Here is a 121,896-nt window from a genome sequence, read left to right as displayed (position 1 = left end):
AAATAAATAATAAAATAAATACATTTAATTTAAAATAAATGAATAAATTAAATTAAAAATAATAAAAATAAATGAATAAATTATAAAATAAATAAATGAACTAAATACATAATAAATTAAATAAATTAAAAATGATAACATAAATGAATGAATAAATTATAAAAATAAAATAAATAAATACATAATAAACTAAAATAAACTGAATACATTACAAAGCAAGTGTTGATTTTATAAACACCGGGAAGTTTTATTTTTAAAAAAAGAAACATCACAACCATTGACGGTGGCGGCGCTTGTTACAGGGAGCCTTCCTGCCCTCCAGGTCTTTCTGCACAGATCTTTAATAAACTCGGCATGCTCACAACACATGGGGTTTTTCTCGGCCCAAGGAACATTTTCAAAAAGGAACGACAGAAAGTAATAATAATAATAATAAAAAAGAACAACAACAACTCGGCAAACTACCATTTAACTTCCAACTTTAATGCCTCCTCTCCGTGAAAAACGGTGAAAAATACTAAAAGTCGTACAGACGAGGTGATCTTCATAATGTTGCGGGTCCAACATTATTAAATATGGAATTATAAATTTAAAGCGTTCTTTTAAATTCTGGTTTAAAAAATAAATCTGGTAATAAATGCAGTCTTGACGGCGACGGCGGTGTGGTTCGGCAGCATTCTGCGCTTAATAGGGCCGGTCTCTGCGATCTTGGCGGTGCTCTCCCCTGGAAAGGAATAAAGGAGAAGAGGATTACAACAGAGGAAGGGGTTTAACCCCATATGACAGATCAATCCCCGCGTCGTCAGCCATACTTGTCGATTTTCCCCAGTCCGCCACGCCTTCCGCCGCGTCCTCCCATCTGCTCCATCAAAGGTCCAGGCGGCCCCCCAGGTCCGCCGCGACGGCCGCCTCCGAAGCTGCCTCTGTCCATGCCGCGTCCTCCCCGGAAACCGCCTCTGTCTCCGCCGCGTCCACCGCGGAACATCCCCCCGGGTCCCCCGCGGTCCATGAGTCCTCCTCGCCCTCCACGCATGCCTCCGGGACCACCCCTGCCACGGTCGCCACCTGCAGCAGAAAGACAATGCGCCATTCGTTTGTGTAACGGGCCACAAACCTGCGCGAGGTGACGGCGGGCGGGCTGCGGGGACCTGCCCCACAAGCGCAGGCAGCGGGACGTGGAAACAGTGCAACGGTCTGAGAAACATGGCGCCGACTCCTTCCTCGTGCGATGGAAGCAGCAGCTGCGGACAAAGCTGCGAGCAAAACAACACACACACTAATGCGCGCACATACCAAGGACACCCTGCCTCCAATGGTTCCTCATGCTTTTTGGCAAGTCCCCCCTGCAGCCAACATTGTAACATGTCCCCATCCTCACTTTTAGGTCTAGCACCTCAACTGTTCCTTCTAAAAGTGTGCTCTATGCGCTCGCTCTCATGCTACATCTCATTTGGCGTAACGCACCCATTATTAAGAATGGGGTGTGCTCCCCAGCGCACAAACCCCAAAGGCGTTGAGGGTTCCCGGATCTCTTCCAACTCTATGGTTCTGTGGGACCTATGCAACCAGTTCAAGTTGTGACGCCAGACTGACCGAAACAACAATGTCCAAACTCTCCAGGCGTTTTGGGACTTCGGCTCCCAGAATCCTAAACTATTGGCAGAGGCTTCTGGGAGTTGAAGTCCAAAACACCTGTAGGGCCAGAGTTTGGACATCACTGTCCAGTTGTTTTGGACTTCAGCTCCCAGCATCCCAGATCATTGGCCAAGGTGGCTGAGGCTTCTGGGAGTTGGAATCCAAAACGCCTGGAGGGCCAGAGCTTGGACATCGCTGGACTAAACCTTAGTCCTCCAAGTGTTTTGGACTTCAACTCCCAGAGGCCCCAGCCAACATTGGTCAGCGCCAGGTCCTTCAGGGGGCCAAAGTCCAAAATAGTTAGAGGGCCACAGTTTGGGAATCACCGAACTAAGTGGTCAAGGGGGAGGTGGTCTACAAATTAGGTTTAAAAGCCCAAATGTAGTTTGGTGCGCAGCCACCTCCTGCCTGACCCATAAGGAAGCATGAAATGGCCTTCCAGACAGGTTTAAAGCCACCGAAGACACATGATTTTGCAGAAAGGTAACCTGTCCTGGGCTCTTTTATAGGGGGTTTGATTTGTTCCCATAGCCAACAACTGGCACAAAAGGGCTGGAGAGGGGAAATCGGCCAAGACCGGACTATTTGCTACCAGGCAATTATGGTCGGACGCCTCTTAATCCAGAGCAGCCCAGACCCTGGAATAATGCAACCCTGGGACTTAAACCTCATCCCATCTCTTCAACCAAAGCAAAACCATAGAGTAGCGCTGGAGGAGCTACAAAGGCCTAGTGGAGTGTCCTCTCTAGGAACCTCTAGGTCCTCCAAGGCAACTCTGTGGCCAACGTCCGACAGACACTGACCATAGAACTGTATTGGAGGAGCAGCAAAGGCCTAGTAGAGTGTCCTCTCTAGGAATCTCTAGGCCTTTCAGTGCAACCCACAGACCTCCCCAGGTACCTGTGGCAAAAGCTATTGTACATACTCTCAGCCCAATGGAAGCATATGGGACAGGGGCGTTATTATGGTCGGCCAGAGCCAAGGCTGGCACTAGAAGTGTTTCTAGTATGCCAAGTTTCCCAGGTTTTGAGTGCCACCTGGGGCAAACCTTCAATTGGTGTGGGCCATGATTAGTGTGGGTCCCCTCCCTTCCTTATAGGATGATACAAGGATACCCCTGGGCTTCTGGTCACCTGAGCAATGCCACGGGCAGCGCTTCAGGTTACTGGGCCCCCCACATACTCTCTCTCCTGTGGATGCGTCATATACACAAACGAAGGAAAAGACATACCACCTGTGCAAATTTCCCTTACCACCATTTGTCCCGTATATGAGCCCTCTAAGTGGCAGCGGCTTTCCGAGCAAGAATCCAGGACCTTGTGGACATCACATAAGCAGAGGTCAGTGTCAAGGCATTCGGGGGGAACCCCGGACCCCTAAGGCTCGCCGAAGACCGGGGACGTACCTGGAGGCTGGAAGGGCGGCGGGAGGAAGCCCTCGGGTTTGGGAGCCTTGCATTGGTTGCACTCTGTCCTCCAGGCAAAGTTCTGGTTGCCGCATCCCCTGGGGAGCATCAAACGTCAATGCATCAGGTGTGAAAGTGTGGCTGGATATGCAAAGATGGCAAAAGCCTCCCTTGCCCCGCTCCAAAATGGATGCCTCTATATTCCTCTGGAACACTACCAAGTACATGGGAATGATACTTGATGCGCGCACACCAAGCCACATTCTTAGAAGCGGCACTTGGCAAAGAGAAATTGGAAATGGCACATACCAAAAAACCCGCCACAGAGGATTATGTTTAAATGAATGACTGGTCTGTGACGCTGGGGTATTAGTGTGTCTGACTACTCATGCGCAAGGACAACGATGCACGAAAGCACAAAGTCTTACGGGTTGGGGCACTGCCAGTCTCCCGCTCTATGCTGGACGTTTCCTCCTCCGGAAGGGTTTCCCCTGGAGCCCCGTGGTCCTCTTGGGGTGAAGCCACCGCCACCGCCGCCACGGTCTCCACCACGCCCCCCCATGCGCCCCATGGGACCGCCAGGGCCGCCGGGTCCCCCTGGGCCTCCTGGACCTGGAAGGAGAAGGAGCAGCCTATTAGTACGTCTGACGGAGGCTACAACGGGGTAGGTCCACTATATAGAAGACCCTAAATCTCTAAGGTTACCTCCACGGAGAGGGGGCGGCATGCCACGTGGCTCCCGGGGTGGCAGTCCTCCGCGCATGCTGGTCAGTGGCATCTTCTTCCGAGGGAGAGAGACTTTGAGTTTGCTGCCTTGGAAGTCCTTCCCTGAAATGCATAGTCACAGAAGAGCTGGAAGAGACCCCAAGGGCCACCCAGTCCAAGCCCCTATACTTCCCCATAAAGAGTCATAGGAGAATACTTGCTCATAGAGTATTATAGGGGATTACTTGCCCATAAAGAATCATAGGGGAATATTTGCCCATAAAGAATCATAGGGGAATACTTGCCCATAGAGTATTATAAGGGAATACTTGCCCAAAGAGTATTATAGGGGAATATTTGCCCATACTACTACATGTCAACTATGTGAGTAGACGTCCTACGTAAAGGAGACGCCCCAAAATTAAAAGTATACTGGAAACAGGTAGCACACCAAAACTGAACTAACGCTGAAGATAAAACATGAGATGAAACTGGAAATATATTTGTTTACTAAATGTGCTGAATAAAATGTCATCCCAAAATACAGAGGAAATATGAAATACTACAATATTAATATATATAATAATAATATAATAATTTAATATAATTAAATAATTATTTAGTTATATAATAGTAATAATAATAATACCCCGCTCTTCAGCCAAAAGGCTACCAGAGCGGCTTATGGATAAAGAACGGTCCCTGGTTCTGTTATATTGTAAAAAAAAAACCAAACAAGGAACTTACAGGATTAAACCTATTAACAGAAAACTAATAATCAATAATATGGGAAAAGGTCAGGTTGGAGGTAATTACTCTCTAGGGATACTAATGGAAAGCAAACTGCGGAACTAAAGGGAGGTAAAAAGGAACACGGAAAGACTGAGGCAATGTATAAAAGAGACAAGAAGCCGTGTTAGTAGGGCTTGCGTAACCGCAATGGGTTTCAATATACCCCATTACAGCCGCAACAGGGGAATCCTATAGAAGGGAGCCCATGGACTACTTGAGTTTTCTAGCTATTTTCACTTTTGCAAATGGATGTTAAATTTCCTGGACTCTTTGAGTCTCTCCCAGTGACCACTGGGTCAGAAGGTGGTGGTTCCAGTGTATATTGTGCTATTTCGTCCCACTCACCATCCAGCCATTCGACGGCTGCTTTGGCCGTTGGTGGGTCATCGTAGCAAATGGTGGCGTCCCCCTTGGGCTTCCCGGTGTCCTTGTCGAGGTAAATGGTGATCATGGGCTGTCCGGTCCTCTTATTCATCTAGGTAGTAAGAAAAGAGTATGGAGTATGCAATCCCAAACTCTTAAGGAAACCCTGCCCTTGCTCCTGACAGAAGCCCCCAATGTTCAGTAAAGACGTTCCAGCAAAGCGTACATCAAACTCCAAAGAAATGCCACTTTGTTTTACTACTACTACTACTACTACTACCACACGTACCTTGACAACCCCACACTGCTTGAAGAAGTCGGTCAGCTCCTCCAGGGTTACATTGTCGGTCAAGCCCTGAACGTAGATGGAGCTGCTGTCGGCATCGTCATCTAGGTCTAGAGGTGGTCCTGCGGAGATAAGGAGGCGCATCAGAAGTGTTATTTCGTCACATCGCTCTGGCGAAGGGATGGAAAGGTTAGTTCAACCCCCCACCAAAGAGGCATACACTTGTCCTTCCATATTCGCCAGGGTTAGGGGCACAAGACCCCCGTGAATATGGAAACACTGGAAATAACAAAAACACGGAGAGGACACCTCTCTAGGAATCTCTAGGTCCTCCAGGGCAACTCTGTTATCAATGTCCAACAGACACTGACCATAGAGTTGCGCTGAAAGAGCTACAAAGGCCTAGTAGAGTGTCCTCTCTAGGAATCTCTAGGTCTTTTAGTGGGACTTTTACTTAAAGCTGACCATACAGTTGTGCTGGAGGGACTACAAAGGCCTAGTAGTGTCTTCTCTAGCAATCTCTAGGTCTTTCAGTGCCACTTTTAGTTAAGGTTGACCAGAGTTGCGCTGGAGGACCTAGATCTCTCAAGAGAGGAACGTATTAATCAAATCCCTGAGTAACCAAACCCGCAAATATGGAAGGATGAGTATAGTTTCCACTTTCTCCAGTTGAAAGGGACACCCTGCCATCACCAATCGCGACAACTTCCTCTATTGATATATGCACCAGAGGACTCAAAGCATGGACCGAACGTGCCACAAAAATAAGGGATGGCTGCTAAGGAAGGCCAGCGCAAGAAGTTTTGTGGCCTGAGCTTAAGTGGCAAGAGGAGATAGTAAGCCCCACTTACTACCAACACCAGCCTGGTGGCCTCAAAGACTGACCATTACATTTATCATCGTTATCCAGCGCAAGACTGAACTAACGACTCCCAGGAAGATAAAATGCAAACAGATAAATGCACAAAGGGCACATAGATAGATACAGGTTCTTGTGGTATGGATTATTTTAGTAGTAGTAGTGGTTTTTAAACATTACCTAGGTCAAGGTCTGGCCCTTCGTCCAGGTGTCCTGTCGTCCGAGGGGGGGGGGGAAAGAAACCACAGAAGGCATCGTTAGTGAGCACCTGGCATGTGACGCTGGGGCCAAGCACACACCGCTATCTATTTTACAACCGCCATTTTGTGGCATGTGTTTTTGTGGCTTTTTTTTAAACTGACCGCACTGCAAGAAAGCTTGCAACCCAACACACCCTTTTGTGTCATTGCTCAGCTGGCTATTTTAGCAGCCCTTTTACAAAAACCATCACCGGGGTTTTGCACTTGGCTTATAGGGGCATCCCTTCGGGCCAATCGGTGCTTTGCTTACCGACGTTTACATAAACCAAAGCTTGTTTACCTTCCCCCAAAATTAAAAGTATTGCAAAACACCCTTTATTATGTTTATTATTTTTTCCTCCACCTTTTCCGTTTCGTAACCATTAGGTTTTAAAAACCAAAAACCTCACAGACCCCTAAGGCGTTGCCGGCAGTATCGTTATGAAAAATCCCATGGCGTGCACATATGGCGTTGTTTTAAACAACGCTTGACAAACGTTACGGGGTTGTCGGTCTGTTTCTTTCTTTACCTTCCCCTAGCTGCATGTTACATATATGTTTATGTCATTATCTTTTGTGTTAAACCACTACCCCGTCGTAATGCTCAAAAACTTACCACCAGGCTTATTGAAGCCACCTCGTTCTCCAGCGCTGCTGGGGGGATAAACGAAGAAATGAAGGCCTTTTTTCCCTTTTATAAAGCCAGCGCCACCGCCGCCGAGCCTCTGGGGCTCGCGGGGAAGGAGGGCGCGCTGGCTAAAAACATATTCCAAACCACGCATTTTCCTCTCTCTGCCTCTGTCTCTCTCTGTCTCTTTTCCTCTCTCTCTCTTTTTCTCTCGGTCACTAGGCCTTTCTTTCTTCAGAGGGCGGCTTGTTCGTATCGCCTTTTTGCGCGCAACGGGAACCTCGGGTCACACGGGGTTTGGGACATGGACACACAACCCACCCGCCAACCCTGCTACTAAGGCATTAAAACTGCAATACTTGGCCAGAAGGAAGAAAAAGTTGGAACCTCCCATACACATATTATATACACATTTAAAAGACACCCCCCCTAAAAATACACTCGTCCCTCTGTATTTGCTAGCGTTAGGGGCACAAGACCTCCGTGTATATGGGGAAAGCACAAATAATAAGAAACAGCATGTTTGTACCTGAAAACATGCCTATCTAGGAATCCCTAGGCCTTTCAGTACAACTTTTAGTGAAAGCTGATCATAGAGTTGCCCTGCAGGAGCTACAAAGGCCTAGTAGTTTCCTCTCTAGGAATCCCTAGGCCTTTCAGTGTGACTTTTAGGTAAAGCTGACCATAGAGTTGCCCCGGAGGAGCTACAAAGGCCTAGTAGAGTGTCCTCTCTAGGAATTCCTAGGCCTTCAGTACAACTTTTAGTTTAAGTTGACCATAGAGTTGCCCTGGAGGAGCTACAAAGGCCTAGTAGAAAGTCCTCTCTAGGAATCCCTAGGCCTTTCAGTGTGACTTTTAGGTAAAGTTGACCATAGAGTTGCCCTGGAGGAGCTACAAAGGCCTAGTAGAGTGTCCTCTTTAGTAATCCCTAGGTCTTTCATTGCAAGTTTTGGTTAATATTGACCACAGAGTTGGGATAGAGCAGCTACAAAGATCTAGTAGAATGTCCTCTCTAGGAATCTTTAGCTCCTCCACGGCAACTCTGTGGCTAACGGCCAACAGACACTGACCATAGAACTTTGCCATTAATATTCCTGGGGGAGAATATCCATCCAAAAACAAAGACCGTTGCCTACAGCTACAAAGCAATGAGTTAGGATTGTCTGTACAGTGTGTCTAGTTAATTTTTTAAGAAATCACAGGGCATGTATAAAATATAAATATGATTTTGTATCAAAAGTTTTGTAGTTTATGGCAAAACCTGGTTCTGTGATAGGCTAAGTACAGTCCCTGTAAAGGAATGTTTGTGGCTCATGTAAATGTGTGAATGCATCGAAACAATTTGGAGTTTTTGATATATTTGTGATATTTTCCTGCCTTGAGCACTGCAATCTCACCCTATGGGAAATCAGTGGGAATGTTTGTTGTGAAACTTTGTCTTCAGTTGCATTTTAAAGTTATTTCCTGTAATTTATTTTCCGGTACATTATTAAAATCAATTGTGTATATATGAAATTAAACTCATGATTTTTATTAAAAAAAAAAAAGAACTTTGCCAAGGGAGCTACAAGAGCCTAGTAGTGTCCTCTCTAGGTCCTTCAGTGCTACTTTTAGTTACTTGACCATAGAGTTGCACAGAGGACCTACAAAGGCCTAGTAGAGTGCCCTCTCTAGGAATCCCTAGGTCATTCAGTGAAACTTTTAGTTAAAGCTGACCACAGAGTTGGGCTGGAGGAGCAACAAAGACCTAGTAGTGTCCTCTCTAGGAATCTCTAGGTCCTCCAGGACACCTCTGTGGCCAACGGCTGACAGACACTGACCATAAAACTTCTCCAAAGGAGCTACGAAGGCCTAGTAGAGTGTCCTCTGTAGGAATCTCTAGGTCTTTCAGTGCCACTTTTAGTTAAAGTTGACCATAGAGTTGTGCCGGAGGAGCTACAAAGGCCTAGTAGTGGGTCCTCTCTAGGAATCGCCAAGTCTTTCGGTGCAACTTTCAAAGTTGACCATAGAAATGCACAGGAGGAGCTACAAATACTTAGTAGAGCATTCTCTCTAGGTCTTTCAGTTCAACTTTTAGCTAAAGCTGACCTTAGAGTTGTGCCGGAGGACCTAGATATTAATCAAATCCAAGAATAATCAAATCCGCAAATCTGGAGGGACGAGTGTATTTTGGTCTACTCCCTCCTCGTTTTGCCTACGTAAAGCTGCACCCTCATCCTTTCTCTTGCAAGTAAGGGGAGAGAAACCAAGCTCCTGTGTGGAGAATCCTTTAACATTAACAGTTCAAAATCAACCAATCAATCGATAGGAAAGAAAAGGGGGAACACAGGAAACCCTAGGACACAGTTCAGATGACCATACATTCAGGTGGCTACTGGGATTATTTTCCCTTAACATTTCTCTGTGGAAGGAGAGCTTACAGGATACACTGGGTTTCAAAGGCCTGAGGATGCAGCTTTGCAAATATACATAAATGCGCAAAAACCCGCGTCTGGTTTTAACGCAACATATAATTTGTGGGCGGAAGTGCAGCCAATTAATAGCGTCACTTAAAAAATGACATTTTGGGGGAGGCTGTGAAAAGGATACCTGAACGAATTGGGGAAGGAGGGAGCAGACTTACTACCGGTTAGCAAGTATTGCACTTTTAATTCTAATAAAACTCAATATATACACAGTTCCAAGCTGTTTGCATGCAGCTTCGCTTCTTTCCTTTACCCCAAAAGTGTGTATATATACACACACCACACATATATATCCCTTTTTAAACAAGATGTTTACCCTTTTAAATGTTACACAATTGTAAAGTTATGACACCTCCCCGCTACCTTTATTACCAAACACCAAGTACTTATGCGCAGTTTACCCACAGTTACAGGTGGTTTCCGTTTTTTACACAATCGAACACATTTGGTTAAGAATATTCTATGTGTGTGTGTGTATATATATATATATATATATATATACACACACACACACACACATATATATAATTATTGTTATTATTATTATGTTCCTCTCCATATGGACACCGTGTCTAGTCCCATTTTTCATTATTGCTGCCGGCTGAGTACTGAGTACGGGTACTTTTTTTAAGTACTGAAGTGTGTATACAAGGCTCTCACTTTGTAACCTGTAGCATATAAATGCGACAAAGCATGTTAAAAAGTTTTTTCCACGTTTAACAACCAGTTGAAAATATATAGTTATTATTTATTTATATAGGTTAAAATATATATATATATATATAGAGAGAGAGAGATATTGAGGCAATGAAAAAGGGCACGTTAAGAACATGGGGCTCCTTACCTGCGGGAGAGGCGCCGAAATGCATCGCAACATCATGGCAAAGGGGTCCGAAATCCCCTATTCATGGCCCTTTATGGCAGCCGATGCGCGGCATCAAGGAGCCACCTTTTTGTCCCACAAACCGCCAAACCTTCCCCAGTACCATAAATTTTTCAGCCTTCAATTTGGGGCATGAAAATTGGAGAACGCCAAGACCCCGATATCCGAAAGATGGGGATGTTGGATTGCACATAAGGAAGAAAAATGATGTGGCGATAGCCATTTCGTGTGCCTCCGTCTACTTTAAAACACATCTAGGTGAAGAAATCTTTACACACAGAACTAGGGAGCCCTTTTCCATCCGGATCCAACCCCGAAAGGGGTTACTACTTCCCTGTGTTAAGGCTGCTTTGGATGTTAACTGAACACATTGCGACAAGTAATCAATACACAGTTTTGGACTGCAACCAAGATCTCAAACCATTCTGGATTCGTGTTTTAATGTCACTATGCAAGAGCGGCCCTTGGGCTTGTTGAGACTACTACTAGAAGCAACTACAGCTGGCAGAATTGCCAGCGGTTCCCTCTTCCCCTCTTACTCCAACCCTCTTAAATATACAAATTACCCAAGGACCACTCTGCATAGTGGGATTTACTACCCAGGTGGAACACACACACAAACACCACCCTTAGTTTCTGCACCTCTCTTTCTCAGTTGATCCTGTTGCCCGGGACTAGTATCTGATGAGTGGGGCTTCCCAAACCAGGTCCTGCCATCAGTTGAGATGGCCAAAATCGATTTGGGGTGCCCCGAAAGCTCCGGTGGGGAGCTGAGTTCAAGAGTTGCAAGGGTTTGCGCTTGGCACAGTTGATCTATTGCCAAACCTGAGCATAGTATGCAAGGCCCGGAGTTGAGAGCCGTGGGGGTACAAGGAGTAGTAGGGACACCCACTCTCGTTTGGCTGTGACACTGGCTCACGGAGCTAATGCACAGAGCAAACACAGAGTAAAGACCTTCCCAAGGTAGAAGCAGACACCAACGTACATACCTTCAGGGAGGAAAAGAGGGCAACCCCTTGGAAGAAGGGTAGTAGTAGTAGTAGTAGTGTGTGTGTGTGTGTTGTGTGTGTGTGTCCGACCTCAAGTTTTGTCTTGTACCTGCAGAGGATCTGTTTCCTCAGTCTGCTGCAGAAAAGGGCTGAAAGTTACACCGTGTTTTTTAACGCCCTGGGGATCCTCTTTCTCCACCCAGGCGCAGGCTAAATGCGTCCTGCATTCGTTTCCCCTGACCAGGCAGCCCCATGGACTTACTACAGGGAGGTTCAACATGCACTTGCGATTGCAAATAAGACCTAAGTCCATGGGAAAAGTGGGTTTGCGCCCACTACAACTTTCAGCCCTTCTTTTCCACCACATACTCTATTCATGGGGCAAAAAAATCACATTAGGTGAGAGGAGAAAAAGGGTTTGCTCTTACCCCATTCCACCGCGGCCACCTCCTCCACCTCCCCGGCCTCCTCTGCTCACGCCTCCGCGGTCGAATCCCCCTCGTCCTCTGCCCCGGCTATCGAGGCCGCTCAAGCTCCGGCTTTCCCCTGGTCCCGAAAAGCCCCCCGAGTCCTGGCCATAGATGCCCATGCTGCCGGGGTGGTCCTGGCGGAAGGAGCCTGAGGAACAGACCGCAGAGTAGCGTTAGGGAAGGAGTAAGCGGGGGCTTTGAAACCCTCTCTTATGCTGCAGTCCTACAGAGGCCCTACTAGCAGTAAATAAAGGTCCTACAGAGGTAACTTGCAGTAAATAAAGGTCAAAGATGGCAACGTATCTGAGGAAGTGGGCTTTAAGTTTACGAAACCTCAATACTGCCAATTCCTTTCAGTTAAGTCACAAAGGTGCTACAAGGACCTCTTTACACACATATCCTTCTTAATACCAGGAAGGGGATCTCATTTCTTTACAACCACACAAACAATTGGTCAGAAATCTAACTCTACGGTTAAAGAAGGTGCAAGTATTAAGCTCAGAGTCGCTGGAAGCGATTACTCACAATATACCAGTGAGTGACCATCTTGAGTGATCAGTGGGAACAGTCACTTGCAATATTATTCATCTGAAAGCTTCTCCAACAAAAGCAAAGCGTTGTGATACAAGATACGTAGCCACACATAAACCCCTTGTAAGGACTCACTTGGTTGCCCATAGCTGCTGCTCTGCTGGCTGTACTGGCTTGGGGTCTGGCTGTAGGATCCGGTCGGCGGTGGGTAGCTAGTGGGGGGCTGCTGGCCGTAGCTGCTTTGTTGCCCATAGCCACTCTGCTGGCCGTAGCTGCTCTGCTGCCCATAGCTACTCTGCTGAGAGTAACTACTCTGGTCGTAGCTGCTCGGCTGCGAGGAGGAGTAGCTGCAGGGAAGGGGAAGACATACCTGTATTAGTATATACATACATAATATACACATGAATCTAACGCACCAACATTTGCTTGCAAGTATTCCCCATTAAAATAGAAAGGGAAGTATTCAGTAAACGTACCTAGTAGGAGGATAAGACGGAGGTGCAGTAACTTGCTGCATGGGGTAACTTCCAGGGACCTGGTAGCTGTAGTTACTCTGCCCGTATCCTAGGCTGGGTTGGCTGTAGCCAGTTGTGCTGGACTGGGCCTGGTTGGTCTCCGCAGGCTTGGTACCATCCTGAGGTCTAAAAGTAAAAAGCCAAGAACCAAGATTAATCTCACACAAAGCCCCTGCTTCATTGGAGGCGCTGGGTTCAGGTGATGCGCAACTGTCGGGAGACGTTTGGTCTTGGAGAGTAGCTCCGTGTATTCAACTCTATGATTGTAGGGTTACCTTGCAGGTGCAGTTGCTGCCTGCTGCTGCCCGTAGGTCGGGTAGGCAGGCTGGGTGCCATAAGCGGTGGGGGCCGCGTATGACGTCTGGGTCGTGGTGGCGGTAGCAGTGGTTGTGTCATAGGCGGTGGTGCCGTAGCCTTGGGTGGGTTGGCTGTAAGCCTGGGGGGCAGCCGGAGCGGTGTAACCTACAACAAGGGAAAGCCTGTAGTGAGAAGCCGATCCACTTGCGCGGCCCATCGCTTAGAAAGCCGGGCCAAAGCTAACAGAATGAATGTCAACACGAAGAAATGTAAGGGAGGAAAAACGAAATGCAGAGATATAGGATGAGGGACACCTGGCTCAAGGAGACTTATGCGTGTGAAAGGGATCTAGGAGTCCAAGTAGGCCACAAGTTGGACATGAGTAAACAGTGCGATGCGGCAGCTAACAAGGCCAATGCGATTTTAGGCTGCATCAATAGAAGTATAGTGTCTAGATCAAGGGAAGTAATAGTGCAAAGAAGGGGGACTAAAATGGTGAAGGGTCTGGCAACCCTGAAGCCCTATGAAGAAACACTTGTAGAAAGTCTTCCATCCATTTGTGTTAGAGTAGGAGCTGGGGATGTTTAGCCTGGAGTAGAGAAGGTTAAGAGGGGATATGAGAGCCCTGTTTAAGTATTTGAAGGGAGGTCATACTGAGGAGGGAGTAAGCTTGTATTCTGCTGCTCCAGAGACTAGGACCCAATGGAGCAATGGATGCAAACTGCAGGGAAAGGGATTCCACTTCACAGTTAGGAGGAGCTACCTGACAGTAAGACCTTTTCGGGGGTCTTTGAACAGAGGCTGGATGGCCACTTGTCAAAATGGGGGATGCTTTGACATGGAGTTCCTGCATGGCAGGAGAATGGGGTCGGATGGGATCAGGGCCCTCCTTGGGGTCTCTTCCAACTCTAGGATCCTACTGAGATGGCACTGATCTTTTACATCTAGCTTTCAAAGCACATGGCACAGTGTGTTACTGAACAGATGCAGCCAAGGGTATACTAATTGCCACAAGCCCCATCGTCCCCATCGAGCCCAGCCAGAGCATCAAGCCATGCCCTCGCTATGTCTATCCTTGCTGCAAAGGACTGGCCCTGGTCCGCATCGCAGTACTACTGTGTCTGTTTTTAAGCGCATGCTCCTTAAAGTGTAAGGTTTCGAGCATGGCTTGAGGGTGGATGATGGGAGTTGTGGCCCACAACATCCGGAGGGCCATTAGTACTTTTGGCTGGATTTGCCTATGTGCTTTGTTCATCCATGTATGATTAGTACCCAACGTAAGCATCCGGTGTCTATCTCCGCAGCCAGGACAGACATAGCGAGGGCATGCTTTGATTCTTTCAAGGATGATGTACTGCCATGCGCTTTAATTCGGCACGTTCTTAAAAAGACTGAACTGCTGATATATATATGCGTTCCTTAAACAGTAAAACGTTAGAACTGTAAAGCAAAATAAGCAACGGCGCATTGACAACCACACTGATGTCCAGATGTGGGACCAATGACGACACGGAGCATGCGGGAACAGCGGCCGAAACATCTGGATGTGGTCTAATCATGCTGTTCACCCTTTAGGAAATGTAAACATAGGCCTTTGCGCATTGGTGGGCAACTATGGCAGGTCTAGTGGCAACCGATTTACTGCCCCTTGGGACCCTTCAGGGGCCACAAGGAATGCCCCCAAAGCCTCTCTGTCGGCAAAACCAGGCCACTTCTTGTTCTTAAAAATGTGGTGCGGTTGTCGTTGCTGTTGTTAAAACGGTGGAGGGAGGAGGACTGCCTCTTCAGACACTTAAAATATTGCCCCTCCTGGGTTCTTCCGGGGCATCGAATTCGCTGTTTTCCGCCCGGAAAAGGGGCAGTTGAGGGGGTCTAGAGAAGCCAAGGGCCACGCAGAGCCTCAGGGCCACACTTAAAAACACCTAAAGGGTCAACAGCATAACTTCGGACAGAAACGAAGGACGTTTTCCCATGCAATACATATATATGTGTGTGTTTCCAAACCTGTGCTGGTCCCTTCTACTGTGGAAAGCGCAAGGCAAAGAGGTACAGAAGGCACACCATCAGAGAAGAGGAAAAACATTTCCCAGGAGTAACTCTACATTACTAGACTGTAAGTAGAACAATTCTCTGTGCGATCCTAGATATCTATACATTGGGTCTCAATGCTCAAGGGAAGCCCTCTGTATGCCTTGTTGTTTCCGCTCACGTTGTTTTAAAGAATCCCAAGAGTGGCTGGGGATAAATACGCTCTGTGTATAGTAAGTTGTTGTTGTAAATGTGCACTCACCGGCTGGAGGCTGCCCATAAGAGCCTGCGTAGGCGGTCTGCCCATAAGTAGCAGTGGTCTGCGCCTGGGTGTAGTTGACGTCGGTGGGTTGCCCATAGGTCCCATAGCTTTGCTGCCCGTAGGCCTGCTGTGGGGAGTGAAAGGGTTTACTTCACCCATGTGGAGCTAAGAACTGGATGTATATAGATCATATCTGTGACCATATCTATCTTATCTACAATCAGGGAGTGACTGTGAAATCCCTACTCCAGGTAGAACAGAATGTATGAGGGAAAGCAACCTACAGCTTGCTATCAAGGCTTAGCATGTACTTAGTCTTTGCACAATTGCGACACACTGTTTCGATGATGTGTGCGCCGTGTACCGATTAGCGTCTCTCAGCGGTGCGAGGTATTGCAACAACTTCCCTGCTGTTGCGCCACGAAAAAAGTAGACGGAGCAAAGCCGTTCGTTCATCTACTCAGCTACAAGCAGCAAGTGTAAAGGTCATGTCCAAACCATTTACTATTACCTTGGCTCTCGTTACGTAAGAGGGCACATTCTGCTTCCCTTCTCGCTTTAAAGCGTGTAACTTGGTCTTTGAAGTCTCTTTCCCACGCTAAGGATCCTTACTACCTTTTAACTACATTGGTTATCCTTGCAATTTGACCCACTCCTCATAGATGCCCCCTTGATGCAAAAAGAGCATCTGGGGAAGAGCAATGCTATCAAAAAAATATATGTTCCTCCTTTCTTTCCAGGGAAAGACGGAAGCCTCTTAATAAACGCAGAGACTTACCTATTCTGTGTAGGGATAATCGCTCTCAGGAAGCAGGTCTAGTGTGTAATCCCATAGGATCCACTGAAAAGTAAGCCCCACTGAATTCAAAGGGAAATTACACTTACCCCTCCGTATTTGCGGCTTTGATTATTCATGGATTTGATTAATATGTTCTCTATAGGAATATCTAGCAAATCCAGAGCAACTCTATGGTCAACTTTAACTAAAGGTTGCACTGAAAGGCCTAGATTCCTAGAGAGGACACTCTACTAGGCCTTTGTAGCTCCTCCAGGACAACTTTATGGTCAACCTTAACTAAAAGTGGCACCGAAAGGCCTAGAGATTCCTAGAGAGGACACTCTACTAGGCCTTTGTAGCTCCTCCAGAGCAACTCTATGGTCAGCTTTAACTAAAAGTGGCACTGAAAAGCCTAGAGATTCCTAGAGAGGACACTCTACTAGGCCTTTGTAGCTCCTCCAGGACAACTCTATGGTCAACCTTAACTAAAAGTGGCACCGAAAGGCCTAGAGATTCCTAGAGAGGACACTCTACTAGGCCTTTGTAGCTCCTCCAGAGCAACTCTATGGTCAACCTTAACTAAAAGTGGCACTGAAAGACCTAGAGATTCCTAGAGAGGACACTCTACTAGGCCTTTGTAACCTTAGCAAATATGGAGGGACAAGTGTATCATGATGCTGTTTTGGGAGGGAGGGGATAATGAGACTTATTTTATGTGATATATATAGATGTATATATAGTATGTATTTTACTACTATTGTTAAGACACCTCGCCTCGATCCTATGGGACAGGCGGGATACACATAAAATAATAATTACTGTTATTATTGTTACCTTACCTGAGTGGTCTGGGCATACCCTTGAGCCGGCTGAGCTGCGTAGGCAGCATAGCTGTGGAAGGGATACAAGAAGTGTGAAGGCACAGAAACAAATGCTCCTGTAACAGATTGTATGTCCCTGTAACGTATTGCAGCGATTGCAGATCAAGGCAATATATCGGTGTAAAGAAACATTTGCACATACAGTGCAAGAGTGGTTTAGTTCAGCCACCTTTTTCACAAGCAAATACTAGTAAACAGGAGGCTAATGGGACTCTTGTGCAAGAGGTGAGCCCAAGGCTACAGATCCCATTACACAACCAGTATTTCAGTTATGAAAACCAACGTAACTAACTATACTGGCATTTATTTAGATGCATTAAAAGTGTTATGTGACCTTAGGTCTATGTTTTATTTACAGGGGAGGAAAAAGAGGCTTACCTTTGCTGGGCTGCAGCCTGACTGTAGGTGCTATAGTCTGCAGGAGATAAAAAGGAGAAGCAGGTGTTAGGAATGGATCTAAATGCAAGTACAGAATGTAAGTTGTTGTTGTTTAATCTTTTGTCTTGTGATTCAAACCAGAGAAGTACTGGTCTTTGTATTCGAAGGGACCGATTCTACAAAGATCCTTGTGCCTTGAAAGAATAGGAAAAGCCCACTTAACAAAAGCTGGAATGAAACAAAAAGGGCTGAGGCTTTACAAAGGTCCAGAAATGCAGACATAATCCTGTTTGAGACCACTTTAACTGCCCTGGCCCAGAGCTAGGGAATCCTCAGGCAGTTTAAAACAAACTTTAACTATAGTATGTAGATATATTAAGCATTACTGTTACCCGTAATTATTATGATTATCATTATTAACATTATATTCTCCCCCTCCCAGAGTGCCTCAGGCGATTTAACACTCTTCTTATTGTAGCCTTTGATAATATTATGTAGGTGTAGAAAGCATTACTGTTGCCTGGAATAATAAATATGATAAATAAAAACAACGGGTTAAAAATAATAATTGTAAGCTGCTCTGAGAGCCCTTCGGGATGAAGAGCGGGGTTAAATACCACAATAAATAAAATTAATATATACAGTACAATATAATATAATATAATATATATATATAAAATTAAAATTATTTTTAATTATTATTTTTATTTACTATATTTATTATTACAGTTAACAGTAATGCTTACTACATTATATATATATATATATATATATAATTTTAAGGTATATATATATATATATATGTATATGTATATGTATATATATATATATATAGTATTTTGAGATATATAATAACCGTAAGTCGCTCTGATAGCCCTTAGGGCTGAAGAGCGGGGTATAAATAACACAATAAATAAAAATTATATATATATATATTAATTAAAAAATGATTATACATATATACATATATATTAAAATAATAAAATAATATTTGTAAGCTGCTCTGATAGCCTTTAGGGCTGAGGAGTGGGGTATAAATAACATAATAAATAATATATACACACACATACAATATTATATATATATATATATATATATATATATATAATATAAATCTGTATTATATTCTATATATATATAAAATCATTAATAATTATATATATATATATGTGTATTATATATATATATGTGTGTATAATTTTACTATATATTATCTATATCTATATCTATATCTATATATATATAGAGAGAGAGCGCGCATATTATTAACATTATACCCTCCCCCCCGAAAACCACAGAATCCGGACCCCAATGGCATCGGGGCCTTTAAATGCCGTAAAACCCAACTCCAAAAGGCGAAAAGGCCCCATAAAACCCGGGGTCCCTTTCCCTTTGGAGGCGCCCAAAGGAGGACGTCGAGGGAGCCGCCATTTTCCCTCCTCCTCCTCCGCGGCTCCTTTTCGGGGCTCCCGTCTCTTTAGGGGCCTCCCTTCCCCTCGGAAAGGACAGAGGCCCCTCCCCGCCCGCGAAGCCACTTTGGACCGGCTTCTAACAGCGGGGAAAGCCTCCATTTTGCCACGAGCACCTCCTTCCCTTGCTCCGCCTCACCAGTTGACGCCATTTTGTCTCCTCTTTCTTCTTCTTCGCCTCCAACGTCCTCGATGCCGCCTCGCGCATGCGCACTAGGGCTTTCCGCCCTGGCTCCTACCATCCTGCGCTGGAAGGACAGGGGGTTGCTTTTATCACCCCTATTGTCCAACTTGGGCTCGCCCCACTCTCATAGGTTTTCCTTGTCGGACTGTTCCAATGAAGAGATGAATAAGGGGGACCATACAACTGTGTGAAGCGAGGGGGAATAGCATTTCTCTCACCCCTATTGTCCGGCCTGGGCTCGCCCTCCTCGCATAGGCTTTCCTTATGGGACTGTTCCAATGAAGGGCTGAATAGGGGGGTTCCTACAACTGTGTGGAGGGGAATAGCTTTTCCCTCACCGCTATTGTCCGGCTTGGGCTCGCCCTTCTCGCATAGGCTTTCCTTGTGGGACTGTTCCAATGGAGGGCTAAATAGGGGGAGTTAATACAACTGTGTGGTGCACATATATTATTATTATTATTTACTTACATTTTAATCTATTTTACTTTATTCCTAGGTCCCTTGTAATACCTATAGTATTTCTATAGGTTCTCATGTAGGGTTGCCATCCCGGAGGACCTCAAAACCGGGAAAAATGTAGGACAAGGTTTAAAAATGTAGGATTTTTTTTATTATTATTATTTTTGTTAATTTCCTGGCCAGGAAATTAACAAAAAAAAAAAAAAAGGTCCTACATTTTTAAACCTTCTCCAAGGCCTTGCTGGGCCTGGGAGACAGCCTCTCCCAAGCCCCGCTGGGGCCTGGGAGACTCTGTAGGCAAGAGGTGCACCATGTTAAGAACTGCATTAAGCACACTTAGGCTGCTGCCACACTGCTTTCACTCTCATCACTCCATCCTATGGAATCCTGGGATTTGTAGTTTGTTGTGGTGCCAGGGCTGGGCTTTGAAATCTCAGGCATAAGAGAGGCAAAAGGCTTGGGCTGCATCTACACTGGTGAAATAATCTGGTTTGAGACCACTTTAACTGCCTCGGCTGAATGCTATGGAATTCTGGGAATGGTGCTCTGTTCCAACTCCATAGCAGAATGGCAGTTAAACCCCTGGAAAGCTCTCTGACCAAGGTGACCAATGCCCTCACCCCAAAATGTAGGGCACCCAAGCAAAAATATGTAGGACATGGCCAAAAATAAAAGCTAAAAACACCCATGTACTTATAAATCCATGCTTCTTAGCCATAATCCAAATGGAGGACATTTTGAAATTTGACAGAAGAGGGCATGTCCTGGAAAAGGAGGAGGATGCAAGGAGGACCTTGTCTCTGGTCCAAAATACACTGCAGAAATAAAACATAGCTGGCCTGAAATGCCCAGAGTTCCTCACCAAAGCTGCATCCACACTGAGGAAATAATCCAGTTCAAGAGTGACTTAACTGTCCTGGGTTAGTGCTGGGGAATGCTGGGAATTGTAGTACACTGTGGCCACAGAGCTATCTCTGACAGGGAGTCCCATAACCCTCCAAACGTAGTTGAACTGCAGTGCCCAGAATTCCTCCCCAGGTGCATCCACACTGAGGAAATGGTCCAGTTTGAGACTGCTCAGTGCTGGGGAATCCTGGGAATTGTAGTCTATTGTGGCCTCAGAGCCATCAGACAGAGAAGTCTCAATGTCTCCCAAACACTAGCGTTCCCAGGATTATTATTCTTGCAGTGTCTGAGAGAGATATAAAAGCTAGGGACTGGATTCATTTGGAGGATCTCTGTGTCCAAAACACACTGCTTGGACTGCCAGGGCTCAGTGCTATGGAATCCTGGGAATTGTAGTTGATTGTGGCACCAGAGCTCTCTGACAGAGAAGGCTAAATGCCTCACAGGCACCAGAATTCCAGAGCACTGAGCTTTGGCAGTTAAAGGAGTCTAAAAGTGCAGAGTGGGGGGGGGGGGAGAGAAAAGCCAGGGAGTGTGAATGAGCAGCTCAGGCTGTGGCTACTCTGAGAGGAGGAGGAGGAGGAGGAGGGAGGGAGCCAAGGGAAGTGCCAGGACCATGTGGAGGAGCCCCTGCTTTTCCTCATCATCGCAGCTTTCTCTCTTCCACCGCTCTGCCCCCAGGCAACGCCTCCTCTGTGGACCATTCAGCCTCCTTTTGTCAAAAGAGCTCTGGTGCCACAAGAAACTACAATTCCCAGAATCCTATAGCACTGAGCCATGGATGTTTAAGGGGGGGTCAAACTATTTCTGCAGCCTTTTGCTACCCCAAAGCCCTTCCTATTTACAAGCAAGGCAAAAGCTCTTCCTATACCAAGCCATTGAAAACCAACCCAAATGGAGGGCTGATTGCTTCTTTCCCATTGGTCAGCTTCGGGAGAAATTTGCATATTACAAGTAAAGGTGTTTAGGGCCTCAAAAACGATCCTGTGATAAAGAATTACAAGAATACTGACGCAGTAGACATTTAAAAGATGAGGCAATTAAACTCCCAGTCAACATGAATGATTTATGGCCTTTTTTTCTTTTCTCACTGTAACCTGGAAAGTAATGCCTCTTGCAAGGTTTATATACCAAGTGGGCTGGCCAATAGCTCTGAGTGGCAGATGTTTTGAAGAGCTGCTCTCTAGGCTACGCCAGTGCGCCAGGTGGGGAGAGTGGCACACAGCCGCGGGCAGGACGGTGGGGAGGAGGCAGGGGAAGCTCGAACCAGGGGCTAGGAGCCAAACCGGACCGGGACCGGGAGGGGCCCCCCAAAAGCGGGTTTGTCATGGGGGCCACCGGGTTATGGCATCCCTATTCTCATGGAATGTTCTATTCTGAGGTATTTTGATATATATATATATATATATATATATATCAAAATACCTCAGAACATTCCATGTATATACAGTCGGCCCTCCTTATACGCGGATTTGCCATCCGCGGATTTGAGCATCCGTGGATGGCAAATTGGGAAATTGTCCCCAATGGCGGCCCACGTGCACATGCGCCGCCTTTGGGGACAATGTCCTTCTCCTCCCTCCCTTCCCTTCCCTCCTCGCCTCCCTCCCTTCCCTTCTCCTTACTTACCTTCTTGGCACAGCGGCTTGGCCTCCGCCGCCGCTGCTGCGGGGGAAGCCGGGTGGCAGCGGTGGCGGTGGAGGCCAAGCCTCGGCTTCCTTGCCGCCGCCGTGCAAGGGCGCGATGGGGTGCTAGAGGCCTCTTGGCCCCCAACAGCACCGCCACCGGGCCTTTGCCACAGTGGCAGCGAGGGAGGAGGGCTGCCGCACCGGAGGCCTTTAAGGCCTCCCGCGCCAGCATCCGGCCTCCTCCAGGCTGCCGCCGCTGCGGAAGGGGCGAGTGTTGGTGCTGGCGGCCAAGAGGCCCCAGCACTGACACCCGCCCCTTCCTTGGCCGCGGAGGCCTGGAGGAGCCTGGGTGTGGGTGCTGGAGGCCTTGCAGGCCTCCGGCGCTGCTGCCCTCCGCGCCTCCTTTTCCCCACCTCCGTGCCTTTTTTTGGGCGCGGAGGTGAGGAAGAGGAGGTGTGGAGGGCAGCAGCAGCAGAGGCCTGCGAGGCCTCCAGCACCCACACCCGGCCTCCTCCAGGCCTCCGTGGCCACGGAAGGGCCAGGTATCGGTGCTGGGGCCTCTTGGCCTCCAGCACTGATACCCGCCCCTTCCGCAGCGGCAGCGGCCTGGAGGAGGCCGGGTGCCGGCGCGGGAGGCCTTAAAGGCCTCCGGCGCGGCAGCCCTCCTCCCTCGCTGCCGCTGTGGCAAAGGCCCGGTGGCGGTGCTGTTGGGGGCCAAGAGGTCTCCAGCACCGCCATTGCGCCCTTGCACGGCGGCGGCAAGGAAGCCGAAGCTTGGCCTCCGCCGCCACCGCTGCCACCCGGCTTCCCCCGCAGCGGCGGAGGCCAAGCCGCTGCGCCGAGAAGGTAAGTAAGGGGAAGGGCAGGGAGGGAAGGGAGGAGGGAAGCGAGGGAGGGGAGGGAGAAGGAACTTTTGTCCTAATGGCAGCGCGCGTGGGACTTGAGCATACGCGGATTTTGTTATACGTGGGGGGGTCCGGAACGGATCCCCCACGTATAACAAGGACCCACTGTATGTATGTATGTATATATATATATATATATATATATATCCAAGATAATACACACACACACACACACACACACAGGGATTATATATATATATATATATATATATATATCCAAGATAATACACACACACATATAGGGATTATATATATATATAGGGATTATCTTGAAGATATAGGGGACTTTTTATTAATGGACTATTCTGCTTCCCTCCAAAAAAAAGACTCCAAAGAGACACCAAATTATAAAGATAGAAAACAGATTTATTTATTTAGATGTACAAGTCAGAATGATAATAAATACAAAATAATAATAAATACAAATATACAATATTCCATTCTGATATTAATAAAGATAAATAATATTGTAATAGATTAATAATACAAAAATATTACAACAATAAATTTATTATTATTATATATTACTACAAATAAATAATAATAATAATAGCTTAATAATAATATAATATGAATAATAATCTACTACTACAAATAAACAATGATGATAACTTAATTATAATAATAAATACTGCTGATAATATTTGCTTAATAATAAAAGGGCATTTTCCATCATGGCCGCTCAGACCTGGAACTCTTTGCCTGACGAGCTCCGCTCAGCAACCTCTCTATATCTTTTTAGGAAGAATCTGAAGACCTTTCTTTTCCGTCAAGCCTTCCCCCATGTGCCTTGATGTTATCATTCTCTCCCCTGTGCATTCTGTTCAATCCAGCTAATTTGTTATACGAGTTTTAATTAGTTTTTAGATTGAATGATTGTATGGAATGTTTTTAGATTTTTTTGTATTGTTTTTAAATGGTATGGGTGGGTTTTTGCATTGTTGGGCTATGGGTTGTCACTTTGTATTGTCTTTTGATGGTGCTTTTTGTAAACCGCTGTGATCTGCAAGGAATAGCAGTCTAGAAATAAATTTTCATTCATTCATTCAACAAAAGATGAATAATAATATTACTACAAATAATAAATGATGATGATGATAGCGGAATACTACAACTAGTAATACTGCTCCGTCTCCTCTGTCCATTCCTCAGGCCAGTCGTCCGATGGTCAGCAAAGAGGAGAAGGCCCAAGGAAGGATTTGGGACCAGGAGGTGGACAGCTCATTGCCCCTACTTTGGCTCTACTACTCCCAGGTCTCTTCCTCTTCCTTGGGTCTCCAGCATCATGGAGCTCCTTCTGGGGCTCCCTGCAGAGTACTAGTAGCAGTAGTAGTAGTAACATTGGGTCGCCATCCTCTTCTGCTTGGGTTAATAGTCCTTAAAGGTCAGTTGGCGCTTTGTTGCGGCCGGAGCGTTGCCTTCCACAGAGCAGGCCAAAGGGGATCTGCTGCAGGAGATGCGCACGAAGATGGTGGACAAGGCCGAAGTGGAGAGCCGGGAGGAGCGGCTGGAGGTCCTGGCTGGTCAGCTGGAGGCAGTCAAGAGGCAGCTGGGCCTGGCCACGACGGAGCTGGACAAGGAGAAGGCCAAGGTGGAGAGCGTGCTCCGGCACAAAGAGGTGGGGACCTCCCTTTTGTCGGGCCGACTTGCGTTTTGTTTCCTCCATCTGCTCACCGACTCTATTTATGCCTTTTCTCGCTGGTTGGGGACAATGGGGGTTGCACTCAAGGGCACCAGGAAGGCGCTCATGTCTGGGGCAGCGGTGTCCAAACTCTGGTCCTCCAGGTGTTTTGGACCTCAGCTCCTATTTCTATAGGTCCTCATGGAATGTTCTATTCTGAGGTATTTTGAGATATATATATAGAGAGAGAGAACATTCCATATATATATATATAGGGATTATCTTAGAGATATAGGGGACTTTTTATTAATGGACTATTCTGCTTCCCTCCAAAAAAAAAGACTCCAAAGAGACACCAAATGATAAAGATAGAAAACAGACTTATTTATTTAGATGTACAAGTCAGAATAATAATAAATACAAAATAATAATAAATACAAATATACAATATTCCATTCTGATATTAATAAAGATAAATAATATTATCATTATAATAGATTAACAATACAAAAATATTACAATAATAAATTTATTATTATGATAATATATTACTACAAATAAATAATAATAATAGCTTAATAATAATATAATCACTTCTCGGCCTTTTGGCTAAGATCAAGTGTAGTATCTTAATAATAATATAATATGAAGAATAATATACTACTACAAATAAACAATGATAATAACAATTATTATAATAATAAATACTGCTGACAATATTAGCTTAATAATAAAAGATGAATAATCAAAATATTAGCTAGAAATAAATAAATAATAACAGCTCAAAAAGCTACTATTAGTAGCTTAGTAAAAATAAGATGAATAGCAATAATAATATATTACTAGAAATAATAATAATAACTACTAATGATAGTAGCTTAATAGTAATAACAAAAGATGAATAATAATATTACTACAAATAATAAATGATGATGATGAAAGCGGAATACTACAACTAGTACTACTGCTCTGTCCCCTCTGTCCGTTTCTCAGGCCAGTTGTCCGATGGTCAGCAAAGAGGAGAAGGCCCAGGGAAGGATTTGGGACCAGGAGGTGGACAGGTCATTGCCCCTACTATGGCTCTACTACTCCCAGGTCTCTTCCTATTCCTCCTCCTTGGGTCTCCAGCATCATGGAGCTCCTTCTAGGGCTCCCTGCAGAGTACTAGTAGCAATAGTAGTAGCATTGGGCCGCCATCCTCTTCTGCCTGGGTTAATAGTCCTTAAAGGTCAGTTGGCGCTTTGTTGCAGCCAGAGCATTGGCACAGCATCCCTGGGAAAAGAACAGGCAAACCAGAGATGTTTCTGAAATGATGCTGTGTCTAGACTTCTGCCTCTTAGAAGTAGAGAAAGGAAGCAGAGGGGACCCATACTCACCACATTGAGCGCCGTCAAGGATGGTCTGGATCACGGAGCTCATTTTCGGCATGGACCTCGCCAGCAAGACCTTGATGATGTCAATTAGCTCCCTGCGGAGAAAAAAAAACGACGGAGAGGCCCATCTATCTGGACATCAGGACAGAGAAGGACGGAGAAGCCCATCTATCTGGACATCAGGACAGAGAAGGAGGGAGAGGTCCATCTATCTGGACATCAGGACAGAGAAGGAGGGAGAGGTCCATCTATCTGGACATCAGGACAGAGAAGGAGGGAGAGGCCCATCTATCTGGACATCAGGACAGAGAAGGAAGGAAAGGTCCATCTATCTGGACATCAGGACAGAGAAGGAGGGAGAGGTCCATCTATCTGGACAACAGGACAGAGAAGGAGGGAGAGGTCCATCTATCTGGACATCAGGTAGAGGAGAGGTCCATGCAGCCATATCCAGCGCACTTCGCCAGCCATTCAGCCCTCAGCCTTGTAGCGCCACTTACTGCATGGACATGTGGTCCTTCAGCTTCTGGTGGTCCTCGTTGTGGAGCCTGGATCCAAAAAGCACCACGACGTATAGCAATGTGTTGGACACTAACGCCATCCATTTCCTGAGTGTTGTGTTGTCCACCACGTCCGTCACAAGGAGCCCCAGTGCCTTGAGTGCCTTCGCCTGCGTCGAGACGGAGACCCTGGCGTCAGTCGGAGGACGACTCTCCCAAAGGACCAGATGCGCGGGTCGGAAGGAAAGACATCCCCCCCCGGTACCTTCCTGACGATGTAGTCTTCCTTCTGTTGCGCTTTCTGAGAGGAGTTGTTAACCGTGTCCAGAAAAAAGAATAACGTGTGCTCCAGGCTGCAGAGTGAGGAGAAGAGGACGCCGCGCATCATCTTCTCGCAGGCGCTGTTGAGAGAAAAACGGAGTCTTTGTGTGTCCTTCCAGCGACAGAAAAAATGCGCCAAGGGATGCGTGGGGGAATATATGAACCCATGGTGCCTACCTTAACGGCGACTCCAGGTAATGGTTCAGAAGGAGCTCCAGGTGGTTTTTGGCCACGGTGTCGGCGATCTTTTCCACCGCCAAAGGGCCAAGATGGCCGAACCTTTCACATAGGTGATGGAGAGATGTCTTCTTCTATTTGGGGGAGAAGAAGAGAGGGAGGAAATTAGGTAAACAAACAAACAAACAAATAATGCCATCTACACAACAGATTGCTGAGCAATAGGTGCGCATTGACTTTATCGTGATGGAAGAGGTGCCGTTCATGCGCTCTGCTCCTCCTGGTCAGGAGGCCAAAACGTAGGATGAACGTTTTGGGATCCTTTTTTGCTGCATTGACCGCATGGATCCATGTCCATGTTGGTTACTCTTCCGTGGGTCAGCCAGATTTTTTCCTTACCGGATTCAAGTTGATCTGGTTGATCCCGAACTTCAAGAAGGCACCCTCTTCCTCCTCAGTGCAAGGGCTTGGCGGGCCCTGGAGTCTGAAATGGCGGCAGGAAGAGCGCATGAGACCCCTTGGGAGTATCCATAAGGCTGCTCCAGAGAGCCCACTGAGGGTATCACAATGGCATCCCTATGGAAGACTATGGGCTGCGGAAGAGTGCGCTCCTTCCATAGGAAGCACCCAGGTGTTCCTCGGACACACGGCGCATTAACAGCCGCCATGCCACCCTTTCGTACCTGGCGAATGCAGACTGGGGCCGAAATTCATCCTTCGCTGCACTACGCTTCTCGTTATGCGCAGCCCAGTCTTTGGTAGCCTAAAAACAAATGGCGCGGGGAGGAGACAGGTGGAAGCCATCAAGACTCTCAAGAGCAAAAGCAGCATGTTTTCGTCTGAGAGGACGCCTCTCTAGGCATCTCTAGGTCCTCCAGGGCAACTCTGTGGCCAGCGTCCGACAGACACTGACCATAGGAGTGCGCCAGGACTTGAGCATCCATGGAGTTTGTTATCCTGGAACCAAACCTTGACGGATAACAAGGTCCCACTGTGTGTATATGTGTGTGTGTATGTGCGCGCATATATATATATATAATTCCTTACTGAGAAAGGGTGCATCTTTGCGCTGCCAATCCTTGAAGTGATGTCCTCCTCCTCAGTGCAGGGGCTTGGCAGCTCCGGAAATCTGAAATGGCAGCAAGAAAAGTTTGGGGTATAAAGTTATTATTATTATTTGTTTTGTCCCAAGAGCAATGCTATGGACTTTGGGTGTAGTAAGGCCTCTGGCTCTCGGGAACACAGCCAGAACAAAAGACTTGTCCACAAATTTCTTACGTTTCCAAAAGCTTTACTGGTTATAACACAAAAAACACAAAACTTGATCTCCTTTTTCTCAATAGTCCTTCCTAAATACCTTGCTCTCTTCTTGGTGGATTCTATCTTTCTTCTTCTGAGACTATCTTTCTTCTTTTGTGGACTTATCTTTTCGTCAAAGGAAAATACTCTCTCCAGGTCTGACTTGGCTGAAATCTTACTACACACTAAGACTAGCTAGAGGGAGACAGCATAAGACCCTGGGATTTCCCACAATCCTGGTCTTTCTTAAAGCTGTAGATCTTTATTTCCCCTCCTAAACTAATACATAGAAAACCTATTATAATCTTAACTAAATATATGTCTCAAGAGCATCAAAGATGCTCTGGAGGCATGACATTATTATTATTATTATTATTACTATTATTATTATTAAAGTTCATGAAATGTGACCCCTTGAGAGCATCCCTCTGGGGCCAGAAGGATGGCCCAGAGAGCGCACTGAGGGCGCCACAAGGGCATCCCTACGGACTTCGGAGGAGTGCACTCCTTCCAGAAGTGCCCGGACATTACTCCAGGTTTACAACAGCCATCCCTCCCTTGTTGTTAATGCTAATTGCCCCCAGAGTACCTGCCCAAACTGGACTGAGGGCGATGTTCCTTCTTCTCTCTATGTTTCTTGTCGTCCGTGGCGCAGTCATAGGAATCCTAAAAGTAAGTGGCACACACACTCATTCCTCCATATTTGCAGCTTTGATATTCGCGGACTTGATTAATATGTTCTCTCTAGGAATATCAAGGTCCTCCGGCACAACTCTATGGTCAACTTTAACTAAAGGTGGCACTGAAAGACCTAGAGATTCCTAGAGAGGAATCTCTACTAGGGATTTGTAGCTCGTCCAGTGCAACTCTATAGTCAGTTTCTGCCGGACTTTAACCGCAGAGTTGCACTGGCGGACCTACAGTGTGTGTGTGTGTGTGTAATAACTATTACATTCCTTACCCTTAAAGAGTGAATGTTATTTACGCCATTTCTCTGAAGTATGCCTTCCTTCTCAGCGCTTACTAGCTTCATAGATGTGAAATGGAGCCAGGAAACGTTAGTTTGGCAACAGAAAAGTGGGGTACAAATAAAATTCTTCTTCTTCTTCTTATTATTATTATTAAATAATAATAATAATAATTATTATTAAATAATAATAATAATAATAATAATTATTATTATTCATGAATGTGACCCTTTGAGAGCATCCTTCTGGGTCCAGAAGGCTGCTCCAGACTGAGGGTACCACAAGGGTGTCCCTATGGAAAGCCATGGGTTTCCATAAGCGCCCAGCCATTACTTCAGGGTTACAACAGCCATCCCTTGACTGAGAGTTCCTGCATGGCAGATGAGGGTTACACTGGATGGCCCTTAGAAGTCCCTTCTGACTCTAGGATCCAATGTATTCCTGCATGGCAGAAGGAGGGTTGGACTATATGGCCCTTAGTAGTCCCTTCTGACTCTAGGATCCTATGTATTCCTGCATGGCAGGAGGGTCGGACTATATGGCCCTTAGTAGCCATTTCCAACTTTAGGATCCTATGTATTCCTGCATGGCAGAAGAGGGTTGGACTCTATGGCTCTTAGCAGTTCCTTCTGACTCTAGGATCCTATGTATTCCTGCATGGCAGAAGAAGAGATTGGACTATATGGCCCTTAGTAGCCCTTTCCGACTCAAGGATCCTATGTATTCCTGCATAGCAGAAGGAGGGTTGGACTATATGGCCCTTAGTAGTCCCTTCTGACTCTAGGATCCGATGTATTCCTTCATGGCAGAAGGAGGGTTGGACTATATGGCCCTTAGTAGTCCCTTCTGACTCTAGGATCCTATGTATTCCTGCATGGCATAAGGAGGGTTGGACTATATGGCACTTAGTAGCCCTTTCCGACTCTAGGATCCTATGTATTCCTGCATGGAAGAAGAAGAGATTGGACTATATGGCCCGTAGCAGCCCTTTCCGACTCTAGGATCCTATGTATTCCTGCATGGCAGAAGGAGGGTTGGGCTATATGGCCCTTAGTAGTCCCTTCTGACTCTAGGATCCTTTGTATTCCTGCATGGTCAAGGTCTGCTGTGTCAGCCCAGGATTTATTCTGCCCCATCCTGGATTCGCCCCTTTTCACTCGCTGCCCCTCACTCCTGGAACCTTCTTCCCCCACAAGCAAGAGCCATCACTTCTTTAACCAGCTTCAAAACGGAGTTGAAAACCATCCTGTTCAGAGAAGCCTTCCCAGGCATTGCATAATTGTCGCTTACTATCTGATGCTCTTTTGGTGCCTGTTTATCAAACCATTTCCTGTATTGCTATGTACTGTATATGTATTATCCTACTTGAGAGTATGTATTTTCCCTGGAAGAAGATTAACCATCCATTATGAAGCCAAGCCCTCCCTCCAGTCCATCTGCCTTGGTCCAGGCCTTGGAGGTAGAGAGGAACTGCTGGACCTCTTACCCTTTCCCTCCACCACTCCCTTCTCCTTCTGTGTCATGTCTTCTTAGATTGTAAGCCTGAGGGCAGGGAACCGTCTAATTAAAAGATTGTATGTACAGCTCTGTGTAAATTTACAGCGCTTCATAAATAAAGGTTAATAATAATAGTAATAATAATTGGAATGACCCTTGTGTAGGGAAAGACAGGGACGCTCTCAGCATCACAAGTAATCAGACTCATCTGGCGACGAAACTGGCCGTCTTGTCCACGATATTCCTGACCTCAGGCGGAGGGTAAATGATCCCAACGACGGGTTTGGTGGGCGCCGCTTCTTCCTTCGGTTCATCTTCTGGCTACAGGAAGAGTTAATACACGAAAGGTTGAAAACAACAACAACAACAATGGAGACCAAGGAAACATTTCCAATTCGCTTTCTACAAGGTATAGATGCAAGTGTTGCCTTAGAGTGCAGTCTTTTATGCAAAAGGTTTCGGCGCAATTGCAAGAGATGGTGAAACCTGATGCTAAAGTGTTGGCTTTCTGTATTTGCGGCTCTGAGTTTTCCAGATGTGATTAATTTGTCCTCTCTAGGAATCTGTAGGTCCTCCAACTCAACTCTGCCACAAATTGACCACAGAGTTGCATTGGAGGACCTAGATTCCTAGAGAGGACAGTCCACTAGGCATTGGTAGCTCCTCCAGCGAAACTCTATGGTCAATGTCTGGCAGATGCAGACCACAGTTGCACTGGAGGATCTAGAGATTCCTAGAGAGGCATTTGTAGCTCCTCCAGCGACATCTTCCAGCAGATGTTGACCACAGAGCTGCACTAGAGGACCTGGAGATTCCTAGAGAGGCACTTTCTCAAACGGTGACCTTTTAAGAGATATTTGGACTTCATCTCCCAGAAGCCTCAGCTACGTCGGCCAATGGCCTGGAATTCTGGGAGCCGAAGTCCAAACCCACTGGTATCCCTGAAGGCCTTCTTCTCCTGAGGGGGTCCTACCTGCTTCGCCTCAGGAGGGGCCGCCTGGGCGGGAGCCATGGCCTGGACGGGGCCAGCCGGCATTGTCTTAAAACGTCGGCAAAATGGCGGCCCCGTCAGGCAGGATGCGCGCGCAGGCAAGGAGAGGGCCACGCCCCTTTGATGACATCCAGAGGGCACGCGCCCCGCCCAAAAAAGAGGGCGGTGCCTGCGTGACGGGAGCCGCGCCCCCTCGATGCTGTTAGACTGGGGATGGATAATCACGCCCCCTGATGGGTGGAGTTAACACACAAGAGCCACGTCTCTTTATATACTCTATTAGATTGAGGAAGGGTAATCACGCCTCCTGATGACGTTCAAGGAGGGAGTGGTTTACCACATTGGAGCCACGCCTCTTTAAGACAGAAGAAGGATAGTCACGAAATCTGGTGACGTCAGAATAATGGAGGAGCATGCGACACAAGAGCCACGCCTCCTCATTATGTAGACTGAGGAAGGATAACCACGCCCCCTTAATGACGCTCAAGGAGGGAGGAATTTACCATACAAGAGCCACACCTCCTCAAAGCTATTAGTCGGAGGGAGAATAACCACGCCTCCTAGCGTGAAAGGGGGCGGGGCCCGTAGAGCTTTCCCCGTTGCCATGGCAGCAGAGGCCTAGCGGGCGAGGGGAAGCCTGCTGGCGGTGATTTTTTGGGGCAGGTGTGTTGGGCTTTGCACCTTGGGCACCAGTACCCTCCCTTCTTCCACTCTCTGTTTAGGGTGCCTCTGAGCATGGGCAGAGTGCCTCCTTGAGTGTCTACTAAACACAATGCAAAAAACAATGGATCCTCTTGTACTGCATTTCAAAAAGCACTTTAATGGGCCACTCCACACTCAAAGTCTCCTGCATAGTTTGATACGCATTGTCCCCAAAGAGATCATGGCGGATGATGCATAGTGCCACTTAGAGGCTGTGCATAGGTGTCTCTTTCCTGCCGCCTGTGGCTCACCATGCCTTCCCTCTTTTCGCAGGAACATCTCCGCCATGTTGGGTTTGGCGGTTGACCAGGAGCGCATGGAAAGCCTGCAGGAAGACATAATCGACCTGCAGGGCATGGTGGTGACCGTCTTCTCCCAAGCCGGCGCCGTGCGCTACCCTTCCTGGAAGTTCCCGGACAAGGCCTCCTGCGACCTGGATTTGGTGTCTTTGCTGGAGCGCTACAGTTTTGCAGAGGATGACCCTGAACTCACCACGTGTTCCCACATCGTCCTCCTGGAGCTCATCATCGACAGGTGAAAAGAAATACACTCGGTCCCTCCGTATTTGCTGGGGTCAGGGGCGCAAGGCCCCCGTGAATGTGGAAAAACTGCAACACTGAGAGAACATCTAGGACTCTCTAAGTCCTCCAGTGCAACTCTATGGTCAACATTTGCTAGACATCGACCATAGAGTTGTGCCGGAGGAGCTACAAAGGCCTAATGGAGTGTCCTCGCTAGGAATCTGGAGGTCCTCCAGTGCAACTCTGTGGTCAATATCGAACAGACACTGACCATAGAAATGAGCCAGAGGAGCTACAAAAGCCTAGTAAGAGTACCCCTCTAGGAATCTCTAGGTCTTCCAGGGCAACTCTGTGGTCAATGTCAGACAGACACTGACCATAGAGTTGCTCGGGAGGAGCAAAAATGCCTGGTCGAGTGCCCTCTCTAGGAATCTCTAGGTCTTTCTGTGCAACTTTTGAGTTAACGTTGACCACAGAGCTGCATTGGAGGACCTAGAGATTCCTAGAGAGGACACTCTACTAGGCCTTTGTAGCTCCTCCAGGGCAGTTCTATGGCCAGTGTCTGTCGGACATTGACCATAGAGTTGCACTGGAGGACCTAGAGATTCCTAGAGAGGTATTTTATAAGGTATAACATAAGTCTGAATTACTGAATTTCAGGCTATGGTTGAGCATGAATTTCACATTTTAGACTTGGGTCCCATCTCCAATATCTCTCAATACATATTTGCAAATGTTCCCAAGCCAATAAACAAACAAACAAAAAAACGAAACAAAACCCCAAATCCCGAACATATCCCAAGCATTTTGGACAAGGGAGGTTCACTTTGTAATTCATTCCTCAAATCTTTGTGTCTTGCTTATAGGATCGTTTCCCCCTTTCTGGTCCTATTATGGCACATTTATTGTTGATGGTCTTTCCTTTCTGTCTCAACAAAGGTTGCTGCTGTTGCTCCAGAGCTTCACAGCGTACACAGGGAGCTTGGTCCATGAGGAAGCCACGTCACCATCATCCGCCGCAACAGGGCCTTCCATGTCGATTGGGATGGCGGCGCGGACGTACTGGGAGAGCATGGTGAAACTGGGCGCTCTCTACCAGCAGCTGGTGAAGGAGGTGAGGAAAGGAGCTTGAGGAAAGGAGGCGTCTTTTGCACATGGAGCTGACCCCACAATGCTAGGATAGGAGGGCGCAGCTCTGAACCCCAAATTAATATGGCCTTCCTCCGCAAATTAATGACAAAGTTGTCCCACAACAACAGTTTCAGGGCCCTGCTTTGGCATGTCTTCCTTCCCCAATAGGCTTTCCCCTGTTCCTGCACAGAGAAGTGTAAGGTTTCTCCCTTCTTTGGGTTTTTATGGCAAGGTGTGGGGACGATCCACAAATATACCATACAAAGGTGAGGGATTAAAAACCCCAAGGTAAGCAGCCATGAGACCCACAGACGACCCTGGGCAAGTCCCACTCTTTCAGCCTCAAAGGAACGTCCGAACGGAGGTTCGCCTTCCTCCCTTCCCATCCCATTGTGACCCAGTTCAAAACTGGGAAGCTGACACCACCTTTTATTCTTCCACGCCTAGAAAAAGGGCCGCCAAGGCAGAGCTCCCAACCCGCCTCAAGCATCCTGGACAGAGGATATGCGCGTGAAAAGCTCTTGCTCCGAGCGTTCGGAGTCAGATGTGACCATACTGGGTCTCCAGGCTTCCTCGCTGGCCTCATCCGCCGGCAGTGGGCTGCTCCGCGGTGACCGTACTGACCGCTACGAGGCCAAGTCCACCCCTGGACCTTCCCCGGCGCCTTGCGACACCTGCGAGAAGGCCCAGCTCAGCCTCCGGGAAGCGAGCCACGCCATTGTCGGCATCTGCGCCAGCCAGAATCTCCCGTCGTCTCTGGACAGGTTCCTGGGGACGCTGGGGGAGACCCTGGAACACAGACCCCTGACTGCCATGGACATCAGCTACTGGGCCTCCGAGCAGAACAAGGACCTCTCCCGGATCCGCAAACACCTCCGGACGCTGACGGAGCTCATCGGCCCTTTGAAGGAGGAGCTGGAAGCGTCCCGAGAGCAGGAGGAGGAGATGAGGAGGCGGATCGAGGCCTTCGAAGGCCGTCTCCAGAAGGAGAAGGAGGCGCAGGAGGAACATAGGAAGCAGGCAGGGCTGCTGTTTGAGCAGAGGCACCAGGAGATCCTGCAGACGGTGGCACAGCTGGAGAAGGAGAAGGAGGACCTCCAGGACAGTGAGTAGAGCCTCTCACTTTGCACAGTATAATCCACTGCTATGTCTTTGAATCCTCCCTCTTCCAGACAGCTGTCTGGACACCTGGGCCAAGGTGGCTGGGTTGATGAGAACTGGAGACCTACAGCACCCATGGGCCACCAGTTTCCACCTTCTGTGTTCCCCACTTTGGTAGCTATGTACCTCTTGGGTTCTTGCAGAGGCTGCTTCCCTGGAGGAGACAGTCTCCACCTTGAAAGAGAAGCTCTGGTCGCAGGGAGCCACAATCCAAGAGCTGGGTAAGGACAAGGAAAGGCGCCATGTCCGCTGCGTACTTCGAGATGCAAAATCCTTCCCGGTGCATGATGTTCTCACAGTTACAAGCCGCCATCTTGGTAGAGGGTGGTCCGTATTTTGATCCTTCTCCCTCTGGGGCTAAGCAAGGAGATGTCATTGTGGAGCAAAGACATGTTCCTTTCCCCTTAACATTTCACCTTGGCATACACAAGGGACTTTGGCTTTATTGGGCAACTGAAGTGGGAACCTGGCAGCCCTCTTAGTCTTGTTGGGCGGCAGCATCCATAGCCTTATCCAGCGGAAACGATGGCAAGGAATGCTGGGAGTTGCAGTAGGAGGGCTGCACAGTTCCTCTGAGTGGTCCTATGCCAAGGTGGGCATTGCACAGACGGTTGCCGAGTTGCAGCTTCTGCCAACCCAGGCCAGCAAAGCGATTGGCGAAGCCTGCTGGGGCTTATAGTCTAACAACATCGAGTGGTGCGCAGGAACGGTGGGCCATGTGCCAAGGGTCCTCCTCCTGGTCCTCTCCTAAACCGCCATGCCTTCCACAGAGCAGGCCAAAGGGGATCTGCTGCAGGAGATGCGCACGAAGATGGTGGACAAGGCCGAAGTGGAGAGCCGGGAGGAGCGGCTGGAGGTCCTGGCTGGTCAGCTGGAGGCGGTCAAGAGGCAGCTGGGCCTGGCCACGACGGAGCTGGACAAGGAGAAGGCCAAGGTGGAGAGCGTGCTCCGGCACAAAGAGGTGGGGACCTCCCTTTTGTCGGACCGACTTGCGTTTTGTTTCCTCCATCTGCTCACCGACTCTATTTATGCCTTTTCTCGCTGGTTGGGGACAATGGGGGTTGCACTCAAGGGCACCAGGAAGGCGCTCATGTCTGGGGCAGCGGTGTCCAAACTCTGGCCCTCCAGGTGTTTTGGACCTCTGCTCCCAGAAGCCCCAGCCACCTTGGCCAATGGTCTGGGATGCTGGGAGCTGGAGTCCAAAACACCTGGAGGGCCAGAGTTTGGACATCACTGCGCATGCGGATGCTACAGTCGCTCTTCTCTTTCTCTTGCTTCGGTAAGTCTCTCCGGGCCAAGCAGAGAGCCCTGACGCAGCAGCTGGACCACCTGGACCAGGAGTGCGAGCGGCTGAGGGCCGGCCTGGCCAACAGCGAAGAGGCACATGTCCTGATGATGGAGAGCATGAAGGAGATGCAGGAAGGGAGGCGGCAGACCCAGCGTCAGCTGGAGGAGCAGCAGGTGAGTGGTCAGCACCAGCAGACCCTTGTCCTTGTCCTCCATAGGCATAGTGTCCAGGTGGGATTTAACCACACTCTTGTCTCAATGCAGAGGCTGACGGAGAAAGCGGAGCAGGAGAAGCTGCGCATGGAGCAGTGCACCTCTGAGCTGCGGAGGACCATCTTGGAGCTAGGGGAACTGGTCCGGGAGACAAAGAAGAGGGAGAGGTTGCTGGTGTTGTACCCAGACCTTCATGTCCCTGTGGAGGCACACTTTGAAGGTAAGGACTGGGTCTCTCAAGGCACATACAGTAAGCACGCATCATGTGCAGGTGCGTCATGCTCAGCTTCCAGTATATGCCAAAAAAAAAGGCTCTCATTGAATCCATCCTGGGAGAAAGTCGTATCAATTCTTGAAACAAAATTAATCCTCTCTGCATTCATAGGACCTCAAGCACAATATATATATGCATACATGCACACACACACACATATGTATTTATATATATATATATACCCCAGCGAATATAATAATAATAATAATGTTTATTTATATACCGCTTTTCCAAATTAGATCAAAGCGGTGTACAACAGGAAGTACAATACAAAGTAAAAAAAACCAACCAAACAAACATAACAGGCCTCTCTCCCCCTCAAGATGGTGGTCGGAAGAGGGCTCTTAGTCTTTCAGGCCAGGCCTCTCTCTCCCCAAGATGGTGGTCGGAAGGAGGGCTTTTCTTCTTACCGGCAGGCAGTTGGAGCTTGCCTGCCTCTCTCCCCTCAAGATGGTGGCTGAAGGGAGGGCTTTTCTTCTTACAGGCAGGCAGTTGGAGCTTGCCTGCCTCTCTCCCCTCAAGATGGTGGCTGAAGGGAGGGCTTTTCTTCTTACAGGCAGGCAGTTGGAGCTTGCCTGCCTCTCTCCCCTCAAGATGGTGGCTGAAGGGAGGGCTTTTCTTCTTACAGGCAGGCAGTTGGAGCTAGCCTGCCTCTCTCCCCTCAAGATGGTGGCTGAAGGGAGGGCTTTTCTTCTTACAGGCAGGCAGTTGGAGCTTGCCTGCCTCTCTCTCTTGTTATCACCAGGGAAGGGTCTTTAAACTGACAAGATTATCTTCCCAGCCAGACTACTTACTTATATGGGGTTATTCGTTTTCCTGATGACATCTCATTGACACATGGGACGCTAGGTGGCAATATTGCAACACGAAAGGTTGCTCTTAGTTGAAGGCACATGAGAACATGATCTTTAGGAAGCCAGGGAAGGACCGAAGCAGCCAAGGATGCCCCGAAAGGGAGGCTTGCAGCGAGAGAGCGTGATGCCGTATCATGTCCTCCTGTCTTGACCTCTGGCTTCCTTGCGCCGCTTTGCAGGCACCGGGGACGTCATGGAAGACATGGGGAAGCAGCTCCGGGCCAACAACATCCGGATCAGCGTCCTGGAGGAGGAGAACGCACGGCTGCGGGCCACCCTGGCCAAGATGGAGGAGGCCAAACTACTACGGGAAGAAGCAAAGGTGAGTGCAGGGGGTCCCAGTGAGCGGTCCAGGCGGGAGACCCTTGGTTCTTGGACGACATGATGTAGCGGGAACGTCTCCTCTCTTTAGATTATGCCACCAACCCAGCTGTGGTTCACGTCTGACGCAGACGATCCATACGAAAATGGTGGGCCGCGTTCTCCAATGGGGTGAGTAGATGGTTTTGTAGTGCCTCTGACGCAGGAAAGATTTGGTGACGGGGTAAGAAAGGAGACTGAAAGTCGCACTGAAAGACCTAGAGATTCCTAGAGAGGACGCTCTGCTAGGCCTTTGTAGCTCCTCCAATGCAGTTCTATGGTCAGTGTCTGTCGGACGTTGACCAAAGAGTTGCCCTGGAGGACCTAGAGAGGACACTCTGCTAGGCCTTTGTAGCTCCTCCAATGCAGTTCTGTGGTCAGTGTTTGTCGGACGTTGACCATAGAGTTGCCCTGGAGGACCTAGAGATGTGTCCTCTCAAGGTAAAAACATGGTATTTTTTTGTTATCTGCAGTCTTTTCATATTCTTGCGCCCCTAACCCTAGCGAATATGGAGGGACGAGTGTAAATATATATTTAAATCTCTGCAATTATGATTAGTATTTATTTCATCTATATCGTGAGCCGCCTTGGGAGAGAAGTGGGGTCTCAATTACACTGAACATTGCTCACGCTGCTTTCTGGTGTCGCTCTGTCCGCAGGGATCCCATGGTGGCCGGCATCCAGGGAGTGGTGATGCGGCACCCTCCCCATCACGCCAATGCCAGAAGCGCGGCTCAGAGTGGACACGGCGCAGTCAGCAGCATCGCCGCCACCACCGCCGCCTCCCAAAGGACTCTGGGCAACCCCTCAGCAAAGCTGTCTTCAAGGGAGGCTGCCTACAAGCTGCCGCCGTTCGCCTTTGCATACGAGGATGTGTCCTACGCCAGGGCGAGAGGACAGCCCAAGGGCCATGCTCGCTCTGCGCACTGCACCCAGGATCGTCGGAAATAAAAAGAACAGCAGGATGGACAGCTAGTGGAGAATTGGTCAAGTCGCTGGTCTTGTGTTTTTAGGGGGACACCAAGTCTCTCTATGGCCGTATTGGTCACAGGTCGTGCAGCCTGCAATTCAGACCTCTATTGCTTTCCCCTGAGTTCATAGACCATGAGCCCAGCTCCAAAAACCACGCTCTGAGGCTCTTGATTTTGGGGGGGTGTTTTCCGTGACTGCCACACCAAACCTAAGGGAGAGGAGCCGCCAGTAGGTTGTTCCTTGGCTTTGTGAGAATCAAGTGGCTGGCAATAACCAAATGGCGAAAAAAGGGCGTACTACTAACACGACCAACGTCCAGCATTAAAACCCGAGTCAAGACTAAATCAGTGCGCAACCGGCCTCTTAAGCTTGCCTTGCCTTCCCTTGCACATGAAATCAGGAATTGATGCAGGCAAGTGAAATACATATGGATTAAGTATTTTCAGGCATTGTAAATTCAGAGAGGGAGACGTGCCTTACTCCCGCTTTGCAGCAACAGCAACTTCATTTATGTATCTAAGCCAGTCATGTCCAAACTCTGGCCCTCCGGTTGTTTTGGACTTCGGCTCCCAGAAGCCTCGGCCATCTTGACCGATGGTCCGGGATGCTGGAGCCGGTCCCAAAATGCCTGGAGGGCCAGAGTTTGGACATCACTGACCTCTTGGTCATTTCTGACTTCTTGGCTTGTCCAGAGGGGCTTTGGCCCTGAGGCTGAGAGAGTGTGGCCTTGCGCAGGTTCAGAAATGGGTAGCCGAAGGACGACGAAGCAGGACCACACATCTCTCTGGGTTTCTTTATTAGTACAGGCAGCTTTATGTGCCCCGATGATAAGGAGACGGTGCCACGGTTTTATCAAAGGCGGTCCGGAGCTGTCTCCGGCCCCTGCGCCCCCCAATTTCCCCTAATAAGTTAGTATAAATAAGCGTCCTCCCCCCAATCCTATCCCTACCTAGCCATCGAATGTGGCTGCGCAAGCCACTGTAGCGAAGGTCCAAGCGGTCAGCTGAGCCGCCCAGGCGTCCTGGCAGATACTGTCCAGTCTGGAGATGTGCAAGCGGACCCAAAAACATGAAGAGAGGGAGAGAGACGCAAATAGGACACACTCACACAGGTTGTTGTGGCGAGGCGGCAGTGGCGGCTTTGCCAAGGTGGCCAAAGTCTATAGAAGGCCAAGGGTCCTCTCGGTCGGGGGCATGATTGACCCACCGCCCGCCTTCAACGTCCAGGCTGGCTTCTCGCTAGCTGTCTTGGAAGTTTCCTGGAAGGGAAAGGAGACAGCGGCCATTTTTGTGGACGGTCAGGGGGTCCGTGGTCAAGCTGCCCGTTGACCATTGGTGCAGCGTCCGGTCCCCAGTGCAAGTGGGGCAAGGAATGATATGGTAAGATAAATGCCTACATAAATGTTTTCTCTAGGCATTTGTAGATCCTCCAGAGGAACTCTATGGTCAACATCTGCTATAAATTGACCATGGAATAGCGCCGGAGGACCTACAAATGCCTAGATGAATGTTATCTTTGCGTCTTCCAGAGCAACTCTATGGTTGCTGGCAAGGTTCGCTGGCATGGAGAAAAGCCATGGCGCTTACCAAGGATGTTGCATTTGCAAAGAGGGCAAGTCTGCTGCAGGAGGAGCCACGGATCCACGCAGTCGCGGTGAAATTCGTGCAAACAGGGCAACACCCTGAGACACTGTTGGGAAGGACAAGAAAGAGGGCTTAGGAGTCGAATGGCAAGGAAGCCAACAACAGGGAACCTTCAGATCCTCTGGCGCAACTCTATGCTCAGCATCTACTAGACATTGACTGCAGAATGCGCCGAAGGACTGACAAATGCCTACATAGATGTTCTCTCTAGGTCCTCCAGCGCAACTCTATGGTCAACATCTAGTGGTTTCCAACTCTATCCGTAGATTATTCGCCACGCAAGGGATGCCAAAACGTCAAGGGAGCTCCTAACCTGGTTCTTGTGGAACTGGTCCAAGCAGACGGCGCAGCTGTCGATCTCATGTGCCCAGCTCCGAGGCGCCTTCCCAGGGTGGTAATGGCGGGTTTTCAGCACCGACAGCCTCCACAACACATGCTGCCTGAGGTCCGGCTGCGGGGAGGGTAAAGCCCAGGTTAGCGCTCGGCCCCCGCTCCGGGCAATGTAGCGCCAGGGAAGAGTGCATGATGCATGCCAACCTCTGAGTCTTGCTCCAGCTGGCTTTGCTGGGACTGTCGCTGGGCTTGCATGATGACGCCGGTGCAGAGGATGAAGGTGATGAGCAAGATGGCGTCCCACAGCTGCTGGAGGTACTTCTGCAATGGGAACATCTGTGAGAACATCATGCGCCGTAGGAACATCTCCCACGGTGACTAGACATTCTCCTTTTGCAACATTGCAACCGTCTATCCCAATCCCAAAATGTCCTCCATCCAGACACCTACATTGTCCTACTTCTTACTTATGAGGACCTTAACAAACTGAGCTGTCCTACCAAGAAATGTAGTTGTTGGGCGATCAGAGGAATTATTATGTAACTAGTTCCTTTTAGAAAGTAACTTCCCCAATCTCCTTCACAAATCTGGACTCTGGAGCCGTTTTCTCTGGTGCAGATGACTCCCTGCCATTCGCCGTAAAGGCTGCCCCGTGAAAGGCCACACGTGGACCATAGGGTCAGCGTCACCCCCTGAAAAAGAGGAATGGGAAAAAGTATCAGACGGAGGTCTGGAAGGGCAAAAACAGGCCAAGCGGACCTTCCTCTCGCATTAAATTTGAACTCAATACTACAACTGGGTTCACAGGAGCAGTGAGCGATTACATTATTATCGCAGATGCCATTCTCGTTAATTATTGTGTACTATGTTATCTTTAATTACCACGTACCACGTTTTCCAGCAGCACCGCCTGGTAGGTGATCTTTGCTGTGGCCTGAAGGCCTCTGCGGAAGCAGAAAGCAAGCAAGCAAGCAAGATTTTAATGATACATTAATTAAAAATATGTTAGTATTTTAAAGACAATAATATAATATAATAATAAAATAATATTATAAAATAATAATAAAATATAAAATATAAAATATAAAATAATATCAAATAATGATAATATAAAATAACAAAATAAAATAAATAATACAATATACTATAACATAATAACATATAATATAAAATAATAATATATAAAATAATAAAATAATATAAAATAATATGAAATAATAATGAAATAAAATATAATAAAATAATATAAAATATAAAATAATAATAAAATAATATCAAACAATAATTAAATAAAAATATAAAATAATAATATAAAATAATACAATAATAAATAATACAATATACCAGGGGTCGGCAACCTCCGGCCCGCGGGCCGGATCCGGCCCGCGGGCGCCTTTCCGCCGGCCCCCGGTCCCTAATGCCGCCGAAATTGCCGCCGAAATCAGCCCGCCAAGGCAGCGGGACCGGCCCCAGCCTGGTCCTGCCGCCGATTGCCGCCGCCGATTGCCGCCCCGCCGCAGCTTGGGCGCTGCTCCGGGCGCCCGCGGGTGCCTCGCTGCCATCCTCCTCCTCCACCACGCATGGCCGTGCGGAGGAGGCGAAGGAAGAGGAGGGCAGCGAGGTCTGGGGCGGAAGAGGCGAAGGTGGAGGCGGTGCCTCCTGCACGCGGCCGCGCCACCTTCCCCGCCTCCCCGCTGCTGCTGGCTTCCCTCTCGGCCTGGATGGGGCCTAGGCTCCACTCAGGCCGAGGGAGAAGCCGGCGTCGCCGCTGGCTTCCCTCTCGGCCTGGATGGGGCCCTGGCTCCGTTCAGGCCGAGGGAGAAGCCAGCGGGGCCGCTGGCTTTCCCCCCCGGCCTGCCTGGGGCTTAGGCTCCACTCAGGCCGAGGGAGAAGCCGGCGTCGCCGCTGGCTTCCCTCTCGGCCTGGATGGGGCCCTGGCTCCGTTCAGGCCGAGGAAGAAGCCAGCGGGGCCGCTGGCTTCCCTCTCGGCCTGGATGGGGCCCTGGCTCCGTTCAGGCCGAGGGAGAAGCCAGCGGGGCCGCTGGCTTTCCCCTCCGGCCTGCCTGGGGCTTAGGCTCCACTCAGGCCGAGGGAGAAGCCGGCGTCGCCGCTGGCTTCCCTCTCGGCCTGGATGGGGCCCTGGCTCCGTTCAGGCCGAGGAAGAAGCCAGCGGGGCCGCTGGCTTTCCCCTCCGGCCTGCCTGGGGCTTAGGCTCCACTCAGGCCGAGGGAGAAGCCGGCGTCGCCGCTGGCTTCCCTCTCGGCCTGGATGGGGCCCTGGCTCCGTTCAGGCCGAGGGAGAAGCCAGCGGGGCCGCTGGCTTTCCCCTCCGGCCTGCCTGGGGCTTAGGCTCCACTCAGGCCGAGGGAGAAGCCGGCGTCGCCGCTGGCTTCCCTCTCGGCCTGGATGGGGCCCTGGCTCCGTTCAGGCCGAGGAAGAAGCCAGCGGGGCCGCTGGCTTCCCTCTCGGCCTGGATGGGGCCCTGGCTCCGTTCAGGCCGAGGGAGAAGCCAGCGGGGCCGCTGGCTTCCCTCTCGGCCTGGATGGGGCCCTGGCTCCGTTCAGGCCGAGGGAGAAGCCAGCGGGGCCGCTGGCTTTCCCCCCCGGCCTGCCTGGGGCTTAGGCTCCACTCAGGCCGAGGGAGAAGCCAGCAGCCTCGCTGGCTTTCCCCCCCTGACCTGCCTGGGGCCTAGGCTCCGCTCAGACCGGGAAGGAGCAAGAGGAGGAGGATGAGAAAGCGGAGGAGAAGGAGGATGAAAAAGAGGAGGAGGATGAGGATGAGAAAGCGGAGGAGGAGGAATTGGAAAGGTGAGACTTCTCAGGTCTGCCTTGGGGTTTTTTTTATTAATTTTTTAAAATATACAATACTTATTTTTGTTTTTTTTATTTCAGTATTTTATTATTGCTTCTTATTTTATTTCAGTATTTTTATTATTTCTTTTTTATTTTATTTAATTATTTTATTCTTGCTTTTTAATTTTATTTCAGTATTTTATTCTTGCTTCTTATTTTATTCCAGTATTTTATTCTTGCTTCTTATTTTATTTCAGTATTTTATTCTTGCTTCTTATTTTATTTCAGTAATTTTTTCTTGCTTCTTATTTTATTTCAGTATTTTTATTATTGCTTTTTTATTTTATTTCATTATTTTAGTATTGCTTTTTAATTTTATCCAGTATTTTATTATTGCTTTATTTTATTTCAGTATTTTTATTTCTTTTTTATTTTATTTCAGTATTTTATTCTTGCTTTTTATTTTATTTCAGTATTTATATTATTGCTTTTTTATTTTATTTCAGTATTATATTATTGCTTTTTTATTTTATTTCAGTATTTTTATTACTGCTTTTTTATTTTATTTCATTATTTTATTATTGCTTTTTAATTTTATCCAGTATTTTATTATTGCTTTTTTATTTTATTTCAGTATTTTTATTTCTTTTTTATTTTATTTCAGTATTTTATTCTTGCTTTTTATTTTATTTCAGTATTTTTATTATTGCTTTTTTATTTTATTTCAGTATTATATTATTGCTTTTTTATTTTATTTCAGTATTTTTATTACTGCTTTTTATTTTATTTCATTATTTTATTATTGCTTTTTAATTTTATCCAGTAATTTATTATTGCTTTTTTTATTTCATTATTTTTATCATTGCTTTTTAATTTATTTCAGTATTTTATTATTGCTTTTTATTTTATTTCACTATTTTATTCCTGCTTTTTATTTTATTTCATTATGTTTATTATTGCTTTTTATTTTATTTCAGTATTTTATTACTGCTTTTTATTTCATTTCATTATTTTTATTATTGCTTTTTTATTTTATTTCAGTATTTTTATTATTTCTGAAGGTGAGACAGTGTGACTTTCCAAAGTGCATTTCTGTGTATTTTCGATGCATTTATTGCTGAAAGGTCTGCTTTAACAATGATAGTGGTGATGATGATGATGATGATGATTATATCAGTCAGCACACCCCTCCTCCTCCTCCAGGGCTTTGGCGGAAGCCCCGCCCCTTGTGTGTGGCTCCGCCCCTGGAGGGTGGAAGCTCCACCCCTGGCATGAGGCTCCGCCTCCAGAGGGTGGAAGCTCCACCCCCTGCTTCGGCCCCCCAGTTGTCTGAGGGACAGCAACCCGGCCCCCAGCTCAAAAAGGTTGCCTACCCCTGCAATATACTATAATGACAAAATAAAATATATTATATTTTATATAATATAAAATAATATTAAGATAAAATAATATGACATAATAATAAAATAATTTAAAATAATAATAATACAATAATTTAAAGTAATAATAAAATAATAATATAAAATAATATTTTTTTAAAACCTAGTTTTTTCCCCCTCAACCCTGGAAGAAATCCAAAAAGTACATTCTTGCGTCAGGCGAGACTTTACCGCAGCAATGCTCCGAAAAGTTTGGTCACGTTTTCTGAAGTCTGAACGAGGATCACCGGTTTTGAGAGAACCTGGGAGACGTCTAACTGCAGGGAAAGGAAGGGAAATAACATAAAAGAGAGTGGTTATTTGAACTGGTGGTGCAGGGGTTGACTTTTTCTGACCCCTCCAAAAATCTTAATCCCGTCCGGAGAACCTACCTCTTGGATGGCGTTTTGGTTCAGCGCAAGGATGAGTAGCGCCGAAGCACCCAAAAAAGGGCTCTCTTCATCTGCAGAGAAGGAAACCGCAGAGGAAAAGGCAAATCAATGGCAAAATACTAAGGGCCCTATATGGATTTGCAGAATCCTAGTGTTGGAAGGGACTACTAAAGGCCATATAGTCCAACCCTCCTTCTGCCATGCAGGAATACATAGGATCCTAGAATCGGAAGGGACTACTAAGGGCCATATAGTCCAACCCTCCTTCTGCCATGCAGGAATACATAGGATCCTAGAGTCGGAAGGGACTACTAAGGGCCATATAGTCCTTGCCTTGTTGACCACTGTGGTGGTGAAGGACTCCTCTTTGCCGCCCTTGGGGGTCTCCGCTTGCTCCTCGCCCACCGGGACAACACCGATCCAGCTGTCCTCCTCGTCCTCTAACTTGGGGTCTGTGTCCCCCACCTGGAAAAGAGGTCCAAGCAGGTCCAAATTGGTGGGTGGGTTTAAAAAGAGACCCTCTTCCTTGCATTAAAGGGGACCCTTGAGAGCAGGGGGCACAGGGAGACCCCTTTCCCTGAATGCAAAGGAGGAAAGGGGACCCCCGCAAGGCCTGGGGAGGGTCTCCAAAATGGGTATTTAAAGGAAAGGAGACAACCTCAAAACCCAAAATATGCAAGTGGGAGGGGTCAAAGGGTCCCTTCAGGAGTAAAGGGAGACCTCTTTCCCCTGAATTCAAAGGGGGAAAAGAGACCCTCTCAAAAGCCAAGTAGGGGGCAAAGGGAGACCCCCAAAAACTCTGCATTCAAAGGAAGAAAGGAGACCCTTTCAAAGCCAAAATGGGAGACCCCCCAAAAAACCCTGCATTTAAAGGAGAAAAAGGGGTCCCTTCAACAGCCCCAAATGGGCAAGTAGGGGGCAAAGGGAGACCCCCAAACCCAAACCTTGCTTTCAAAGGAAGAAAGGAGACCCTTCAAAGCCATAATGGGCAAAGGGAAACACCCCCCACACACAAAAATACTTTGCATTTAAAGGAAAGGAGACCCTTTCAAAGCCAAAGGGAGACCCCCAAACCTTGCATTCAAAGGAATGGAGACCCTTTCAAAGCTCAAAATGGACAAAAGGAGACTCCACCCCCCCCAAAAAAAATCCCTTGCCTTTTCAAAGGAGGAAAGGGGGAAATGGGAGGGAGACCTCTCCCCAAAACACAGGCTTAGGAGGAGGAGAGGAGGAAACGCAGGGCTACAATGAGGATCCAAGGCAGCTACAAACTGTCGGAGGAGGAGGCCTGAGTAAATCTACTCACCAGGACCAGGCTTCCCCGGAGGGGGCTGTTGTGGTGGTTGTTGGGGTCTCCTTTCTCCTACTCCCTCCGGAGGAAAAGGAGGGAGCCTTGCAAAGTGGTGGAGCTTCCTCCTCCCTCCTCCTCTTCCTTCTCTCCTTCCTCTTCCTCTTCCTTGGGGGGAAGGAGGAGCTGGACCTCCACCTGGGCTTGGCCCCCGACTTCTGGGGTCGCCCAAAGGACCCCCAAGTGGACCCCCAGGAGGCAGGAGAGGAGCATTTGGGAAGAGGAGGAGGAGGAGGAGGAAGAGGACACCATCATCATCACCATCATGGCCACCACCATCATCGTCATCCTGGCTTCCTCCTTCTCCTCCTCCAGACCAAGAGGGAGGGCCTTAGGATCTCAGGGAGGGGAGGGCCAGGGCTTGGGTCCACACTCTCTCAGCCTCAGTAAACAAACAAACAAACAAACCCCAAATCTCCTTCTTTCTTTCTCTTTGCAGAAGCCTCCCAATCCTTCCTTCCTTCCTTCTTTGCAAACCATTTTGCAATCGTTTCTTTCTCTTTTCCTCTGCAGAAACCTGTGAATTGTCCTTTCTTGCTTGCTAGATATAGCAAGGGCCCTCTATAATAATGATAATGATAACAACAACAACAACAATAATAATACCCCATTATTATTATTAGGTTTGGGGATCCATGGAGGATCCTGGAAGCAAACCCCAATGGATACCAATGATAATAATAATAATAATAATATGCTTTTTAGGGTTTTGGGGTGTGTTAAATACAGTGGGGGTATTACTATCATCATTATCATTATTATAGAGGGCCTTTAGTATCCTTTTGGGGTTTGCTTCCCGGACCCTCCATGGATCCCAAAATGCATAGATGCTCAATCCTCATTAAATACATTTTGGGAAACAGGCTTTCTCTCCTCTTCTGACCAATTTGGGGCCAAGCCATGTCACCTTGGATGACCAAAGCTTGGCAGGCCCTTTAAAGTTTGGACTAAAACCGGGCTCGGCCTGAGTACCCTGGAATTAAAACAGCGCCAAGGTGGCATTTAGGTTGGCATGTGACCAGGCCCATGTTCCCAGGGGCCTAAGAAGTGTATGCTTCGTTGTGCCACCTTCCCTCCCTCCCTCCCTCCCTCCATCATCCTCCCTTGGCTTCCAATGGCTTTTTCAGCTGCCTCCTCCTCCTCCACTTGCAATAATGAGGATAATGATATTGACCCACCCAACGAAGATGCTGTAAGAGATAATATGTGGGTGGCAGGGCTTTGCGCACCTTTGGGTGTCAAACCCATGGCAAAACCAGGGCCAAGCACCTGAGAACCCTGGCTGACCCTGTGTTTTCACCTCCTTTTGGGGTATTGCACAAACCCAGTAAGCTCCCAGTGACCTCCTTCCAAAGAGAATTAAACATTGGATAAGGGATAACCGCACTTGCGAGGGAAGTGCCATTGTTCCCGTTTGTGTCCCGAAGCCAGGTAAGTGCCTTGCCTCCTCCAGAGAGGATTTAGGGAAACCAATCCCAGGGTTGGCGTTGAGGCACCCAGGCTGAAACCTGGCCCTCCCAGCTTAAGGCTAATCTCCTCTGGATCAGGCAAGGCAACCCTTTTAGCAAAGGAATCTCTAGGTCTTTCAGGGCAACGTTTAGGTAACGTTGACCATAGAGTGGCACTGGAGGAGCCATAAAGGCCTAGTAGAGCATCCTCTCTAGGAATATCTAGGCCTTTCAGTGCCACTTTTAGTTAACATTGACCACAGAGTTGCACTGGAGGACCTAGATATTCCTAGAGAGAAAATATTAATCCAGTCTGTGAATAACCAAATCTGCAAATATGGAGGGATGACTGTATTTTCAAATGGCATATAGGGAGATATGGAACCTCTCCTGAGTAAAAAGCCTAAATTGGGGTTTGGTGACGGCCAAATGTTGGGAACATTGACTTCCGAAAAGGCTCAGCCATCCTAGCCAAGGGTCAGGAATTCTGGGAGTTGAAGTCCCACATGCCTGGAGACCAATAGCTGAGAACCACTGGTTCCAGTATTGATGCAATGGCGAGCAATCCTGGGCCCTGCAGTCGCCCGACCTGTGCATCTCAACTTGTGTAAATTGACTTCCAGTTTGGACAAACTGGTTTTTGGCTAAAGATTATAAAAGCCTTGTTCCTGCCTCTGATGCAAGATTAGCCAAGGAAGGAGAAAGTGCTGAGCAAACAGGCGACAAGAGCAAACTTCCCTCTTTTTATCACCCGCAGGATGATAAATATGTTGACCATCGGGATCAGGTCATCCGTTTCGGCAGGAGCTTCTTAAAGGAAGGGTCAACGTTCAGGCAGGTCCGTGCAAGGAAAGAGCGCGCAAGGAGGGAGCACAAGCTGTGCCAGACACATGCTTCCAACTTTTAATGGCACATGCCTCTAGGCTCTTCCCATTTGGGAATCAGGCAAAACATGGCCTTTGCCACAAACGCAGGGACTTCAGCAAATGGCAAACCCAAAGGGCTTTCGGCTGTTGTGTTTTCCGGTCCATGGCTTCTCCGTCTCTCCTCCCGCCTTGGACCCAAGCCCTTTGGCTGCGAACGTGAAGGCAATGGGAGCAAAGCCCTGGAAGGCAGGAAGCCAAAGGCCAGAGTCCAAGGCTTTTATGGAGGGGAGCATGGAAAGTGCATAATGTGGCCTGAGAGCCAGCGCTGGAGGCCACCGCTTTGCAACTGCTTCCCTCCTTTGTGTTCTTCTTCTTCTTCTTCTTATTATTATTATTATTATTATTGGCTTTGTTTATACCTAGAGGTCTGAGTGAGGCTAGGCCATGGAAACCCCTTTGGCCAAGTCCCGCTCTCTCAGCATCCTCCTCAGAGGAAAGGCCCTGGCAAGAAACCTGGCCAAGAGACCCTTGTGATAGGACTTGAAGGTACACATCACAACAAACAACAACATGGCCACAAGATGAGCATGAGTCAACAGTGTGACATGGCAGCTAAAAAGGCCAATGCGATCCTAGGCTGCATCAATAGAAGTATAGTGTCTAGATTGAGGGAAATAATGGTGCCACTCTATTCTGCTTTGGCCACCTGGAATAATGCTGTGTCCAGTTCTGGGCACCACAATTCAATTACAAGATGGAGGAGGTCCAGAGGAGGGTAACCAAAATGGTGGAATGGTCTGGAAACCATAAAGCCCTATGAGGAGAGACTTGAGGAGCTGGGTATGTTTAGCCTGGTGAAGAGAAGGTTAAGAGGTGATATAAGAGCCCTGTTTAAGAATTTGAAGGGAGGCCATTTTGAGGAGGGAGCAAGCTTGTTTGCTGCTCCAGAGAATGGGACACAATGGAGTACAGGAAGAGATCCCACCTCAACATTAGGAGGAACTTCATGATAATAAGAGATGTTTGATAGTGGAACATACTCCCTCAATGGAGTGTAACGGAGTCTCCTTCTTTGGAGGTCTTTAACTGAGTGGCCATTTTCTGGGGGTGTTTTGATGGAGAGTTCCTGCATGGCAAAATGGGGTTGGACTGGATCAGGGCCCTAATTGGGGGGTCTCTTCCAACTCTATGATTGTATGATTGCGTGAACATAATATGTAAACAAACAAATGGAAGGGCCTCAGTAAGGCTCCTGGTGCTGAAGGAGGAAGATGAGACAAATTTAACTCAGTCAGAAAAATTCTCCTCAGAGAAGCGCGCGCCTCTTCCCCTTCCCCCACTTTCCGCTCTTAGCCAATCAGCGCCCGGCTCTGCCCAAGCCCCTGCCCTTTGACGACTGTGGGGGGAGGTGGAGTGGGCGCGCACGCGCTTCGCTGGGTCCTGCTCCGGGGCGTGGCTTGGTGCCGGTGGGCGGGGCTTGGTGCCGGTGGGCGGGGCCTGAGTCATGAAAGCAGCGGCATCAGCAGTACTAGCGGCAGCAGAGGAGGATCTGCAGGATGAGCGGCCACGTCGTGGACCTGAGCTCCAAGCAGGCGGAGGCGCTGTCAAAGGTGAGGGGGGACTTTGAGACTTCAATTCCCAGCATCCCTGACCCATGAGCCTACATAGTGGGGATTCTGGGAGCTGTAGTCCAAAACCTGGAGGAGGCCCAAGGTGAGAGGAGCCAGGTCCCCTATGCAGGGGACTTTGCTCCTCTAGACTTTCCTTCCTTTGAGACTTAAATTCCCAGCATCCCTGATCCATGAGCATACATAGTGGGAATTCTGGGAATTGGAGTCCAAAACACCTGGAGGATGAATCCTAGCTTCCTAGAGTTGGAAGAGACCCCAAGAAGGGCCCTGATCCAATCCAACCCCATTCTGCCATGCAGGAACTCTCAGTCAAAGCATCCCCATTTTGACAGATGGCCATCCAGCCTCTGTCCGAGCCTCCTATAGGGTCCCAGCTCTGGAGGCATCTGAGATACTATGACTCCCACTGATTCAGCCACTACTACTTTCCTATTGGGGCAGCCCAAAAAGGGGACTGTTTGCCCTATGCATAATGTTTTTCAGAAGCATGTGCACAAAACAAAGCATCAGAGAGCAAGGGCTTCACTCTCTCTCAGCCACCTGATTTTGGACTATTTCAATATGTTATTGTTATTATAAATATAAATATAAATATTATAGAAATACATTATAAATATTATGTAAATATAAATATATTATATGTTATACAAATATAAATATTATATAAATATTATATAAACACACACACACACACACACACACACATATATATATATACAGTATATAAATATATGCCTCAGAGGGAGCCATCAGGCAGACCCAGCAACATATAAATATTATATAAATATTATATAAACATATATATATATATATATATATATGCCTCAGAGGGAGCCATCAGGCAGACCCAGCAACATCAGGGACTGCCTGAAGGACGAGACTTCTCCCTCCTTTAACTGTATTTTGTATTGTATTACGATTTTACTGTACACCGCTATGATCATCGTGGAATAGCGGTCTATAAATAAAACATATTATTATTATTATTATATTACATTAATATAAACATAAATGTTATAAATATGAATACTATATAAATATGTTATATTAATATTATATAAATATAAATGTTATAAATATCAATATAATTTTTATATTAATATAGTATATTATATTAATACTATATAAATATAAATATTATAAATATATATATTATATAATTTTATTTATATTATATAAATATAAATATTTTATTATAAATATAATTTTATATATTAGATTAGATAAATATTATAAATATAAATTTTTATAGAAATATTATATAAATATAAATATTATAAATAAAATTTTATATAAATATATTATATAAATATAAATATATAAATTAATATAAATATATTAATATTATATAAATATAAATTATAAATATAAATTTATATACATATATTATATTAATACTATATAAATATAAATATTATGTAAATATATTATACCAATATATAAATATAAATATTATAAATATAAATATTTATTAAATATTTAAAATATTTTTTAATATTTGAATTCTGGGCACAAACCTAAACCTAAAGTCTGTGTCTGTGTTTACTTGTAGTGTACGGTGTTTGATGGTCGATGTTTTTGTTTTTCTGTATTAAATAAATATAATTAAGAATTAAAAATAATTAAAAGAAAACCAAGGTGTCACGCTCTCATTTAGAGCCTGTGTCAAATGGAGGAGCATTTGGATGCCCAGAGAAGGGATGCTCAACCAGGAAGACCTCTTCTTGGCTTTCTGGCCTTTGGAGAGCTGTCCAGCCTCTTGGGCCTTTTGGAGAAGCCAGGTCCCTGGGCCGTCATTCTCTGGAGGATCCTTCCTGGCCTACCTGGCTGGGCTGTTGGGCAAACGCTCCCCTCTGCTCCTGGTTGAAACCCAACGGCGAGAGGCTGGATAACCTCCTTGCAGTCATCTCTTGACCGCTGCCTGAGCTGGGCAGCTTACATAAGGTCCAAGGGTCAGGTCAAAGGTTGGTCTGATCCAGCTTTCCATTTTTAAGCCACCATTAGTTTCGTAAGTATGCGCCAGAAGCAGAGAGAGGGAAGGGAATGGCCAGCCATGCACCTCTGCCTCTTCCTCTGCTTCAAAACATGTGTAGCTTGTGCAAGGCTACAGGTGAGGAAGGCGCATAGTTTGATTTATGGACGGAGGGTATATATATGTCGGGGTGCCAACCCAAAATTGCTTTGGGGGAGAGTTTCCACAAGTGGGGCGTTGCAACATCACGCTGCACAAAAAAAGGGGGGGGGATGCCAAGTGCATGCTCTTTGGCTTCAAGGCACTAATGGGAAGCGTGCGCCATTTCACTATCAGATCCATAGCTGTTTTTCTAGGACAGTTGGCAATGCCAATGTCCCCGATGCGCCTCTTTTGCGCAACTGGAACATCATCAAGGTGTTGCTAGATCCGTATCTGAGGTTTGTTGCAGGAACGGATGGACGGACGATGGCTCCCAGGCGAAGGGCTCCCAACCCAGAAGGTCCAATGTGTTGCAAACCCAAACCCCTGGGAGCAGGGGACCTTTGTAACCTCTCCATGCCCTGCTTTTCTGGATGCCTCTTCCTCCGGCGCATGGCGGCAGAGGAGCTGGCACCCTAAACCCAGGGAATGGAGTTGTTTGGAGGCTGCTAGAAGGGAAGGTGCACACAACAGAAGACTGGAAGGAAAGGATTGCCCTGGAAATGCCCAACACCAATGTTATGGCTGGACTCAATGTGCCCTGGGCATGGGCAAGCTGTTTAGTCCCAACTCACATGAGCAAAGCGCGATTACATCCAAAGTATGTTTTAATTAAGAGGTTGCAAACCGCAACATGGTTTTGCAAACTGGGCAGATTTAGTCTGCAAAAGTCCTTTCACACTATGCAATTGTAGCCCTAGATGCCACTTTAATACCCATGGCTGCATCTGGATACGTAGTTTTTAGGGGATCTGTGGCTGAAAAGACTGAGTATCTGTCCCTTAAACTGCAAACCCCAAGATTTCGTGATATCAGAGTGGCATCACAGTGCTAGGATTGGGTCCCATTAAAGGGTCTCTAAAGCCAAACCTAGCAAAGGGATCCTAACCCCGCTTCGTTTCATTTCCTTTTCCTTAGTTCCGCGAGAAGATCCAAGACATCCTGCCTCTGCTCCCTGTCCAGGATGACTACTACATCCTCAAATGGCTCAGGGGTGAGTAGCATGGCTTACTATGGACCGGGTTGCTTTTGGCGTACTCGGCATTGGCCGTTTTGGAGATCTCTTCCAACTCTGTGGTTCTGAGATTGAGAGTTCCTGCATGGCAGAATGGGGTTGCGCTGGATCAGGGCCCTTTTGGGGGTCTATGATTGGGATCTATGTCCTGAAATGGCTTCGGGGTAAGTAGAGTTACTTGCTATGGACCTGGTTGCTTTTGGCGTACCAACCTCGGCTCGCTGCCTCGGATAGCGCAGGTCGGCGACGCGTATAAGGATTTGCCGTGACGCATCGTCACAGGTCAGGCATCGCATTGCCGGTTTCGGAAAATATTGCTTCAAAAGGTAGCATGTTCGAAATGCAAAGCTTTCTTTTCCAAAATGGTTCCTTTACAAAGGTAGAAACCCAAAAGGGGCAGCTTTGGTGGTGTTCAGAGCAAGGGAGCGCATAGCCGTTGCGCTTGCAGCTTGTTCTCACATATCCACATTCTATACATAGCTACTACATCTACACACACACATGCTCTCCAGGCGCACATAAGCCTGGATCTTCTATGTACCCAACATAGTGGTTACACAGTGGGTTAAAGTGAGCCACTTTAACTGATGTTCACTTTTATCTAATGCTCATCTTGATAAACTATGGCCTTATGCAACCACTCTGTCTGCATCAAACATGTCTCCATCTTATTGCCAAACCTTGTAGGTAGGGCCGGCTGACCAGGTTTTAAAAATGCCTGGCAGCATCACCTGAGGCTTCAGGTGGCTTCAGGTGGCATCATCTCCCTGGCAGCACACCTGAATGGTGGACTCCCCATGTCTGTGGGGCAACAAACCCATTGCATGTTTACATCCCTGGTTGAATGGGATCAACCCCTTTCTGGTTCAGGGCTGCATGCATGTGCTGCTGGGGTTTAGCAGAGCAATGGTATGGGAATAGGCTGGAGACTATGAAAGCAGCAAAGGGCAGCAGAGGGGCTTACCTTTCTCCCTGTTATGGCCCCACAGCTGTTGTGTCCCATCCATTGCTCCATTGGGTCCTGTTCTCTGCTGCTCCAGAGAACAGGACCCAACGGAGCAATGGATGGAAGCTACAGGGAAAGAGATTGCAGGTTCTTCATTCCATGCGTTGTCTGCATCCAATGGCTCTTTTAGCATGTTCCCGGTGTGAAATGTTTTGCTCTACCTGTGTAGCTTTTGCATGCTCCTAGTTGCCCTGGGGCAGGAGAACCAGGGAAAGAAAGGTATGACCCATGTGCTTTCTGCATGCTCAAGTCCAAAAACCACACTATCAGTGACCCTTGAGCCCAGGTCTGATAAAAAGACCTGTGTTAAACCCAACAGGTTCATATAGAGCAAAAATCCAAGGCCAGGACCAGAGGGTTGAGTGCGTAGTAAGTTCAATCCCGACGTGTAGGAGTAGCCAGCGCACTGTAAAAACACGGCACAAATTTTTATTGTATTGCAAATGTGTCCTAATGGCTACATGCTCCCTTGCTCTGAATGCTGCCAAAGCTTTCCTTGCATTGCACCTTAGAGACACTCCATCTTTCCTCAGAAGCTGTAGCATTTGAGGTTTGAGCCACATTGCTAACGCATGTCTTTGCGAATGGACGGATCGGATCTGATTAGGTCCCACTTGAGACTCTGCCCTGAAATCTCGTTGCTGGAAAGATAAGCCACAAGCGAAAGGACCGTTCCCAGATATTGAGAGGCCATCACAGTTCATGGTGTGGAGGAGATAAGGCAATGATACAACCTCCAGATAAGTTTGCAACCTTTCCTGACTCTGTCTGTTGAGTAGAGGTTGCTAACAACAAGCCTCTACTGCTAGTAGATGCTTGTAATCTGGACGCTTATCAAGTCGGACCGGTGGCTGTGACCGAAGGAAGACTTCGGGAGCTGTGAATGTTTAGCCTGGAGAAAGGAAGGTTAAGAAGTGATATGAGAGCCCTGTTTAAATACATGAAGGGATGTCATATTGAGGAGGGAGCAAGCTTGTTTTCTGCTGCTCCAGAGAACAGGACCCAATGGAGCAATGGATGGAAGCTACAGGGAAAGAGATTGCAGGTTCTTCATTCCATGCGTTGTCTGCATCCAATGGCTCTTTTAGCATGTTCCTGGTGTGAAATGTTTTGCTCTACCTGTGTAGCTTTTGCACGCTCCTAGTTGCCCTGGGGCAGGGGAACCAGGGAAAGAAAGGTATGATGCTGATACGGAGCAGGAATAGCCGCATTCATTTCGGCGAACCCTCCAGGACGACTTGCAAGAGACTAAGATGGCATGATAAGCAAAAACGCATTAAGTGCAGCCACAAGTCTGGGCAAATCCACGACGGCGGCAGAGCGTTACGGTTTCCCCAAAATGGTTTCAAAATGGCTCCGTCTGGAAAGGGGTGCAAACTCGCTGAATGTCAATAGTTGTTGTATACAGGTGGTCTGACTTTTGTTAAACTGTGAAGGTTCCTCTTTCACCTCCCTGGTTTTCTATTGCAGCCAGGTGTTTCGACTTGCAGAAGTCCGAGGCCATGCTCCGAAAGGTGAGGAGTTGTTATTTAAAAAGGAAATTATTAAAGAAAAACGCATAGCGGTGCACCATCATGTGCACAAATGAGTAGTGCAAAATGTCACAGAATACCTACTGGGGTTGGGAAATGAGTAATCAATGAATCAATTACATATGTAATAGCAGAAATTGACCCATTTCTCTCTCTGACGCTAATCTGTTTTCCTCCCAACAGCATGTCGAGTATCGGAAGCACATGGATGCGGACCACATCCTAGAATGGCGGGCCCCAGAGGTCAGTTCCTCATTGATTTGCAATGTCTCTGCATGTAAACTTACTCAAATACAAGTAAACATTATAACTCAAAGGGTGGTCAGCCATGGCTCCTCTTCTTCTTTGTCCTGGAGAGAAGTGACCAGTGGGGTGTCCGGTTGGGTCCCATCCTGGGTCCAGTTTGCTATTCAACATCTTTATCAATGACTTGGACGACAGAATTGGGGCCATACTTGTTTTCTGCTGCTCCAGAGACTAATATATGTTTTCCCCATAGGTTATCGAGAAGTACATGTCTGGAGGAAGATGCGGCTTCGACCTGGACGGCTGTCCCATTTGGTACGAGATCATCGGCCCCCTCGACGCCAAAGGGATCCTCTTCTCAGCTTCGAAGCAAGACTTGCTCAAGAAGAAGTTCCAGGACTGCGAGATCATGCGCGGCCTTTGCGATGCGCAAACCAAAAAGGTAAGTCCCGTGGTTCCCATGCTATAGAGCGCAAGCCATAGGCAGGGTTTGCATCCATGCGCTTCCGATACTCAACGGAATAGTCTGTGCTGCTTCTGTGACAAATACTGTATATACTCACTCATAGGCCTAGAAATTTAGGTTTAAAAATTGACCCGAATAACCTGAGTCGACTTATGCGCAGGTTAATGTAAGTACTACCTTTTAAACCCCCCCCCACACACACACACACATATGGTGAAAGGCAAGGCAGGTCAATGTAAGTTATATATGGTGAAAAGCAAGGTGGGTCAATGTAAGTGCTGCATTTTAATGCATATATATTAATCTCTGGAGGAGCAGAAAAGAAGCTTGCTCCATCTCCATATAGTTTTCTCTGGAGCAGCAGAAAACAAGTATACCCCCAATTCTGTCGTCGGTCATTGGTAAAGATGTTGAATAGCAGTAGACCCAGGACAGAGCCCCACCGGTCACTCCACTGGTGACCTCTCCAGGACGGAGAAGAAGAGGAGCCATTGCTGAGCACCCTTTGGATTATAATGTTATAAGTTACATGCTTTTGTGTGAATGGCATTTTTAACTACTTTTTGGAACTTCCTCATCTTGTTTTTTTAAAGCTGGGGAAGAAGGTCGAAACCATCATGATGATCTACGATTTCGAGGGGCTGAGCTTGAAGCATCTATGGAAGCCAGCGGTGGACGCCTATTCAGAGGTGAGGATCATGGCCAGGCGGTTGATGGTGCCGATGCCGAGACGCTTCTCCTACTCTTTGTACGGATTTCCCTGGAGTTTCCCACTTTTAAGTGCGGGGTGGTGAATCAGCTGGGCTTAGTCTTCTGACTAAGAGTAAATTCCTGAGAGTAAATTCCTCAGAGATTTTCGTGGCGTCTGCAGGAATTTAAGCAGAGGCTGGATGGCCATCTGTCAAAATGGAGATGCTTTGAATGAGAGTTCCTGCATGGCAGAAGAATGGGGTTGGACTGGATCAGGGCCCTTTTTGGATTCTCTTCCAACTCTATGATTCTGTCAACAACAACAACAAGATGGAGTAGTAAAGTGCCTCCAAATCTCCTCAATGGATTTTTTCTTCTCGCCTTCCAGCTCCTCGCCATGTTCGAAGAGAACTACCCTGAGTCCCTGAAACACGTCTTCGTTATCAAAGGTAACCGTAAATCTTTCCGCGGCTTCGGAAATTGTGCACCCTTCCCTCTAAACGCCACAGGCTCACCTTTAACTTTTCCGTCTGTGCAGCACCAAAGCTGTTCCCCGTGGCTTACAACCTGGTGAAGCACTTTCTGAGTGAGGACACACACAAGAAAATCGTCGTCTTAGGAGGTGAGTAGGGGTGGCATTAAACCGGCCGTCATTTGTAGCACCGGGAAGCGGGGTGAGGAACTGGCCTTGGGTCCCAGAGCTTCCATTTGTCCCCCCACATCCCTACAGATGGAGCAAGCTTGTTTTCTGCTGTTCCAGAGACTAATATATGAAGATGGAGCAAGCTTGTTTTCTGCTGCTCCAGAGGTACTTCTTGATAGTAAAGGCTGTTAGACAGTGGAAGAGACACTCCTTTGGAGATTGTGATGGAGGCTCCTTCCTTGGAGGTCTTTAAGCAGAGGCTGGATGGCCATCTGTTAATGGGGATGCTTCGAATGAGAGTTCCTGCATGGCAGAAGAATGAGGTTGAACTAAGTCAAAACCCTTCTTGGGGTCTCTTCCAAATCTATGATTCTATACTGAAAAAGCAGTATAAAAGGGGCAGCTTTGCATGGCAGGGGTGAGGCTTTTTTCCAGGCTGCAATGTGCCCAGCACATCCTAGAGCAGGGGTAGGCAATCTTTTTGAGCCGGGAGCCGGGTTGCTGACCCTCAGACAACTGGGGGGCCGAAGCCAATAGATAAATAAATAAATAAATAAATAAATAAATAAATATTTAAAAATTGAAATAAATAAATAAACCGGGACAAATGTAGGACAACATTTTCAAATGGTGGACACTTTTTTTTAAAAAAGTGGAGGACACGCAAAAATTTTTGCTGATTTAAAAAAAATGTTAATATAAATGCATGTTTCTGAGGTGTCTATAGACAATTGCCCCCTTGCCCCTGCGTGTAAGAGGCCAAAGGCCCCGGCAGCAATCGGCGGCAGGACCGGGCTGGGGCCGGTCCCAAGGCCTCGCCGAGCCGCATCCGGCCCGTGGGCCGCAGGTTGCCTACCCTTGTCCTAGAGCCTTTTTAGGACAGGCTTACAATGGTTTTGTGGCATTTATTTGGCTCCTGTGCCACTGCTTTTCAGCCAGGCTTTGGCTGCCCAGGCCTTTTCTAAGTAAGTTCTAAGTAAGTTGTTTATAAGGTAAATAAAATAATTGTACAGTACAATTATTAGAACGGGATTCAAGGAGCAAACACCAGAGTCCAACTCCACCGGCTGCCACATTTGCACATAATTATAACAGGATTTTGCTGCCTCAAGTACATCATTTGGGTCCAACGGATATCGTAAATAAAAGGTATCGCTATGTCCAGGGTATTTGATTAAAAGAGAGGTAATCGACACCAGCATTTTCTCAGCCGATCCTTGTCGGTGGCAATGGAGCCATGCGCCCTCAAACCTTCCCTTCTGAAGGGCTGTCTCCTGGAGAACCAAGCAATAAAGGGAAAAGCGGCAATGCTTTGCTGCCTGGCTTCCTCCTCAATGCGCTGGAGAGAAACTGGGGCATGTCCGCCACCCCTGGCTCCCCCTTCTTGCAATTGCGCCAATGCCCTCTTCCCATGCCCTTATTGTTTTGCATCCTCCAGTGAGCATCATAAATAAGGCGCCTCTGTATTCAGGGCCGCATGAATGAACCCATTCAGGAAAGTGGCGCTAAGCTTTTTGTAACCCTGATCCAGACTCGGATGCGGGAAGGAAGGAATGCCCTCCCCAAAAAACCTTCTGGTCTCTTTTCAGAAGAGTCCTTGGTTCCTTTTAGGAAAGTAAATTCCTAGCTGTCCTACATTTAAAAAGGAAAACACATACATGCACATGTGTCACTATGTTCGCTTAGTTTTGTGTACATGAGGAAGACTGGCAAGCACTTGAGAGGATCGTGTTGCATTATAATTCAAACAGACAAGTGGATTTGACTTAGATTTCTAGGTCCTCCATTGCAACTTTGACAGACACTGACCATAGAGTTGCACTGGAGGTGCTATAAATGCCTAGTAGAGTGTCCTCTCTAGGAATCTCTAGGCCTTTCAGTGCCACTTTTAGTTAAGGTTGACCATAGAGTTGCTGGAGGACTTAGAGATTCCTAGAGAGAACGTATTAATCAAATCCGTGAATAATCCAAGCCACAAATATGGAGGGATGAGTGTATTAGAGCAATTGCTTTTAATAGGATTACTGGTGCAGGGCTCCGGTGGCTGGGAGCATGAAATTCTCCACATTATATACGTCTCTTTCTTTGCTGTAAACCCATTTAGTGGCCTTATGCAAACCTGACTCTGGGTCGCAGTCTCATGCGCGCTATGTCAGGTTAACACTGGCCTACCTTAAAGGGAGTAAGGTGCAAGTTTGAAAGTTTGAAACTCTCCCTGGAAGCCAAACGGCGGCTGCTGTACTTTGACCATGCTATAAGATGGCTTGACTATTCAGTGTGCTGACCTCTGGCACCAAACAGCCTGAAAAAACAAAGAGCAGCTGGGTTCCACTCATGCTAGGTTTTTGCACCAGAGGAGATAATCCCATCCTTTTTAATCCCGCGCAAATTGCTCAAGGCGCATTGTAATCCAGGCTGTGTGCATAATGTACTCCTTTTAAATGGCACCTTCCATAAGTTGCGGAAAGGAAAGAAACACAGACCTGGTTTCCTTGCCGTGCGCACTTCCACTTGTCACGTGGGAGTTGCACATGGGAAATTTGTTGGCAGAGGTTGATGTGAGCGATCATTAAACAATGTTGGCTTGAAAGCCCTCTTATTTTTCTTCTAGGGAACTGGAAGGAGGTCTTGCTGAAGCACATTGATGCCAAGGAACTCCCTGTGGAGTATGGGGGGTCCCTCACTGACCCGGACGGAGACCCCAAATGCAAGACCAAGGTATGGAGGTTGCGCACATCCTCCAGAGCTAAATTCTTGCAGAGCCAGTTCATCAAAGTGGGATCATAGTGCTATAACTGTGTGGTGTGAAAGGCCTCTGGAAGACGTTCGTTGGGAGTGTCGATAGAGTCTAGGATTAGGAAAGACAGGCATCATGGAGGTTGGGGAACCATAGAGTCGTAGGGTTGGAAGAGACCCCAAGAAGGGCCCTATCCAGTCCAACCCCCTTCTTCTGCCATGCAGGAACTCTCATTCAAAGCAACCCCATTGGCAGATGGCCATCCAGCCTCTGCTTAAAGATCTCCAAGGAAGGAGTGTGTTCCACTGTTGAACACCCCTTACTCTCAAGAAGTTCCTCCTAATGTTTAGGTGGAATCTCTTTTCCTATAGCTTGCATCCGTTGTTCCAGGTCCTATTCTCTGGAGCAGCAGAAAACAAGCTTACTCCATCTCCATATATTAATCTCTGGAGCAGCAGAAAACAAGCTTACTCCCTCCTCAATATGACATCCCTTCAAGTATTTAAACAGGGCTATCACCTCTTAACCTTCTCTTCTCCAGGGTAAACATCCTCAGATCCCTAAGTCGTTCCTCATAGGGCTTCATGGTTTCCAGGCCCTTCACCATTTTAGTTATTCTCCTTTGGACACAGTTTCTTCCAGTTTCTGGAAGAAGAATGCCTAGCCATAGGCTCAGCAGATCAGGATGGAAATGGTCTGGCACTCCAGATGCTCTTGGACTGCAACTCCCAGCATACCAACCATTGCTTAGGCTGGCTAGGACTGCCAGAAACATTGGAAGGGCTGTCTAGTCCTCACCCCTGTAGTAGACTGTACCCAAACCAAAGGGATCTAGTCAGGAAGATCTTATTTTGGGAAGCCCGCAGCCCCTCAACCTGCCGATGGTGGTATTCTCTTGTGTAGCTGAACTACGGAGGCGAGGTCCCCAAGAAGTACTACGTAAGGGACCAGGTGAAGCAGCAATACGAACACACTGTGGTGGTGAATAGGGGCTCCTCCCAACAAGTGGAGTACGAGATCCTCTTCCCCGGCTGCGTCCTCAGGTAAGCCATATATATATATATATATATATATATCTGAATTGCAATTTAATTTATAAGAACATGTGCATAGGTAGTTTTCCAACTCCAAACCTGTCCACAGAGGGGGCAAATTGCACAAGTGAATCATCTTCTCCCTTTGGGTTCATTAAACCTCCTTCTCTCTGCTTCCTTGCAGGTGGCAGTTTGTGTCAGACAGCACCGACATAGGGTTTGGCATCTACCTGAAGACCAAGATTAGGTCGCGCCAGCATGCCAGCGATATGACTGAGGTGCATCCCAACCAGCGCTACAACGCTCACCTGGTTCCTGAGGACGGCTCTCTCACCTGCGCAGATGCTGGCATCTGTAAGTGCACCTGACTCAGCCAGCCCATACTGGGTAGACTGGGAGAAACATCCCTTCCTTCCTAGACTTGGATCTGGAGGCAATATGAATGTGCTTGGGGTTAAAAATCAGCTTGGCCAGGGAGGGTTGGTCTGTGAAACTGACATGGACCACAGTGTTGTGGCTATTGCCTTACGTTTCGGGCAAACCTAAAAGGCTTCAGGGAGTGAAGGAGGTGAAAGAAGGAATGGATAAGAGCTGCATGAAGAAGAGAATAGATTGAGGTGAGGCTTATATATGTCTGCCTAAGTTCTCCTCATCTCATTTAGTAGCCTTATGCAAACCTAACTGTATGACTCGGTCTCATGCGCGCTATATGTCTCAGTCTCATGCATCCTTTCATCGTTCAGATCTTCATTGTGTGGCACTATTTGGGATCATTCCTATGTTGGTCCTGAACTGAGCCCCTGGTTCTGGGTTATGTTTAAGGAATCTCTCTAGAAATAAAAGCATTGTACCCATGAGTAGGGCCTAGCGATGTGGAGGGTGGTATAGGAAGATGTTATAGCAAACTGGTTTTCCCAGTATCCCCAGTCTGTCTGACTCCTGTGCTTTGAAACCCAACGTACCCTTTATTTAATTTTTACATGCCATACAAGTCCTTGCAGTGGTCCAAAGTGGTCCAAAGCCGCTGAACTTGGCCACTGCTGGCTATAGGTGTTTGTCATCCAGCGAAGGTAACACAACCCTGATATTTGACTTGTTCTGTCCTCCAGACGTCCTGCGGTTCGACAACACCTACAGCTACATCCATGCCAAGAAAGTCAGCTACACGGTGGAGGTCCTATTGCCGGACAAGAAAGCCGAAGAGGAGTTCAAGCAGCTGGAAGACCAGACGAAGGAGATGAAGATCAATGATGCCTGATGGGGCCTGGCCCAGTCCTTTGGGAAAGCAAGGGAGTGGGGTCCATCCTCTTCGAAGCTAGCAAATGTTAAGGGTCGGGGTCTAATAGGGCTGGGAAAGGGACTAACCCCATGATGATGATGTCTTGCTCCCTTGCAATCTGTTGCTTTCATATGATGTGTACCCCTTCCCTTTGGGGTCCTCTTGGGGTGGCTACAGCCAAGCAGAAGGCAATGGAGGTGCGGCGTGGGTATGGCCATATTAGGGGGGCTTCTCGTTCCCATTCGGTGCCAGTAGGAAGGTTGGAGTAGCCCCCCGTTTCTGTTTACACTGTGTTTTCTGCCCTCTGACAGGCATAGCTCTGGCCAAGGGTCCCCAAGTCCAGTGTTAGGTTTTCCTCAGTGGTCAGTCAGTGGGGTCTGAAGACACTATGCTTCCCCCGGACTGATGCGCAAAGGCATGGTTGGCCATGACTGTTCACAGTCCCCGACATGACTTATTTTATTTAGCTTCCACTTTTACTGGTCCTTACCTCCTCTTGCGACCCTGCTGACCACACCTGTCTACTGACCGATCCCCCCATGCCACTTGACCACAGAAGCTTGACCACTTCCCTGTTCAATTTGCGCCTCCAAAGCGGCGCTCGCAAACCCAGAGCCCCGTTCGCTGCTAACAGACTGCCTTAATAAACTGTCCCTGCGAGGCCTGAATCATAGAATCGTAGAGTTGGAAGAGACCCCAAAAAGGGCCATCCAGCTCAACCCCATTCTGCCATGCAGGAACTCTCAATCAAAGGGCCAACAACCAGCACATGGTGTGTGCTCCGAATGCACAAATCTCTCCAGTTTACATGCCAGGCCATGTGCTCCAGGTTGGGATCCTTGCACCATGTGCCTTTTTTGCCCCTTCGCTCCCAGCAAAAACTGGAGTCGTAGCGGACTCTACAGAAACAGCACAGCACTTTTTCGTTTTCCCCATCCAAAATTTAATCTTTGGTTTTCAATGATGTGGAAGACTGGAGCTTTTAATAAACCCTGACGTTGGTATTTGGACTGAATTTCTGGTCTCTGCGATGGCCATGATCCTAAAGCAGAGGGGTGGTTGCGAGGGACAGTGTCTCCCAAGGGTTGGCTTCCCTGGAAAGTATTCCCTGATGTTTCCCTATGGGTCAGTCTTCCCCAATGATTCCCTATGGAGGGGCCCTGGGACCCCAGCCCCAAGGGATGCCAAGCCTTGGGCCTCCCTTTTCGGGCCCCTGAGCTGGCCAAGTGATCTCCAGCCCCAACCCTCTCTGCTTTGCCCTTGGCTGGCTTTGAGAAGGGGGCACAGAAGGGGCAGAAAAGTGGTGCCAGGCCAAAAGGGAGCCTGAGAGGCTGGCCCCCCAGCAGCCCAATGGCTTCCCCCAGTTGCCATGCCGCCCTTTGCCCCCTCTGCCAACTGGGAGGGGCTGGCTGTTACTGGTGGCTCTGGCCATGCCTGGCAAAGCCTCGAAGGAGGGGAGCTGGGATTTGGGACCAGGGTTCAAATGCTGCCACTCAGCCATGGACAAAGGCACACTCTCTCAGCCTCCAAAGAGAAACCCATACTCCAGTTGGACACCAGTGCTGTGGAATTCTGGGAAGTGGAGCTTGTTGCAGCACCAAAAGGAACTCCCCCCCCCCAAAAAAGCTTTGAACCCAGTGGTGCCCCTTTCCCTCTCCTCTCTTTCTGGCCCCAAAGAAGAAGCTCCAAGAAGAAGGGCCCAGTCCTACCCCCTTTTTCTGCCATGCAGGAACTCTCTCTCAAAGCATGCCTACTGGCAGAGGGCCAGCCAGCAGCAGCCAAGGGCAGGCCTTTGGGGAGGGGGCCCTATCTGGAAGGAGCTCTCTAGCTGCACCAAAGGTATAGGGTTCCAAGGGTAAGCCAAGAAAGGAGACCCACCTCCGGCCCAGGGAAGGCCTGGCCTGGCCCTCCTCCTCCTTCTCCTGCTGCAGCAGACCGCCCTCCAAGACCCCCAGGGACTACAACTCCCAGGGTTCCCTCCTCAGGGCAGGAGAAGGGCGGGGAAGCAGGGCAAGGGGGCGGAGAATGGGCGTGGCCTCCTCCTCGAGGCCCCTCCCCCGAGCCGGGCTGCCAGCCATGGGCTCCTCCGGGGAGGAGAGGGACCCCTTCCGGGAGAGCTGGCTCCGCTACCTGGGTGAGTCAGGGGGCCTGGCTGCTGCAAGGCGGCCTCCCGGGGGCCTTCCCTGGTTGGCTGAACCCCCATGGAAGCAGGGAGGCTAGGGGATCCTGCGATGGGTCCTCTGGGGGGGAGGGTCCTAGATCCCTCTGACAGAGAAGGAGAAGTGTTTGGCAAACCTCCCTTCCCAGAATTCCATAGCATGAAGCCACGTGAAGCTCAAGTGGATGGTTTCTGCAGTGAGGATGGCACGACCCTAAGCCTGGGCCCCTTTGCCCCCATGGCACTGCAGAAACAACCCAGAGAAGAACCATAAAACCATAGAGTTGGAAGAGACCCCAAGAAGGGCCTGATCCAGTCCCACCCCCTTCTTCTGCCATGCAGGAACTCTCCATCAAAGCCCCCCGACTGCCCTTGGGAGACCTGCCGAGTCCCTGCCTTGCTCCGGCTTTGCAACAAGCTTAACTTTGCCACTGCGCTTGTATCCTTCCCATAGTAAGGCAACAATGTCCCTCTCTTTCCTCTGGGTTGATTCACTGTATCACTCTCTGAATGTTGCCAGCCGCCAATGGACCTATTCCTCCTCCTCCTAAGATTCGAGGGCCCTTCCGGACTGAGCTGCAAGGTGCCCTTTGGGAGCCACTGTCCGGAAGGGCACCTGGGAGGCTGGGTTACCTGCCATCGCCACGCAGCTAAATATGTTCCAGTGCCAGTCGTAAAGCAGAGGATGGATGGCCACCTGTCAATGGGGATGCTTTGACAGAGAGTTCCTGCATGGCAGAAGAAGGGGGGTCGGGCTGGGGGGACATGGGAAGATGGTTCCTGAGCGTAAGGTGGTCCAAGGCACGTTGCGTCCCCCTTGAGCTTCCCCATCTCTTCAAGGATACGCCAACGAAGTCGGGGAGTCCTTCCGGGCCGTGGTGCCCGTCTCCGTGGTCTGGGCCAGCTACGGCGTCGCCACTGCTGATGTAACCGCCGACACCGTCGATAAGGGCAAAAAGGCTGCTGCTGCCGCTGAGGTGAGTCTCCATTTTCATGGAGTCATGCTTTCAAACATGATCTCTAGCGAAGGCGAAAGTTGCGCAACGGCCGAGGAGCCCTCGAATGCCAGGCCTTGGCATCCTGGGTGCCTAGTTGGGACTCCTGGGCCCTGAGTTGGGTATCTAAGGCCCTGTTTCTCTCTCCTTTTTCCCAGGAAGAGGGCCGGGCCAGGCGGGCCATGGTGGCGGACACCTTCGTCTGGCAGGCCCTGGCCTCTGTTGCCATCCCCGGCTACACCATCAACTGCATCTGCGCCGCCTCCCTCTACCTCTTGGGCCGCATGACCCACTGGCCCCTGGCGGCCCGGAAGTGGGCCATGACGGCCCTCGGGCTCTCGGCCATCCCCTTCATCATCAAACCCATTGACAGGTAGGCCATCTTCTCGCACCCAGACCCCTTTCCCCCCAATGCATCAAAAACCACACCACCACGGCTCCACAACCCAACCACAATGCCCAGAATGCCAGTTAAACAGGTGCCAAACTGGGTCCTTCCTGCCGTGCTGATGCAGCCTGTGCCTCCCTTTGATAAAAGACGGGCCTAAATGACATTCCCAGACAGAGAATCTAGTCCATCTATAAATAACCCCAGAGAGCCATCTATAAATAACCCCAGCCTTGTGGAACGGGCATCATGCCACCGTGTTCTGTGCCATTGAGTGCTGCAAGGTCATCGGGTATTGATTACCTCTGGTGTTCTGCCATGCAAGATTGTTTTCCATGGCATGGGCACCCCTTGCTGGGCATTTTGGAGACCAGCAGCCTCCTCCAAATGCAAAGGCCATGTTCGCCTTGGCTCACTTAGTCCCAAAGGCAGGCATTTTAAGGTCTCTGAAGCCTTTTATGAGCCATTGCAGCCCTTGGATTGAACCTGCCATCCGATGTCCAGCTCAAGGTTAGCAGGACAAAGCAACAAGCCAAGGCAGCAGGAAGGAAAATCAGCTGCCTTTCAAACATAAAGTGACATTTCTTATCCAATGCTACTTTCTAGTGGCCTTTTTGTGTCATAGCAGAAAAGTGGCATTTCTTATCCAATGGCACCATCTGGTGTTCTTTTTGTGTCATAGCTGGCCTCCTCTGTAGTGCCACCTGGAGGCCTTTGAGTGTCACAGCAGGTTTTGTCTCTATCACCACCTGCAGGCCTTTGAGTGTCATAGCAGGCCTTCTCTCTAGTGCCACCTGGAGGCCTTTGAGTGTCACAGCAGGTCTCTTCTCTAGTGCCACCTGCAGGCCTTTGAGTGTCACTACAGGCCTTGTCTCTAGTGCCATCTGGAGGCCTTTGTCTGCCACAGCAGGCCTTGTCTCTAGTGCCACCTGGAGGCCTTTGAGTGTCATAGCAGGCCTCCTCTCTAGTGCCACCTGGAGGCCCTTCTGAGTTATAGCAGGCTTGACTCTAGCACCATCTGGTGGCCTTTTTGTGGCATAGCAGCACTAGACACTAGCACCATCCTGTCGTCTCTTTCTATCATAGCAGGCTTTGACACTAGCACCATCCTGTGGTCTCTTTCTGTCACTGCAGCCATGGTCTCTATCACCATCTTGTGGTCTCTTTCTGTCACTGCAGCCCTAGACACATTATTATTATTATTATTATTATTAACCTTTATTTATGAAGCGCTGTAAATTTACACAGCGTTGTACATGCAATCTTTTTAGTTAGACGGATCCCTGCCCTCGGGCTTACAATCTAAAAAGACATGACATAAAAGGAGAAGGGAGTGCTGGTGGGGAAGGGTAAGAGGTCCAGCAGTTCCTCTCTACCTCCAAGGCCTGGACCAAGGCAGATGGACTGGAGGGAGGGCTTGGCTTCATAATGGATGGTTAATCTTCATCCAGGGAAAATACATACTCTCAAGTAGGATAATACATATACAGTACATAGCAATACAGGAAATGGTTCGATAAACAGGCAACAAAAGAACATCAAGCGACAATCATGCAATGCCTGGAAAGGCTTCTTGGAACAGGATGGTTTTCAACTCCGTTTTGAAGGTGGTTAAAGAAGTGATGGCTCTTGCTTGTGGAGGAAGAAGGTTCCAGGAGTGAGGGGCAGCAAGTGAAAAGGGGTGAATCCGGGAAGGGGCAGAGGAAATCCTGGGCTGAGACAGGAACCCTTGACTACCAGAACGGAGGGTCCTAGTGGGAAGGTGAGGAGAAATAAGGTCTGATAACTAAGGAGGGGCCAGTCCGTGGAGGGCTTTAAATGTCGACAGCAGGAGCTTGTACTGAATGCGGAAAGGGAGGGGGAGCCAGTGAAGGGATGCCAACAAAGGAGAGATGTGGTCAGCGCGGTGGGTGGAAGTGATAATGCGTGCAGCTGAATGCTGGACAGAGATTAAAGGACGGAGGTGAGAAAGAGGAAGCCCAGCCAGGAGGACATTACAATAATCAAGTTGTGAGACCACTAGGGCATGGACCAGGATCTTGGCAGTAGAGGCGGAGAGATAAGGTCGGATTTTGGCAATATTGTACAAAAAGAATCTACAAGCCTTGGCTGTGGTCTGGATCTGAGGGATACACGACAGAGAAGAGTCAAAGATAAAACCAAGACTGTGGGCTTGCTGGACTGGTTGAATAGAAATGTTGTCCACAGAGACAGAAAAGGAGTGTTGAAGGGTGGGCTTAGGAGGAAAGACAAAAAGCTCTGTCTTGGACAGGTTGAGCTTCAAATGCCGATAGCGCATCCACTGCGAGACAACTGTGAGACAAGACAAAACTTGCTGTTCAAGCCTTGGAGAAAGGTCAGGGGCAGAAAGATACAGCTGGGTGTCATTGGCATAGAGATGGTAGGAAAAACCAAAAGAGCTGATGAGTTTTCCTAAGGACAGTGTGTAGAGAGAAAACAGAAGGGGACCCAGAACAGAGCCCTGGGGAACTCCAACAGATAAGGGAACAGGAGAAGAAGTCTGACCCCCTGCAACTACTGCAAAAGATCTGCCAGACAAGTAAGATCTAAACCAGTCGAGAACAGAGTCTGAGAACCCAAGGTCAGAGAGTATGTCAACTAGAAGACAGTGATCAACGGTGTCAAAGGCTGCAGACAAATCAAGAAGGATGAGAACAGAGTAAAGGCCATTAGCCTTGGCCTGTAAAAGGTCATTCGAAATCTTAGTGAGAGCTGTCTCTGTAGAATGCCTTGGGCGGAAACCAGACTGAAAGGGATCAAGGATGGAGTTGGTTTCAAGAAACTCAAGACAGCGCGAATAAACAACCCGTTCCAAATCCTTAGAAAGAAAGGGAAGAAGAGAAATCGGACGATAGCTAGAAAAAAAGGAGGGGTCAAGAGAAGGTTTTTTCAGAATTGTGGAAATGAGAGCATGTTTGAAGTCCGACAGGAAGGAGCCTGTAGAGAGAGAGAGATTGAAGATAGCACCATCCTGTGGTCTCTTTCTGTCATAGCATGTCTAGACACTAGCATCCTCTGGTGGCCTCTTTGTGTCATAGCAGGCCTTGTCCCTAGCACCGTCTGCTGGCCTTTTTATGTCATAGCAGCCTTAGACAGTACCACCATCTGCTGGCCTTTTTATGTCATAGCAGCCCTGGATCCTAGCACCATCTGCTGGCCTTTTTTGTCATAGCAGGCCTTGACTCTAGCACCATCTGTTGCTCTTCTTATGTCATTGCATCCTTGGACACTGGTGTCGTCTGGTGGTCTCTTTATTTTATGGTGATCTTGGGCACCACCTGGTGGTCTCTTTGTCTTATTGCAGCTCTATCCTAATTTATTGGACTGAGTTTGTATTATTAAATAATAATAATAATAATAATCTTTATTTCTACCCCGCCTTTCCACAATGTGATCAAGGCGGCTTACAGGTAAGAAGACAATAAAATACAAGTTAAAATATTACATATAAAAATTAAAACATCATCAGAGGAGTAGGGACGGGAAGCAAACAATCAAAATATCAGGGCAAAGATAAGACAACAACTTTAAGGTAGTTGGGGCAAAAGATAACAGGATTACTGAAGTGGGAATGCCAGCCGAAATAAGTGTGTTTTTAAATCTTTTTTAAAAGAAAGTAACGATGCAGAGGAACAAAGCTGTACAGGGAGCTTGTTCCACAAAGTGGGGGCAAAGATAGTAAAGGCCCTCTGTGAGGTCATTACAAAACGAGACTTAGGGACCTCCAATAGGTTGGCCCCAGATGTTCTGAGTGTGCGAGGCGGACTATATGGGGAGAGGCGGTCCTCCAAGTACCCTGGACCCAAGCCATTTAGGGCTTTATAGGTCAACACCAACACCTTGTATTGGGCTCGGAAGCGAATGGGCAGCCAGTGAAGATCTTTTAAGATAGGTGTTATATGGTCTGCCCTGGATCTGCCAGCGACCAATCTGGCTGCCATGTTTTGAACCAATTGTAGCTTCCGAGTGTGGTACAAGGGTTGCCCCATGTAGAGCGCATTGCAGAAGTCCAATCGAGAGGTTACCAAAGCATGTACAACAGTTTCAAGGTCCCCCCGGCCCAGGTAGGGACGCAGCTGGCGTATCAGCCGAAGCTGATAACAAGCACTCCTGACCGTCGCATCCACCTGAGATGTTAGCTGGAGCGACGAATCAAGGAGCACTCCCAGACTGCGCACCAAGTCCTTCAAGGGGAGCGTGACCCCATTCAGGACCGGATGACAAATCTCACCACCTGGAGCAGGGGAACCTATCACCAGTACCTCCGTTTTCCCTGGATTCACACTGAGTTTGTTTTCCCTCATCCAGCCCATTACCGACGCCAGACAGGCATCTAGAGGAGAGATACCAGCCTTAGTTACTGCATCAGTCGGAGACACAGAGAAGACTATTTGGGTGTCATCAGCGTACTGATAACACCGCGCCCCATGTCTCCGGATGATCTCACCCAGCGGTTTCATGTAGATGTTAAATAGCATAGGGGACAAAATCGTTCCCTGAGGGACACCAGATGTAAGGGCCCTCTTATCGGAGCGACAGTCTCCCAGCTCCACCATCTGGAATCTACCCGAGAGGTAGGACCGGAACCACTGCAAAGCAGTGCCCCCGATACCCAACTCCCTCAGGCGTTCCAGAAGGATACCATGGTCAATGGTATCGAAAGCCGCTGAGATGTCCAGGAGCACCAACAGGGACACGCTTCCCCTGTCCATGCTCAGACGGAGGTCATCAACTAAGGCGACCATGGCAGTCTCAACTCCATAGCCTGCCCGGAAGCTGGTTTGAAATGGGTCTAGAAAATCGGTGTCATCCAGGATCGATTGAAGCTGGAAAGCGACTGCTCTCTCGATCACCTTCCCCAGAAAAGGAAGCAGAGAGATGGGCCGATAGTTATTATGAATCAGGGGGTCTAGGGAGAGCTTTTTGAGCAGGGGTTTAACCACTGCTACTTTCAGTTTCGATGGAAACTGGCCCTCACCTAGAGATGTGTTAACAATGCGGTGTAACAAAGTAGACACCGCATTTCCCCCCTGGGCTGCCAACCATGAGGGGCAGGGATCAAGAGAGCATGTCGTCTTCTTAACGCTTCGAAGAATCCTGTCCACTTCATCAGTACTAACAGACTCAAAGTGATCCAGTACAACCCACTTAAAGGGTTTCTTAACCCTTCTGCTACATAGCTAATATATATATAAAGTTGCATACCATACACTGCGATAGAGCATCCTGGTCCAAAGTTGTACCTCTTGATCCTGGGATCGGGTGCTTATTACAGAGTGTCCCTTTGGTGATTCTACCTTCTCTTCTATCTAACAGGTCGGTGGATTTCTTGATGGACTCCAGCCTTCGGAAACTCTACAAGGCGGAGGAGAAACCCCCTACTTCCTTCTGAGATGATAATGATGATGATGATGATGATGATGATGATGATGATGATGGAGCACATGGCCGCCCTTGGGTTGCCTCTGCTCCCTTGGCCTCTACCTCTCCCTGGATATCCAGGGTTTTAAATTCGTTGGAATCCAACTAGCAGGAGCCACGGATCTGTCTTGAATTATGTTGTATGTTATGTCTTGAAATTGGGTTGTCTGGGTGCAAGTGTGGATGGGGAGACGCTTTAAGTTGCAATAAATTAAACATTAACCGCCCTTGATGTTTAAGCTGATTGCAATGAATTAAAACAGCCCTTTGTGGCAGCCATGCAAATCCCACCAGAAGCGCAAACCTGCCTTTGCAATGGATGTTTCCATGTTTCCATGTGAAACATCTTCTAGTTTTTTGGCAGCCCATGCTACTTTATGCTTTTGGGTTGCGAGGTCTAGACCAGCGTTGTGTGTTCCTTCATTTCGATTCTCTTATCACACATTCTTTAACCCAGCACAAAGTTTTTTGCTGGAGTGGTAAAGCAAGGTAGCCATGTTCTGGGATCGTCGAGCCGTTTTCAGCTCCTCTCCTCCTCTGGCACAATACCTGCCCTATCCCCCCACAAAATCAACCGCCATCCCTGCAAAGTTAAAAAGCAGTAACAATATCTGGGTAAAGATGACCCAGACCCAAGCTAAGGAAAAGCGGTATTTATTCCCACTTGTTCTTGCTCAGTCCTCTTTCTCCGAAGTGTCGCTCTTGAGCTTGCAGTAATCCAAGGTGGATTCCTTCTCGATCTCCTCTGCAATGGCCAGCGCCTCCACCACCGTCTGCAGCTCCACGTGGAAAGGCCGCTCCTTCCGGCGCCATTCGCCAGCGTGGGAATAGCGGAAAAGCGCCAACCCCAGGGCCAGGAGGAAGCCGAAGAAGAGGGCGGCCAAGATGCAGCTGCCCAAGAAGGCCACGCTCACCAGCAGCAGCATCTTCATGGTGCGACATCGGCCTGGAAATGCAAAGCGGTTAGACACAAAAGGCCTCCTGCTTCAAAGGGGAGGTTAAAGGGATTACTTGACCCAGGACTTGGGCTCTGTGAATCCAGCTTGCAATTTTTGGGGAACCCACCTTCAAACCACAGGATGGCTTCTTTCCGCACTAAGAGAGGTCCAACTACTTCCCTACGCAGCCTTCCTTCGCCCGAAAACGCTGCAGGAGAGGAAAACCTGTCAACTCTATGGTCAACTTTAACTAAAAGTGGCACTGAGAGACCTAGAGATTCCTAGAGAGGACACTCTACTCGGCTTTTGTAGCTCCTCCAGTGAAACTCTATGGTAAACTAAAGGTGGCACTGAAAGACCTAGAGTTGACAGTTCTTTCTTAGAGAGGACACTCTACTTATACTTGACCATAGAGTTGACAGACTTTCTTAGAGAGGACACTCTACTAGGCCTTTGTAGCTGCTCCGGCGCAGCTCTATGGTCAGTGTCTGTCGGACTTTGACCACAGAGTTGCGCTGAAGGACCTAGAAACTATTCCTGGAGAGAGAACACTGCTAGGCATTTGTGGCATGTTTCTTCAGAAGGCATTTGCCATTGCCATCCTCTGAAGATGAGAGACTGTGACTTGCCCCAAAGGTCACCCAACGGCTTCCTATGGCCAAGCGGGGACTCGAACCCCAGTCCCTCGAGTTGTGGTCCAATGCTGGCTCTATGCTGGGGATACTGAGCAATTCTTGGCCTCTGAATCTGCAAACACTTTTCCTCTTCGAAGGGAACAAAACTCAATGGTACCTTTAATGCTTCCAAGTGGATGGGGCTCCGGAGGGCAATGGTTGTCGCAGCAGCCACAGACCCAAGCCTTGGAGTGTTCGTCGAGGTTTTTCCACCTGGAAGAGAAGCCCCTTCGCAACCTTGACTGGACTACAGTTTCCAACATCCCCAGCCAGCATAGTCAGCTTTGGTCAACTTTGACTTATGGTGACCCAACGAATGGAGGTTTGGTTCTCGGACCCCTCATTGGTACCCAAATCCATGGATGCTCAGGTCGTATTAGATATAGAATGACATCCCTTTATAGAGAATGGTGAATTTTCCAAGCTGTGAATGGTGGGTTCTGCAGTTGCAAAACCCACAGCTATGGAGGACCGACTGTATTGATGCAAAGGTTGCCAGCTTACCTGGAGGAGATGCGGTCAAAGTAGCAAGTTTTCTTGCCAGGGCTTGTAGGGAATTTCTGGCTCCAGGCCATAAGGAGGCAGTAGATATAGATCTGGAGGAAGGAAAAGACACATTTTTTGCTGTGAAATCGGATCTCGGAAGGAAGGATTTACTTGGTTGGTTTAAGCCTGCTTTTATCAAATCATTAGAGGGTGCGGTCAAGCCTCCTTTCCTTGGAGACCATCTTCCAGTTGCAACTGGGAACACTTACCGCCTCTGATTCCCCATCCGACAAAAAGGCAGAGAGGCGGAGTGTGAGCACGATCGCCTCGTCCTCTTTACGGAACCAGGTTGCATCCGAGTTGCTGGTGTACAGGTATTTGCCGAGTTCATCGAAGCCAGAAAAGGATGGATTGAATTGATCTTTCCCAATTCAAGAATGAATTGATCCTTCCCATGCAATGCCCCCGAAAGCCACAGAGAGACCAAGAGACCCAGGGCTAGCATCACGTGACCACTTACTAGGCATCAGTTCCCATTGCATTTCCATTGGAATTAGAGATAGTAAACCCTCCCCAAAGCATCCCAGGGTCAATACTCCACATCTCCACGGCTAACTAAAGGGGGTCCCTACACTACATCTCCCAAGAGAGATAACTGGAAGATGAGTCTCCCTCCAGGGTTATGTAGGAGGCAGAACCAAAGACTGGCAGAGAGTTAGAAGGTACCCAACATAGAACCATAGAGTCAGAAGAGACCCCAAGGGCCCTCCAGTCTGACCCCATTCTGCCATGCAGGAATACAGAGAATCCTAGAGAGTTAGATGGTGCCCAGCGTAGAACCATAGAGTTGGAAGAGACCCCAAGGGCCATCGGGTCTGTCTCCCGCTGTTCATGGAGAAGCGCCAGACTCACCCGTGGTTATCCACAATGACATAGGCCCGCCTGGACCGGCTTTGGTGTCGTGCATCGGTCCCGTAGCATTCATCGACGAACAGTTTGGGGAACAGGTTGACATCTGCCTGGACTCTTGCCTCGATCCGGACGGTGGTGCCTTCAACATAAATGCCAGATCCAGCAGCGATGGCGAGGTCCTCTATGGCGGGAGAAGGTGACATGTGCTGTATCTTCAAGACTTTGCACAGAGCACACCTCATAGCAATTCAGGGGGATATACGGACCGAATAGGAATTCGCTTGTCAGAACCAGCGTAGAGGCATGGTTTGAGTGTTGGAGTGGGACTCCGGAGACCAGGGTCCAAATCCCTGCTCAGCCACGAAAAGGGTGACGTTGGGCAAGCCCCACTCTCTCAGCCTCAGAGGAAGGCAAAGGCAAACCCCCTTCTAAACAAAACTGGCCAAGAGAAGCCTTAGGGTTGCCGTTAGTCAGAAGCGATGGCCACTCTTGCCTCCCCATTGGAGAACCTTTGCCCAAAGGAGATGCCACCTTTGGCACTAGTCCTGAGGGGCTGGATAAAAGACTCACTATTGCGGACCCGGAGAGAGAAATTCATCTTCACCACCACTTTGCCTTGATCGTCTTGGGCGAAGTGGGCATGAGCCTGGGCTTGGGTGGTTTGGGGGCTCAGGACCAATGGGGCACTAATCGGTGGAGGCTGGGTGGCATTGAGCGCATCGCTCCACACCAGACCATTGGTGGCTGGGCAGCGGGACAGAGAGAGACGGAGACTACATTTACAAAATACAAACTACAGCTTGTATTACAGTAACCCTCCCAACGCAGGGACACTGCAACTCCCAGCAGCCATTTTGAATTGCAACAAGGGAGTTGCATGTTCTCCGTAGCCCTTAATCTGGCTGCAACTGTTTGGACCACCTGAAGTTCCTGAACATGCTCCACATAGTAATCTGAACCACAGTCCGTGTCATTGTGGCCATTGTTACTTATGGGATACTTCTTCCAGACTCTTCCGCTTTGACCTAAAACCTTCCACCTGGGAGAAGACGTCCCTCTCTGCCTCATGGACTAGGTAGCTACAACCTAAACCCTTACTCACTGGATTTCTTTCCCCAAAAACTGAGCAAGATCTCTCACCGTGAAATAATTTTTTGAACCATCCCGTCTCCTCGGTCGCGGCATCTAAAGCGTTGGCGTCACAGGTCAGCAAGATGCCGCCATTGCCTTGGGCCAAAACCTGGGCAACTGAAGCACAAAGAACGCAGCAAAACATAAACCTTACAACTGGGTTTTCTGCTCACTCCCAACCTTCGTGCAAAGCGATCCTGGCTAAACATTAAATGCCCAAACAAATCGTCATGCGCAGAATGCCATAGCATGGAGAAGAGAAGGTTAAGAGGGGATATGATAGCCCTGTTTAAATACTTGAAGGGATCTCATATTGAGGAGGGAGCAAGTTTGTTTTCTGCTGCTCCAGAGATTAATGTATGGAGATGGGGAGAGCTTGTTTTCTGCTGCTCCAGAGAATAGGACCCAGAACAATGGACTCAAACTACAGGAAAAGAGACTCCACTTTAACATTAGGAAGAAGTTCCTGACAGTAAGGGCTATTTGACAGTGGAACAAACTGCTTCCTTGGAGGATAGTGGAGTCTCCTTCCTTGGGGGTTTTTAAGCAGAGGCTGGATGGCCATCTGTCAATGGGGATGCTTTGATTGAGAGTTCCTGCATGGCAGAAGAATGGATGGCCCTTGGGGTCTCTTCCAACTCTATGATTATATGATTTCCCTCAAAGCTCCCCTTGGACTTACCCAGGACCTCGACAGATACCAGGCACCACCAAAGGGCAACCACTTCTTTCCTCCAGAAAGCCATCCCATGCACTGATGAGGGGAGAAAATGACCAAAGCTGACCAGCCCTCCGACCTCTTTAAGTAGCCTTCCCGTTAGAAAATCCACTTGAGTTGGACCCACCTGTGGCCACCAAAGCCGGAGACATCTGAAGCGAATGGAGCATTAAAGCACCAATCTGATGCATGCTGAGGCCAGAGTCCAGAGAGCCATAGAATCATAGAGTTGGAAGAGACACCCCCAAAAGGGCCCTGATCCAGTCCAACCCCATTCTGCCGTGCAGGAACTCTCAATCGCAGACCCCCATAAGGGCCCTGATCAAGTCTGACCCCACTCTGCCGTGCAGGAACTCTCAATCACAGGCCCCCAACAGGGCCCTGATCCAGTCCGACCCCTTTCTGCCGTGCAGGAACTCTCAATCACAGACCCCCATAAGGGCCTTGATCCAGTCTGACCCCATTCTGCCATGCAGGAACTCTTAATCACAGACCCCCATAAGGGCCCTGAACCAGTCCGACCCCATTCTGCCGTGCAGGAACTCTCAATCACAGACCCCCAAAAGGGCCCTGATGCAGTCCGACCCCATTCTGCCGTGCAGGAACTCTCAATCACTGACCCCCATAAGGGCCCTGATCCAGTCCGACCCCTTTCTGCCGTGCAGGAACTCTCAATCACAGACCCCCATAAGGGCCTTGATCCAGTCTGACCCCATTCTGCCATGCAGGAACTCTTAATCACAGACCCCCAAAAGGGCCCTGATCCTGTCCGACCCCATTCTGCCATGCAGGAACTCTCAATCACAGACCCCCATAAGGGCCCTGAACCAGTCTGACCCCATTCTGCCGTGCAGGAACTCTCAATCACAGGCCCCCAACAGGGCCCTGATCCAGTCCGACCCCATTCTGCCGTGCAGGAACTCTCAATCACAGACCCCCAAAAGGGCCCTGATCCTGTCCGACCCCATTCTGCCATGCAGGAACTCTCAATCACAGACCCTCAAAAGGGCCCTGATCCAGTCCAATCATAAATCCCAGTTTGTGGATGCGACCCTGTGCTTTGTAGGGGCTCCTTTCCCCATGTGGCCCCCCTTTAAAGCTATAGTCACGAAAGTGCTGTCCCATTGATGCACCAATGAGCAATTGCACCATAAATCTAAATGTTCAAAGCAGCGATGTCCAAACTCTGGTCCTCCAGGTGTTTTGGACTTCAGCTCCTGGAAGCCTCAGCCATGTTGGCTAATGGTCTGGGATGCTGGGATGCTGGGAGCTGAAGTTCCAAAACACCTGGAAGATCCGAGTTTAGACATCACTTGTTTAAAGAGAAAGAAGAAGAAGGGAACTGTTTGTTTGGAGGGATTGGGATCACAAAACTTGTCCCCAATAGGGTTGCTCTCCTCCTGGAGGACCAAGTTTGTAGCTTAGGATGCCGCGTGTCACTTATGTTAAAATGGCTGCGCATGTATGGACAGGACGCCCCTATTATTGGACCGCCATGCCACTAAATGTCACACTGAAAGGTCTAGGGATTCCTAGAGAGGACTCTTCACTAGGCCTTTGGAGCTCCTTCAGTGCAACTCTATGATCAATTTTAACTAAAAGTGGCACTGAAAGACCTAGAGATTCCTAGAGAGGACACTCTTCTATGACTTTATAGCTCCTCCAGCGTAACTCTATGGTCAGTGTCTGTCGGACGTTGATTACAGAGTTGCCCTGGAGGTCCTACAGATTCCTAGAGAGGTGTTCTCTCTCAGTGCTTTTGTTATTTGCGGTGTTTCCATATTCATGGTGGTCTTGTGCCCCTAACCCTAGCGAATATGGAGGGACTAGTGTACATCTAATTTCCCCCCCCGCCCGCCAATCTCACCTCTGAAAAAAAGCCACACACACAAATAGTAACATTTTCAGGATTATTATTATTGTTTTATTAAGTGTATTTCACATCTGCATTGATACTTCCACAGGCCAGCTTCCCAGCCCCCCGAATGTGGGGCCAGAGTATCTTCTTCTGGTAGCCGTTGTAGAAGCAGTAGCCCAAGGAGAGGACGGCCATCACGGTGACCTCCAGGAGCAGCGCTCCTTTGGCCGGCGGCATCATGTCTCGGTCTCCAGCTGCCAAGAGAGTAAAGAAAGAAATTCTCCATAAACTGGAGAGAGGTGGAGTCAAAATGGGGATGCTTTGAGTGAGAGTTCCTGCATGGCAGAAGAAGGGGGTTGGACTGGATCAGGGCCCTCCTTGGGGTCTCTTCCAACTCTATGATTCTACGATTCGATGGACAGCTGGATAATGTGCCTCTCCCAGACTCGTCCCACTTTTGAATCTTTTCCTCTCCTAGAGTTAGAAATCCTGCATGACCACCTAACGCAGTGATGCCCAAATACTGGAATACATGTGATCCTAGAGTCAGAAGGGACTACTAAAGGACATATAGCCCAACCCTCCTGCCATGCTGGAATATGTAGGATCCTTGAGTCAGAAGGGACTACTAAAGTGCATATAGTCCAACCCTCCTGCCACAAAACTACACTTCCCAGGGTTACCTAGCACTGAGCCAGGGCAGTTAAAGCAGTCTTAAACTGGATTATTTCTGCAGTGTGTCTTGGACCCAACTCAGGCTGCATCTTCACTCCAGACTCCAGAGACAATTCCCAGGATTCCATAGCACTGAGCCAGGGCACCTAAAGTGGTCTGGAACTGGATTATTTCTGCAGTGTGTCTTGGACCTAACTCAGGCTGCATCTTCACTACAGAGACAATCCAGTTTCGTACCGTTTTAACTGCCATGGCCCAGTGCTATGAAATCCTGGGAATTGTAGTTTGTTGTCACACCAGAGTTTGCTGAGAGCGAAGGTTAAATGTCTCACAAAACTAGAATTCCCAGGATTCCCTAGCACTGAGCCATGGCAATTAAAAGGGTGTCAAACTGGATTTATTTCTGCAGTGCGGTTGCATCCGAACACATTTCTGTTTGGCACAAAGCTTCCTGAACCCCCTTCATGTCAAAATAAATATCTTAAAAGGACTGAAAGATTCTTTGTTTGGTTCAATGGTGATTTTGAGAGTTGAAATAAGTTACAATTATTTTTATTCAATTATATTTGCGTTTATTTGCAAAACATCCGCCATTTTAACATTATGGGAATTTTCTGGGAATTGTGAATGAATATTCCGTGTGATGTGAGGGGATTCAGTGTGTTTTGGACAAACATTTTCGGGAATTATCTCCGACAGGCTTGTTGGCAACACTGATCGTGACGTTCCAAATTCTCGTTTCCGGCGAGATTACGGATACTTTCACTAACTTCCTTTTGGAGTGTTTCTTTGTTATTAGAATCGGGCACCATCATTCTCATAGAATCTCATACAATCGGGATCGAGTAGCCTGAAACTTAGAATTTTTTTGTAGAATCTCCAAAGGTTATTTTGGAAAACAAGCATCATTTTGGAAGCCGGCGGACTGTAAGCTATTACAGCTATATTATTATATACATTATATCTACATATTATCAAATAGTAGGTATTTTCTTATTTTTTCTCCTTGATTTAATTACCTAATTGATTTCAAGATCAATCTAGCAACATAACCGACAGCTTCGTTTTTTATTTTAAACGGAATGAGTGTGCCTCTTAGTTCAGATTAGCTAACCAACTATTCTCTAGTTTTATATTAATGTAATAATTTTATCATGGGGGATTCCTGAGATAAATTCCTCAGAAGAGGATTTGCCTTTGCTTCCCTCTGAGGCAGAAGGGGGTGGGACTTGCCCAAGGCCAGTGGGTTTCTATGGCTGAGAAGAAACATTCGAAGCCTTTTGTGTATTTTTTGTTGTACTGTTCTTGGAAATTGCAAGCCGCTTTCAGTCCCAATTCTGTGTGTGTGTGTGTGTGTGAGAGAGAGAGAGAGCAGGACACAAATAAATAAATATATATAATAATAATAATAACAAAATAATAAAATATAATGTAATAAACTGTGAAGCCAAATTCTCTGCCCATACAAATAATACTTTAAAATGTGTGAACTTTATTTTTAATTGGCATGCAAAGGATTTTGCTGTATTAGATATAGATGTACCTAGAATATTGTGGTCCAGAAACTTGATTTATATTAACTTTTCAGTAGTACTATGTTTTTTCTTTTTTCTTATTTTCTTATTTTGTTTCCTATAGTCTTCAAACTTCTATTCTAAATTACATATTACATGGCAGACAAAAAGAGAGCAAAGAAGATTCAGATGACCCATACCAAACATAACCAAATGCTGGCTGGAAGGATTGGAAAATATTCTCAGTCAGCTCAGAAGGCCATGTACAAAGGCAAATACAGTGCTCCAGAAACAAAGGTAGTGGAAAAAGCAGAACAGAATTTTAATTGAGGAAGCTGTATTATTTGCACCATATAAGTGTAATATAGAATTCACTTCTAACATTGCTAGCAGATGAAATTTTTCTTTAAGATTAGTGGGGAAATCTTATTGTATGCCTGTGAATGACAAATAACAGAGACAAATCCAGAGGGAAACCTGAAAAATAATTGATATTACCATTATGTATTACTTATTAGGAGTTGTCACAAATCCACTGAAAAATTCTGTCAATCTGCTTAATGGTGCCAAACACCACTTCTTCACATTGTATTGAAAATTTGTTTGAAAAGATCCAAATTTGTGTTTTGTTTTCTTTGCAGATGGAAAAGAAAAAACGAGAGAGAAATCCATCTGCTATCACAAAGCTGGTTGGGGGAGATATGAATGGGGGTCACAGAGTAGTGAAACTCTGCAAAATGGTAAGAGCATGTCCCCTAAATTCAAATTCAAATGGTAAGTGCAAGATACTGGCTAAGGTTGTTGTACAGACAGACTCAAAGTCCACTGTCATCCTAGATTTGCTACCTTGTTTTTTTCATAAGAATGTGTCCTCTCACTGCACTTTACCAAAAAAAAAAAAATAAAAAAAAATAAAAAAAAAATAAAAAAAAAAAAATTAAAAAAATTGTATTTACACAAGTTAGGCCTCATGAGGTGTGCTGTGTACAGTTCCAACTCTATGATTGGTAACTAATTTGGACCTAAAGAGAATTTTAAAAACAGAAATAATTCTGGAACAGAATTTAAAAGGGTCTTCAAAAACTAGAAATTCCACAGAGCAAAATTCCACATTTAGGCCACAAAAAGTGAATGTACAGGTATGAAATGGGGGATACGCAGCTCAGCAGTGAACAGAACCTTGGGATCATTGTTGATCATAAGCTGAATTTGGCAGTGTAATACTGTAGCAAAGAAGGCAAATATTATTTTACCCTGCATTATTAGAAACATTATTTCCAAGTACACTTGGCTTTTTGCATCTGCAGGGGTTCTGTTCCTGACACCCACACCCATAGGTAGCAAAATCTGCAGGATCTCAACTCCTGTTGTTCTTAATAATGGTATCACAGGGTGACATTGTATTTATTTCTAGCCAAAAGACTGTACACAAGTCAGAGTTGATTCAGAGAATGGCAGTGGGAATAATAAAGAGATATGGAAAACAAAACATGAGAGGTTGAAAAGGATGGGCATGTTGAACTTGGTGGAGACAAGATTGAATACTCTCGGGAAGTATTTGTATTTGTTCCCCAACTTTCATTATATCCATGCCACAGATTTCCCAGCATATTAGCTAGAATCATACAGTTGGAAGAGACCCTGAAATACCATCCAGTCCAGCCCATTGTGCCATACAGGAACCTCCAACAGATGGCCATCCATTAAATAAAGTCTACATTTAAAAACCTCCAAAGAAGGAGACTCCATCATCATTCAAAGGGAGCAAAGTAACAACACTTACTGTCAGAAAGTATGACTTACAAATGGCTACCCAATTCAACCCCCTTCTTCTGCCATGCTGGAACTCTTAGCCAAAACATCCCCATTGACAAATGGCCATCCAGCCTCTGTTTAAAGGCCTCTAAAGAAGGAGACCCCACTACAGTCTTCATTGAGGGATTGTAGTCCATGTTGAACAGCCCTTACTGTCAGGAAGTTCCTCCTAATGTTGAGGTGGAATCTCTTTTCCTGGAGCTTGCATCCATTGTTCCGGGTCCTAGTCTCTGGAGCAGCAGAAAACAAGCTTGCTCCTTCCTCAGTATGACATCCCTTCAAATATTTAGACAGAGCTATCATATCACCCCTTAACCTTCTCTTCTCCAGGGTAAACATCCCCAGATCCCTAAGTCATTCCTCATAGGGTTTCATAGTGTCGAGACCACCATTTTGGTCACGCTCCTCTGGACATCCTCCATCTTGTAATTGAATGGTGGAGCCCAGAACTGGACGCAGCATTATTCCAAGTGGCCAAAGCAGAATAGAGTGGCACTATGACTTCCCTTGCTCTAGACACTACTACCCTTCAGTCACAACAACTGGTCCAACTTGATAAGCGTTCAGATTACAGTGAGTAGAGGCTTATTGTAGCAACCTCTACTCACTGGAGTCAGGAAAGGTTGAAAACATATCTGGAGGTTGTATCAAAGCCTTATCTCCACCGCACCATGAACTGGGAACGGTCCTTTCGCTTGTGGCTTATCTTTCCAGCAACGAGATTTCGGGGCAGAGTCTCAAGTGGGACCTAATCAGATCCAGTCGGTCAATTCACAAAGACATGCGTGAGCAATCTGGCGCAAACCTCAAATGCTACAGCTTCTGAGGAAAGACAGAGTGGCTCTTAAGATGCGCTTCCACCTTCATTTATGAGACTTCTTCCCTTTTCGTTCTGATCCCACTAAATTGTCTGGAAAAGGGACACAAGGTTTCCAACCGGGCGTAAACCACGCAACCCCTGGACCATTGCTTTGGTTACCTGGGAATTATTGCATCCCGGAACTGCGCTCTGACAAACAAGGTTCAAATATCCGAGTGCGCAGCTTGGAATCTCGCTATCTTTGGATTTTCATACTTCAAATTTTTGTACCACCTACTTCTTGTATAACTCATATTATACTTCTTGTATAATGTATATTATACTTCTTGCAATGCAAGGAAAGCTTTGGCAGCGTCCAGAGCAAGGGAGTATATAGCATTAGGACACATTTGCAATACAATAAAAACATGTGCCATGTTTTTACGGTGTGCTGGCTACTCCTAGATGTCGGGATTGAACTTACTACGCACTCAACCCTCTGGTCCTGGCCTTGGATTTTTGCTCTATATGAACCTGTTGGGTTTAACACAGGTCTTTTTATCAGACCTGGGCTCAAGGGTCACTGATAGTGTGGTTTTTGGACTTGAGCATGAAGAAAGCACATGGGTCATACCTTTCTTTCCCTGGTTCCCCTGCCCCAGGGCAACTAGGAGCGTGCAAAAGCTACACAGGTAGAGCAAAACATTTCACACCGGGAACATGCTAAAAGAGCCATTGGATGCAGACAACGCATGGAATGAAGAACCTGCAATCTCTTTCCCTGTAGCTTCCATCCATTGCTCCATTGGGTCCTGTTCTCTGGAGCAGCAGAAAACAAGCTTGCTCCCTCCTCAATATGACATTCCTTCATGTATTTAAACAGGGCTCTCATATCACTTCTTAACCTTCCTTTCTCCAGGCTAAACATTCACAGCTCCCGAAGTCTTCCTTCGGTCACAGCCACCGGTCCGACTTGATAAGCGTCCAGATTACAAGCATCTACTAGCAGTAGAGGCTTGTTGTTAGCAACCTCTACTCAACAGACAGAGTCAGGAAAGGTTGCAAACTTATCTGGAGGTTGTATCATTGCCTTATCTCCTCCACACCATGAACTGTGATGGCCTCTCAATATCTGGGAACGGTCCTTTCGCTTGTGGCTTATCTTTCCAGCAACGAGATTTCAGGGCAGAGTCTCAAGTGGGACCTAATCAGATCCGATCCGTCCATTCGCAAAGACATGCGTTAGCAATGTGGCTCAAACCTCAAATGCTACAGCTTCTGAGGAAAGATGGAGTGTCTCTAAGGTGCAATGCAAGGAAAGCTTTGGCAGCATTCAGAGCAAGGGAGCATGTAGCCATTAGGACACATTTGCAATACAATAAAAATTTGTGCCGTGTTTTTACAGTGCGCTGGCTACTCCTACACGTCGGGATTGAACTTACTACGCACTCAACCCTCTGGTCCTGGCCTTGGATTTTTGCTCTATATGAACCTGTTGGGTTTAACACAGGTCTTTTTATCAGACCTGGGCTCAAGGGTCACTGATAGTGTGGTTTTTGGACTTGAGCATGCAGAAAGCACATGGGTCATACCTTTCTTTCCCTGGTTCTCCTGCCCCAGGGCAACTAGGAGCATGCAAAAGCTACACGGGTAGAGCAAAACATTTCACACCGGGAACATGCTAAAAGAGCCATTGGATGCAGACAACGCATGGAATGAAGAACCTGCAATCTCTTTCCCTGTAGCTTCCATCCATTGCTCCGTTGGGTCCTGTTCTCTGGAGCAGCAGAGAACAGGACCCAATGGAGCAATGGATGGGACACAACAGCTGTGGGGCCATAACAGGGAGAAAGGTAAGCCCCTCTGCTGCCCTTTGCTGCTTTCATAGTCTCCAGCCTATTCCCATACCATTGCTCTGCTAAACCCCAGCAGCACATGCATGCAGCCCTGAACCAGAAAGGGGTTGATCCCATTCAACCAGGGATGTAAACATGCAATGGGTTTGTTGCCCCACAGACATGGGGAGTCCACCATTCAGGTGTGCTGCCAGGGAGATGATGCCACCTGAAGCCACCTGAAGCCTCAGGTGATGCTGCCAGGCATTTTTAAAACCTGGTCAGCCGGCCCTACCTACAAGGTTTGGCAATAAGATGGAGACATGTTTGATGCAGACAGAGTGGTTGCATAAGGCCATAGTTTATCAAGATGAGCATTAGATAAAAGTGAACATCAGTTAAAGTGGCTCACTTTAACCCACTGTGTAACCACTATGTTGGGTACATAGAAGATCCAGGCTTATGTGCGCCTGGAGAGCATGTGTGTGTGTAGATGTAGTAGCTATGTATAGAATGTGGATATGTGAGAACAAGCTGCAAGCGCAACGGCTATGCGCTCCCTTGCTCTGAACACCACCAAAGCTGCCCCTTTTGGGTTTCTACCTTTGTAAAGGAACCATTTTGGAAAAGAAAGCTTTGCATTTCGAACATGCTACCTTTTGAAGCAATATTTTCCGAAACCGGCAATGCGATGCCTGACCTGTGACGATGCGTCACGGCAAATCCTTATACGCGTCGCCGACCTGCGCTATCCGAGGCAGCGAGCCGAGGTTGGTACGCCAAAAGCAACCAGGTCCATAGCAAGTAACTCTACTTACCCCGAAGCCATTTCAGGACATAGATCCCAATCATAGACCCCCAAAAGGGCCCTGATCCAGCGCAACCCCATTCTGCCATGCAGGAACTCTCAATCTCAGAACCACAGAGTTGGAAGAGATCTCCAAAACGGCCAATGCCGAGTACGCCAAAAGCAACCCGGTCCATAGTAAGCCATGCTACTCACCCCTGAGCCATTTGAGGATGTAGTAGTCATCCTGGACAGGGAGCAGAGGCAGGATGTCTTGGATCTTCTCGCGGAACTAAGGAAAAGGAAATGAAACGAAGCGGGGTTAGGATCCCTTTGCTAGGTTTGGCTTTAGAGACCCTTTAATGGGACCCAATCCTAGCACTGTGATGCCACTCTGATATCACGAAATCTTGGGGTTTGCAGTTTAAGGGACAGATACTCAGTCTTTTCAGCCACAGATCCCCTAAAAACTACGTATCCAGATGCAGCCATGGGTATTAAAGTGGCATCTAGGGCTGCAATTGCATAGTGTGAAAGGACTTTTGCAGACTAAATCTGCCCAGTTTGCAAAACCATGTTGCGGTTTGCAACCTCTTAATTAAAACATACTTTGGATGTAATCGCGCTTTGCTCATGTGAGTTGGGACTAAACAGCTTGCCCATGCCCAGGGCACATTGAGTCCAGCCATAACATTGGTGTTGGGCATTTCCAGGGCAATCCTTTCCTTCCAGTCTTCTGTTGTGTGCACCTTCCCTTCTAGCAGCCTCCAAACAACTCCATTCCCTGGGTTTAGGGTGCCAGCTCCTCTGCCGCCATGCGCCGGAGGAAGAGGCATCCAGAAAAGCAGGGCATGGAGAGGTTACAAAGGTCCCCTGCTCCCAGGGGTTTGGGTTTGCAACACATTGGACCTTCTGGGTTGGGAGCCCTTCGCCTGGGAGCCATCGTCCGTCCATCCGTTTCTGCAACAAACCTCAGATACGGATCTAGCAACACCTTGATGATGTTCCAGTTGCGCAAAAGAGGCGCATCGGGGACATTGGCATTGCCAACTGTCCTAGAAAAACAGCTATGGATCTGATAGTGAAATGGCGCACGCTTCCCATTAGTGCCTTGAAGCCAAAGAGCATGCACTTGGCATCCCCCCCCCCTTTTTTTGTGCAGCGTGATGTTGCAACGCCCCACTTGTGGAAACTCTCCCCCAAAGCAATTTTGGGTTGGCACCCCGACATATATATACCCTCCGTCCATAAATCAAACTATGCGCCTTCCTCACCTGTAGCCTTGCACAAGCTACACATGTTTTGAAGCAGAGGAAGAGGCAGAGGTGCATGGCTGGCCATTCCCTTCCCTCTCTCTGCTTCTGGCGCATACTTACGAAACTAATGGTGGCTTAAAAATGGAAAGCTGGATCAGACCAACCTTTGACCTGACCCTTGGACCTTATGTAAGCTGCCCAGCTCAGGCAGCGGTCAAGAGATGACTGCAAGGAGGTTATCCAGCCTCTCGCCGTTGGGTTTCAACCAGGAGCAGAGGGGAGCGTTTGCCCAACAGCCCAGCCAGGTAGGCCAGGAAGGATCCTCCAGAGAATGACGGCCCAGGGACCTGGCTTCTCCAAAAGGCCCAAGAGGCTGGACAGCTCTCCAAAGGCCAGAAAGCCAAGAAGAGGTCTTCCTGGTTGAGCATCCCTTCTCTGGGCATCCAAATGCTCCTCCATTTGACACAGGCTCTAAATGAGAGCGTGACACCTTGGTTTTCTTTTAATTATTTTTAATTCTTAATTATATTTATTTAATACAGAAAAGCAAAAACATCAAACACCATAAACTACAAGTAAACACAGACACAGACTTTAGGTTTAGGTTCGTGCCCAGAATTAAAATATTGAAAAAATGTTTTAAATATTTAATAAATATGTATATTTATAATATTTATATTAATATAATATTAATATAATATATTTATATAAATATATATATTTATAATATTTATATTTATATAGTATTAATATATAGAAATCAAGATTGCTCCCTTCTCAATATGACATCCCTTCAAGTATTTAAACAGGGCTATCATATCACCTCTGAACCTTCTCTCCTCCAGCTCTCTAAGTCTCTCCTCATAGGGCTTCATGGTTTGCAGACCCTTCACCATTTTGGTCGCCCTCCTTTGGACATATGGCTCTAGTTTCTCAACGTCCTTTTTCAATTGTGGGATCCATTCTTCTAGTTAAGATTCTGCAAGTAAATGGCCCTATAGAGGATGAAATCCCAATTCAAAAGCAGAAACTATTGTTAGAATTCTGAAAATCCAAGAATAAGAGTTAATTTCTAACTTTCATGTTGCACAATTACATTTCAGTGTATTATGGACTCTCTATATCAGCAGGGTCTCAGTTGCAGATCCGTCTCTAGATGCCAAAGACCACAGTGTACTAATAGTTTTATAGTATTGTATTTTAACTATCAGTTTTATGAGTTTTTTTATTAATTGTGTTTTGTATTTCATCTGTTCTACAAATACATTAAAGATGCTGTGAATCAAGTGGTTAAGAAGCTGGCTCTGTTGACGGCAAGATCAGGAGGTTGACAGTTTGAGTCCCAGGTGCCGCATGATGGAGTGAGCTCCCATTACTAGTCCCAGCTTCAGCCAACCTTAGCAGTGCAAAAGCATCCAAATGCAAGTAGATAGATACCACTTTGGTGGGAAGGCAACAGAGTTCAGTGCAGTCCTCAGAAAATGCTGGCTCTTCTGCTTAGAAATGGAGTTAAAGTCTGCCCTCAAGTCAGGCTTGACAACTTGTCAATGGGGAATACCTTTACCTTTTACCTTTACAGATATTTTAATGTGCATTTTCTTTGTCAGTTTTGGAGAACAGGTTAAAGCAAGCATGTCACCCACCAATTTATTTACTCCCTTGGAATTTTTATTCACATATGGCAGTGGATTCTAATTATTCTGTACAACTGGCATAAGTGTTGCAATCTGACATTTAAAAATTGGTAAATGACAAATGGTAGCTTTTCTTCTTTCAAGATTAACCCTTATGAGCTGTAAAACTTTACAAGCGTTCAGCTTTGCATAATACCATCTTTGTTAAATTAGAAAAATTCTGACCTTGCAATTTAGCTCAAAAAATTAAATTTGAAGCTATTCTAAGTAATATTGTATTGTAGCTTATAGTGTTAGTTTTTTCCATTTTACTAGAACTAGAAAGAATCCCTAACTATACATGTATTTCTAATTTATGTATGTATTGGTATGTTCATGTTTGTATCTTTTTATATGTTTGTGATTGTTTAATGGGTTGACAAACAGTTTTTGTTACATTAAATGACAACATTTTAGTTTTTGGTATATTTTTTCCAAACTGCAAGGTTTTTAGATCTGCATATTACATAATCAAAATGCCTCCTATGTATACTTAAGGTGGAGATGTGGAGGTACAGAATCACTTTTTAAGGCACTCATGTCAAAATATTTTTGGCAGCTGTGCAATCATATAACAAACCTCTTGATATTCCTAGTATTGTCCCATTTTCATTTTCTCACTGTAGCCGAGATACTATCCACCAGAGGATGTTCCCCGTAAACTCCTTAACCGTGGCAAAAAATTTTTTTCCCAACACAAGACAAAGCTCCGGACTTCTATTTGCCCCGGAACTGTCCTAATCCTTCTTACTGGCCGCCATCGAGGCAAGGTAAAAGGACCTTTGTTTATGTTGCAGTTATGTTTGATCAGGGTCTCTAAATTTGCATTCTCTTTCAGTTCCAATTTCACAAACCTGTTTTGTATTCTATTTCTAGCGTGTTCTCTTCCTGAAACAACTTGGAAGTGGATTGTTGCTTGTAACAGGTAAACTTGTCTTACAGCATTTGGTTTGCTATGATTCCATTGAGCTTTAGTTTCACTAGACTGCTGTATAAACTCATGTATAAATCTAGAAATATTAGTGAAAAAAATGATTTTAAAAACCTAGATTGACATTCATGGGTTTATGTACCTTAACTCTTATAAAAAAGGAACCATCCCCTATGAGTGTGACATGTTGAAGGGTGAAAGCTTAGTCCACACTGGGAAAATAACAGTGTGCTTTGGTATCATTTTATATGGGTTATATCAAAATGCATAAATTTTGCCCCAGAACCTGCTCTCAACTAACGCATGACATCAACTTATAGTTGAGTATATGTGGTAGCTGTTATTAATTCTATTCTATATATAAGCTGACAGGGAGGGAGGAAATTTGTTTTGTTGGTTTTGACCAACCAATGCAATCTGTGAAGGTCATTTTGAATTCTTTATCCTCTGGGATATCACCTAAGTCTCAACTAGTTTCACTTGAAATTTTATAAGCATGCCTTTTGTTCCATCATCTGGAAGATGTGGGAGAGGACAGAACCCTAAAGTGCTCTGTTAGTCACTTCTCTCAAAGATGAAAAACAACCAATAGTGAGAGCTCTTGGTCAGGCAACAATTAAAGTCCCACCTGGTTGTTGCTTACTGTCTAGTCTTCAGTGTGCTGCAGCACTCTTAAATCATTATCTATTCTATTTTCACCAGTTAGAGCACTGTTTTCCATTGGGAAGAAGCCTGAGGGAGAGAAAGTATTAAACAGTTTAGCCTCCTGTCTGTTGTGCTAGCATTTCATCTCCCTCTGTATACAGTGATAACTGTTGGTTGTTCTTCCTCTGCCTCTAAATAAAGCCAGCAGCCTCCTTTTTATTATTTTTAACCTCTAGTATATCTCTACTCATTCTGAGTTTAGCTTCTCTAACTTTCCCCACTGACTGTATTAGCTATTGGTTTGTATTCACTTTGTAACTTTCCCAATCTTAACTTTGTTTTTACATGAATCCTAAATCTCAGTTCATCTGAAAGTTTTTGTATGCCCAACCTGATTCCATTTTTCTTACTCATTGAAATTGTTTAACATTTTGTCTTCAGTATTTTCCCTGTCTTATAGTTTTTGAATAGAAAACAGTTTCTCCCTGTTGGGGAGAAAAAATGTTTCCCTATGCTGCCATGTAACTTGCACATTTCTCCCTGACCAACTCAGGGCCCTTGGCTATCAACCATATTCCACTTCGTAGGACTCACCAGAAGTTTGTAATTGCTACTTCAACAAGGATTGACATCTCTGGGCTGAAACTTCCCAAGCACCTCAATGATCTTTACTTCAAGAAGAAATGGCTGCATAAACTGAAAAACCAAAAGGGTGAAATCTTTGATATGGAGAAAGTGGTATGTATATGCTTTTATAGTATACATGTTTATTTATTTACATTTTACAGTATATGTATTCTACAACACAGCTCCATCAGTGACTATTGGTTAGGGATTAATCATATAAGAATAGATCATATAGGAATATAGACTAGAAAGTTGGGCTAAAGCTAGCAAAATGAACTTCAACAGGGAGAAATGTAAGGTACTGCACTTAGGGCAGAAAAATAAAATGCACAGATATAGGATTATGGGGGACACCTGGATGAACGAGAGACTTTTACATGTGAAAGAGATCTAGGAGTCCAAGTACACCACAAGTTGGACATGAGTCAACAGTGTGATGCAGCAGCTAGAAAGGCCAATGCGATTTTAGGCTGCATCAATAGAAGAATAGTGTCTAGATCAAGGGAAGTAATAGTGCCACTATATTCTGATCTGGTCAGGACCCACCTGGAATATTGTGTCCAGCTCTGGGCGCCACAATTAAAAAAGGACATTGAGAAACTGGAGCCATGTCTCCAAATGAGGGAGACTAAATTGGTGAAAGATCTGGAAACCATGTCCTATGAGGAAAGACTCAGGGAACTGGGGATGTTTAGCCTGGAGAAGAGAAGGTTAAGAGGCGAAATGAGAGCCCTGTTTAAATATTTGAAGGGATGTCATACTGAGGAGGGAGCAAGCGTGTTTTCTGCTGCTCCAGAGATGAATAATAATAACAATAAGATTCATTTATATGCCACCCAATCACTGGGAATCCGAAAGGTAATTCCCTGCCTTCAGGCTTACAACCTAAAAAGACACAACACAAAAGGAGAAGAGAACAGTGAGGGGGGAGGAGATCAGGTCCAGCATTCTTCTCTCCCTCTGAGGCCTGGACCAAGGCAGGTGGACTGGAGGGAGGGCTCTTTGTCTTAATCGAGGCTGGGCCCAATGGTATTGGACCTGGAGCAATGGATGCAAGCTCCAGGAAAAGAGACTCCACCCCAACATTAGGAGGAACCTCTTGACAGTAAGGGCTATTCGACAGTGGAATAAACTCCCTTGGAGTGTAGTGGAGTCTCCTTCCTTAGAGGTCTTTAAGCAGAGGTTAGATGGCCATCTGTCAGGGATGCTTTGATTGTGATTTCCTGCATGGCAGGGAGTTGGACTGGATGACCCTTGCGGTCTCTTCCAACTACGATTTTATGATTCTATGATTGAAATCTGATATTTCAGAATGGAGTTTCAGCTCATTAAACTGGGGAATCAGTCTAAATCCCTGGAGCTATAATTTAGGAGTCTGTCATGCAATTGACTATACTGTGCGTATCATGCCTATTCAGTTTTGGGCTATGAATAACACAGTTACCAACTTAATAATAATATTAATAATAATAATATAATAATAAAAACTGGTAGAATAATTGCTAATAGTGTCAAGTAAAAATATTAATTTCTTTAAATATATACAATTTAGTCACGGGTATTTTTATGAAATATTGTGTTTGTTGTTGTGTCATTTCCTACTTGCTTTGCTTTCCATTAAGGCCAAGAGACTGTGACTTACCATAGGTCACTAGTGGGTTTGCATGACTGAGTTATCCAGAGTCATAGTCCAACACTTAAACCACCACACCACCACATCTCTGACAGATTGTGACCCTTCTTCAAAACAGTTCCATGCATTGCTGAGGCTATATATGGACTAACATTACTTAACACATTGTTCTTTTTTCTCAGACATACAAGATTACAGAGCAACGCAAAGCAGACCAGAAAGCTGTGGACTCCCAAGTCTTACCAATTGTCAAGAAGATGCCCCAGCTATGGGGCTACCTGCGATCCACATTTTCACTGGCCAATGGAATTTATCCTCACAAACTGATTTTCTAAAAAGTCTAGAGACTCCATAGTAAAAGTGTAGGGCAGAGTAACTTCGATGCTGCTCTGTTCTCATTTCTTTCATAAAGTTTTATTACAATTTCATTTAGATATAAAATATACTGCCTTTTGCTTTACTGAAAAAATATGTAGGGGCTTTGAAACTTTTCTTTCTGATAGTTAAATAACAGCAGTTTTTATTTGACTTTGCTGGGAGTTAATTCTTTCCTGATTTTGCCCATTTACTCTTGTCGTCTGTTCTGGAATTTTCCAAATTGCTTAGGAAGACGAGATCAGAATTTGGACTGTTAGTTTCAATAATTTAAACAATTACTTCCTAATGTGGTGATGGAACTACATTGCAGTTCCATCAGTGTACATCCATGAACAACAATATTGTGTTCAAGTCCTCAGCCATTTGTTGACAATCTTCACACCACAGCAATAGAGCCTAATATGTTCTGTCACATATGTATATAATTCTCATTTTTTATTTTCGTTGGTAAGGATCATCATATTAGGAAGTACTTATTCAGCAAATTTTTGGATTTGTACTAGGCTGCTAAATTGCAGCTTCCCTCCCCATTATCTAGCATCATGGGAGTTGCAATATCTGAAGGATTACATATGTCTCCTTTATTGTCCAGAATGGATTACAATTTTTAAGGGGTAAAACTTGCTGAAGCAGGTGGCTTGCAAAGGCTTGTAGTTAACCTAGCAAAGAATGGATGACTATTGAAGGTATACAGATCATGGAATAATTGTTGGACATAGCTTTTGTGAAATCTTCCTTTCATCTGTGATCTAATAACCCCATTCAAGTTAAGAACATTTTCTTAGTTTATAGTATCAGTTGTATCATTTATGCTCACAGGTTAAAGGGTACACTGCGGCTATATATAGTTGATAAGATAGCTAATTCAAAAACACAGTTGTAGAAAAGGATGGAATGCATCTGTAAATTGTTGAATGAGACAATCTACTGGTTTTACATTTCAGTATACTAACTGTGTTACATTAAATACATATAAGTTGGAAATTCATTTTTGAAACATTGTTGTTGATGGTTATTTTTCATTATGACAAACTGATCTGCCTGCCTCTCTCAGTCTGAATCTGAATGATGGCAGACAGGGTGGAAGGAGGGCTCTTCATCTTCCTTGGGGCTGGTCCTGATGAAGGTGGCCTGCCTCTCCATCTGAAACCAGATGATGGTAGATGGGATGGAGGGAAGTCTCTTCATCTTCTTTGGGGCTGGTCCTGATGAAGGTGGCGGGCCTCTCTCCCTCTGAATGCGAATGATGGCAGATGGGATGGAGGGAGGGCTTTTCATCTTCCTTGGGGCTGGTCCTGATGAAGGTGGCCTGCCTCTCTCCCTCTGAATGCGGATGATGGCAGATGGGATTGAAGGAGGTCTATTTATCTCCCTATGGGCTGGTCCTGATGGAGGTGGCCTGCCTCTCTCCCTCTGAATGCGGATGATGGCAGATGGGATGGAGGGAGGTCTATTCATTTTCCTTAGGGCTGGTCCTGATGGAGGTGGCCGGCCTCTCTCCCAATGCGGATGATGGCAGATTGGATGGAGGGAGGTATCTTCATCTTCCTTAGGGCTGGTCCTGATGAAGTTGTCGTGCCTCTCTCCATCTGAAACTGGAAGACGGTAGATGGGACTGAGGGAGGGAGGTATCTTCATTGTCCTTGGGGCTGGTCGTGATGGAGGTGGCCTGCCTGTCTCTTTTGAATCCGGATGATGGCAGATGGGATGGAGGGAGGGCTCTTCATCTTCTTTGGGGTGGTCCTGATGGAGGGGGCCTGCCTCTCTCCCTGTGAATCCAGATGATGGTAGATGGGATGGAGGGAGGTCTCTTCATCTTCCCTGGGGCTGATCCTGATGGAGGTGGTCTGCCACTCTCTGTCTGAATGCAGATGATGGCAGATGGGATGGAGGGAGGTCTCTTCATCTTCCTTGGGGCAGGTCCTGATGAAGGTAGCCTGCCTCTTTCCGTCTGAAAGTGGATGATGGTAGATGGGATGGAGGGAGGTCTCCTCATCTTCCTTGCGGCTGGTCCTGATGGATGTGGACTGCCTGTCTTCCTCTGAAACCGGATGATGGCAGACAGGATGGAGGGAGGTCTCTTCATCTTCCTTGGGACTGGTCCTGATGGAGGTGGCCTGCCTCTCTCTCTCTGAATGTGTATGACGGCAAATGGGAAGGATGGAGCGATCTTCATCGTCATTGGAGCTGTTCCTGAGGGAGGTGGCCTGCCTCTCTCCCTCTGAACACGCATGATGGCTGATGGGATGGAGGGAGGTGTCTTCATCTTCCTTGTGGCTGGTCCTGATGGAATTGGCCTGCCTCTCTCCCTCTGAATCCGGATGATGGCAGATGAGATGGACGACTCTTCTTCTTCATTGGGGCTGGTCCTGATGGAGGTGGCCTGCCTCTCTCCCTCTGAATGCGGATGATAGCGATGGGATGGAGGGAGGGATCTTCATCTTCCTTGGGGCTGGTCCTGATGGAGGTAGCTTGCCTCTCTCGCTCTGAATGTGGGTGATGGCAGATGGGATGGAGGGAGGGCTCTTCAACTTGCTTGGGGCTGGTCCTGATGGAGGTGGCCTGCCTCTCTCCCTCTGAATGCGGATGATAGCGATGGGATGGAGGGAGGGATCTTCATCTTCCTTGGGGCTGGTCCTGATGGAGGTGGCCTGCCTCTCTCCCTCTGAATGCGGATGATGGCAGATGGCATGGAGCGAGGGTTCTTCATCTTCATTGGGGCTGGTCCTGATGGAGGTGGCCTGTATCTCTCCCTCTGAATGCAGATGGTGGCAGATGCAATGGAGAGCGGCTCTTCATCTTCCATGGGGTGGTCCTGATGGAGCTGACCTGCCTATCTCCCTTAGAATGCGGATGATGGCAGATGGGATGGAGGGAGGCTCTTCATCCTCCTTGGGGCTGGTCCTGAGGAAGGGGGCCTGCCTTTCTCCCTCTGAATGCGGATGATGGCTGATGGGATGGAAGGAGGGCTCTGCATCTTCCTTGGGGCTGGTCCTGATGGAGGTGCCTCGCTCTGTCCGTCTGAATGCCGATGATGGCATAAGGGATGCAGGGCGGTCTCTTCATCTTCCTTGGGGCTGGTGCTGATGGAGGTGACTTGCGTCTGTCCGTTTGAATGCGGATGATGGCAGATGGGATGGAGGGGAGCTCTTCATCTTCCTTGGGGCTGGTACTGATAGAGGTGACTTGCATAGACCCGTCTGAATGCAGATGATGGTAGACGGGATGGAGAGAGGTCTCTTCATGTTCCTGGGGGCTGGTCCTGATGGAGGTGGCCTCCCTCTCTCTGTCTGAATCTGCATGATGGCAGATGGGATGGAGGGAGGTCTTTATCTTCCTGGTGGCTCGTACTGATGGAGGTAGCCTGCCTCTCTCCGTCTGAATGCGGATGATGGCAGATGTGATGGAGGCTGGCTGTTGATCTTCCTTGGGGCTGGTCCCGATGGAGGTGGGCAGCCTCTCTACCTTAGAATGCAGATAATGGCAGATGGAATGCAGGGAGGGCTCTTCATCTTCCTTGCGGCTGGTCCTGATGGAGGTGGCCTGCCGTTCTTTCTCCGATTCCGGATGATGGCAGATGGGATGGCGGGAGGGCTCTTCATCTTCCTTGGGGAGGGTCCTGATGAAGGTGGCCTGCCTCTCTCCTTCCTGAATCTGGATGACGGCAGATGGGATGGAGGGAGGTCTCTTCATCTTCCTTGGTGCTAGTCCTGATGGATGTGGCCTGCCTCTCTCCCTCTGAATGCGGATGATGGCAGATGAGATGGAAGGAGGGCTCTTCATCTTCCCTGGGGCAGGTCCTGAGGGAGGTGGCCTACGTCGCTCCCTCTGAATGCTGATGATGGCATGAGGGATACAGGGCGGTCCCTTCATCTTCCTTGGGGATGGTCCTGATGGAGGTGACTTGCGTCTCTCCCTTTGAATGCGGATGATTGCAGTTGGGATGGATGGGAGCTCTTCATCTTCCTTGGGGCTGGTACTGATAGAGGTGACTTGCATAGACCCGTCTGAATGCAGATGATGGTAGACGGGATGGAGAGAGGTCTCTTCATGTTCCTGGGGGCTGGTCCTGATGGAGGTGGTTTCCCTCTCTCCCTCTGAATCTGGATGATGGCAGATGGGATGGAGGGATGGCTCTTAATCTTCATTGAGACTGGTCTTGATGGAATTGGGCTGCCTCCCTGCCTCTGAATCCGGATGATCGCAGATGGGATGGCCGACTCTTCTTCTTCATTGTGGCTGGTCGTGATGGAGGTGGCCTGCCTCTGTCCGTCTGAATGCGGATGATAGAGATGGGATGGAGGGAGGGATCTTCATCTTCCTTGGTGCTAGTCCTGATGGATGTGGCCTGCCTCTCTCCCTCTGAATGCGGATGATGGCAGATGAGATGGAAGGAGGGCTCTTCATCTTCCCTGGGGCAGGTCCTGAGGGAGGTGGCCTACGTCGCTCCCTCTGAATGCTGATGATGGCATGAGGGATGCAGGGCGGTCCCTTCATCTTCCTTGGGGATGGTCCTGATGGAGGTGACTTGCGTCTCTCCCTTTGAATGCGGATGATTGCAGATGGGATGGATGGGAGCTCTTCATCTTCCTTGGGGCTGGTACTGATAGAGGTGACTAGAAAGACCCGTCTGAATGCAGATGATGGTAGACGGGATGGAGAGAGGTCTCTTCATGTTCCTGGGGGCTGGTCCTGATGGAGGTGGTTTCCCTCTCTCCCTCTGAATCTGGATGATGGCAGATGGGATGGAGGGATGGCTCTTAATCTTCATTGAGACTGGTCTTGATGGAATTGGCCTGCCTCCCTGCCTCTGAATCCGGATGATCGCAGATGGGATGGCCGACTCTTCTTCTTCATTGTGGCTGGTCGTGATGGAGGTGGCCTGCCTCTGTCCGTCTGAATGCAGATGATAGAGATGGGATGGAGGGAGGGATCTTCATCTTCCTTGGGGCTGGTCCTGATGGAGGTAGCTTGCCTCTCTCACTCTGAATGTGGGTGATGTCCGATGGGATGGAAGGAGGGCTCTGCATCTTCCTTGGGGCTGGTCCTTAGGGAGGTGGCCTACGTCTCTCCCTCTAAATGCCGATGATGGGATAAGGGATGCAGGGCGGTCTCTTCATCTTCCTTGGGGCTGGTCCTGATGGAGGTGACTTGCGTCTCTTCCCTTTGAATGCGAATGATAGCAGATGGGATGGAGGGACGGCTCTTAATCTTCATTGGGTCTGGTCCTGATGGTGGTGGCCTGCCTCTCTCTCTCTGAATCTGGATGATGGTAGATGGGATGGAGGGAGGGCTCTTCATCTTCATTGGGAGTGGTCCTGATGGAGGTGGCCTGCCTCTCTCTGTATGAATCTGGATCATGGCAGATGGGATGGATGGAGGTCTTTATCTTCCTGGGGGCTCGTCCTGATGGAGGTAGCCTGCCTCTCTCCCTGTGAATGAGGATGATGGCACATGGGATTAAGGGGGGCTGTTGATCTTCCTTAGGGCTGTTCCTGATGGAGATGGCCTGCCTCTCTCCTTCTGAATCTGGATGATGGCAGAAGGTATGGAGGGAGGTCTCTTCATCTTTCTTGGTGCTGGTCCTGATGGAGGTGGCCTGCCTCTCTCCCAATGGAGATGATGGCAGATGGGATGGAGGGAGGGCTCTTCATCTTACTTGGGACTGGTCCTGATGGAGGTGGCCTGCCTTTCTCCCTCTCAATGCTGATGATCCAGATGGGACGGAGGGAGGTCACTTCATCTCTCTTGGGGCTGTTCCTGATGACGGTGGCCTGCCTCTCTCCATCTGAATCCAGATGATGGTAGATGGGATGGAGTGAGGGCTCTCCATCTTCCATGGGGCTGGTCCTGATGGAGGTGGACTGCCTCACTCCCTCTGAATGCAGGTGATAGCGATGGGATGGAGGCAGGGATCTTCATCCTCCTTGGGGCTGGTCCTGTGGAAGGGGGCCTGCTTTTTTCCATCTCAATGCGAATGATGGCAGATGGGATAGACGGAGTGTTCTTCATCTTCCTTGGGGCTGGTGCTGATGAAGGTGACTTGCGTCTCTCCCTTTGAATGCGGATGATGGCAGATGGGATGGAGTGAGGGCTCTCCATCTTCCATGGGGCTGGTACTGATAGAGGTGGCCTGCCTCGATCCGTCTGAATTCGGATGATGGCAGATGTGATGGAGGGAGGTCTCTTCATCTTCCTTGGGGCTGGTCCTTATGAAGGTGGCCTGCCTCTCCATCTGAAACCGGATGATGGTAGATGGGATGGAGGGAAGTCTCTTCATCGTCTTTGGGGCTGGTCTTGATGGAGGTGGCCTGCCTCTCTCCCTCTGAATCCGGATGATGTCAGATGGGATGGAGGTAGGGCTCTTCCTCTTCTTTGGGGCTGGTCCTGATGGAGGTGGCCTGCCTGTCTCTTTTGAATCCGGATGATGGTAGATGGGATGGAGGGAGGGCTCTTCATCTTCCTTGGGGTGGTCCTGATGGAGGTGGCCTGCCTCTCTCCCTCTGAATGCGGATGATGGCAGATGGGATGGAGGGAGGTCTATTCATCTTCCTTAGGGCTGGTCCTGATGGAGGTGGCCGGCCTCTCTCCCAATGCGGATGATGGCAGATGGGATGGAGGGAGGTATCTTCATCTTCCTTAGGGCTGGTCCTGATGAAGGTGTCGTGCCTCTCTCCATCTGAAACCGGAAGACGGTAGATGGGACTGAGGGAGGGAGGTATCTTCATCGTCCTTGGGGCTGGTCGTGATGGAGGTGGCCTGCCTGTCTCTTTTGAATCCGGATGATGGCAGATGGGATGGAGGGAGGGCTCTTCATCTTCCTTGGGGTGGTCCTGATGGAGGTGGGCTGCCTCTCTCCCTGTGAATCCAGATGATGGTAGATAGGATGGAGGGAGGTCTCCTCATCTTCCTTGCGGCTGGTCCTGATGGATGTGGACTGCCTGTCTTCCTCTGAAACCGGATGATGGCAGACAGGATGGAGGGAGGTCTCTTCATCTTTCTTGGGACTGGTCCTGATGGAGGTGGCCTGCCTCTCTCTCTCTGAATGTGTATGACGGCAAATGGGAAGGATGGAGCGATCTTCATCGTCATTGGAGCTGTTTCTGAGGGAGGTGGCCTGCCTCTATCCCTCTGAACACGCATGGTGGCTGATGGGATGGAGGGAGGTGTCTTCATCTTCCTTGTGGCTGGTCCTGATGGAATTGGCCTGCCTCTCTCCCTCTGAATCCGGGTGATGGCAGATGAGATGGACGACTCTTCTTCTTCATTGGGGCTGGTCCTGATGGAGGTGGCCTGCCTCTCTCCCTCTGAATGCGGATGATAGCGATGGGATGGAGGGAGGGATCTTCATCTTCCTTGGGGCTGGTCCTGATGGAGGTAGCTTGCCTCTCTCGCTCTGAATGTGGGTGATGGCAGATGGGATGGAGGGAGGGCTCTTCAACTTGCTTGGGGCTGGTCCTGATGGAGGTGGCCTGCCTCTCTCCCTCTGAATGCGGCTGATGGCAGATAGGATGGAAAGAGGACTGTTCTTCTTCATTGGGGCTGGTCCTGATCGAGGTGGCCTGCGTCTCTCCTTCTGAATGTGTATGATGGCAGATGGGATGGAGGGAGGGATCTTCATCTTCTTTGGGGCTGATCCTGATGGAGTTGGCCTGCCTCTCTCCCTCTGATTGCGGATGATGGCAGATGGGATGGAGGGAGGGATCTTCATCATCCTTGGGGCTGGTTCTGATGGAGTTGGCCTGTCTATCTCCCGGTGAATGCGGATGATGGCAGATGGGATGGAGAGAGGTCTCTTCATGTTCCTGGGGGCTGGTCCTGATGGAGGTGTCCTGCCTCTCTCTCTCTGAATCTGGGGGATGGCAGATGGGATGGAGGGAGGGCTCTTCATTTTCCTTGCGGCAGGTCCTGATGGAGGTGGCCTGCCGGTCTCCCTCTGAATCCAGATGATGGCAGATGGGATGGCGGGAGGGCTCTTCATCTTCCTTGGGGCTGGTCCTGATGAAGGTGGCCTGCCTCTCTCCTTCTGAATCTGGATGACGGCAGATGGGATGGAGGGAGGTCTCTTCAACTTCGTTGGGGCTGGTCCTGATGGAGGTGGCCTGCCTCTCTCCCTCTGAATGCGGATGAAGCAGATGGGATGGAGTGTAGGCTCTTCATCTTCCTTGGGGCTAGTCCAGATGGAGGTGGCCTGCCTCTCTCTCTATGAATGTGTATGATGGCAGATAGGATGGATGGAGCGATCTTCATCGTCATTGGAGCTGTTCCTGAGGGAGGTGGCCTGCCTCTCTCCCTCTGAACACACATGATGGCTGATGGGATGGAGGGAGGTGTCTTCATCTTCCTTGGGGCTGGTCCTGATGGAATTGGCCTGCCTCTCTCCCTCTGAATCCGGATGATGGCAGATGAGATGGACAACTCTTCTTCTTCATTAGGGCCGGTCCTGATGGAGGTAGCTTGCGTCTCTCGCTCTGAATGTGTATGATGGCCGATGGGATGGAGGGAGGGATTTACATCTTCATTGGGGCTGGTCCTGATGCAGGTGGCCTAACTCTCTCTCTCTGAATGCAGATGATGGGAGATGGGATGGAGGAAGGTCTCTTTATCTTCCTTGCGGCTGCTCCTGATTGTCGTAGACTGCCTGTCTTCCTCTGAAACCGGATGATGGCAGATGGGATGAAGGGAGGGCTCTTCATGTTCCTTGTGCTGGTCCTGATGGAGGTGGCCTGCCTCTCTCCCTCTGAATCCGGATGATGGTAGATGGGATGGAGGGAGGTATCTTCTTCTTCCTTTGGGCTGGTCCTGATGGAGGTGGCCTGCCTGTCTCCCAATGCGGACTATGGCAGATGGGATGGAGGGAGGTCTCTTCATCTTCCTTGGGGATGGTCTTGATGGAGGTGGCCTGCCTCTCTCCCAATGCGGATGATGGCAGATGGGATGGAGGGAGGGCTCTTCATTTTCCTTGCGGCTGGTCCTGATGGCGGTGGCCTGCCTCTCTCTCTCTGAATGTGTATGATGGCAGATGGGATGGAGGGAGGGCTCTTCAACTTGCTTGGGGCTGGTCCTGATGGAGGTGGCCTGCCTCTCTCCCTCTGAATGCGGCTGATGGCAGATAGGATGGAAAGAGGTCTGTTCTTCTTCATTGGGGCTGGTCCTGATCGAGGTGGCCTGTGTCTCTCCCTCTTTATGCGGATGATAGATGATGGGATGGAGGGGGGGATCTTCATCATCCTTGGGACTGCTTCTGATGGAGGTGCCCTGTCTCTCTCCCTCTGAATTCGGATGATGGCAGATGGGATAGAAGGAGAGTCTTTCATCTTCCTTGGGGCTGGTCCAGATCGAGGTGGCCTGCATCAATACTTTTGAATGTGTATGATGCGAGATGGGATGGAGGGAGGGATCTTCATCTTCATTGGGGCTGGTCCTGATGGAGGTGACCTGCCTATCTCCCTCTGAATGCGGATGATGTCAGATGGGATGGAGGGAGGACTGTTCTTCTTCCTTGGGGCTGGTCCTGATTGAGGTGGCCTGGGTCTCTCCTTCTGAATGTGTATGATGGCAGATGGGATGGAGGGAGGGATCTTCATCTTCATTGGGGGTGATCCTGATGGAGTTGACCTGCCTCTCTCCCTCTGAATGAGGATGATGGCAGATGGGATGGAGGGAGGGATCTTCATCATCCTTGGGGCTGGTTCTGATGGACTTGGCCTGCCTCTCTCCCTGTGAATGCGGATGATGGCAGATGGGATGGAGAGAGGTCTCTTCATGTTCCTGGGGGCTGGTCCTGATGGAAGTGGCCTGCCTCTATCTCTCTGAATCTGGATGATGGCAGAAGGGATGGAATAAGGGCTCTTCATCATCCTTGGGGCTGGTCCTGATGGAGGTGGCCTGCCTCTCTCCCTCTGAATGCGGATGATGCAGATGGGATGGAGGGAGGTCTCTTCATCTCTCTTGAGGCTGGTCCTGATGACGGTGTCCTGCCTCTCTCTCTCTGAATCTGGGGGATGGCAGATGGGATGGAGGGAGGGCTCTTCATTTTCCTTGCGGCAGGTCCTGATGGAGGTGGCCTGCCGGTCTCCCTCTGAATCCAGATGATGGCAGATGGGATGGCGGGAGGGCTCTTCATCTTCCTTGGGGCTGGTCCTGATGAAGGTGGCCTGCCTCTCTCCTTCTGAATCTGGATGACGGCAGATGGGATGGAGGGAGGTCTCTTCAACTTCCTTGGGGCTGGTCCTGATGGAGGTGGCCTACCTCTCTCCCTCTGAATGCCGATGATGGCATAAGGGATGCAGTGTGGGCTCCTCATCTTTCTTGGGGATGGTCCTGATGGAGGTGACTTGTGTCACTCCCTTTGAATACGGATGATGGTGGATGGGATGGAGGGGGGCTCTTCATCTTCCTTGGGGCTGGTACTGTTAGAGGTGGCCTGCCTAGATCCGTCTGAATGCGGATGATGGCAGATGGGATGGAGAGAGGTCTTTTCATGTTCCTGGGGGTTTGACCTGATGGAGGTGGCCTGCCTCTCTGTCTCTGAATCTGGATGATGGCAGATGGGATGGAGGGAGGGCTCTTAATCTTCATTGGGACTGGTCCTGATAGAGGTGGCAAGCCTCTCTCCGTCTGAATCTGGATGATGGCAGATGGGATGGGGGGAGGTCTCTTCCTCTTCCTGGGTGCTAGTCCTGATGGAGGTAGCCTGCCTCTTTCTCTCTGAAAGCGGATGATGGCAGATGGCATTGAGGGGGGCTGTTGATCTTCCATGGGGCTGGTCCTGATGGAGGTGGGCTGCTTCTCTCAGAATGCGGATGATCACTGATGGGATGGAGGGAGGGCTCTTCATCATCCTTGAGGCTGGTCTGGATGGATGTGCCCTGTCTCTCTCCCTCTGAATTCGGATGATGGCAGATGGGATAGAAGGAGAGTTCTTCATCTTCCTTGGGGCTGGACCTGATCGAGGTGGCCTGCATCTCTCCTTCTGAATGTGTATGATGGCAGACGGGATGGAGGGAGGGATCTTCATCTTCATTGGGGCTGGTCCTGATGGAGGTGGCCTGCCTATCTCGCTCTGAATGCGGATGATGTCAGATGGGATGGAGGGAGGACTGTTCTTCTTCCTTGGGGCTGGTCCTGATCGAGGTGGCCTGCGTCTCTCCTTCTGAATGTGTATGATGGCAGATGGGATGGAGGGAGGGATCTTCATCTTCTTTGGGGCTGATCCTGATGGAGTTGGCCTGCCTCTCTCCCTCTGATTGCGGATGATGGCAGATGGGATGGAGGGAGGGATCTTCATCATCCTTGGGGCTGGTTCTGATGGAGTTGGCCTGTCTATCTCCCGGTGAATGCGGATGATGGCAGATGGGATGGAGAGAGGTCTCTTCATGTTCCTGGGGGCTGGTCCTGATGGAGGTGTCCTGCCTCTCTCTCTCTGAATCTGGGGGATGGCAGATGGGATGGAGGGAGGGCTCTTCATTTTCCTTGCGGCAGGTCCTGATGGAGGTGGCCTGCCGGTCTCCCTCTGAATCCAGATGATGGCAGATGGGATGGCGGGAGGGCTCTTCATCTTCCTTGGGGCTGGTCCTGATGAAGGTGGCCTGCCTCTCTCCTTCTGAATCTGGATGACGGCAGATGGGATGGAGGGAGGTCTCTTCAACTTCGTTGGGGCTGGTCCTGATGGAGGTGGCCTGCCTCTCTCCCTCTGAATGCGGATGAAGCAGATGGGATGGAGTGTAGGCTCTTCATCTTCCTTGGGGCTAGTCCAGATGGAGGTGGCCTGCCTCTCTCTCTATGAATGTGTATGATGGCAGATAGGATGGATGGAGCGATCTTCATCGTCATTGGAGCTGTTCCTGAGGGAGGTGGCCTGCCTCTCTCCCTCTGAACACACATGATGGCTGATGGGATGGAGGGAGGTGTCTTCATCTTCCTTGGGGCTGGTCCTGATGGAATTGGCCTGCCTCTCTCCCTCTGAATCCGGATGATGGCAGATGAGATGGACAACTCTTCTTCTTCATTAGGGCCGGTCCTGATGGAGGTAGCTTGCGTCTCTCGCTCTGAATGTGTATGATGGCCGATGGGATGGAGGGAGGGATTTACATCTTCATTGGGGCTGGTCCTGATGCAGGTGGCCTAACTCTCTCTCTCTGAATGCAGATGATGGGAGATGGGATGGAGGAAGGTCTCTTTATCTTCCTTGCGGCTGCTCCTGATTGTCGTAGACTGCCTGTCTTCCTCTGAAACCGGATGATGGCAGATGGGATGAAGGGAGGGCTCTTCATGTTCCTTGTGCTGGTCCTGATGGAGGTGGCCTGCCTCTCTCCCTCTGAATCCGGATGATGGTAGATGGGATGGAGGGAGGTATCTTCTTCTTCCTTTGGGCTGGTCCTGATGGAGGTGGCCTGCCTGTCTCCCAATGCGGACTATGGCAGATGGGATGGAGGGAGGTCTCTTCATCTTCCTTGGGGATGGTCTTGATGGAGGTGGCCTGCCTCTCTCCCAATGCGGATGATGGCAGATGGGATGGAGGGAGGGCTCTTCATTTTCCTTGCGGCTGGTCCTGATGGAGGTGGCCTGCCTATCTCTCTCTGAATGTGTATGATGGCAGATGGGATGGAAGGAGGGCTCTGCATCTTCCTTGGGGCTCATCTTGATGGATGTGGCCTACCTCTCTCCCTCTGAATGCCGATGATGGCATAAGGGATGCAGTGTGGGCTCCTCATCTTCCTTGGTGATGGTCCTGATGGAGGTCACTTGTGTCACTCCCTTTGAATGCGGATGATGGCAGATGGGATGGAGGGGGGCTCTTTATCTTCCTTGGGGCTGGTACTGATAGAGGTGGCCTGCCTAGATCCGTCTGAATGAGGATGATGGCAGATGGGATGGAGAGAGGTCTTTTCATGTTCCTGGGGGCTGGACCTGATGGAGGTGGCCTGCCTGTCTCCCAATGCGGACTATGGCAGATGGGATGGAGGGAGGTCTCTTCATCTTCCTTGGGGATGGTCCTGGTCTTGATGGATGTGCCCTGTTTCTCTCCCTCTGAATTCGGATGATGGCAGATGGGATAGAAGCAGAGTTCTTCATCTTCCTTGGGGCTGGACCTTATCGAGGTGGCCTGCATCTCTCCTTCTGAATGTGTATAATGGCAGACGGTATGGAGGGAGGGATCTTCATCTTCATTGGGGCTGGTCCTGATGGAGGTGGCCTGCCTATCTCGCTCTGAATGCGGATGATGTCAGGTGCGATGAAGGGAGGGCTCTTCATGTTCCTTGTGGTGGTCCTGATGGAGGTGGCCGGCCTCTCTCCCTCTCAATCCGGATGATGGTAGATGGGATGGAGGGAGGTATCTTCTTCTTCCTTTGGGCTGGTCCTGATGGAGGTGGACTGCCTGTCTCCCAATGCGGAATATGGCTGATGGGATGGAGGGAGGTCTCTTTATCTTCCTTGGGGATGGTCCTGATGGAGGTGGCCTGCCTCTCTCCCAATGCGGATGATGGCAGATGGGATGGAGGGAGGGCTCTTTATTTTCCTTGCGGCTGGTCCTGATGGAGGTGGCCTGCCTCTCTCTCTCTGAATGTGTATGATGGAAGATGGGATGGAAGGAGGGCTCTGCGTCTTCCTTGGGGCTCATCTTGATGGAGGTGGCCTACCTCTCTCCCTCTGAATGCCGATGATGGCATAAGGGATGCAGTGTGGGCTCCTCATCTTCCTTGGAGATGGTCCTGATGGAGGTGACTTGTGTCACTCCCTTTGAATGCGGATGATGGCGAATGGGATGGAGGGGGGCTCTTTATCTTCCTTGGGGCTGGTACTGATAGAGGTGGCCTGCCTAGATCCGTCTGAATGAGGATGATGGCAGATGGGATGGAGAGAGGTCTTTTCATGTTCCTGGGGGCTGGACCTGATGGAGGTGGCCTGCCTCTCTGTCTCTGAATGTGGATGATGGCAGATGGGATGGAGGGAGGCCTCTTCATTTTCCTTGCGGCTGGTCCTGATGGAGGTGGCCTGCCTCTCTCTCAATGCGGATGATGGCAGAAGGGATGGAGTTAGGGCTCTTCATCTTCCTTGGGGTGGACCTGATTGAGGTGGCCTGCCTCTCTCCTTCTGAATCCGGATGATGGTAGATGGGATGGATCGAGGTCTCTTCATCTTCCTTAGGGCTGGTCCTAATGGTGGTGGCCTGCCTCATCTCCCAATGCAGACTATAGCAGATGGGATGGAGGGAGGTCTCTTCATTTTCCTTGGGGATGGTCCTGATGGAGCTGGCCTGCCTCTCTCACTCTGAAGGCAGATGATGGTAGATGGGATGGCGGGGGGCTCTTCATCCTCTTTGGGGCTGGTCCTGAGGAAGGGGGCCTGCTTTTCTCCCTCTGAATGTGGATGATGGCAGATGGGATGGAAGGAGGGCTCTGCATCTTCCTTGGGGCTCATCTTGATGGAGGTGGCCTACCTCTCTCCCTTTGAATGCGGATGATGGCGGATGGGATGGAGGGGGGCTCTTCATCTTCCTTGGGGCTGGAACTGATAGAGGTGGCCTGCCTAGATCCGTCTGAATGCGGATGATGGCGGATGGGATGGAGAGAGGTCTTTTCATGTTCCTGGGGGCTGGACCTGATGGAGGTGGCCTGCCTCTCTGTCTCTGAATCTGGATGATGGCAGATGGGATGGAGGCAGGGCTCTTAATCTTCATTGGGACTGGTCCTGATAGAGGTGGCAAGCCTCTCTCCGTCTGAATCTGGATGACGGCAGATGGGATGGTGGGAGGTTTCTTCCTCTTCCTGGGTGCTAGTCCTGATGGAGGTAGCCTGCCTCTTTCTCTCTGAAAGCGGATGATGGCAGATGGCATTGAGGGGGGCTGTTGATCTTCCATGGGGCTGGTCCTGATGGAGGTGGGCTGCTTCTCTAAGAATGCGGATGATCACTGATGGGATGGAGGGAGGGCTCTTCATCATCCTTGAGGCTGGTCTTGATGGATGTGCCCTGTCTCTCTCTCTCTGAATTCGGATGATGGCAGATAGGATAGATGGAGAGTTCTTCATCTTCCTTGGGGCTGGAGCTTATTGAGGTGGCCTGCATCTCTCCTTCTGAATGTGTATGATGGCAGACGGGATGGAGGGAGGGATCTTCATCTTCATTGGGGCTGGTCCTGATGGAGGTAGCCTGCCTATCTTGCTCTGAATGCAGATGATGTCAGATGGGATGGAGGGAGGACTGTTCTTCTTCCTTGGGGCTGGTCCTGATCAAGGTGGCCTGCGTCTCTCCTTCTGAATGTGTATGATGGCAGATGGGATGGAGGGAGGGATCTTCATCTTCATTGGGGCTGGTCCTGATGGAGGTGACCTGCCTATCTCCCTCTGAATGCGGATGATGTCAGATGGGATGGAGGGAGGACTGTTCTTCTTCCTTGGGACTGGTCCTGATTGAGGTGGCCTGGGTCTCTCCTTCTGAATGTGTATGATGGCAGATTTGATGGAGGGAGGGATCTTCATCTTCCTTGGGGCTAGTCCAGATGGAGGTGGCCTGCCTCTCTCTCTCTGAATGAGGATGATGGCAGATGGGATGGAGGGAGGGATCTTCATCGTCATTGGGCCTGGTTCTGATGGAGTTGGCCTGCCTCTCTCCCTGTGAATGCGGATGATGGCAGCTTGGATGGAGAGAGGTCTCTTCATGTTCCTGGGGGCTGGTCCTGACGGAGGTGTCCTGCCTCTCTCCCTCTGAATCTGGGGGATGGCAGATGGGATGGAGGGTGGGCTCTTCATTTTCCTTGCGGCTGGTCCTGATGGACGTGGCCTGCCGGTCTCCCTCTGAATCCAGATGATGGCAGATGGGATGGAGGGAGGGATCTTCATCTTCCTTGGGGCTGGTCCTGATGAAGGTGGCCTGCCTCTCTCCTTCTGGATCTGGATGATGGCAGATGGGATGGAGGGAGGTCTCTTCAACTTCCTTGGTTCTGGTCCTGATGGAGGTGGCCTGCCTCTCTCCCTCTGAATGCGGATGAAGCAGATGGGATGGAGTGTAGGCTCTTCATCTTCCTTGGGGCTAGTCCAGATGGAGGTGGCCTGCCTCTCTCTCTCTGAATGTGTATGATGGCAGATAGGATGGATGGAGCGATCTTCATCGTCATTGGAGCTGTTCCTGAGGGAGGTGGCCTGCCTCTCTCCCTCTGAACACGCATGATGGCTGATGGGATGGAGGGAGGGCTCTTCATCTTCCTTGTGTCAGAATCCACCTTCAGTCAGTCATTCAGGGTGCATTCTGCCATGAGGTTTGTAGAGACAGATAGATAGATAGATAGATAGATAGATAGATAGATAGATAGGGATTTAGATAGATAGATAGATAGATTGATAGAGAGATAGAGAGATAGATAGATATCCGCAGAGTGGGGGTCAGGGAATAGATTCTCACATAGAAATAGGGAAGGGATAGAGCCGCATATAGAGAGAGGAAGTAGAGATATAGATAGACAGTCATTTTGGGAATAGGGGCTGTCACCATGAGGAATGGTGGGATGTAAGGGGGTACCCAGTGCTCCACGGTTGGCGGACTTGTTCATAGAAAACGTGTACAGATTACATTGTTTGCCCGGGGGGGGGGGGGCGTTCATTTCTCAATTCTGGAGGTGTGTGCAGGACAAATTGGGGGTGCAATTAGTGCTGAGCACAGCTTTTCACCCAGCTACAGATGGTCAGGTGGAACGTATGAACCAATGTGTGGAACGATATTTAAGATGCTATGTAAACCACCTTCAGGACAATTGGATGGACCTGTTGCCTCACGCAGAGGTAGCGTTTAACATAGTGGTACATTCCAGTATGGGAGTGTCACCATTTCAGGCTGTGTACGGCTATGAGCCAAGGGTCATCCCTCAGTTAACCCCAGCCCCAGAGGATCCAGTATCAGTGGGGAAATGGAGCCAGATATTAAGAGATAATTGGGGAAAGATTGAGGATGCTCTAAAGCAAGCTAAGTTGGATTACAAAAGGTTCGCAGACCAGCACCGAAAACCAAGTTGGGACATTAAAGTGGGTGACAAAGTGTTCCTATCTACAAAAAACTTGAAGTGCCGACTACCTTGTAAAAAATTGGGACCTAAATTTGTGGGGCCTTTTGAGGTCAAGAGGCTGATCATGGAAGTGACAGCTGAATTAAACCTCCCAAAAATGTACAGACATTTACACAATGTTTTCCATTTCAGTTTATTGAAACCAGCGACTTCGAGGAGTGATGAAGACAGGGAGAAGATGGAACCATTGCCACTGCTGATTGGAGGAGAAGAGCATTTTGAAATTGTAAAAATCTTGGACTCTAGGATGATGCAGGGGCAGTTAGAGTATTTGGTGCAGTGGAAACATTTCCCTGTCGACATGGCTGAATGGGTGAATGTGAAAGATGTAAATGCTGATAAGTTGGTTAAGGAGTTTCATTTGGCTTATCCTGACAAGCCAAAAGGGGGGAGATAAGGTTTGGGGAGGTAGACTGTCAGAATCCACCTTCAGGCAATCATTCAGGGTGTATTCTGCCATGAGGTTTGTAGAGATAGATAGATAGATAGATAGATATTTGTAAGCCATTGTTATTGTTGTTGTTGTTATTATTATTATTATTATCTCGTTTGGGTTCTATAACACCGTTGAAGTCTCCTGCTATTACTATCTGTTCATATTCAAATTATGAATTTTTCCTCTGCACTTTATTATAAAAGGTGCTCTTATTTTCTTGTGGGCCATAGATGTTTACAATCAAAATCTTTTTCCCATTCCAGACTACCTCTACGCCTAAATAGTGCCCATTTTTATCTTTAAAGATATCTTTGGGTTCTAGCTAATCTCGTACATATGTAATCACTCCTTTTTTCCTTTTGTTTATTGAGCTATGCTAGTTTCTTTCAAAAGTTAATAAATTCCTGAAATAGAGAAGAAAAAGAAAAAAAACCCTTATAAGTTCATAGAATCGGGCCTTCCGGTTGGGATATGGCGCCTCGTTGAACGGATTCCAGATATCTCTAGGGACGTTCTGTTTGACCGCTGGATTCAGGCTTCAAAAATAATTTTGGAGTCTCAGAATTTCCCTCCAGAGAAGGGGGAATCAGAGGAGGCTCGATGGAGGGCTCATTCGGATACTCCAGCACTGGAAACAGAAGTAGACCCGTGTTGGAAGAACATGGGGACAAAGCAGGGGAATGGAGCCTGAAGAGCAATCCACGCCCACGGTACAAATATTAATGGGAAGCCTTAGGCTCCCCATACAGAGATGTTGACCAACTTTCTAAATTTATTTTATTGACGTTGAAGAAGAAACAAATCTATGCTGATTTAGCCTTTTTCTGGAAAGTAACTGCTACAAAATAACCATCTACCTGTGAGTTAAAGGGTACTCTTTCTTCTAAAAAAATTGTTTTTTTGTTATTGATTGATAGAAACTTTTGGGTGAATATTTGGGATTTAATGGAGACTGGTTGGACGAATGGACTAAACCGAATGTAAAAAGGAGTTACGGAAATATGGGGCTGAAATATATTAGTTACTGAGCTTTTACTTCTAGTTGTTCTTTGGACAGTGAGACTCTTTATAAATAATTGGGAATTTTGATTCTCCGAAGACTTGGTGGAAATAGATTGGAACTGTAACAATTAATTAGGTGAAGTTGTTTTGCTGAATCTAATAGTGGACAAATAACATTGGATAAATCAACCCAAAGAGCTTTATTGAGGAGGATTCAGCAAGTTTCCTCACTTAAAATTTTCTACTTTTACATTTTAAATTGCTTGGAATTTGTGATTGCATAGCCCTGAAGGTCTAATGAGTTTGATAAATTGGATTGTCCTTGGATTAATTGGATTGCCCTTGAAAACTCACCTGTCTCCCATCCAGGTACTAACCAGGCCCGACCCTGCTTAGCTTCCGAGATCAGACGAGATCAGGCGTGTTCAGGGTGGTATGGCCATAGGCCGAAAGATCAAAAAGATGATAAGTGTTGATATAAAAGAAAACATATATAAATCCATGTACAGGTGGTACTTTACCCCATACAAATTAGCGAAAATGTTCAAACAAAATAAAAATGTTTGTTGGAAATGTAAGAAGGAGGTAGGTAGCTACCTACACATGTGGTGGAATTGCCCGAAAGTAAAACAATTTTGGAAAATTATACATATAGAAATGAAGAAAATCTTTGGATTGGAGGTTGGACTGACCATTAAGTTCTATCTGCTCAACATATTTGATGTAGCAAAATATGGGGGAAAAATAAGTGAAAAAATTGTATTATTTGCTCTGGCCACAGCTAGAATGATATTTGCGAGAAATTGGAAGAAAGAAGACTGTCCAGGAATAGAAGACTGGAGATGGAGGATATTAGAGTTATATGAGATGGACAAATTGACGTGTCTGGTTAATGATAGAAATTTGGAAGAGTTTTATGAGGAATGGGAAATATGGAAGAATTATTTGAAAAATCTGAAGGAAGATAAGATGTATACTACTACGGAGATGTAAGAGGATTTATTTGAAAGGAAATCGTTGAGATAAGAAAAAATGATTTCTGTTCTACCTGTTTGTCCAATGAGTAATACTATTGACAATTAAGGTCAGGGTTATAACTAAAAAGAGTAAAATAATAAAGTATAGATCAGATTAAGATAGATTGAGGTAGACCTTCCGGTCAAGATGGTGAGGAGAAAAGTCACACGTGGTAAGCTGTACCTTTCGGGGTGATTTGGCTAAATTCTAAAGCCAAAGAATTCCCTCTGAGAAGGGGTATTTGGATGAGCCGACGGGGTTCTGAACAGGACTCTGACTGGCTCCCCAAGGGGGAGATTTCTCCCTCCAAAGGGCTGCAGCCAGGGAACTGAGGAAGGATGCGGGCTGCCCGCCGTCTCGAAAAGGGAGTCTGGGACCGACTCAAGCCTCGCCGCAGCCAGTTCTCACAGGCAGAAGACAAGCTTACTGTTACAGTGACTGATATCAACAATAGCCTCTGCAAAAATAACTGCACCGAGTTTGAGGAAGTCTGGTTTCGAAAATTAAACTTTACACTAAGAAAGTCCCATAAGTTGGAGCAAAAAGCAGGTGGTGGGAGAGTGCGGTGGAGGCAAGGGAGAGAGGCGTGTGAGGAGGTGGAAGGAAACATCTAGGAAGCAGAGGCGAGAAAAGAAGAGAGTTTGAAGCAGAAAGTGTTTCTAGTAGTGATGGCCTAAAAGGGGAAGGAATAGTATCTGTGAGCTTGGAAAGGAAAGCAGTGGATGGTGGCGGTTAGGAGGAGAACAGAAGAAATAGAATTACTTGGGAGCAAAGTTGGAAGAGTGAAGGAGAGTGAGAGCAACAAGCCAAGCGGTTGTTAGACGGGGAAAGAGGTGGACCAGGAGGAGAAGCAGACGGGGAAGCAACAACAATCTATGAGGAGAAGTAACTACTGAACAGTGAAGACAGCTAGAGAGAGACTCTCATATAAGAACAGGAAAGGAGTTGGGCGTTTGGAGGGACAGTAACATTTGAGAGGGGGGGAAGAAAAAGAAAAAGAGGGTTAGTGTCTGTTAAATAGAAATTCAATTGCTGTGAGAATAACAGAAACTAGTTAGTTCAGGGAAAAGGGAAAGGGTAGGACAGTGCATACTAACCTGAGGAAAGCGGAGACTCGGCGTTTTCAAGGTCAAGCTCCACGTGGAATGGCTGAGGGGGGAGAAGAAAGGAAGTGAGTCAGCAGAAAGGAAGTGAGGGTTAGTTAACAAAGAGCCTTTCAGTGATATCAAGGAGGGGCTTATTGGGTTGGAGAGACTGAACTCTGCTGCCACCCAGTGGAGATAGAACAGAATACACAACTGAGATAATATTTCTTCCAGGCAGTTAAAAGGCGCAGTTCCTGAGGTAACAAAGAGTTTAAAATCTAAATAAAGAACGGAAAAATGGAAAGAATAGTGGTTAGAACTAGGGACATGGAGAGAAAGCTTCAACAATTAGAACCTAAACAAATTCAGGTGCAGGGACGTAGAACCTCACTTGAACCGAAAAGTTCAGACAGTAAAATTCTGGAAGTAATTCAGCAAATAGAAAGAAATATAAGGCAAGAAATTAAAGACTCAAGAGATGAATTAAGGCGTGATTTCAAAATGGAGATTGATGAATTGAAGGACACGATTAAAGGAGTGACAAAAGATGTTAAGGTATTGGACAGCAAAATTAAACAATTAGAAATAAAAATGGGGAAGATAGATAATGCAACTAAAGGCCTAATGCAAACGTTTGAACAGAAAGAAATATTATGAGAATAAAAGAGAAGAGTGATCAGTAAATTATGTCTCAGTTAATGTTGATGATGTGAGCTATCTTTTCCCGAATTCAAACTTATATCAATAGCAGTTATACAGTCAGTACCTTGATGTAATCCAAGAAATCATGTAGATTGTCCTGTTTAAGAAAGCGGTGGTTGCCTCTGTGCGGAGAGCCTAAGGCTTTCCGCTAAAGATCAGCCAGGCATAGATTGCTCTGCAGGCTTCACATTCCTTGCATTCAGCCTAGGGTCCCTCCGGACTTCTGGCTTACTCTGTTTCCAGCGCTGGATATGTGTAAAAGCCCTCCGTCGAGCCCCCTCAAACCTCCCTTTCTTAGAGAGGATTCCCAGACCTCCAAATATTGATCAGAGGCCTAGATTCCCGTCGCTGACCAGAATGTCCTCAGCACTATCTGAGATCTGTTCTGCAAGGCGACATGGAAGTCCGCCACCAGAGAATGAAAGAAATCAAAGATAGGCGGAAATGCATTAAGATAAGAGGTGTAAGAGAAAGACAAAACAAAAACTTATATGAGGAGATTATACCAGCACTGGCCAAGTTAATAGACTGTTCCAAATATTATTTAGACATGGACGTCAATAAAATGTTCCGTATCAGCTCGGCCGCCGCCAGAAACAGAAACCTGCCACGGGATATAGTGGTCTACTTCACGAGGGAGAGAATTAAAGAAAAAATCATACAAGCCAGTTATGAAAAGAAGCTAATAATAGATGGAGTTGAAATTATGTTGTTTAAGGATGTCCCAGGAGAGGTTCTGCACAGGAGAAGAGAATATACCACACTCACGAGGATGCTTCAAAAGAAAAATATTCGTTATCGTTGGGAACCAATAGAAGGCATCTCCTTTACATGGAAATAGAGACAAATAAGGATAGACACAATCGAAAAAGCGAAGACCTTCTATAATAAATGGTTCAGAGAAGAAGAAAGAGAAGAAGAGGAAAATATAAAAAGAGCCCAGGAAGAGGAAACTAAGAGAAAGGAAGATGAACATAAACGAAATCAGGGAAGGGAAAAGGAAGAAGCAAAACAAAATCCAGAGGGAGAAGATGAGAAGAAACAGGGAGAAATGGAAGGGTGACAAATGGAAGAAGTCTTTCTTGGCGCGGTGGGCAGCCTACTTCTGGGCGAAGAAAATATCGCGGACCTGTTAAGAGAAGCAGAAAGAAGACTATTTGAAGAAAAAGGAGAAGAGGAAGAGAACCGAAGTGAGAGAGGGGAAGAAAGGGAAGAAAGGGGAAGCGGAACTTCACTCATATAAGTTAGAGAGAACTCCAGAAGGAAATAGTATAAAATGAAGCTGCTTTCCTGGAATGTAAAGGGAATGAATTTCCCTTACAAAAGGAAAAAGGTTTTTCATTTTTTAGAAAAGGGCAAGTATGATATATCTTGCATTCAAGAAACAAAAATCAGGAAAAATGAAGAAAAGTATCTAAAAAACCCAAAACTTGAACAACCTTTCATTGCAGCAGGTGATAGGAAGAAGAATGGGGTGGCTATCTTTGTTAAAAAAGAAATAAATGCAAAAGAAATTCTGTGCGATGACGATGGAAGATATATTGCAATTGAAATCTTGTGGGAGGGGAAACAAACCTTAGTTGTCGGGGTATATGGTCCAATTTGTAACAAATCTAAATTCTTTAAAACCTTAGCAAAAAAAATAAAAAGTTTAAAATATGAGCGACATGTACTCATGGGGGATTGGAGTGGGGTGGTAGATCCCTCCTTAGATAGATTCTCCCACTGAAAAATTGACATAAAACAAGGGAAGCTTCCCCAAACTGCATTTGATCTATTGGAGACCTTAACACTGGTTGATCCATGGAGGATGATGCATGGAAAAAGTAAGGACTTTACCTTTTACTCACATCCCCATAATTTTGCTTCAAGAATAGACAATTTTTTTACCTCAAAAGATTTGTGGATAAATGTAAAGAAAGTAGAAATTAAAATAAATAAAATATCAGATCATAATCCAATTTGAAATCTTAAGACGAGATGTTGTTGGAGATTGAATGAGCATTTAATAAAAGACGAAAGGATCTTGCAGCAAACAAAGGAACAACTTAAGTTATTTTTAAAGGAAAATATGATGGAGGAAGTAAGTATGAACACAATCTGGGACACGTCAAAAGCTGTGATTAGGGGACTCCTGTTGAAAAAGAGTAGTGAGAGAATAAAGAAGCATAATAAGCAAATACAGGAGATATCAGAGAGAATTCATGAGAAGGAGCTGGTCAGAATTAAAGAACCACACAATAGAACGATTCAGAAAGAAATATTTTTGTTGCAGAAGCAATTAGATCAGATAGCTACGGAAGAAGTTGTAAGGAAATTAAAATTTGCTAAACAGAGATACTTTGAATTTGGCAACAAAGCAGGGAAATGTTTAGCATTTAAAGTGAAGAAGATGAAAGAGAGGAAACTAATTACGGAATTACAGGATGAGCAAGGTCTCCATACCGATCAATGTAAAATAAAACAAATCATTCAGAAATTTTATAAGAACCTATATCAAGAGAATAAACGGAAGGAAGAGCATGGGGGAAAATTGGTAGAATTTTGGAGGGGAATTAATTTGACTAAAATTAAAAAGGAACATAAGGAGATACTCAATAGAGAAATTACTAAACAAGAAATCAGAGAGGCAATAAAAAGAGGAAAAACTGGAAAATCTCCAGGGCCTGATGGATATACTATGATATACTACAAACTTCTTGTGGAAGAAATTATCGATCCCCTATATAAATTGTTTAATGAAATTAAAGATATAGGTATACCAAACTCTTGGAAGGAAGCAGATATAGTGTTAATACCCAAGGAAAATAAGAATCTGGCTGACCCCCAAAATTACCGACCTATCTCACTTTTAAATTCAGACTACAAACTATTCGCAAATATCCTTGCTGAAAGACTGAAAATCTTCCTGCAGAATTGGGTCAACGAAGATCAAAATGGTTTCCTGCCGGGGAGGCATGCCAAATGTAATATCAGAATAATAATAGACATAATTGAACTGTATGATAAAAACCTTGGCTCGGACTTGGCCCTGTTGTTTCTGGACGCAGAAAAAGCGTTTGATAATATTAATTGGCAATATATGATTAAATTGATGCATAGATTAGATTTAGGTAACAACTGGATTAATTGGATAGAGAAACTATATACTGAACAAAATGCAAAAATTGTTGTTAACAGAAGTAAAACGGAAAGCTTCAAAATTGAAAAAGGAACCAGACAGGGATGCCCCCTTTCACCTCTACTATTTATAATGTGCATAGAGGTATTGTGTAACCTCATATGAGATGAAGCCGGGATAAAAGGAATTCGAATAAAAGGTAAGGAATTTAAGATTATGGCATATGCAGACGATCTGGTGGCGGTGTTGGGGGACCCCCTGTTGGGTGCCAAAAATACTTCAAATTATAGAACAATTTGGTGAGTGTGCGGGTTTCAGGGTCAACAGGGCCAAGTCTGCAGTTATTACATGTAATATGACAAAGAAAGACCAAATTCAACTACAAGAAAAATTGGGAATACAAATTCAGAAAAAGACCAAATATTTAGGAATTTATATTACTAAAAAGAATAGTGATCTTTTTGATAACAACTATAAGAAAATTTGGCAAGATATTAAAAAAGATCTTGAAAAATGGTCGCACTTACAAATATCCCTTTTAGGAAAAATAGCAATCTTCAAAATGTGTGTTCTCCCAAAAGTATTATTCTTATTCCAAAATCTACCGATTGTAAATAATGATAGAATTTTCAATAATTGGAAAAAGGATTTGAACAAATTTATCTGGGTGGGTAAAAAAGCTAGAATTAGCTGGAAGTCATTAACAGATGATAAAGAACGTGGAGGTTTTGGACTCCCGGACTTTAGACTATATTATCATGCATGTAACCTTGATTAGCTAATGGATTGGATAAACCTAGAGAAGGGAAAATTATTAAATTTAGAGGGCTTTAATAAAATTTACGGATGGCATGCCTACATGTGGTACGGGAAACTGGAATGTAATAAACAATTCGAGGATCATATTGTGAGAAGGTCACTGTTGAGGGTGTGGAAAATTTATAAAGGGAAAGTGTATAGAAACATATCAGATTAGGTGTCACCGCATGAAGCCTTTTTATGTAATACAACTATCGGAAATAAAGGCTGGATAAGATATAAGAATATCTTGAAGCAGGTGTATGGAGAAAGAATAATAACATCTAAAGAGGAATTAGAAAAAGACGGGTTGAAATTACAATGGTTCCCTTACCGTCAATTATGGGCAAGATTTGGGACAGACAATAAACAATCGGGAATAGGACCAGATAACACGGAATTGGGTGAAATAATCAAGAAAAAAGATAAGAAGGGGAGAATTTTCAAGCTTTATAAAATGTGTTTGAAATTAGAATTGGAAACAGAACAGATCAAACACTGTATGATAAAATGGGCAGGAGATATAGGCCATGCTATCGATTTGGAAAAATGGGAAAGAGCATGGGGTAAGGATGCTAAATTCTCAGTATGTACAGACATAAAGGAAAACCTAATGAAAATGATTCATTGGTGGTACCTTACCCCGTCCAGATTGGGAAAAATCTATAAGAATAGTAAGGCAAACTGCTGGAAATGTAAAAAGGGGATCGGAAACTTCTTCCACATATGGAGGCTTTGCCCCAAGATGAAAATTTTTTGGAACTCAACGCACAGAATTCTACAAGATATATATAAAATTAAAATAAACTTTGCACCCGAACTCTTCCTCCTAAACATAGCTGACAACCAGGAAGTTAGGAAATATCTCAAACAAATTTTGTACCTGCTTACCACCGCAAGAATGACAATTGCACAATTTTGGCGCACAGAGGAAATACCAACTATTGATAATTGGCTACAAAAATCCTTTACTATTATAGAAATGGATAAGATTACGCTGGACTTAAAGGATAAGGTTCACGAGGGGAACAGGCTTGGAAGCCTTTCCTCGATTACTGTAAAAAAAGATGGTGCCTCGTTAAGGGTTAAAAAAAAAATCTTTGTAGTTAGCAGAATAGAAAGGTTTTTGAAACTTTCTTTCCTTCTCTGCATGATATAAGGTTTTAAAAGAAGTAATAGAGTGGCAAGTATGGGCTTTATAATGAAATAAATGCATCCAGTTGCGCGGTGTGAGGTACAACTTAGCGGCATAAACTCCAATCGAGGCTCGAAAACAAGTAGGGCTATCTAGATATTATCAGTTAACATTAATTAGACAAATACGGATGGGGAGGTGGGGGGAACTTTTTCTTTTCGTTTCTGTTTTTCTTTTGTTCTGAGGAAAGAAGAGATAAGTAAGATGTATTGTTACGATCATCACAGGTTTTTATTTGGATGTATAATTTCAATAAAGATTATTTATAAAAAAAGATAGATTGAGGTAGTTTAGATGTGGTAAGATGACGATAAGAGGATAATATATCAGGGAATGGTAACATATGTTAATGTTGTGTCGATGGGAGGGAAAACTATAAGGAGAAGTTGAAGAATTCAATAGGATCAATATTTTTGCGTAGAGGTCAGTTAGAAACAAGAAAAAAGTAGATAATATGAGTTTAGTCAGTAGCCTAGGAAGTCATTGTGTATGTTAAGAGGATAAATATAAAGATTTTATATGATGTATTAGATTATAATTTTATATAATGACAGTATTTGTTTGTCTTGTTATGTTTTTAAAATGTTCAATAAAAATTTAAAAAAAAAGAAAAGAAAACTCACCTGTGTCGAGGACGTGTGAGCACGGATGTGGAGGAGAAGAGAATAGAAGATAAACAATCCTGGAGGACTGGGAAGCAGATAGGCGAGGTGGATTGAAGAAGATACCCAGGAGAGGTTTGTGACGTGTGAGGAAGTGACGGAGTTTGGGGAAGGAAGATGGAAGAGGATTTGGAGGACTGGGAGCAGACAACAACCAATATATAGAGTCAACGCGACGTGAGCGGAAGTGACGAGTTTGTGGAAGGAAGAAGGAAGAAGGTTTGGAGGACTGGGAGCGGACAACGATCAATATAGAGAGGCAACGCGATGTGAGCGGAAGTGACGGGTTTGCGGAAGGAAGAAGGAAGAAGGTTTGGAGGACTGGGAGCAGACAATGATTAATATAGAGAGGCAACGCGACGCAAGTGGAAGTGAAGGGGCATGAGGAAAGAAGAAGGCTTGGAGGACCGGGAGCAGATAAAGACTAATATAGAGAGGCAACGGAAAGGAACTGCTGTGGCGGAACGGAACCTGGAAGAAAGAGGGCGACGACTTAATGAATTATAGATACTTAGAACATAAGCTGTAAACACAAATTGTAAATTGTAACGGACAGGAGGAAGGGTGGTTATTGGTTTGAAAATATAATATATAGAAGGTAAGACTAACTCACTTTGAAATAATTTAGGTTGAATTGTTTTTCTCTTCTCTCTTCTTTATATTGACTTAAATTCTGAAATGCGATATTTTAAGAACC

The 121,896-nt window shown here is 47.3% G+C and overlaps 8 protein-coding genes, 1 long non-coding RNA gene and 1 pseudogene across 31 annotated transcripts; 5 read left to right on the top strand and 5 right to left on the bottom strand.

The window, feature by feature from the left end:
• Nucleotides 1-586: 586 nt before the first annotated feature.
• EWSR1 (EWS RNA binding protein 1) lies at nt 587-19,069 on the bottom strand. 15 transcript variants are annotated; one of them, XM_089535902.1, is made up of 19 exons: nt 18,998-19,069; nt 17,390-17,426; nt 16,970-17,021; nt 15,353-15,479; nt 15,067-15,084; nt 13,041-13,227; nt 12,727-12,891; nt 12,386-12,597; nt 11,678-11,867; nt 6,901-6,938; nt 6,226-6,258; nt 5,190-5,308; nt 4,883-5,012; nt 3,746-3,868; nt 3,469-3,652; nt 3,041-3,138; nt 2,889-2,951; nt 813-1,065; nt 587-724 (listed from the first exon to the last, which is right to left on the bottom strand). In XM_089535902.1, exons 1-19 carry the CDS (start codon nt 19,008-19,010, stop codon nt 685-687), a joined length of 2,082 nt encoding a protein of 693 aa, XP_089392028.1. In that variant the 5' UTR covers nt 19,011-19,069; the 3' UTR covers nt 587-684. The 15 variants fall into 15 exon arrangements, with proteins under 15 accessions (XP_089392028.1, XP_089392029.1, XP_089392031.1 ...); XM_089535903.1 differs by having other exon boundaries at nt 6,901-6,935; XM_089535905.1 differs by having other exon boundaries at nt 15,067-15,081.
• Nucleotides 19,070-22,734: 3,665 nt separating this feature from the next.
• Nucleotides 22,735-39,775, top strand: CCDC157 (coiled-coil domain containing 157). Of its 4 annotated transcripts, none has more exons than XM_089535896.1 (10): nt 22,735-22,881; nt 32,663-32,923; nt 33,850-34,024; nt 34,489-35,146; nt 35,973-36,163; nt 36,487-36,663; nt 36,754-36,922; nt 38,010-38,152; nt 38,243-38,322; nt 38,851-39,775. In XM_089535896.1, the coding sequence occupies exons 2-10, from the start codon at nt 32,676-32,678 to the stop codon at nt 39,140-39,142; spliced, it is 2,133 nt and encodes a 710-aa protein (XP_089392022.1). In that variant the 5' UTR covers nt 22,735-22,881; nt 32,663-32,675; the 3' UTR covers nt 39,143-39,775. The 4 variants fall into 4 exon arrangements, with proteins under 4 accessions (XP_089392022.1, XP_089392020.1, XP_089392023.1 ...); XM_089535894.1 differs by lacking the exon at nt 22,735-22,881 and adding an exon at nt 31,035-31,105; XM_089535895.1 differs by lacking the exon at nt 22,735-22,881 and adding an exon at nt 32,276-32,350.
• SF3A1 (splicing factor 3a subunit 1) lies at nt 25,024-31,971 on the bottom strand. 4 transcript variants are annotated; one of them, XM_089535898.1, is made up of 10 exons: nt 31,670-31,971; nt 30,908-31,017; nt 27,980-28,064; nt 27,616-27,695; nt 27,332-27,416; nt 26,933-27,066; nt 26,700-26,835; nt 26,435-26,604; nt 25,938-26,029; nt 25,024-25,833 (listed from the first exon to the last, which is right to left on the bottom strand). In XM_089535898.1, exons 1-10 carry the CDS (start codon nt 31,730-31,732, stop codon nt 25,784-25,786), a joined length of 1,005 nt encoding a protein of 334 aa, XP_089392024.1. In that variant the 5' UTR covers nt 31,733-31,971; the 3' UTR covers nt 25,024-25,783. The 4 variants fall into 4 exon arrangements, with proteins under 4 accessions (XP_089392024.1, XP_089392025.1, XP_089392026.1 ...); XM_089535899.1 differs by lacking the exon at nt 31,670-31,971 and adding an exon at nt 28,821-28,897 and having other exon boundaries at nt 27,980-28,061; nt 30,851-30,995; XM_089535900.1 differs by lacking the exons at nt 27,332-27,416; nt 27,616-27,695.
• On the top strand, nt 25,151-25,227 carry LOC149308530 (U2 spliceosomal RNA; annotated as a pseudogene).
• A 7-nt stretch (nt 39,776-39,782) lies between the features above and the next one.
• Nucleotides 39,783-50,908, bottom strand: RNF215 (ring finger protein 215). Its single transcript, XM_089537119.1, has 11 exons — nt 50,743-50,908; nt 47,047-47,418; nt 46,074-46,205; nt 45,741-45,811; nt 45,541-45,626; nt 42,029-42,083; nt 41,640-41,831; nt 41,344-41,460; nt 41,120-41,257; nt 40,750-40,852; nt 39,783-40,421 (listed from the first exon to the last, which is right to left on the bottom strand). Exons 1-11 carry the CDS (start codon nt 50,906-50,908, stop codon nt 40,402-40,404), a joined length of 1,452 nt encoding a protein of 483 aa, XP_089393245.1. The 3' UTR covers nt 39,783-40,401.
• Nucleotides 50,909-50,944: 36 nt separating this feature from the next.
• SEC14L2 (SEC14 like lipid binding 2) lies at nt 50,945-64,858 on the top strand. Its single transcript, XM_089535893.1, has 12 exons — nt 50,945-51,012; nt 54,125-54,200; nt 56,698-56,741; nt 56,943-57,002; nt 57,259-57,447; nt 58,065-58,160; nt 58,550-58,610; nt 58,700-58,783; nt 61,416-61,522; nt 62,445-62,584; nt 62,760-62,929; nt 63,685-64,858. The coding sequence occupies exons 1-12, from the start codon at nt 50,959-50,961 to the stop codon at nt 63,831-63,833; spliced, it is 1,230 nt and encodes a 409-aa protein (XP_089392019.1). The 5' UTR covers nt 50,945-50,958; the 3' UTR covers nt 63,834-64,858.
• A 1,052-nt stretch (nt 64,859-65,910) lies between these two features.
• On the top strand, nt 65,911-73,064 carry MTFP1 (mitochondrial fission process 1). The gene is made up of 4 exons (XM_089535892.1): nt 65,911-65,988; nt 66,853-66,989; nt 67,166-67,380; nt 72,733-73,064. Exons 1-4 carry the CDS (start codon nt 65,931-65,933, stop codon nt 72,806-72,808), a joined length of 486 nt encoding a protein of 161 aa, XP_089392018.1. The 5' UTR covers nt 65,911-65,930; the 3' UTR covers nt 72,809-73,064.
• Nucleotides 73,065-73,511: 447 nt separating this feature from the next.
• On the bottom strand, nt 73,512-77,887 carry LOC149308524 (uncharacterized). Its single transcript, XM_089537118.1, has 7 exons — nt 77,824-77,887; nt 76,988-77,095; nt 76,418-76,591; nt 75,848-76,028; nt 75,205-75,298; nt 74,954-75,045; nt 73,512-73,818 (listed from the first exon to the last, which is right to left on the bottom strand). The coding sequence occupies exons 1-7, from the start codon at nt 77,885-77,887 to the stop codon at nt 73,512-73,514; spliced, it is 1,020 nt and encodes a 339-aa protein (XP_089393244.1).
• A 1,750-nt stretch (nt 77,888-79,637) lies between these two features.
• On the bottom strand, nt 79,638-92,202 carry LOC149308523 (uncharacterized). The gene is made up of 3 exons (XR_016282164.1): nt 92,079-92,202; nt 87,196-87,271; nt 79,638-79,808 (listed from the first exon to the last, which is right to left on the bottom strand). It is a non-coding gene; the product is annotated as an uncharacterized LOC149308523 (long non-coding RNA).
• LOC149308522 (large ribosomal subunit protein eL6-like) lies at nt 80,963-95,110 on the top strand. Of its 3 annotated transcripts, none has more exons than XM_089535889.1 (7): nt 80,963-81,156; nt 81,868-82,040; nt 82,385-82,483; nt 90,535-90,678; nt 90,785-90,833; nt 92,038-92,222; nt 93,927-95,110. In XM_089535889.1, the coding sequence occupies exons 2-7, from the start codon at nt 81,900-81,902 to the stop codon at nt 94,077-94,079; spliced, it is 771 nt and encodes a 256-aa protein (XP_089392015.1). In that variant the 5' UTR covers nt 80,963-81,156; nt 81,868-81,899; the 3' UTR covers nt 94,080-95,110. The 3 variants fall into 3 exon arrangements, with proteins under 3 accessions (XP_089392015.1, XP_089392016.1, XP_089392014.1); XM_089535890.1 differs by having other exon boundaries at nt 80,963-81,210; nt 90,610-90,678; XM_089535888.1 differs by having other exon boundaries at nt 80,963-81,210.
• Nucleotides 95,111-121,896: the final 26,786 nt, after the last annotated feature.

The sequence above is a fragment of the Sceloporus occidentalis genome, unplaced genomic scaffold (genome assembly GCF_023333645.1).
Source record: "Sceloporus occidentalis isolate IW3139 unplaced genomic scaffold, rSceOcc1.0.p SCAF_8, whole genome shotgun sequence".
NCBI lineage: Eukaryota > Metazoa > Chordata > Lepidosauria > Squamata > Phrynosomatidae > Sceloporus > Sceloporus occidentalis.
The sequence above is the reverse complement of the archived record's forward strand: the minus strand, read 5'-3'. Positions and strand labels throughout refer to the sequence as shown.

What these genes read in the sequence shown, in the direction of transcription:
- EWSR1 (XM_089535902.1), bottom strand. An exon ending in AGGGCCAGACCTTGACCTAG is followed by an intron (nt 5,309 to 6,225) that starts GTAATGTTTAAA and finishes TTATCTCCGCAG; the next exon opens with GACCACCTCTAGACCTAGAT. An exon ending in CATATACGGGACAAATGGTG is followed by an intron (nt 1,066 to 2,888) that starts GTAAGGGAAATT and finishes TTTCTGCTGCAG; the next exon opens with GTGGCGACCGTGGCAGGGGT.
- SF3A1 (XM_089535898.1), bottom strand. Translation starts at nt 31,732, where the DNA reads ATGCCGGCTGGCCCCGTCCAGGCCATGGCTCCCGCCCAGGCGGCCCCT. An exon ending in TACCTGGAGTCGCCGTTAAG is followed by an intron (nt 26,836 to 26,932) that starts GTAGGCACCATG and finishes TTCTCTCAACAG; the next exon opens with CGCCTGCGAGAAGATGATGC. An exon ending in CCTTGACGGCGCTCAATGTG is followed by an intron (nt 25,834 to 25,937) that starts GTGAGTATGGGT and finishes TTCTTTTCCCAG; the next exon opens with GGATGCTGTGCCAATGCTCT.
- CCDC157 (XM_089535896.1), top strand. Translation starts at nt 32,676, where the DNA reads ATGTTGGGTTTGGCGGTTGACCAGGAGCGCATGGAAAGCCTGCAGGAA. An exon ending in ACCAGCAGCTGGTGAAGGAG is followed by an intron (nt 34,025 to 34,488) that starts GTGAGGAAAGGA and finishes TTCCACGCCTAG; the next exon opens with AAAAAGGGCCGCCAAGGCAG. An exon ending in GCGTGCTCCGGCACAAAGAG is followed by an intron (nt 36,164 to 36,486) that starts GTGGGGACCTCC and finishes TGCTTCGGTAAG; the next exon opens with TCTCTCCGGGCCAAGCAGAG.
- RNF215 (XM_089537119.1), bottom strand. Translation starts at nt 50,908, where the DNA reads ATGACTCAGGCCCCGCCCACCGGCACCAAGCCCCGCCCACCGGCACCA. An exon ending in CCACCACAGTGGTCAACAAG is followed by an intron (nt 45,812 to 46,073) that starts GCAAGGACTATA and finishes CCTTCTCTGCAG; the next exon opens with ATGAAGAGAGCCCTTTTTTG. An exon ending in ACCAGTTCCACAAGAACCAG is followed by an intron (nt 40,853 to 41,119) that starts GTTAGGAGCTCC and finishes CCTTCCCAACAG; the next exon opens with TGTCTCAGGGTGTTGCCCTG.
- SEC14L2 (XM_089535893.1), top strand. Translation starts at nt 50,959, where the DNA reads ATGAGCGGCCACGTCGTGGACCTGAGCTCCAAGCAGGCGGAGGCGCTG. An exon ending in GCGATGCGCAAACCAAAAAG is followed by an intron (nt 57,448 to 58,064) that starts GTAAGTCCCGTG and finishes GTTTTTTTAAAG; the next exon opens with CTGGGGAAGAAGGTCGAAAC. An exon ending in GAAAATCGTCGTCTTAGGAG is followed by an intron (nt 58,784 to 61,415) that starts GTGAGTAGGGGT and finishes TTTTTCTTCTAG; the next exon opens with GGAACTGGAAGGAGGTCTTG.
- MTFP1 (XM_089535892.1), top strand. Translation starts at nt 65,931, where the DNA reads ATGGGCTCCTCCGGGGAGGAGAGGGACCCCTTCCGGGAGAGCTGGCTC. An exon ending in AGGCTGCTGCTGCCGCTGAG is followed by an intron (nt 66,990 to 67,165) that starts GTGAGTCTCCAT and finishes CCTTTTTCCCAG; the next exon opens with GAAGAGGGCCGGGCCAGGCG. An exon ending in ATCATCAAACCCATTGACAG is followed by an intron (nt 67,381 to 72,732) that starts GTAGGCCATCTT and finishes TCTATCTAACAG; the next exon opens with GTCGGTGGATTTCTTGATGG.
- LOC149308524 (XM_089537118.1), bottom strand. Translation starts at nt 77,887, where the DNA reads ATGCATCAGATTGGTGCTTTAATGCTCCATTCGCTTCAGATGTCTCCG. An exon ending in CTCTCTCCGGGTCCGCAATA is followed by an intron (nt 76,029 to 76,417) that starts GTGAGTCTTTTA and finishes CTCCCGCCATAG; the next exon opens with AGGACCTCGCCATCGCTGCT. An exon ending in TTTGACCGCATCTCCTCCAG is followed by an intron (nt 73,819 to 74,953) that starts GTAAGCTGGCAA and finishes CCTTTGAAGCAG; the next exon opens with GAGGCCTTTTGTGTCTAACC.
- LOC149308522 (XM_089535889.1), top strand. Translation starts at nt 81,900, where the DNA reads ATGGCAGACAAAAAGAGAGCAAAGAAGATTCAGATGACCCATACCAAA. An exon ending in ACAGTGCTCCAGAAACAAAG is followed by an intron (nt 82,041 to 82,384) that starts GTAGTGGAAAAA and finishes TTTTCTTTGCAG; the next exon opens with ATGGAAAAGAAAAAACGAGA. An exon ending in TGGATTGTTGCTTGTAACAG is followed by an intron (nt 90,834 to 92,037) that starts GTAAACTTGTCT and finishes TGACCAACTCAG; the next exon opens with GGCCCTTGGCTATCAACCAT.